The sequence below is a fragment of the Aedes albopictus genome, chromosome 1, assembly GCF_035046485.1.
Source record: "Aedes albopictus strain Foshan chromosome 1, AalbF5, whole genome shotgun sequence".
NCBI lineage: Eukaryota > Metazoa > Arthropoda > Insecta > Diptera > Culicidae > Aedes > Aedes albopictus.
In genome coordinates, this window is record NC_085136.1 from 12,528,765 (window position 1) to 12,672,943 (window position 144,179).

The 144,179-nt window shown below is 41.0% G+C and overlaps 7 protein-coding genes across 9 annotated transcripts in view; 4 read left to right on the top strand and 3 right to left on the bottom strand.

The window, feature by feature from the left end:
• The window catches only part of LOC109431120 (IWS1-like protein), an 11,122-nt gene extending 5,157 nt beyond the window's left edge, over nucleotides 1–5,965 (top strand). The window contains exons 6-7 of the mRNA XM_019707300.3: nucleotides 5,265–5,379; nucleotides 5,453–5,965. Of these exons, the coding sequence (XP_019562845.3) occupies nucleotides 5,265–5,379; nucleotides 5,453–5,575 (238 nt within the window). The 3' untranslated portion in view covers nucleotides 5,576–5,965. The remainder of the gene's footprint in view (nucleotides 1–5,264; nucleotides 5,380–5,452) is intronic.
• Nucleotides 5,966–18,191: 12,226 nt separating this feature from the next.
• On the top strand, nucleotides 18,192–30,878 carry LOC109424971 (carbonic anhydrase 2). Its single transcript, XM_019707298.3, has 5 exons — nucleotides 18,192–19,079; nucleotides 19,744–19,982; nucleotides 29,965–30,301; nucleotides 30,364–30,419; nucleotides 30,491–30,878. Exons 2-5 carry the CDS (start codon nucleotides 19,833–19,835, stop codon nucleotides 30,710–30,712), a joined length of 765 nt encoding a protein of 254 aa, XP_019562843.1. The 5' UTR covers nucleotides 18,192–19,079; nucleotides 19,744–19,832; the 3' UTR covers nucleotides 30,713–30,878.
• A 12,388-nt stretch (nucleotides 30,879–43,266) lies between these two features.
• Nucleotides 43,267–81,797, top strand: LOC109431113 (rho-associated protein kinase 1). Its single transcript, XM_029862434.2, has 11 exons — nucleotides 43,267–43,928; nucleotides 43,997–44,142; nucleotides 55,927–57,882; nucleotides 57,938–58,086; nucleotides 58,152–58,373; nucleotides 58,432–59,133; nucleotides 65,274–65,560; nucleotides 65,629–65,813; nucleotides 65,926–66,037; nucleotides 66,110–66,370; nucleotides 78,764–81,797. Exons 1-11 carry the CDS (start codon nucleotides 43,894–43,896, stop codon nucleotides 78,855–78,857), a joined length of 4,149 nt encoding a protein of 1,382 aa, XP_029718294.2. The 5' UTR covers nucleotides 43,267–43,893; the 3' UTR covers nucleotides 78,858–81,797.
• Nucleotides 81,798–90,736: 8,939 nt separating this feature from the next.
• LOC109424968 (ras GTPase-activating protein-binding protein 1) lies at nucleotides 90,737–132,072 on the bottom strand. Of its 2 annotated transcripts, XM_029862433.2 has the most exons (6): nucleotides 131,518–132,072; nucleotides 117,800–117,929; nucleotides 116,007–117,598; nucleotides 105,681–105,919; nucleotides 105,286–105,618; nucleotides 90,737–92,543 (listed from the first exon to the last, which is right to left on the bottom strand). In XM_029862433.2, exons 2-6 carry the CDS (start codon nucleotides 117,895–117,897, stop codon nucleotides 92,523–92,525), a joined length of 2,283 nt encoding a protein of 760 aa, XP_029718293.2. In that variant the 5' UTR covers nucleotides 117,898–117,929; nucleotides 131,518–132,072; the 3' UTR covers nucleotides 90,737–92,522. The 2 variants fall into 2 exon arrangements, with proteins under 2 accessions (XP_029718293.2, XP_062699572.1); XM_062843588.1 differs by lacking the exon at nucleotides 90,737–92,543 and having other exon boundaries at nucleotides 104,694–105,618.
• A 2,581-nt stretch (nucleotides 132,073–134,653) lies between these two features.
• Nucleotides 134,654–135,440, bottom strand: LOC115261051 (uncharacterized). The gene is made up of 3 exons (XM_029862414.2): nucleotides 135,058–135,440; nucleotides 134,859–134,984; nucleotides 134,654–134,788 (listed from the first exon to the last, which is right to left on the bottom strand). Exons 1-3 carry the CDS (start codon nucleotides 135,161–135,163, stop codon nucleotides 134,718–134,720), a joined length of 303 nt encoding a protein of 100 aa, XP_029718274.1. The 5' UTR covers nucleotides 135,164–135,440; the 3' UTR covers nucleotides 134,654–134,717.
• A 2,710-nt stretch (nucleotides 135,441–138,150) lies between these two features.
• Nucleotides 138,151–141,077, bottom strand: LOC115261819 (uncharacterized). 2 transcript variants are annotated; one of them, XR_009995842.1, is made up of 3 exons: nucleotides 140,346–141,077; nucleotides 138,733–140,149; nucleotides 138,151–138,675 (listed from the first exon to the last, which is right to left on the bottom strand). XR_009995842.1 is itself a non-coding variant. In XM_029863738.2 (2 exons), exons 1-2 carry the CDS (start codon nucleotides 140,621–140,623, stop codon nucleotides 139,597–139,599), a joined length of 831 nt encoding a protein of 276 aa, XP_029719598.2. In that variant the 5' UTR covers nucleotides 140,624–141,077; the 3' UTR covers nucleotides 138,151–139,596. The 2 variants fall into 2 exon arrangements, 1 of the variants encoding a protein (XP_029719598.2); XM_029863738.2 differs by having other exon boundaries at nucleotides 138,151–140,149.
• Nucleotides 141,078–143,265: 2,188 nt separating this feature from the next.
• Nucleotides 143,266–144,179, top strand: part of LOC134288019 (uncharacterized) — a 5,763-nt gene continuing 4,849 nt past the window's right edge. Inside the window, exon 1 of the mRNA XM_062851608.1 lies at nucleotides 143,266–144,179. This exon is cut by the window's right edge and continues 4,849 nt beyond it. Within this exon, the coding sequence (XP_062707592.1) occupies nucleotides 143,266–144,179 (914 nt within the window).

Genomic DNA, 144,179 nt, shown 5'->3' on the forward strand with positions numbered 1-144,179 from the left:
GGAATTCCTTACGATATCCCAGGAAAGCTTTCTTAACCAATTCCTGGAAGAATTTTTGTAGGAAAAAAAATCCAGGTCTGCAACATTTTTTGGACGAATTATTGTTGCAATCTTTGAATGGACTCCCATAACAATGTTTTGCATAATGTTTCAAGGAATTTTTTGATTAATTTTTAGCTCATCTCTGGTAAGGGTTTCTGGAAGATATTGCTGCTGAAATACTTCAAATTATACCAGATAGAATTATTGGAGCAAACTCTAGTGCAATTCTTGAAGAAATATGTGAAGAAATCTCTGAAAGAATACTTGCAGAAATACCTAAAAAAAATTCTGTTGACATTCTTTTGAGAATCCTTGGAGATATTCCTGATTTTTTGATAATATTTGATTTGGCTCGAATTAAAAAAAATCTGGTGGCCAAGGGGGGGGGGGCATGCCCCTGCCCCTCTCTGGTTACGCCCATGCGACAGATACCAGGAAGAAGATGATTCACGTTCACAATGTGCGCACAGATTGGTATAGCATAGGTATCAGTAGGTCCTTCTATCTACGGCAGATGTCTTTATGTTGAGACTTGAAGGATCCACCAACGTCCATTTTCACGGAAAAATTGTCCGTATCAACCTCACAATCAGCGGCCATAACGATACTCCACTAGAGCAAGGTATCTCATATACCGTGCCATGCCCTAATACCGTGACCTTAAGGATACTCTTCACTTCAAAGAGCCCTGTAAAAATTAATAATCTATGTTTCTTGATTTTTCAAACGCTATATTATTGCTTATTGTGTGTATTATGTATAATAAATATGATTAATGAAATTCCAAATGTTTAATCCATTGTTAAAATCAAAATTGTAAAACATAGCATTGTTCCTAATACCGTGTATGTGACCCGCATACATTGGTGGTCCTTTGAATCATCACCATATCAATCATACTAAGTTCATACTTAGAAGAACCTATGCGTCAAACGTTGCCTAGAGGTTTGTGCAATTGATTCATAAAGTAAAAAGTATCAATAATATTTTCAGTTTGCAAGTTTTAGCCGAAACACGGTATTTGGAACACTAAAGGAACCATGTCCTAATACCGTGTATTGTTACTTTGCACTCACATTGTGTAAATATTTTTAATTGCTTGTTTTTGTAAATATGTGCCAAATTTATCACGCCTAACTTGAGAAGGTTTGATATGCTAATGATTGAACTAGTTACTCAGTTAAAAAAATAATACACTTAGTAAAATATTTGAGTTTTTTGCCAAATACACGGTATTAGGGCATGGCACGGTAAACGAAAATTCGCTTTCGGGTCAATTCGTATACGACAATGTCTTGGTTGTACTGAGAATTTCATGTAATCATCCGGCGGTGGAGATCGATTCTAGGTTCTGGAAGATACCATGTATCCAGTCCGGAATTCGACGCACAACTGCAGCTCAACATCGTTGATCAACCCTGGACCGTTGAAGAACAAAAACAAAGTTGACGTAGATTACCTCGACGATGATCTTGTCCCTTTCCATCTAAGAGCGATTCCGCCCCAGCCGCTTTAGCTTCTGGTGCATACTCTGCTGGCCTGCTTCAGGCCGTAAAGGACAGACCTTTCTGGTAGGGCTTGAAGTACTCCAAGTAGCCTATCAAGATACACGGCTCTGATTGGGGCTTCCACTTCGCACGCTTCACCTTCGGCACGTAAGCCATCGCTGTTGACCCGAAGACTCGTAGATTCAACATATCCGGTTACCGAAACCTATATCACGAACGCCAGGAAGGCTTCTTCGTGGCCTACGACCTCAACGACGAGGAGGACGACTAGTGGAGAGCTGTCTTCCTGCTGGCCTCCGTTTCCCTGGAGATCTACCAGATCATCAAGAATCTGTGTTTCCCGGACAAGCCCGAATCCAAAAACTTTTCCCAACTTTGCAAAGTGATGCGTCAGCGCTCTACCACAACGGTGGTGCTATTTTAAGAGCGTTCAAGATTTTTCGAAGCACGTCTACGCGACAGCGAATCTGTGGTGAAGTGGGCTGCCTGGCTGAAAAACTTGGCGATCGACTGCGATTTCGACGTCAATTTAAATTGAAATGCAGTACTACACCGTCTGTTTACGTTCCAAGGAGGGGCTTATCAAACAAGCATTGTGAGGGGTGCTACGACGCGCATAAAACCGATCACAGAAGGGGAGTGCTACTGAAGTTCTCCCTGAAGACGGATCGTTCCAGACGACAGCATATACCAAGTCAATCCGGATAGCCCGCAAAACTCCGAGATCTCACAGAAGTCAACGTCACTAAGCTCCCTCGACATCCATGTACAGCGGTAAAGTGTCATGTTGAGTGCTCTTGCGAAACGATTGCAGCGTTATGGAAAATGTTCGAAGCGAAAGGAACAAAATCGAATGTTCAACATTAACGAAAGAGAATGCTACAACTGCATCCGACACGACAAGTTTGATTTTGGAGAAGGCCTTCCAAATGTTGGAAACGTCACACGGTTCCAGACCAATCTTTGGGAGAACCCTGTCCAGCACAGTGACGATGGCATGTGGTTGGCAGAAGAAGTAGCGACAGGGCAATGGAGTTGGAGACATAACCAGAGTCGTAGTAACCACTCAGGATAAACGTGAGGCTATCTGGTACACCAAAAATTGACCTGAAAACTCACTACGATTCATGGGCGGATGACGGAATGCTTCAACATGGTGCTAGAAGACCCCACGCAACTACAAGAGTGCATTGCCAGGGGTATCACTTATCTCCTGCCGAAGTACCAAAACACAGCTGATCCAGCAGATCAATAACATGTCTTTCGAGTCTGAACAAAGCGCTGTCGTCGGTAATAGCGGGGAGGATACAATCCCACTGCGATGCCAACAACGTGATGACTGAGGAACAAAAAGGGTGTCGTAAGAACACGCAAGGCTGCAACGATCATCATAGATGCAGTCAGTGTGGGTCAAGCCACCGAAAAACAGAGGAACCTGAGCATGGTGTACATACACTACAAGAAGGCGTACGATTTTGCCGTTTTTAATTATTATCCTGTTCCAACCTAGGTTGGAACTGGATCAGATCACAGTTTCAACCCCAACCCGACCGAAAGAAAAACGGCATTAGTACCGCACTCGTGCCTTCTTAAAGTACTGCAGTTGTACAAGGTAGATGGGAACGTCATCAGGCTGATGCAGGACGTGATGAGGATGCGGAGCACGTCCCTACAAATTACCGACAAAAAAGGTGTGTTGCGGTCCAAAGCTCTTAGCATCAGGAACGGGATATTTCAAGGCGATACCTTCAGTCCGCTATGGTTCTGCCTTGCGATGAACCCCCTCAAAAGAGCATTCATTCAATGCAACTATGGCTACCATGTGAAAATTGGAGGAAGGAATACAAGAACAATCCACACCTTATTTATGGACGACCCGAAGTTGTATGCGAATTCTGTCCAGATGCTGCATCAACTGTTGCAGCTTATGACGGTGTTCAGCAATGACATCCGCATGGAGTCTCAAATTGACAACTGCCGGTGCCGGTCAATCCATCTTCGCCGAGGTTAAGTAGTGAATGCCAGCTGTTTCCGCGTCCACGAACAGTAGGAGATTCCGAATATGGTTGAAGGTGAAGCGTACATAATTCGCCTCACAGCGATCAAGAACGAACTGCTGGACAAATTTTTGCATCGTGTGAACTGTGTTCTGAGAAGCTTCATGTCAGTCAACAACCAGATGAAAGCGATCAACACGTTTGCTGGGCCCCTGTTGACCTGGAGTGGTAAAGTGAATAAAGACCTGACCTCGAGGCGTTAGAACGAGCAGTGCAAGTAGCGTTCACCAAGCATGCATCATCCAATGTCGTCCCTCGAAAAAGTCACCTTGCCACGGACAGGAATACAGTTGGAGGAAGAGACGACTACGATATCCAGGCGCTATATGTTTCCCAGATCCAGCAACTGCGGGCATATTTCGTAGAAATTCAGAGCCGTCCCGAAATGTACCGCAATGTATGCAAATCTTAGCACGGTGTTACAGTGCCCTGCATTTGGCGCAAGAGGTTTATCAGCTGAACTGTGATACCTATCAAGACCGTCGACGAGATGATCGTAACGTGGAAGCTGAAGAAGTTGCATGACACGCACCCCCATCAACTGGAGCTCAAGTACATCGATAAGGTGGCTGATGCGGGGTGACCTCTTCTCGGAAACAGAAAGGTTCGTGATAGCTATGCAGGCCAACTCAGTAGTAGGCTGTTCAGTGTTAGCTGGATCAGCTTACCTCGATCGTCACAACAAAGTTGCCAGAATTATGCAACAAAGGCTTGCTTTAAAGCACAACGTGCTCGACAGATTTTTTCTCTACTATAAGTTCCAGCCGAACCCGGTTCTGAAACATAGTAGCATAAAGCAGTATTGGGTTCGTGAGAGCATTACGGACATCCTCATTTGTGTCAACCGGCCGGGCATTGCGGTCGACAAAAGTATGAAGTGGGTAACCCCGTAGTCCTCTCAGCAACTGGAGTTGTCCCTAAATCTCTCCTGAGGTTCCCAGAGGAGTTAGAATTGAAGAAGGACCTGAACAACATCCTGAAAGTGGTGATTCTTGGAATCTGCAGTACAGTTAGATAGTTTCTGAATCATCACAACTGAAATTACAAGTGAATTTATTTAGTTGGCATTGGCATTAAGGACAGACCTGTTAGAATCGTAAAATGGCCGCCACAATGGCCGACTTTGGCACCTACTCACGATTTCGAGGCCACAAATCTCTTTGTAAACAAAGCCAGCGAACCTGATCTTCTTATTTTAAGCTTCTTACAAGTGAGCAAGAACAGAATAATAAAATGCACTGTTGTGTGAAGCTTGCTTCTTGAGATTTGTGCGTTTGAAGTTCTGATGCGCTGTTGAAGCGAAATTTCAAGACATTTGTCCTTAAGCAAGTCGCATACATTCGTAAGTTGTGCAGTCCTGACCCCTGTAAATTTGGGTCCAATCTCTGACTCTTAGACAAGATTGACGCAATCTTCCAGCGGTCGAGAGCTTTCCTAGCCACGTCCTTGCAACTGCTGAGGAATGGGAAATGAAGATTAGTTGGACACCTAAGAAAGTTGTAGAAACCTTTACGATTTTTTAGGCTTAGGTATCATGGGAACTTGGACGTTGTCAGTGAAAGGCTAACCAAATATGATAATAGCGAAATCTATCGATCACTATTCTAGCAGCCCAAAGTGTGAACTGCAAGTAACTCATCTTTTTAAACATTTCCAGGGGTGCCCTCCGGCCCGGAGACAAAGGCTGGGTGCAACGGGCCCGTGTACCCATGCCATCCGACAAGGAATACTTTGTACGACCGACATCGACTAGCGATGTCGACATGAGTCGGGTAAGCTTTTTAATTAAATCGAAAGAAATCTCATAGTTCATGGTTGGGTTTTTTTATCTCTCTCCTCGTGCAGATCACCAAGAAAAAAATGAACCGCTACGAGCAGCATCTGAAGAAGTTCATCGACGCCAAGCGGCTCAAGCAAAGTCGACGAGCTGTGGAGATATCGATCGAGGGTCGGAAAATGGCGCTCTAGGTTTTCTGATTTTTCACGTGCAGTAGGTAATTTATGTAATGATCATTATGGAACAGACCGCCAAGTCAGGTACGTATAACTTAATTTATAAAACTTTTCTTCTGTCAGTACGCATAATTGTATGTATGTAACCCGGAATGATACCCGGAGAAATACCGAGAGCACATTAAAATGCGACAAGGATTCAGAACCACACCACGTGGAATTGGCAACATTTTAGTTATTACTGATAGCCTTAATTTCCTCTTCTCTTGGTTGTTCATTTCGCTGATTTGAGTTCCCACATACCTAGCATAGATACTTGATAAAGACTTGATTTTATGTTGTTTCCCAACCCATTAGACGAACTCGTGCAGCCAGGATAATGCAAATAAAGATAATTGGACTACATCTAATTGTATGTATCTTGACAGGAAAATACCGAGGCCGGGTAGTTATTGATCCGAAATCCATCCATCCACTACTACTGGGCAACTAGTGGGGGGAAATCGATAATTATGAATTTTAAATTACTATTCATTGGTTATAAACGCCAGTAGGTATCATGGTCAAAATAGGAAAGCTATTTTTGTGTTGTTCGCAAGTAATAGGCATGGAGTCTGCCGTGCAGCGTGAATTATAAATCAACGATAATGTCTATTGAGTACACAACCGACATGTTGTGTGTGACACTTGGAAATAGTAAATTCCTGCAATATGACTTACCTATGTATCAACCCTTGGAACGTTTTGAGCTTTTAACATTGTTGGTGATCTATCCATATTTGCAACATCGCTGTTTTGCACACATCGTTGCTTTGATTAGCCTGGTCAGCATCCAGGGAAACGCTACGATTTTCCATAGCTCTGTCCGCCGCTTTGAAGTCGATCAACAGGTGATGCTTTGGGATCTGGTACACACATGGGTTTACACGAAAATTCTGGTGGATTTGCCGTACGGTGAAGATATGGTTCGTCGCATCGACGAAGACGGCTTGATAACTTCCTGCGAACTTCTTAGGTAACAGACGACGAAAGATGGTATGGGATAGCACTTTGTAGGCGGTGTTCAAAACGGCGATCGCATTGAAGTTCTCACATCCCAATTTGTTGTCTTACTTGTGATAGGCACGTTAGTCCTTCCTTCCACATTTTCGGAGCTGTCCACTTTCCTGACTGATTTCTGGACCCATCTTGATAAGTTCAGCGACGATACCAGTTGTTTTGTTGAATTGGTGAATGGCATCGGTCAGCAAGAGAGTTGGATCTTGGATCACTTCCAAGCTCTGTTGATGTAGTCGTTTCCGTGGGCTTGGTAACCCGTGCTTACGTTCTTCACGCCATTTAGGTGCTAATCGTTTTGCTATTTCCACCTTTCAATCACCTCAAGTTTGCGCGTCAAGAGGTTTGCTGCACGAAGCCCCTGTGGGATGCGTGGAACTTCTGGTAGAAATTACGTGTTTCTTGAGAATGGAACAGCTGATCCCATTCCTTGAACTCCGCTCCTACCAGGTGAGCTTTTTTTGAATCTCTTTTTATTTGTGAATTTTAACTAATGACAATTCTTCACATCTACCAGGTGATGTTTATTTCTCTTGAAAGAGGTGAATCCATTGTTTTTGCTTCTGTTTGTATTGGGAATATCGAGCTTGCCCTTGTATGACAACACGTTCTTGTTCTGTGCATTTTCTGAGACAAAATCTTGCTTCATTCGTACAGGCATATCTACTCAGATTCCTTCCAAAATCCTTCCAAGGTTTCTCCCGGTATTCCTTCTAGAATTACTTCCGGCATTCCCAAGAACTCCTCCATTATTTTACCTTGAGATTCCTTTAGGGAATTCTCCCGGGATTTACATAGATTTTTTTCCTGAGTTACCTTCAGACATTGAGAATTTCTACCAGGATTTCTCCCGAGATTATAGGGTGACAATGGGTATTATCGGCAGGTTTGTTCTCTTCGTCATGGGGGGTTTTTGTCAGCCAAATTGCCTGAAACTTGGCCATATAGTTCAGCTTAGTTGGGAAGGATTTGAGACCAACTCTGAGCTCAATAGGTTTCAAAAAACCCCCTAAGACGAAGAGAACAAAACGGCCGAGAATAGATAATTTCCCCTATTACGGATTTTCTCTGAATACTTTCTGGGTTTCTTTCCGGGCCCCTACGCGTGATTCATTTTATTAATTCTTCCTGAGATCCCTTTATGGATTTCTCCTGGAATTCATTCAGGGATTCCCTCGGGATTTTTTTTTCCATTGATTCTTTCCGGGTTTCTCCCAGAATTCCATCGGGATTTCCTCGGGATTCTTTCTCTGGGTATTCCCTCAAGGATTGCTCATGGGATTCTTTCTCGACTTATTCTCGAGATTGCTTCAGGAACGCCTCCAGAATTATTGCAGAGATTGCTTCAGGGATTTTGCCGAGGTTCCATCGACGATTCCTTCCAAAATTAATCCAAGGACTCATCCCTGGATTCATTAATTTATTCCCGGGATTCCTTCAGGGATTATTCCAGAGATTCCTCCCGAAATTTCTTCATTGATTCTTCCCAGGATTATTTCTGAGATTCTATCAGGTTTTTTTCAGGGATTCGTTAAAAGAATGCTAGGCCAATTGCCCGAATGGTCAATAGGTCTAAGGCATAAGACCGGTAATGGTCATCAGGACGTTGCAGCAGTTATGGAACTGGAAACGGGACGGGTTTTCAATATTTTAGACATATCATTAATTAATTACTACTTCTACAAGGGTCTGTGTCATTTGGCATAAAGTCCTTTGGCATAAGGGTGTTTGGCATAAGGTCACTTGGCATAAAGACGTATGGGATAACGGTCATTTGGCATAATGGACGCTTGGTATAACAAAGAAGGGTGCATTTCGATTATGCCAAATGTCCGTTATGCCAAATGTCTTTATGCCAAATGACCTTATGCCAATCGGCGTTATGCTAAATTACTTAATGCCAAATGTCGCGCTCCCAGAAAGAATAGTTTAAAAAAAAAGAAAAATGAATCCTTTGAATATGTATTAGCCGTTTTGATTATGCTATTTTTCGCCGAATGTCGATTCTCCGAATGACCCGTTTCACCGAAAAAAATATATAGCTTACATTCTTGTTCAAAATTATCAATAGTCACAAAATGTTCGTGATCCTGGGGACTAGGTTGTTCAAAAAGCTAACCGACCATAATTTAATAAGCTGTTAGACGTTAGAGTCAATTTGGATCTAGAAAAAAAAGAGCAGCAATAGAAAGGAAGGAGCCATATTACCATTCTTCTTCAGCAGTGTTTCAGCAGGTCTGAGGAGCATTAGAACTTGTAAGAAATGCATATAAAATAAAGAAGGGTGTGATTCGGGGAAATAGGTCATTCGGGGAAACGGTTTTCTGAGAATCGGCATTCGGGGAAACGACATTAAAAATAGCACAACCTACCAATTTCAGCGCCACAAACAATTTCAACAATGGGACTCCCTTGAGTTCAGAGAAAACACGGAGTGGTTGAACGAGAACGAAATAAAGTTTTTATTGAATACGTCTTGATAGGTTGGTGGTTGATACAGGAGTGAAGAAAAAATGTGTGGTGCTATTGACAGGGTGGCCAGCGAACCGGGAACACCGGGAGAACCGGGAAAAAGCCGGGAATTCGGAATCACCGGGAAAAAACCGGGAAATATTCGGAAATTCAGATTGCCACCGGGAAAATTTAGCATTTCCAGGAATAATTCCATACTGCTCTATTATTTCTAATCATTAATCACTTTTTTATCATCCATGAAAATAATCTGTAATGCCAAGCTTGTTGCTGGTTTAACAGAAGTTAAATATATTTAAATATATTTTATTGAAAATACGACTTGCGTTATATTTAGATGTTGAGAATTTTAAAATCATAATATCGGTTGCTGAAGTCGATCTGTTAAGTCAATTTAAAAGTTATAACTGTTTTTATTCTTAGTTTTAGCAAATCAAGAAGAAACAATAATTTATAATTCCTGCGTAATAATGTAAAGAGTTTCAGTAAACTTTAGTAAAGGGAAATCTTCCTCTGAATTAGTCTTGTATCGATGTCACCAAAATACAATAATACTACAAAAACTAAAAAGGGCACTCACATGTTTCTTTTCACTTACCTACATCAAATTGAAATTGTGGGAAATGTATTTTAACAACAGCAACAAGGAATTGATGAAAGACAGACTAAATGGAGTAAATAGGACGTTGTCGTTGGCTAATTTTTAACAACAGTTATGTACAACTAAACTGAAACCTAGAATCAGTATTTTTACTTGGCCAAACGTAATTCTAAGCAGTTTTTTTTGGCAAGTGTTACTAAAACAAATGATGTTATTATATGGAACATGAGAGACGAACACAAAACAATAGGCTTTCTGAAAAAAAATGTAAAATCGTTAAAAGGAATTAACGATTGCTCAAATGAATTCAGCAATAAGGCCAGTTTCGTGTTCAAAAGCAAACGCTCAAGAAAGTTTTAGACCAATTCCTGGAATAAAAATTCCACAGTGACAGCCATTTGAATTGTCATTCCTTCGCAACTGCGAAGAAAAACGGTTTTTGGGCGATTCATGCAAGAATTTCTGTAATATAATTGCTTTCCATCAAAAGTTTGAATATTTTTCAAAGAAGCCTGTGTGCCAAAAATGGCTGAATCTGAACATGTTGTTTAAATTAAGTTGATATGAAACATCTTCAAAATTTTAACACAAGTATCAGGCATACTGTATCAATTCTAGTGGAAATGATGTTTCGACGTTCAAACTAAAAATGAGAAGAAATGTGAAAGTACTTTACAGTTGCAAACATGTACATGTACAGTTTTTACAGAAACCTATGTTTTATTGTCATTGCAAAAAAATGTCATCAGGAATTAAAATTCTTAAGAGATTATTTCTGAATTTTACCAAAAAGAATCTCTTGAAGTTCACCCAGGAGTTTAATTGAAAATTCAAACATATGTTAGTTCTGAAATTTATCCTGGAACAGCTCCTAAACCGATAGGGATTATTTTATTCAACACAAGTAAACAAACAAGTAAAACCGGGAAAAAATTGAAAATTTCGGGAAAAAAACGGGAGAAAACCGGGAAATCAAAATCTGAAATTCACTGGCCACCCTGTATTGAGCTTCCGTAACAACAGGTTGCTAGGTGTCTACCCAAGCAACCTGTCCAAGGCATCGATTACTACGTTTCTCAACAGACTCGGAAGAACAGCCAATGTTTAAGGACAAGGTATTTGGAGTACATAGCTAAAAATTTCTAGAGCACCGTTTTTTAGAACCGTTGGACAGATTTGGATGAAAATGCATCACGCTAATTGATCAGTGGCAGAGTTTCCCATTGCTCATGTGTACACCCAAACCTCATTTTACGTCCACTATTGGCTTAGCGAAATAAAATTCTACTGCCATAATAGTAATTAAAATAGACATTTTTATATTTTTGTACACTTCTCCTAATCACGGAGATGTTTTAAAAAATATAAAAATGTTGAGTTTGCTCATTGTCTTGGCGGTAGAATTTTTTGTCGCTTAGCCATGCATGGACGTAAAAAAAGGACGAGGTGTACATAAATGTGACAGCGAGCCTCCCACCAAATTGTCTCCCAGCTCTTCAAAATCGCAGTGTGCTGCGCTGCTAGGAGGCTCACGAAAATTTGGTGGGTGCGAGCTAGGCACATAGCTCCCGGGGAGCTCGTCTCATGCGCTGCGTGAGCTGTTGGTATCTAAGGTGAAAAACAACTTCTTGGTAACGAAGAACCTCAACAACTTTTTTCTGTACACAACTCAAGTGTCTGGTTGGTCTATAAGATACGACTAGGGATTCTCAATGCAAAGGTTCAGGTTTCAATTCTCGTTCGTTTAGGAAGTTTTTGTCGTGAAATTTTCTAATTTAACCAGCGCATGAGACGAAGCTCATGAGACACATCTTGAAAAAAATGAGGCGCACAACTTCCAGTCTCAAAATGTACAGAGCTCCTGGGAGCTCGCTTGCCATGTGGCTCCCGTACATGGGACTACAGCACGTGTACATCAACTCTGATCAGTGGTTGTCAACAGCGTGATGCATTTTAATCCAAATTCGTTCAACGGTTCTAAAAACCGGTGCACTAGAAATTTTGAGCAATGTACTCCAAATACCTTGTCCTTAAATGAAGGAAACATTCTTGGGTAAAATATCAATAGTTTTAACTTTAATTATTATGATAACAGTATCAATGTAGAGGAGGAAAAAAATACAGAATTATCTGTAGATGCAATGAAAATTGATGTTAAGAAGGGGGAAAACAACATTTTTCATTTTTAATCTAAAAACAGAAACAAGAATAGAAGTTCAGTGATTCAACGACAATTCGGCCTAATGACCTTCCCAACTAACATTTATTGTGAATGTTAACGTCAACAAAGCGTCCTCAATACGGCTTGATGCTTCTATGCAAGCCCTATACCAATGAATCTGGCGAACTTAATCCACATGTTTATGTTGTGCGACCAGCTTCTATACCACCAAATCATAGCTCTTTTCTCGGCTCCTATGTAACCACTAACTGAATGACATCTTGAGAAGGCGCTTTTTCAGCCTTTTCACGGTTGTTAAATAATAGTTATACGGCATCCCCAAGTTAATCGATTAAATATAATTAGGTTATGGATACCGTGACGCAATACATGTGAAACTGGAATCATCGCTTTTAAAATTGAATAATTAAAGTACTTGCCGCTACTTGAAATCGAACTCCCGATCTCCGTATCCACTGGTCCCGATGATGTCCTCGCTGTTATTGTCGCGCTTATCTTTTATTAGAGTCTGGCGGCGATCGTACGCTCGCAAGGAAAACCGCCGCAGTGACAGTCGCAAGGCAAAACAAAAGAAAATATCAAGACCAACAATTGAAAAGGCCACAACAACATTTTGTAAACAAACATGTTTCTATCGTCTTGAGGCCTTTTGAACCCCACCCACACACCTCACCACCACTAACAGAAAGCGCAAACTTCAAGCTTTCTGTTAGTGGTGGTGAGATGCGTGGGTGGATCTCAGAAGGCCTTAAGTCGACTGAAACGTGTTTGTTTACGCAATGTTGATGTGGCCTTTTCAATTGTTGGTCTTGATATGTTCCCGCCAAAAACAAAAGCCCATGGGTTTCGCGAAGTGACAGATGTTTATGAATGTATTTGTGATAAACGGTAAGAGTGACTATCTGGAATGAGTGTGCTTGCTGTCAAACCCTATATAAAGGAATTAAATACTTTTAAATCTGGTGACGCTGTTATGATTAGTGACTGTCGCGCTTATATCCGAAGCCAGAGGCAGATAATCGCCATATTCTGATTTTTCATGAGACGCATAATACACTACTGCTATATATAAATAGCATAGAAAATATCCCGTTTTGTTTTACTTCAGACAAGGCTTCATAATTGTGCCAAAAGAAACATTACCCAACTTCATCTTGCTCTAAAAGCTTGTGAAACGTCAAACTCAATCATGCTTACATTGAACAAGCTGTGTGGTCTCGCTAACAGGTTTGTCACAGCTTCTAGCTGAAAGAATGTTCTTTAAATAGCTACGAAGCGCTGCTGTTTTGTGTATTCGGCAACATTACAAAACGTACTGTATAAAAGCAGCTGTTTTATTGGTTGGGACTCTTATTATATTTGCACATCTTCCGGCAAATCTTCCGGAGTTGGATTAAAGTGCTATGAAAGCAACCTAAATAATTTCACAGTACAGAGATGGATAGCTGTGAAGTCTTTGTGTAGTAGCTATACATCCCGCTTAAAGTTTGTTTTGACAATAATGTTTACATCCGACAAGCCGTCGCATAACGGCCTTCAAAGCGCTGCTGGTTTGTTGATTTGTCAATATTACGAATTGTACTGTATAGTAGCAGCTGTTTTGTTAGTGGGGACTCCTATTCGATTTGTTCAAGTTTTCAAATCTTCCGGAAAATCTCCCGGAGTTGGAATAGAGTTCATTAAAGGCAGCCCCAGTGACAAGTGACTGATTTCTAACAGGCGAGTTGGTTAGCTGCATGGTGCTTGTTTTGCAGCCGTGTATTAGCTTATGGTTTATATTTGACTAGCTTCCCTTCTATTCAGCGTTGACTGCTTCAATTCGATGGTTACACAACAGAAAGCAAATGACTGAAGCTTATAGCGCTGAAAATGTTAGTTGGGACCCGAGATTCTATTAGGGATTTCTCTTTGGTTTGGATTCCTTCACTGATTCTTCCCAGAATCCCTTTGGGTATTTCTTCTGAAATGTTTTCAGAGATTTCAGGATTCATCTCGGGATTCTTTCTTTGATTCTTCCCGTGTTTCCTTAAGGCGAAACTGGAAGCTTTTTCTCATTTTTTCGGTTTTTGATTTTTTATTAAATAACGAATCAATATTTTCAAAATCGGTTTTCGTACACATGTAGAGTATGGATCAAGGTATCTTCTGATTTTTTTTGAGGCGGAAAATGTTTTTCATTTTTGCAGAAACCATTTATTTGTAATATTTCGTTCAAAAATGGTTTTTGCAAAAACGAAAAACATTTTCCACTACAAAAAAAAAAATCAGGAGAAACCTTGATCCATACTCTACATGTGCACGAAAACCGATTTTGAAAATATTGCTTCGTTATTTAATAAAAAATCAAAAACCAAAAAGTGAGGAAATGCTTCCAGCACAGACAAACAGACGTGTCACTTGGAACAAAATGCGATAAAAATCATCGTCTCGCAAACTTAATCGCCTGATGCTAATTATGCTGTGGTACGCAAATCCACTGAGTAGATGGCGGTAGTGAGCAAACGTCAAATAGAAGCAAAAACGATGCGAGCGCCATGAGCGAGCGATTTGCGAACTACGGAATATTTGAATAATCCGTTCAAAAGTGAAACAATGGGAAGTGAGTAGAGTGAGACGTCTGTTTGTCTGTGCTTCCAGTTTCGCCTTAAGGGATTCCTCTCGATGTTGCATCTGAGATTTCTTCCAGTATTCTTTCTCGGATTATTCCCTGAATCCTTTCAGGGATTCCTCCCGGGATTATTCCTCAGATTATTTTTGAGTTTGTCTCAGGAATTTCTTCAGCACTATTTCGAAAAATCATTCAGAGATTCCTCCCGGGATTCCATCAGGAACTCCTTCCAAGATTCTTCTTGATGTTCCTCCTAGGAATCATCAATTGATTCTCGGGATCCCTTTAATTTTTTTTCGAGATTCTACTGAGATTCTGTCAGGGATTCTTCCCATTATTTGAGATTCATTCAGGGATTCTAGGAGAATCATTAACATTTTTCCTGGTATTCCTTCCGATATTTATTCAGGGATTCCGAAATTGCTTCAGTATTATTTCAAGAATTCCTCTCCTGAGACTTCCCAAGATTCTTACAGGCATTCTACCATAGATTAGTTTAGGGATTCCTTCAGCAATCCTTCCCGGGATTTCTTCAAGAATTCATCCAGGAATTCCTCGGGTTTCCTTCAGGATTTTTCCCTGGATTCCTTCAGAGATTTCGACAGGATACATTCAATTCGTTTCGGGATTTCTTCTGGGATTCTTCATGGAATCTTTCCGGGATTCCCTCAATGATTCCTCGGTGATTTTCCTTGGGATTTCTTCAGTGTTTATTCCAGGGTTCCTTCAGTGAATTCTACAGGAATTTTTCTCGAAATTCCTCCTAGAAAATTTCCACGGGATGCTCCAAGATTCTTTCGGATATTCCTGCAGGAATAAATTCAGGATTTTTACAAGGATTCGTCCCGTGATTGTTCCCTGGATTCCTCCTGAAATTTCTCCTAGCAATCCTCACGCAATTCCTTCCTGGAGTCGTCCAGCGGCTTTGAACCATCTAGACATTTCTGTAGTGAGCCGTAATGTCAAGCTGCCAGGCCTTTTTCTATTATTTTTAGCAATGATCGCATGCTTCATTCGTTTCGTTTACATTTGTCTTATATCTATAAGGATCAAAATGTAGCAAACGGGGTTAACGAGAACATCTAGAATCTTGTTTGATTATATGTTTAGATCTTGTAATATCTTAACGAGTTATTATTGATAACTTCTTCATACTATATTTAGATATTATTTCTGATTTTTCACCTGTTGCTCAATTAAACAAATACCAGTTTTTGTTCTTCAGTATTTCAATTAGTGATAACTGAATATGTTATTCGTTAGAATTTTCCTCCTACTCGAGGATAGTATATACGGGGCCGTTCATAAACCACGTAGACTTTTTGGGGGGAGGAGGGGGTGACTATCCAAAGTCTACGCTCCATACAAATTTTAAAATTTTTGTATGGACAAAAGTCTACGAGGGAGAACAGGGGGTCTGAGATGGCCAAATTTTGGTGGTTCATGAACAGCCCCTAACTTGTGCAGTCTATCTTTTGAAAAATGATGTTGGGGATCTACATTAAAGATTTTTTTGCGGAAATGCACCATAGACTTGCATTTTTTTTCAGTAAATATGTTTATTTTATTGGAACTAATTTATTAGAATATTCTAATTGTAGGATACCTATGCCCATGGGATCAACGGTTACACCATTCTTATTAATATTCTGCAAAAAATCGCACATTTACGCTGTCTTGTACATTTTTAAAGTGTTCATTAAGCAATACAGTGAAAAATGCCATCACAAACTGTGCAATTAGATTTTACATTTACAGGTGTTTGGAAAGTCCTTCTAATATACAGTATCAACCAATAATGGGCATCGAGAAATTGAAAAATATGCTGTTGTAGGGTTCTGATTATGACTAAGGGGCTGTCCATAAACCACGTGGTCATTTTTTTGGGACTTTTGAAACCGCCCCCCCCGCGTGGTCATTTGTCAATACAAATTTTTTTATTTGTCCATACAAAATGGTCATTGGCCGAACCCCCCCCTAATGACCACGTGGTTTATGGACAGCCCCTAATATGCATGCTGTGTTAACAAACAAACGTACCATCTGGGCCTGGAAATTGGGTTGTGTTACCGATGGGGATGGCCCGCGAAATAGCATTGTGTTATTTGGGAAGGCCCGCTCGATGCACGTTAGGTAGACGTAGTTTGTTCGAGTTTGACGTGCCTGCACCCTCCCTGTGAAAGTATGATGAAAGCACAGTAGGTGGCGGTAGTGAGCAAACGTCAAACAGGAGCACCGTGAGCGAATGATTTGTTACATAGTGTTTGATCTAAACGTAAGGTGCAACTTTAAAAAATCCCATTACAATTTTGCATACAAACTTTTGAGCAGGGATGGCATGCTCCTTAGTGCGAGTGCAAATGTGCGCGGTTTAAATATGAAAATGAGCTGCCCTGTGCACATTTTCGGTACGAAATGCCATCCCTGCTTTAGAGGCACAAATCTGACGAACGAGCATTGAACCGAGCCGTATTTGTTTATCCTGGCTTTGCTCACTTGCAAAAAGAGGCAGGTTTTTTAAGCTTGGTGCTGTTGAATACGCGAGTAGGGGTCTAAGTCAGCCATTGTGGCAGCCATATTTGTATTTTCTGATGTGTCTCCTTAAGAAAAACCACGATAGGAAGTGAGTTGAGTATGAGACGTCTGCTTGTCTGCGCTAAACTGTTTTAGACAAAGTTTAACAGTTAAGCGCAGTTTCGTGTTCGAAAGGAATCGCTCAAGAAACTTCTTGAGTGATTCCTGGCAGAAACTTTCTTCGGTGACTGCCATTTGAACTGTCATTTCTTCGCTACTGCGTACTGCGATCGAAGAAAAACAGATTTCTTGAGCGATTCAGGCAAGAAATTTCTCATGCATTAAGATAGGCTGAGAAATTCCTTCTGAACTGCAAACAGTGCTTTACCCATATTTTAATAGTTCGTTTTTTTTATTACCAACAGTTTACTTTGTTGTTAGGGCAGCGTTTTCGAAACCGTCTGTTCTGCGTTGTTTTGAATATGGCCACAATATGGAAAAATTTTACGATTGCGCAAGCTTTTCTCTTCCTTATCGAAGTGCTGGTGTTAATCTGCATTTTCGCGTTTTCCGGTTGTTTTTGAAAATTCTTACTATCGTACAATTTGATGAGTTTGTTCCTGCATATTGTATTGAAACTTCGGTGCCTGAACACACGTATCCTGTGGCCTGTGCCCTAGCAGTTATAACTTGCAGCTTGCTGTGATGTACCCGAGATAAAGAGATCTACTTTGATCTCCTATCAGGAGTAACATTTGTTGAAGTCACTCTGTCTTTTCCGCAAAATGGGCCACAAATCGATCAAAACTTAAGTTGTGGCATGATTACTGATTGAAATTTATATCCTTTTTCAAGGGTCATTTTTTGACCCAAACCGTACACCTAGCGAACTGTTCCTAACGTAAAAAGAATGCGAATATTTCCCAACGTAATGCAATAACAAGGTTAAAACCAACATGTATCATAATGAATAAATTGTGGATAATGTTTTAAGTAATGGTGAGAGGTATGTGCTTATTTTTCCCCAAATTTGCAAACATTCTAATTCTCATTCTTTTTACACAGGTACCACCCTATCGAAGCATGATGTTGCCGACACAACACCATCCAGGCTATACTGTTTAAACGCATGACTGTCTCAACAGGTCTACATATAGCCACCAAATACTTATAACTATCATGTGCATCATAGCCGGGCATTGGAGTCAAACGCACTGCTACTACCTCGTTTGGCCTGGACTAAAGAAGTAAAAACCGAGCTGCAGTCGCGGCGCTACCACGACGATCGATACATCATCAACAACCGTCGTCCACGAACAAGTGGGGAACTGTTTTTATTAGTCAATTGTCTGCGTTGTTTTGCGTTCGTTCAGGTGTATTTCGCAAAACTATCGCTGCACCCATACAAGAGCGCCCCATCCTCGCTGTCGTCGTTCGGACAGTCAGTCGGTCGTTCGGTCATCCTCTACTGACATCAGACATCATCATACCACCTATCTACTATCGGAATCGGAAGGAATCAGACAGTCTGCTCGCTGCGAGACTGATTACGACTTCGACGAGGAAGTTTACATCGTTTGGTGTCGGTACTACGGAGACATCGACCACTCGGAAAGTCGAAACAAGTGCGAACCCGATTGATAGTGCTGCAGGAAGTCGGGATTGAATCATCGTAGTAGGCTCCTACCCTATCCTTGAACTTTATCGGGCTACTAAGAGTCATCATTATACGCATATAGCAAACGCACCACCGGAACAGTGCACTGCGATGCAAGAAAGTGTGGTTCCTAAAACATCATAATTTCTTCTATACGTACGTATGTACGGACGGACATTGTACGATTCGTCTCGATGCCAGGTGAATGAATGTCGATCGGTCGCGGAACATCGTCCGATGTGTTGTAGTGTCAATAAATAAATAAATCTCTCTCGTGATTTGCGAGGGATATACGTGGTGCTGCGTCGCGACAATCATATTCTGTGATCGTACGTCAAAACGTGAGCAAGTTTTTCTAACTCTGCGGTTCGCCAATTATACTTCTTTGCAATATCATAATGGTGTTCTGTTGATGGTTTTGTGATAGAGGTGAGTGGTTATTTACTTTTTTTTCTCCATCCCATACTGACTAGCAGTATTTTTTTTCTCTTGTTCTGTTGATGTTGACGTTGGGATTTATTGAGGGTTTTATGCTGATATGTGTGTGAATGGGAACGTTTTTGTCGTGGCAAGCTCATGACGTCATTTGAGTAAACAGGTACGCGAGCACGTGACTACACCATAAAACGAGTAAAAACCGGCACAATACAACGTATCACACACAGTAGGCCAAGAAACATAGCCGGAGTGTGCGGCACGGTTGCTTTGATTGCTGCACACCACATGTACCTATCTTTCTATATTTTCGGGGGCAGTTTCGGGGTGAGACTTTTCGAACTCTAATTTGATAAAATTAACGCCTTGGGGAAAATTAATCCATCGACAAAAGATTACTGTTTGTTTCCATCCGTCTCCGCTTCGATCCTAAATCCTGAGATAACAAAATTCCATCAGTTTCAAGATAACAAACTCCTTCCGAATAGATACGAATGCCGCGCTTTGATAACATCGACAGTTAAACAACCTGTGTCTTAAAGGCACAAATTTAGTTACCGCGTAGTCACCGTGTTCCAGTTGTAGCCTTTCAGTCGCCGAGTAACGTTTGTGATAACTGAATAACCAGCCCCCATCCGCCAAAAAATTCTCCTTACAGCTACCTACCCCAATTGTCCAGTGTTGATTGCCTCGCTAATTGACTGATTGACTATAGTGTATCGGAGGAATCAATAACCGAACCGAACCATGCCCACCACAAAGGCTCCGGTGCAGTCGCCGATTGTGCTTAGCCAGCGAGAGACCAGCTTCAAGGATTGCGTCCAACCGCTCGAGTACCACGGCCACTGGGACGGACAGGGAAATGCGAAAATCCTCAACAATGGGGCGTCTGCGATGGTAAGTTCACTACGCTAGGTACATCCCTCTTTTGCGCGAATGTTCTTACGCGTGGATTGCTGCGATCGCGCGATGATGCGTTTGTGCGTATGTATGGGTGTGTGCTGAAATTTGGGATGAGTGAGACGTTGATGTGAATAAACAAATTATCAGCGGTGCCCCGAAGTGTAGATTTTGATATATAAATCAAAGTAGAAGTGAACTAGGGTCTTGTACCATTCGAAACCTGCGTACTGAAATTAAAACTCAGAATAAAATCAAGAATAAGGTAGCGCTCATGTATTACGTCCGGCTGTACTATTCCCTCCCTCTAGAACGTTGCGTAATTTGTGGATGGCACCTAATACCGTTTAGTGCTTAATCGAAGATAATACGTAATTGGCGTCCAATATGCTGTGGAGACAAAATTGACTTCATCGCTCCAACGGTCGAAAGCTGTCTTGAACAGCCAAGAAAGGTATGTAGTGACCACTACGTCCTCTCAGACTCAGAGATGTCACTGGAAGTTGGGTGTTGTTAGTTGAACGGCTTCGTCCAAAGGATACGTTTGGTCAACGTACACCAAAACGATGTACAGGAACAAACTCCCCAAAGTATACGAAATTATAGTATAGGTACTCTTGAGACGAAAATGTTGACTGCCATTTGCGTGTCCCAAACAGCAATATCGCCAAGAATTACCTATGATTTCTAATCACGCGAAAATGGAGACGAATTTCGGCACCTCGATGGGAATAAGACCAATGATGCAAATGATCACCTCACTAGTGCTCATCACAGCTCATTAACTGTATTCAACTGTATCAACTGTTTATCGCGTGCGATTGAACTGTGCACTGATCAGCGATGGCCAGCAGCAAAGAGGTGGCAAAACGAACATGATGTAAATCACAAACGATTTTGCACACATCTGACTGGGCCGTCACACGCTCGTCCGAACAGCCGAACCATACCGAATAGGTTGGTTTGCGAAGGTACACTGAAATAAGGGACATGGTAATTGTGACTGTATCGAGGGTTAAATTAAAACAACTTTACTACTTGATTTTGGTAGACCATATTATTTTCTTGAAACTACCATGTGAGGGGTTCAATTTACTATGTAGCTTTTTGTTTACATTCCATGGTGATTTTGAATCTCGTTTCGTAGTTAATTTTACTATACGCATGGTAAACAGCATAGTACGTTTGACCATCGCAATTTGGTTTCGATTACTATGCGCGTGGTTTAATGGTAGTGTGTGGTAGTGTCATTTGTATTGTTTACTTTGAAAAAAAAAATACCGAAATGTAAATTCTGTTTGAATTATTGCTTTTATTAGGAATTATAAGGGAATAAATAAACTTTTGGCGAAACAAACACTTTGTGATTCATATTCTCCGTGGGTGACTGAAGCAAATTCTTTTTTTATGAGGATCCATCCGATGTCAGAGTGGTTTCCGGATTCGTATGAAAGTTCGGCGGAAAATGTACCTGGAATTGGGTGGCAATGTTTGGGAACTTATTGCGGTGGTGGATGCAGAACCGGCGGAAGAAGCTTCTCCGAAGATTGCCTTTCTGTCCAGCTTCATGTACTTCGGGTTGGTGGTTCCGTGGATGTGAACGTCTCGGTGACCACAATGATTAGCGGAGATGAGATCGAAGGTGAGGGGATCTTTTAAGCAGGTAGAAATGCGGCACCAACGCACAGCTTCGGAATGGGAGCGAGTACAGCGTAGATTCTTGAAGTCTCTCAATTTCTATTTGTGGTGGCAGAACTTCCGGTTGCTCCTTACACTGAAAAAAGGGTCAGTCCTGCCAGGGTTGCTTAAATGCCCAGAATATTCTATGGGAATTCAAGACAGGGAACAACATGGATTTCGACGGCGTGACATGTTCGATCAGTGGCAAAAGTCCATCATTGGGATTTTTTATCGGCGGAAACGGAGATTCCTTCTTTTCCCAAGCTGTTTTCTCGTTTCTCGGTTACAGCATGAGCGTTGTTTCACGGTTCTGGATTGGAGACATTGTTCGAAGCACGGAACCTGCGGATCGATTTAAATTTAATAAATTTCGTTATCGAAATGGAATGAAGTGATTGACGACAAACAAAACACCATAGTTACCTTAATTTGCTTAATTTTAATTTTGTCATGCTTCTTAAATTAAGGCTTTTTGATATAAACAATTTTGTCAAACACTCAACTTTTCTAATATTCCACAAAGATGGCCGAAAAACTATTATGAAAATAAAATGTGTTCCAACTAAACATGAGAATTGTGTGACCAAACATAAACATAGTTCTGGCAAACGCGAATGGTGTGATTAGGTTAACTATGTTGGATTGTAATGATTACTATTTGTTTGCTTGTCAGCACATGGTAATTCTAAGTAAAACATAGTAGTCATAATCGAAAACAAAGTCGCCATTACTATGTTCAGGCATGGTAAAATTAAGCATGTACTGATGGTTATTTTCACTATAGAATTTTTCTCAGTGTACGGCACGAACGCTCGACACGCACACAGAAGCAACATTCGCATGTACCGATACCATACTAATAAAACTTCCAGCCAACGATGCTTCGCGATAAGCTGTCGAAAAGCATCGAAAGCGATGAAAAGAGATGCTTGGCTAGAACGCAACGGCTCAACGGCGAAAAGGAAGAGTCAACTATGCTGATCAGTGTTGAGTCCGTTCGTGTGCTACTCGTATGGGAGGTTGATTGAATAAAGCGAGGATGGGTGAAAACGAATTCGTTGTCGAAAGCAAATCGCATCATTTCGCGAATGTTTTCATCAAATAGCAAGCTTGAATAAGACAAACTCTTACAACAGGGAGGATGAGACAATGTATGCCCAAAAATTAGAGTGGTTGTTGAATAACGATAATAATTGAGATTTTTAAGTGATTGGTGTCATGTAAAAATGTTTCTTGACTCTTAACAGCAGAGCTATTACAGCTTCTACTTCAATATATAGAAACACAGCCTTCTTGCAGCTCATAGGTAATAATTGTGAGTCATCCATGTATAAAAATCATACAATTTCGGGAGGAATGTTTTAAGGAAATCTTAGAGGAATCACTATAGAAATGCTTTGTTGGAAGAATCTTTACAATAAACTCTGGAGAATCCCCTACAAGAATCCCTGTTCTCTCCTAAAAGGATTTCTAGAGGAATTTCTAGACTAATACCTTGAGAAATTTCTGGAGGAATCTCCAGAGAATTCCATTGAGGGATCTCTGAGAAAATGCCTAAAGCAATCCCTTTTTGTCCTTATTAACGAGATTTTTAAACCGAGGCTAATTCACCTCGGGACCCACGGCTTTACTTCCCCGAAGAAAGAATCCACAAATTATGAGATTGTCAACTCATGTGTATTCAGATGTTCATGGCCATCGGTAGAACCAGAAACGGAAAACCGTTTCCTTTTCTTCCAACTTCCACAGCACAGTGTCATTCGATCATATAACGCATACATTTTATGCGACCAAGCGAACTGTGCCGCATCACCTTCAGTGTACTCCTGACATTCACGCTCCTCTACCTCTACCAAAAATAACCGCATGAAACACCGTAAATATTCCTTTTCCATGGATCACGTCACAGACTAAACGTAACTCCTAGATCTCACATCCTACCCCACTAACAAATACACTTCCCGTGGTGTTTCAGCATGTCTACTATCTGGAAAACCGGGAATCCTCAGGGAATTTTATTTAACGGGGAAAAACCTGGAATACTCAGGGAAATGTTGCACCGATGAAAAAAACATTGGATCGTATGAGATTGGGAGATTCTTTCGGATTCCTACCAGCATTTTTCCAAGATTCGAGTATTTCTTTCCGGGATTGTTCCTTGAAAATCCGGAATTCCGATTGATTTCTTCTGGATTTTTTACATACAGAATTTCATATCATACAGAATTTCTCTAGAGATTTTCCCAGTACATATTGCGCCCAGAGTTCCCGTGGGTTTCTACCAGGATTTTTCCTGAGATCTCCACAAGAGTTTCTCTCAGGATATACCGCAGATGTTGTCGCGGTATTTCTGTATTCTGTATTTCTCTTGGGATTCTTCTTGAAAGTGTTATTATTTCTACTAAAGCTCCTCTAACGGTTTTAAGGAGTTTTCACTAATTTTCTGCAGGAATTCCTTCCGGGATTGCTTCCGAGGCCTCTCCTGTGATTTGTTTAAGAAATTTAGCTTTCTTCTAGAGTTTCTCCTTCGATTTCTACAGAAGTTTCAGCTGGTATATCCCACAGGTTCTCATCGGATTTCTTTTGAGATTTCTCTCGGAGCTTTTGATAGAAAGATTCCTTCCGGTGTTGATTCTGGGATGTCTCTCAGAGTTTTTCAGTATTTAACCTGGACTTTCTTCTAAGTTGTTTTAGAGAGTCTTCTGGAATTTCTGCAGGAGCTACTGCTGGTATTTCTCGAGTTCGTGTCATATTCTTTCGGATATTCACCAAGGCTTTCCCTTGCACTTGATTATTTAATTTCTTGCAGTAATCCTGAGTGCAGTGACCTAAAATTAGTTTCATACAGATTTTCTCGAGATTACAGTCAACTTTCGTTCGTTGCATTAAACGCTTATAGCCCAGTTAGTGAAAGACTAACGGGCGCCCAGTTAAACCGTAGCCCACCTAAACAAAGCCCAAAGAACGAAATTCGGCTGTATTCCTAGAGCTCTTCCCGGAATCTCTACCAGAAATTATACCGATATTCTGGATGCTCCTCTTTGGGATTTCTTTAAAAATTGCTCCCGGAGTTCTTGCAGGATTTTTACAAAGAGTTTTTCTCGGAACATTTCTTGGGATAACTTACGAGTTTTCTTGTAAGAAATTACCGGCGAAATATCTGAAGGAATCCCGTTCAAATATTGCGAAAATCTCCGCAAAGACTTATTGGACAAATCTCGAGAGAAAATACGAAAGAAATCCTGAGAGAAACTGGGACATCTCGAAAAAAGAAGTTCTGGGACTAATCCCATGAGGAAATGTTAGGGAAATTTAAGGCGAAACTGGAAGTATTTCCTCATTTTTTGGTTTTTGATTTTCTATTAAATAAAGAACCAGTTCGATATAGAATTATAATAGAATACATTTAGGCGATGTACAAAGTGTAAGTACAGCTTCCAATTGGAATCGCTCACGCAATGCCTTAGTGGACAAACGAGCTGTAAATTAGGTTGTGGGTGGAAATGTCAAGGCATTTTTTTGCAAATAACTTAAAAAAAAACTTTGGGAAAAGTTTAGAAATATACCGATTTTTGCAATATATTCGAAAGAATTTTGTTAAACAGTTCTTGAAAAAAATCTTGCGCAATTCGCCTTAAAATGTTAAACTTAAGTTTGGAGGATATTTTTGTATAGTTTTTGGGAAGTATAGAAATTTTATAACATTTGGGCTAATCTTTTATTTACCAGCATTTAAAATTTCCCTCTAAAAAACCCAGGGAATTTTATTTTGTCTTATGAGTAGACACCCTGTGTTTGTGAAGAAGCAGAGTACTCTCGATATCTAGTAGTAGCCTCGGTAGCAGCAACCTTCACACTCATTCCTTCCCTTCCCAACTGACGCAAAGCCTTAGAATATAAGGACTTGTCCGGGGCAGTTATTTATCAAAAATCTTAGCAAGGTTTGCAGAAAATTCTGGAGGAATCCCAAGAGGAATACCTAGAGCAATATAGAGTCCTGGAATGATCCTTAAAGGAATGCGAGAGAAATGCAGTCTAGGAACTCCTAGAATGCCTATAGAAATCCCTGTAGAAAACCATTAAGGTATTCCTGGAGGATTCCCTGGAGAACCCTCAGAAGGAATCTCTAGAAGAATCACCATAAAAGCAACTAAGGTACCCGGTAGAGGAATCCCTGGCGAACTTTCAAAAGGATTTCCAGTAGTAGTTTCTTGAGAAATCTCAGGGAAAATTTCAGGAGCAACCCAGCAGGAATTTCCCTAGAGATCCCAGCTCAAATTTCTGGAGGAATCCCATTAGAAATTGCTGGAGGAATCCCTAGAGCATTGCTTGAAACTGAGTGAATATGAAAAATACGACCAGTTGTCAGCGCCAGCAACCACTACGAAGGAACATGCAAAGGGAGCAAAGAAAAACAGAATGAACTGTGGCCGCTGTTTCTCATCGTACGATTGGCTTGTGAAGCAAATTGACTGGTGATCATTCGTACTCATTTGGACACACCGACGAAGAGAAAGAATCAGAGAGCCACCATCGTTTCTCATTCTCAGTAATAAATTTGATTGCTCATGCTCTCACTTGCTTTTGAAGTATGTTAGCCAATGAAGGCATATAGCTACATCTCTGAGTTGAAAAGCGCCGGTCGAGCAAATGTTCGTTCATTTGGGAAAAAACGCCTTATTTTTCAAGCACTGCCCAAGAGGGAGTCTTGGAAGCAGTGCTGAAAATGTCATTTCGACACATCCAAATTCAACCACCTACAGCTTATTTTGGAAGTTGAACCCGAGAATATGGTATATAAAAAACTAACCGCACAGACCAGTTCTACAAGAAAGTCACGGAAAACCGCTCTTTTCCGAATATTTGAGGTAAATGTCACGGACGTATCAAAGGTAAATGTCATGGATGGATTCCGGAACAAATCCGTGGATGAACTCCTAAAAGATTGCTTGGAGATACTTGAGAAAGTATTCCTGGATGACTTTTTGAAGAATTTCTTGGCGTCTGTATGGCGTCACTCTGAAATTATCTTAATGAATTAAAATACAATCGCTGGAGGAATTCCTTTAGAAATCCTTTTAGTAGTAAAAAAAACCTCATGTTATCCTGGAGAAATTCTTGGGTGCGCCCCTGGAAAAGATGATGCAAAAATTTATGAAATTTCCCGAAAGGTATTTCTGAAGGAATCACTAGAGGGATTCCTGGAGAACTCCCGGAGCAATCCTTAGAGAAATTTCTGGATAAATACATGGAGGAAACTCTGCCGAAAAAAAATATCTGGAAAAATCCCCGGAGAAATCTTTGAAAGAATTCCTGGAGGAATCCTTGGAGAAATTTCTAAAAACTCATTTGAGGAATTCTTGGAGAAATTTCTAGAGGAATCCCTGGAGGAAATCTTCGAGAATTCCCTAGAGGAATCCCTTAAACAATTCATGGAGAAATCTCTGAAGGAATCTTTTGAGGAACTTTTAAAATCCCTGAAGGAATTCCTGAAAGAAACACTGGAGAAATCCCTGGAGGAATTCTTGGCGAAATCCCTAAAGGCATTCTTGGAGAAATCCCTGAAGAATTTCTGGAAAAATTTCTGGAGAAATCCCCGGAAAAAATCTAGATCAATTCTAGGAGGTATCTCCGGAGGAGCTCCTGGTAAAATTCCTGGAGGAATTCTTGGAGGAATCCATGGCGAAATTTCTGAAGAAATCCCTTGAGAAATTTCAGAAGGAATTTCTAGAGGAGTTTCCTGAGGAATTCCTGGAGTAATCTTTGGCAGAATTTCTGGAGCAATCCTAGGAGGAATTGCTGGAGAAATCCATGAATATATTTCTGAAGAAATCTCTTGAGGAGTTCCTGGAGGAATTGCTAGATGAATTTCGGAAAGAATTACTAGCTGAATTTCGGAAAGAATCCCTGGAGGAATTTACGGGAGAATTCCTGGAGGAAATCCTGTAAGAATTCTTGGAGAAATTGCCTAGACAAATTCCTTGCACAATCTTAGGAGGAATTCCAGGAGGACACCCTGTAGGAATTCTTAAAGAAACCCCTAAAGGAATTCCTGTAGGAATCCCTTGAGGAGTTTCTGAAGGAATATCCGGAGAAATTCCAAGATAACGCCCCAGTGGATCCTGATAAAATTTGCGAGGAATGTCTTGAGAAATTGCTGAATGAATGCATAAAGCGATTCCTGTTGGTATCTCTGGAGGAATCTCTAGAGGAGTCCCTGTAGGAATCCTAGGTGAAATTCCTGGGGGAATCCCTAGAAGAATTCCTGGATAAATTCCCGGAGGAATCCCTGGAAAAAATCCTGGAGAAATCCTTAGAGGAATTCCTAGAGTAAGCCCTGGAGGGATCCCTGAATCCCTGAAGTAATTCATGGAAGAATCCATGCGGGAATTCTTGGAGGAACTCCTGGAGGAATTTCCATGGAATTCATGGACGAATCCTTGGAGGTATTCCTGGAAGAATGCATGGAGAAATTCCTGGGGAAATGCCGGGAGGAATTTCACTTCTAGGGTAGAAATTCCTTGATAAACTCCTGGAGGAATCCCTGGAAAAACTCATGAAGGAAATCCTAAAGAAATTCGTGGAAGAATTTCTGAAGGAATTCCTGAAGAATTTCTGAAAAAAAATGCTGAAGGAATTGTTGTAGAAATTTCTGAAGTAATTACTGAAAGAATTCCTGGAGAAATTCCTGGAGGATTTTTTGGAGAAATTCCTGGATGAAATCCAGGAGGAACGCCTGATGAAATGCCAGGAGGAATGACTGGAGGAATTCCTGGAAGAATGTCTAAAGGAAGATATCTCTTGAGGCATTTCTGGAGGAATCGCAGGAGGAATTCTTTAAGAAACCCCATGAGGAATCCCGAAAGGAATTCTTTAGGAAATCCTATAAGAGCTTTATTAACGATTTGCTGGGAGAATTTCCGTAGGAATCCCTGGAAAAAAAACTGAAAAAAATATGTCTGTAGTAATAACTGGACGAATTATTTGAGAAATCCTTTGATGGCTTTTTAAAGGAATGTTTACGCATAATGTTTAAGGAGTTCCTGGATTCATTCAGAATAATATCTGATTAGATTTCGATTAAGTTGTGGAAAGTCCTCCTCTTTCCCTACAGGGACCGGCTCCGAAATATCAGGAAAATTTGGCATGTTGTTTTATGTATTCCATGAATACAAATCACAAAATTCAGCTATTCAACAAAGCTTGTTATTTGCTAAAATTTTTCCCTTTACCATGGTCCCATCAGATCTGCTCCTAGTACAGGGGTTATCGTGATCATGACGCAAGCCCTAGAAAAATCCACGGACGAATCTCTGGGGAAATTTCGGTACAATCCTTAGCTGTAGGCTTGCCGAGTCTAAGGAGGAATCTCAACAGGAATTCCACGAAAATTTCCTGGAGAAATCCCACGAGCAATTTCTGGAGGAATCCTTGGATGAAATTTCTAGTAGAATTGGAGTTATCCTTGAACGAAAATTTCCTGTAAATATCCTAGCAGAAAATTACGAAGAATTCCTAAGTTTCTGGGGGAATTCCCAGAAGGAAATCCTACAGCAATACAGCGTCCTGGAACGATTATTGAAGGAATCCTTAGCGAAATGGCTGAAAGAGTCCCTTAAATGCCTAAAGAAATCTCTGGAGAAACTCATAGAGGTGTACCTAGAGGAATCCATGGAGAAGCCTCTGAAGCAATCTCTGGAGGTATCTGTAGAAGAATCCCTATAAGAGTTGCTAAGGAATTCGTAGAGGAATCCCTGGCAAAATTTCCAGCAATAATTCCTTGAGAAATCTCAGAAGAAACTTCACTGGAAATCCCAGTACCAGTTTCTGAAAAAAAAAATTCTTGTAGGGATTCTTGGAAGTCAACCCTAGAATAAACTGTTTGGAAGCTTCCAATACAGAAATTCCTGACGGAATCCCAGAAGTAATCCGTGATAGCATCTCTCCAAAGAAAATGGTATCTTATACGATGGATATTACTTGAAAAGATAGGGTCCGCGTCAGAGGATCAGATGTTAGTTTTCATATAGTTTGTTTTTTTTATGCAACGTGAGATTTGTCCTTGATTTTTTTTGAGCATAGTATATCATCACAAGAAGCGACGTGAGACAAGACATAACACATATCGTTCTTACAATCGATTGTAAGAACGATAAGTGTTATGTCTTGTCTCGCGTCGTGTCTTATGAATGTCAGTTTGTTCTTACGTTAACATAAAACCTAAAAATGAGTGTATACGCCTTAAGCTTACAGATCGATGAATTCAGCAGTGATTCTCCATAACTCTACCTCTTTTCAGATCACGTTCTCGGACCGTTCGTTCCAACCGTTCATCATCGGAGGTCCCCTGGACAACAAGTACATCTTCGAGCAGTTGCACTTCCACTGGGGCGTAGAGGATGACTCCGGTTGCGAGCACATTCTCGAGGGCAATACCTACTCCATGGAGGCGCACGCCGTCCACTACAATGCCAAGTACGGTAGCTTTGCGGAAGCTGTTGACAAACCCGACGGTTTGGCGGTGACGGGATTCTTCGTGCATGCCTTTGGCGATGTGGATTGTCCGGAGTTCGACAAGATAGTGAACGGCATCAAGTACATCGCGAAGCCCAACACGGAGTCGAAGATCGATGCTGGTTCGTGTGACGGTGTAAGGGGTGGTCGTAATTGCGTGTACTAATTCTGGTGTTATTTGCAGATTGCCTTTCCTGGATGGGTCTCCAGGACCTGAGTCGCCATTATTACACCTATAAGGTATGCATCGTTATATCTTGAGGTTACTTGAGATTCCAGTAGTTCTGATCATATCTCCCAAATCTTCGCAGGGTTCCCTCACAACTCCTCCGTACTACGAGAGCGTCACCTGGATCGTCTACAAGACTCCGGTGTACGTTTCGAGCCGGCAGATAGACACCTTCCGACAGTTGCAGTCCTGTCCGAAGGACTCCAACAAGAAGATCGTCAACAACTACCGGGAAGTGCAGGTACACAAGGTCAGCCCCGAGGTCGTGTTCGTGCGGAACAGCCGGCTACGATCGAAGCTGTGAGGCGTGCGGTGTGCGGTGCGCCACGACAGGCGCACGGAACTGAAAATGATGTCAAGACGAGCTTGCCTTTCCTTGTAAAATAGTGGCTAAGTAGGATTAGACGCGGGTTTTTGTTGAATAAGATTTGTAAATTGTTGGAAAATACACAGTTTTTTGTAAGTAACAACCTGTGTCGTGTTCTGCTGTTAGTATTACAATTCCTTATCTATCGACCGTTTTTACCCTTCTTACAACCATAAGAAGGGTATAAATATCGCTCGAAAAACCGACTTTCGTTCCGAGGCCCGGAGGGCCGAGTCTCATATACCAATGAACTCAGCTCGACGAACTGAGCAAATGTCTGTATGTGTGTGTGTGTGTGTGTGTGTGTATGTGCGTTACAAAAAAAGTCACGCACGTTTCTCAGCCGTCTGTCAACCGATTTGAGTTCTCTTGGAAGCAAATGAAAGCTACTACATCCTAGTAGAACGCTATTAATTTTTTTTTCGATTGGACGTTTGGTTACCGAGATATCTCTCGAAGAGTACTTATGAGTCATACATCTAAACTTTTTAAGATTTTTGACCAAGTGTATCATAATAAATATTCTGGCCGTCTGTCAACCGATTTCGGTTATCCTGGCACCAAATGAAAGCTACAACATTCTAGTAGAACCCTATACAATTTTATTAAGATTGGACATTTGGTTACCGAGATATCTTTCAAAGAGTACTTGGGAGTAAGGTTAACTTTTTGAGAGATTTTTGACCAAGGGTACCATAATAAATATCTCAGCTGTCTGTCAACCGATTTGGGTTCTCTAAGCACCAAATGAAAGCTACAATATCCTTGTATAAGGCCCTGAAATTTTTTTTTCTATTCGACATTTGATTACTGAGATATCTTACGAAGAGTATTTCAATAAATTCCTTTTTATTAATCTACACTGCGAACCCGCCATTACCCTTTAAGGAGTTAAAAGTACACTCTTTTTTCTTATATATGAAGCTGTCAAAATAAAGGGTACTTGTCAATTTCTAAATATGGGTAAATTTTGCCCTTTCTCAGGTTTTGACAGTATACTCTTTAATGAGTGAAAATGTTCTTGAACATTTTCGTGGCGCACCCAGTCGTACAAGGCTGATGTTGTTTGGTTTAAATATATATCTCTCATACATTGCGATGCTGCGTAACGCTTTTGCAGGTGAGTGCTACAAAATATTCAATAAAGTGATAAACTTATTGGCCAAATGTATGTTTTTAGGTAGGCCCGTGGTTCAAGAGCTCCACCGAGATCGAGAGCACCGATGAAGCTGGGAGCGCAAATTCCATCGACCGAAGGCTAAATGCAAAAAGTTCTGGCACAACATACACAAATATTAATTAAACTGATTATGAGATGAGAACGATGAAATAAAGTTTTGAAACGAACGGTCATTTATCAAGTGCATAGTATTTTTATGATTTTGAAAGTTTAAATTTCTTCAAATCCGCGTAAATGGATAAACAGGGTGAATTTTACTCTTTTTCCAATCTCAAATCGCTCCAGAAAAAGGGTAAAAATCACTCGTTGATTTGACGTACAAGCGGTTTACTCCTTAAAGAGTACAAGCTGTTTACTCTTTTTATGAGTTCACCTAGTTACTCTCGAAATGGGTGCAAAATTACTCTTTAAAGAGTACTCCAGTTTCTCAGTGTATTCACTTACTTGTTATCTTGCATTATCCAAGTAACCACGCTGTTGGAGCTGTACGTATTGCAAATATAATGTACATATATTGACATGCATTACTCTATATAAACTATTAAAGTTAAATTAAAGTGGGAAGTGGCGCCACTATTGTTGAATTACGATTATACCAGTATGGTATGTGGGGGCAAGATGGGTCAGGGGGCAAGATGGGTCAGTACCGTTTTCAATCGCACAATATGTTTTGAATCTTTCAATAATTTTCCCAGATGAACGACGGGGATACACAAAAAAGTGGTATATTGTTTCGAAAATTCTATACGTTCCTCGTACAGAAAAAAATAAAATATTTTTTCGTTATACTCCTTATGCTATACATTCCATATAACTACGTGTATTGTGTAGACGGGGCAAGATGGGTCACCCTAATTTTTCGGTATGTTTGCATAGTTTTTGAAAATGTTTTATTTTTGATGGAAAGGCTATTCTGTGACCTACATTATCGAAGCGATGAGAGCACTGAAAATTTGAGAACATATTTTATAAATTTTCCTTCAAAAAATATAGGTTTTCAAAGTCCGTTTATGGCTACCCGAACAAAAATCTTCTAGTTCTGAGAATAATCTACCGATATGTTTCAACACTTTCTTCATGTAATCTGTACGTCTATGAAGCTTAAGTGTATAGAGAAAAACTAGAAGATATAGTATTTTTTGTTGGAGGAAAATCGAGTTTTCTTATAGCTGACCCATCTTGCCCCCGTTAAAATGAGGTGGGGCAAGATGGGTCATGTTTTGAAAATTGTTTGTCAAGAAGCAGGTTTCAAGCTTTATTACCTTTTTATACTCTTATATCATAGCTGACTAGTGTATCTGAGAGTCGTGGTAGAATACAGAGAAATGCGATTTATATTCAGAAAGTTATAGGGATCCATTTCTTAGGTGACCCATCCTGCCCCCACTTACCATATAATCGTAAGTCAGCAATAGTGGCGCCACTTGCCACTTTAATTCAACTTCAATTGTTAATGTAGGGCAATGCATGCCAAGCCAATATATGCGCTTTATATATGCAATAAGTACAGCTTCAACAGCATATGGTTACTTGGGTACAGGGCCGGATTTACAAATGTGGGGGCCCGGGGCCACAGTGATGTGGGGGCCCTCTTTAGAGAATTTTTTTTCATTGTCGAAAAATCCAGAAAATATGGAAAATTCTTCCAAAAATTAGGGTTGTTGTTATTGAAGAAAATAGGCCGATACAAATATTTATTTCACGTTTTGTCCCACCACTGTTTGGCTGGTCGAAGGGGGGGGGGGGGGGAAGAAAAATAATAAAGTATTTAATTTGAACAATATTTATAACTCATTGGATTTGTTAAAGAATTTTTGGCAGGACCCGATATTTTGATAAATATTTTTCTAACTGCCCCCTTAAAAATGCAATATACATACTGCCAAAAATTGTCGAAGGGAGGGGGGGGGGGACAAAAGTCGAAATGAAATTTGTATACGCCTTAATCTAGCTTAATAGGCGTAACAAGAAAAAAAGCATCCACTATAAACTAAGCATAACAGTGATCCAGATATGAAAATCTAGTCTAAAGACGATTGTAAAAGAAATTTTATCAAGTAAATAACGCCTTATCGGAGAATGTTCCATTGATCAAGTCGAAATTCATGAGAATGTCCAGATTTTAAAGGAGACATTTTCGATAAATTTCAGATAATTTTTTTAGCGCTATCTTTGGGGCCGTTATTGCAAAACCTCCAAACAGAATTTCTTGCGGAATGGTTGATGAAATCTATAGAGTTGCTGACCGATTACCAGGTTTTTGTGGAACTTAAGCATAAACATTCCTAACGCGACTTCGAGAAAAGTTTCTGGTGAAAGCGCAAAATATTTGTTAAGAACTCCTTGTGAAACTTCAAGAGGCAAAAAATCCATAGTGGTATTTTAGCGGAAATTCTACTAAAAGCTGCTGAAGAAATTTCATCTGGAATCCATAATGAGTTCCTGATGGAATTTGTGTTTTACTTTGAATAAAATTGTAAGTAAAATTTCATAATAATCTTTGGCGGACGAATTTTTAGCCAATTTAAACAAAAAATTAAATATTTCAGGATCTTTTAATAATTTCTCCACAAATATCAACTGCAGTTTTCATAAGGAACCTACTGATTTGTTAAGAGTTCGCCTCAAACTACACATTCAAACCAGGAAGAAAAAAATGTCATGGATTTAATCATATTGAAGAAAATCGGATCAGATCTCCGCCTAAATCCGAAATAAAATTCTTGCTTGTTCCTTCATAGAAATATTTCAACAATTCTGGGGTTCGACTTGAATAATTTATAAGTTTGGTAAGCGAAATCAAACTCTACAGTTCTAGAAACTTTGCTTTATTCTGATAGAAACACTTGAAAATCTGAGTGTAGAATTAGCATCTAAGTTAAAATACTATCACGCCGAGGACCTGGGATCGAATCCCACTCCCGACATACTCACAAAATGTGGGATCTTCCTTCGGAAGGGAAGTAAAACGTGGGTCCCGAGATGAACTAGCCTAGGGTTAAAAATCTCGTTAATACAGACAAAAAAAAAAAAAAAAAAAAAAAAAAAAAAAAAAAAAAAAAAAAAAACTTGAAAATCTTCAAAGATCTGTGTAGTAAATTTTTAAAAAATAACACCAATAATTTTCGACAGAAATAAACACGAATTTTCAGCAGAAACTTTTCGACTCTCTATTCCATAGCGTTTAAGATTTCATCCAAAATTCAGGTGAAGATTTTCTCATGTATTTTCGTTAAAATAACTTGTGCAATTCACAAGAGTGATCAATTCAAACCTTAAAAATCTTAACAACCTTCTGGAAAATTTTAAAATTTTATTAAAAGGCAGATATCTGCCCGAATAAAAAATACAGTAGAAAAACCGAATGTTGTATTGTAACAGTACTATTTAGAACCATATTGTTACAATAAACACCACTGTAAAAATAAAACATACAAAAACAATAAGATGTAATGTTAGACACCATACAGTGAATTGTAAATGAGATTTTTACAATATACTATACGGGTTGTTAAGTATCGTAACAATATAAAAAAATATTTTTCTCCATATATATTTTTTTACAAAACCATACATTTTATTGTAAATGAATTGTTCGAAATACTGATACGTGGGCTTTAATATACCGTATATTGTATGGTACACGTATGGTTTCAAACAATAAAATGTACCGTAAATATATTGTTTTTAATTGTAATTTCACTACTGGTTATAAATTTAATCATGGTTTTGGAATGGTTCTCTTTTGTTATGTTGTATTGTTTTACATTAGATAAACCATATAATGTTATATTATCTCGTCATGTTCCTTCGATAATGGCAGTTCTAGCCAAACTAACCTAAACTCGTCTAAGTCTGAGTAGCCTCTGATTGCATTAACAGTTGAAGCTTAAGCTCCCATGTCCCACCAGCCAGATAACCGGGTTTTGCAAACTAAGCATTATTTGTGGCAACACTTTGAGCGGCATGATGGAACTATGCCTAGCGCGCTAAGTGTTATTAGACCACTAATGTAGTTGCATGAAGTGGGTGACGAGGTACATAAGTATCATTACAGCGTGCTTAACCATTATTGCAATATTGAGGCTCCAATTTGACTGAACTATGAAATGTGTACATAACAACTCATGAGAAAACTGTCAAGTTCGATTCAACTATACGTTAGGTTAAAAAGCGAAGACGAACTTATTTCAGAAGTCGTTTCAGTGTCCAGTCCAGTCCTTATGTTAAAAATGTCAAAGATAAATCGCATTTAATTCGGTTGTTGTACAAGGCAATTTCACATGAGAGAAGAAGAGAAAGAATAGTGTTGAACTCATCCACTGATTTACGGTAATCTGGCCTGCGTCTTTCCGGGTTGACCTACATTCGTATTCCTCTCATCGCACTCTACATCTAGCCCACCATATCTCTTGGATATGCAGTCCTTAGGACACCTGGTTTACCACTTTATTTAAACATTTTATTGACTTTAAATAGATGTTTCAACTTATTCACTTTTTTCTCTTTCATTTCCTTTGCAACATAAATGTCACGGACATCAACAAAACAAAGCACGGAAAAAATCATAAACTGAATAAAAAAATAAAAATGCACGGAAAAAAATTGTTTGGGAATAGTGAATGGTTCAAACGTAAGAAAAACAGTATAATTTATTGTGCAAAGCTTTTAGCGAACCATTCCATTACAATACACTATATTGTAGCTGGTACACTGTATGGTACAGGAATGGTTTTCACCAAATACCCTATGGTTAGTTTTTATCCGGGTGCTTCTTTCTAATTTGAAGCACAATATTTCTCACATAACTTGAGAGTAGAAGTACTTGTGATATAAATTAAATAAAAATGTTTCTAGTACTATTTTTTTCGGTTCCCATTTGAAGTAACATTTTGTGGGGGCCCCTGAAATGTGGGGGTCCGGGGCCATGGCCCCCCTTAAATCCGGCCCTGCTTGGGTAGTTTTTGACCAGTCTATGGGAAATTATTTTTCAATAAATAATGCTGACAAAGTGTATTGTTGTTTTCAATAAAATTATAAATAACAAATTACAAATACACAGGAATTTTATGAAAACTAACAATATGTTAAATGAAAGCTTTGAATTTATATATTGTGGGAAAAATGCAAGTACCGGACAGCGAAAATAACTAGCTAATGCCAAAACTGATTAACTTAGTAGATATATCTTTTTTGTCCTTTTTGCACCATAACCATGAATACCAAGTACTTCGGAGCTAATTTAATCGACTGATTAAGAGATATTAGACAAAGTATATCTCGCTGATTTTCTTATCCATTTGTTAATCGATTCAAGATCTTTTGGCAGTTAACAAAAGATACAATATTCCAGAATATGTAAGCTTTTTTTTTTAAATTTCACACAAGATTCTAGAAGGTGTCTGGCATTTCTGGTAGTTTAGTCCATGGTCCATGATGCTATTTTGGAAACCAATTCACTAGATGCCAAATCCACAATATTTTCTAGAACTTTTGGTCCATCACACAAAATAAATATGTTAAACACAAATAATACAACAATAGTTTTAATAAGTGTAAGAAGGGTTCTGTTCACCATAGGTGGATTAAATCGGGTTTTTATCGATGGGATTAACTGGAATTAATAGTTTAAAAAAAGTCCACGTTTGGAGATAAGATTTTAATTGCACTGTCGTATTGTGTTCTACAAAAAATATTTATCATTGCGAATCCAATTCCCGTATGCGTATATCCGGGTGTATATCGTAGCAGTTATCTTGTTCTACCGTAACATGCAAAGACTATCAACATATTTAAGGCATGAAAATTTATGACTTATCAGTTTAAATCAGGACAGTCCAAAGTACGGCCAACAGGCTACATTCGGCACGCCACTCTTTTTGATCCGCGACATGTTTTGAAACATTTAGAAAGAAATAGAATACGAGAGTGTTCATTGTTTTGGACGCATCAATAGAAACTTCATGGCACATTGTTTGGGTGATCTAGGCCATCCAAACTGCTCTGGAATTGATATCTATCTTCCAGCATCATATACATAAAAGCCCAGATTTTCTGACCTTCCATCACGCTCTGAAATGTTTCACGAAATAAAAGCTTCAATAATCATTGCACTGTAGCATTGTACATACCTGTTTTGAATTGGTGCATTATTGCATTGATGCATTGTTGCGTCATTGAATTGCTGTATTGGTGCATCGTTGCATTGGTGCATCGTTGAATTGGTGCATCGTTGCTTTAGTGCATCGTTGCATTGGTGCGTCGTTGAATTGGTGCATCGTTGCATTAGTGCATCGTTGCATTGATGCGTCGTTGAATTGGTGCATCGTCGCGTTGGTGCATCATTGCATTGGTGCACGTTGCATTAATGCATCGCTGAATTGGTCCATCGTTGCATTGGTGCATCATTGCATTGGTGCACGTTGCATAGGTGCATCGTTGGATTGGTGCATCGCTGAATTGGTGCAACATGGCATTGTTGCATCGTTGTATATGTGCATCGCTGCATTCTTGCATTGGTGTATTGTATTGTTGCATCGCTGCATTGTAGTATCGCTACATTGTTGTATTACATTGTTGTATCGTTTCATTGATGCATCGCTGCATTTTTGCATTGGTGCATCGTTGCATTGCTGCATCAATCCTGTAGAAAGATCTAGAAGTTTCATTATTCCATGAGCTAGAATCCTACAACTGTCATATATTAAACAAGGTTGGATACATAATAGCATACCTTCCGGCGCTGTTCCAAAGAGATGCACCATGCTAAGTGAAATATTTCACATATGCATTGATACATAAGCCTTCAGGATTTTCTTTATTGGATGAAGAAAATTTATTTTTTTAGGAATGTGTTCAGCCATGTCGGGTCTGCTAATTTCTTCTTCCATTCAATGGACAAGACCCCTACAATAGTCGTTTACAACCAAAAGGTTGATACATGATAGTATATCTTCTGGCGCTTCGAATGAGCTCAATGCTGAGCAAAATGTTTCGCATATTTATTGATACAATGGCTTCAGAGGAAACTTCTGGAAATTGTTGTTCCAGAAGTTTCAAAAATCACCTTAAGGACAGACTTGTTAGAATCCCAAAATGGCCGCCACAATGGCCGACTTTGGTACCTACTCACACTTTCGAGGGCACAAATCTCTTCGTAAAGAAAACCAGTGCACCTGATCTTCCTATTTTATGCTTATAACAAGTGAGCAAGAACAGAATAATAAAATGTACTGTTGTGTGATTTGTGCGTTTGAAGTTCTGATGCACTGTTGAAGCGGGATTTCAAGACGTTTGTCCTTAACCTTTCAGGACGCGCCCCACCAAGCAGCTGAAACTGCACCGCGCTCGCGCTGTATACGATGAGCGAGTTTTTTTTGGTTGTGTTCTGTTGTGATTTTTAAAGGGTTAATGGATGAAAATTTTCTAGATTTATATTAAGGAGATCAAAAACAGCATAAGGATGTATGAAATAAATCCCGGAGTTGTCTGTGTGGTGCCCTGCAAGTGCGGACCTGGCCCTGAGGGTATATACATCTTGGCAATGGGAAAATAGTTGAACATGTTGCCTGTTTGAGTATAAGAGTGTTGTTGTGACACTCAGTCCGAGAGTGAGCGGCATTAGAGTGGAGAAGTAGTGAAGTGAACGGTAAGGCACATGAACCGGCAGAAGCCATAAAATATCCGTATTCCGTATCGGTAAACTTCCGGAACCATAATAAAGGATCCCACAGTCTGTATGTCCTCCCGTCACGCTTAGCTATGATTTAGAGAAAGTAGAATAAGGAGAAGAAAAAGTAAAGAAAGAATAGGATGGGAGATCGATAATTGTCGCACTTGTGATGAACGGCAAGAGTGGCTCAGTGGAATGAGTGTTCTTGCTGTCAAATCCCATTTAATGGAATAAAATACTTTCACATCTGGTGACGCTGTTATGATTAGTGACTGTCGTGCTTATATCAGAAGCCAGAGGCAGTTAATCGCCATATTCTGATTTTTCTTGAGAGGCATAATACAAAAACTGTTCCAGAGCATTCCACGAGTGTTTGAGATTTTTCTGTTTCGGCGTAATCGAAGAAACTCCTTTCCTTCAAGAAGGTGAATGTAATATTCGAGAGGTATCTATTTCAATGGATCACTAAAATAACTAAAACGGCCGCTATGAAATGAACAGATAGCGCCACCGTAGTCTTGTGTGTTTGACGTAACTCGACTGCTGTCACTGTGTTACAGTCCGTATACGGTGGCTCTTTTGATTTAATGCGGTGAGTAGCGGAAATGTTGGCTTCAATGATCCATTATGAAAAAAATCTTGAACCTTCCTGGGCAATCGGGTACGTGGAACGGAATCGACGGAACGAATGGTTCGCCGAAGAGTGCAGAACGGTTTTGGAGAAGATCGCAGCGCGGGTGGTAATGCTGCAGCAAGGAACCCGACAGAACGTGGAACGTTACAAACAGAAGCGAAAACAGCAGACCTTTCGGGAGAAAAAGTGCCGTGTGGAGATGAACTAGCTTAGGATTAAAAATCTTGTTAATACAGTTAAAAATAATTCGATCAGCATCTGGATGGCGTGGGGAACGTTGGCACGGGAGACCACGGCAACGAAGGAAACGACGACGTCAGTGCAGCGGAGGACGGAAATGAACCAACTCACGCTGAGGAAAGTTAAGGATGCCATTCATCAGCTCAAAACCAACTAAGCAGCTGGTAAGGATGGTATCGCAGCTGAACTCATCAAGATGGGCCCAGAAAAGTTGGCCACCTGTCTGCATCGGCTGATAGTCAGGATCTGGGAAACCGAACAGCTACCGGAGGAGTGGGAGCACAGATAATAGACGTTTATGCTTATATTGGCAATGTGTGTAAAAATGCTCAACAGCCATTTTGTATGTAACGAACAGCTGAGACTCATGTGGCAATCATTTAGAGATGACGCAGTGATCGATAGTCAGTGATCGCTTTCAAGATTGCATGCACTACGCAATTTTACACTCAAGATTGTATTCGGTCTTGAATGAAACTGGAACTTTGAACTATTCTTGCATTCAAGTTCGATGTAATGTCGCAATAAGTTGAGTAGATGGCGGTAGTGAGCCAACGTATATCGTTTTGAACATTTACACAGGATTCTGCGAAAAATTTGTACCGTAATCCGGGGTCAAATTGATCACTTTAAAACAACTTTTGCGGATAACATCAGTGCCAATTCAAATATTACCAAAAGAATTTCTGTAAAACCAGTACCCAGTGGATCCCATGGAACCATGTGACAGAATTTTGTTCAACAAATTTAAACTTTAAGTTAAATAACTTCAAATATTAAAATATTGGAAATGCCACTTTGGGCCGAAATTGATCAGTATACAATTAAACATCGTTTGGAAAGGAAAATTTCCTTCACCACTTAATTTTGCTCTTCTAAAACCGAATAACGCGTTTAAAATCTTACAACTAGTGAATTTATTACTTTACTTTTTTTTTTTTTGCAAAATTAAATTTCGAAATTTCCCCCTCAAACGCCTAAAGTTAGGCAATTTCATTTAAAATAAGTGATTTCTATCACAAAAAAATGACTATTTCTTCATAAAATGAACTTTTTATAGCTATTTAGTTTTCTGATAAGCTGCATTACAACCCTACCAAGGCACCACAGAAATGTTAAAACAGAGAATTCACGGGAAGTCCTATCAGCAATTGATTGTTTAGTAGCAATAATTTCAGCTAAATGAGAAATACATTGCAAATTCCTTGAAAAATAAGGCAAAACTAACATTTTCTGAAAAATTAAAAGTCTACACTCATCTCTAGACATCTACGAATCAGATGACGTAAAAAGTTTAAGATCATTACGACGCTTAAGAGTTCCTAGTATGGAATTACAATGTAGTACCCGAGTGATCAATTTCACCCCCCTGATCAATTTGACCCCGGTTTACGGTACTAGCATAAACATCTGTTATCTGTGGTGGAAGGAAGAGGTTATCTGCCCCATTCACAAGAATGGCGACCATTTGGAATGTGAGAACTTCAGGGCGATCACAATTTTGAATGCTGCCTACAAAGTGCTATCCCAGATAATCTTCCGTCGTCTGTCACCTAAAACGAATGAGTTCGTGGGAAGTTATCAAGCCGGCTTCATCGACGGCCGGTCGACAACGGACCAGATCTTCACCGTACGGAAAATCCTCCCGAAATGCCGTGAGTACCAGGTCCCAACGCATCACCTGTTCATCGACTTCAAGGTGGCATACTGCGTAAGGGTTTCCGGTTCATTCGAATCTCTCCGGGGACTGCGACAAGGTGACGGACTCTTATGTCTCATGCCTACTCTTCAACATCGCTCTGGAAGGTGTTATGCTAGGGGCAAGACATTGTGAAATCTGGAGCACTTCTGAGTAACTCTTTTTGCTCGATTCCATTCAGAAACGTCGCTACGAAGAGGTAAATCTGGCAAGACTGCTCGATTTTCCAATGGTATCAGGCAACACTTCGGGAAAACCAGAGTGATCCAGAGCAATCTAGAGGAATTCTGAGCAACACTTCGATAACAGAGTTACTCTCACTGTATCTGTCTCGCCCCTAGGTGTTATGCGACGAGTCGGGCTCAACAGCCGGGGAACGATTTTCACAAAATGAATCATCATCATCATCAAACATTTGAAAGCAATTTTTTGTTCAAATCTAACATTTGCAACGAAAATGATTTCCATTGCACACCACATGAGCAATAGAATACCGTGAATACATTTTCGTGGTCATTGTTTTGATTTATAGTGAAAAAACTGCTTTTCTATTTCCGAAAAATGATTACGAAGGCTTGAGCGTAGTTAAGAATATTAACCGCGCAGATGATCTTAATTTTTGACCAATTTTACCCCACGCACCCATCGTGCCTTTGCGTAATCAGCCGCCGAAATGGAGCGCAACCGCCTCGGGATTGCAAGCCGCGCGCCAAACGTCGCGTATCAAACGTCACTTACGGCTGTCAAAATCGCCCAGCCGCCGCTGCAACTGCAACAGATGGTATTGCGAGCGCCAAAGCAATTCCAGACTATGCGCAATCGGAATTCAAATTTTCTACACAAGTTAAATTTAAAATTGCATCGCAACTGAGGGACAATCTTTCTACAACTTTGTAATTCGGTGCTTTTGATTCCCGCCTGTCACAGCGATTGGTTGAAGAAGCGAAAATTCGATTTGCGGAGAAAATCATTCATCGGTTTTTTTCGCTGCATATGCAACACCGCGTCCCGCTTGCGTGCGAGCCGTCGTTCAATGATGGATGATGATGATGTTTTTCGCTCGTTAGTGGCAAGGCACTTTTTGTGTGTAGTGTGTGTCAAGAGGAACGAATTTGGTCTTCTTGTCTGTCCCGCAGAAATTCGTAAAATTTGCCTTCTTTTCGGACATTTCGTCGCCGTCGCGGTGGTTCGCTATGTAGCACAGGTGCCGTCGGAACCGCGAGTGCCAAAATTCCGTCTGTGACCGCGCGATCCGGGTCGGAAAAGTGGAGTTCTTTTTTGTTCGATGGTGAATTCTTTTGTTGTTGGAGTGCCACCACCATCAGCAATAACAGCAACAACAGCAGCAGAGCTAGTGGTGGAAGAAGATTCGTGTTTCGAAGGAAGAGAAGCCAGCAGAAGAAGACGTGTCGTAGGTTGTCGTCGTCGTCGTCGTTGTGGAATAGAGTGCATTTTTGGGGGGCCTGACGACGGGGTTCCGGGGAATCGGGTTCTGCCCGTCAGATCATATGTCTGTGGGTCCCCGGCTGGCTGCTGGCAGTCGCTGCTTGCAGATCCGGGCACGTCAAGTTCGGGGTTGGGCTGGGCTTTTGCCAAGTCAAAACATTGCTAGATAAAAACACAGAAGGAAGAAGAAGCAGGCGGGGGAGAAGGCTATCTTCGAACGAGCAAGCGCGGCGGACACGGCTCCAGAATGACAACCCTGATGGACGAGGATCGCCGCCGCAGGTAAACAATTCATGGAACCCAAACTTGATCGTATGGCAATCGCTGATCGCTTGTTCTTTGCATTCCAGGCTGATGGCGCTCGAGGAGAAGATCCGCGATCCGAGTTACATTGCCAATCTGGATTGCCTGCTGGATACGGTGACGGCGCTGGTGGCGGATTGCGATCACGACAATGTAAAGATCATCAAAAACATCGAGACCTATATCAAACGATGTAAGTGTTGTTTCTCCACTTCCCCAATATACATAACTATGTATGCATATGTAGGCACTTGACTTTGACCGCTCGGGCATTTGTTTGCAAAAATGACTAATCGCAATCTCTTCTTGAGGAGGTTCGAGCTGGATGACGTTTGATTTCAAGCGCGGCTCATGATTTCATCTCTACCTTGCCAGAATGATATGCTTTTATTAAATTTTGATAAATCCTAATTTTTACTTAAAAGATTGCTATCTCGAGGAAATGACAACATCATTTGCTTTTCTGTTCTCTATTAATATCAACGATAGTCTGCGTATCTCAAGATCTGATCAGTTGTCAAGCGATGATTAGATGCGTGACTTACACTTTATTATGTTTTAAAGCCGTTATGCACATTTAAGACAACCTTTGGTGAATTTCTTGGTTCAATTTGATTGATTCTGTTGCTGGTAGGAGAGTGTTAAAATGGACCTCTTTCCCCATCGTTTGGAAATACCTACTTGGAACCTGTAGTATTCCCTCTAGGCACGTCCGTAGGCGATGACAGCTCAGAATAGAATGCCCATTTCTTTACTGCAACTTGGCATGGCCTGCTGTAATACGTATATTAGCCTACTACATCTCTCCTCCTTTTCATTTGTTGTTGTTTTTTTTATTGCTCTTGCACTGATAACAGTAGGATCAAAGTAAAAATCTTTCATTTTCAACAGGCATCATAAACTCATAATTGTTTCAATATACCTACTCTCGTTTATTTTTTTTTAAGAAATTGCAATATTCTTAAGAAACTCGAAGTCCAACGTTTTATTCGAATGTTTTCCCCATTTTACCCATTGTTAAAAATTATAATAAATCTAATTAACTTCGATAAACATGTGTCATAGTAAACCGATATTCACCAAAGGTCACCATCGTTATTGTTTCTAAAGTGTCAAGCAAATATCTGACTTGCCTGACCAAATTTTTCTTAAATACAATGGGATATCAAAGAAACCCTCAAATCTGTTTCATAAATTCGAGGCGGCAGAGCCACTCAGGATTCAGTGTTTTTAGTGTACCCCCTTTTTTTTCCTTCTAAACCATAGGGGGATAAATCTGCTCATCAGACACCCTAACAGGAAGGTTAGGGTAGTGTGGGGATGAGGCCGTCTTCTACAATGCCGGTAGAAGCCAGGACTACTCTCTCCTCGACCCACTAAAACACATTCCTATGGTCGCCAAACCCTACGTCTCTCCGGAACCACCAAGAAGGTATTGCTTCAGAGAGGGGCTAGTGCATATCGCACCCTCAAGGTTAGCTGCCGTAGCCTAGCAGCAACGAACATCGATGACTCGCTCTGGAGAGTCCATCACGATAGCATGCTGGCGCTTAGCCAGTTTCCCGAGTGGTCCTCGCCACTCCCTTTGTCCTCGGAAGGCGGGTGTACCCCCTGGAATATGCAAGTTGTCACTTCAACCGGTACATTGACCATGCGTACCCGTGTCCAAATCAATCTCCAAACCAATCAGTCATCCTATGGACCGGCCCGTCCACATTCGGACTGATCGCAACAGACCGATGAACCAAGTACCACCTTCCTACTGGCGAATCATACGGCATTCCATCCACTGGCGTCGTGAATCTTTCGACAGCCACAGCCTTAAATATAAAATCTTCAATATTTATTGAGAAAACTATTATATAAGCATTGCACAGGGTACATTTATATGCTTTCCAAAGCTCAGTTTACTGGTTTTCTTACTTTCCGTAAGGCCGTTTTGATTACATATGTTTAGGGTAGTAAAAATAATTATAACACAATCGTTTACTTTTTTGTTAATAACACATATTTTCCATTTTTGTTATAAGCAAACTCATTTTTTAAACAATTAACATGTTATTAGATTCCCAATTCGACTGATTTATCTCTTACTATCAAATTTTGTCACATTCTGCGGACTGGAACCCTAAGTTTCCTTCGCTTTACTTCGCCCATTACTGGACCAGTCAAATGGTCTGGAATCATAGTTCCCTTCACTTGACTCTCTAAGTGGCCTAGAACTTATGTTCCCTTCACTTAGAGGCTCTATAATCGATCGGGCATTCAGATAAATGGCCTGGAATCATCGTTCCCTACATTTATCTACCTAAATGGCCTGGATCTTAAAATCCCTTCATTAAGGTTCTCTTTATGACCTGGGAAATACAACTCCTTGGATTCTGAGAAATCACAGGAAATATACGACACATGTTCATGCTTATGAACATTATTTTTGCGAATTTCTTGGAAATTTTGCACTATTCAATGTCTGAAAACATTTTTTCCAAGCACCTAACAATACCACAAAAACAACCCTTATTACCGTAGTCGTATTTGCTTCAGTATGCATTCACCCGAGAGAGAAGGAAAGAAATAAAGGATGGGATAGTGAAAGGAAGGTAAGGGAATAGTATCGTCTTAAACGTATAAGCGTACCACAATGGCGTCCTGTAAAGGGCATTGTAACGCATGAAGCGTAAAGAGAGCCTATAGCTCTTTCACAGCGGGTCAAGAGCAACAGAACGTCCTGAAGATTCAGGTTTTTGAAGTCAGTTTCAAAGTGTTTACCGAGTACTCGAAAACACAATTTTGCTAAAAATGGACAGTTAAATAGTTTAGAACTGCCATGCCATAGCTGAGTCGGCATTGGCTAGTCAATGCTTTGACCAGAATGCAGCAATTCTGCTTTGACAGATTTGTAAGATACTTCACCACCTTTGGAGATGGCTCAGTACAATACAATTTGGTTTGACGACATGACTCCAAACTATTCCAGTATTGTCTGTGTTGAGTGGCAGCCCAGGTGCGAATCTGAAGCTTTACCCAACACTAAAATATCGGAATAGCTGAATCAGGTCCAATGAAGTCATGTGATGCTCCAGTTCGAGCTAATTCGTTAGCTAATTAATTTCCAGAGATGGAAGAATAGCCAGGTGAACAGCATTTGCTGAATTCAACTCAACTGGCAGGCTGTTCGGACTCGTTTGGAAGTTGACCATCAACGTTAACTTCTTTTCCCGATCAGCATCTAGATAGCTGTATAGTGTCGGTAGTGGTTGTCTCAATTGACTAAGACAAACACTATGGATCGCCTGATCCAGTGGTAAGAATCCATTAAACAGGTGACCCCTATTACATGGTGTTATGCGGCTTTATGCTTACCGTGCCAAGGAATGAATGGTTAGGGGAGGTCTAAAAAAACCTAACCACAAACGGAGCCTGTGGAGAATTAGGGCATCCTCCACAGTATTACGCCCTTACTGCGCTAACCGGAGCAGTGGACCTTGTGTTTCTCCGAGATAATCAATTATTGCCCTTCTTAGGTGCCGGCCAGAGTGGACGCGTCACGCGGCGCGACGCGGAAATTTGCACGCAAAGGAATAACAATCAATAATATTTAAGAAGCTACTCACTTGAAGTGCAAATTTTCGGTAATACCAATCCGTGTGGTCAAATTATGAAATTCAAATAACTCAACGTACATATGTACAGATGGGTAAATTATTGGTTAAATTGGGAAAAAATCCACAGCTCAGGTGAGATTTGAACTCAAGGGTCGTGAGTTCAAATCTCACCTGAGCTGTGGATTTTTTCCCCATTTAACCAATAATTTACCCATCTGTACATATGTACGTTGAGTTATTTGAATTTCATAATTTAAGAAGCTGTCAAATCGTATGGGGAATCCGTATCGCGTCGCGTGATGCGTCCACTCTGGCCGTACCCTTAAGTCTCAAATTTGAGGCTAAATAAGGGCGGGATTATTCAAATGTTGTAAATAACCCTAGCCAAGATCACAGGGTTTGACGGTATTAAAGCGAAGGAAGTTAATTGTAATTCTTGTAATGAAAATATCACTTTTAACACTTTAATGCGCCTCCAACGGTTCATTGCGAACCGGCTGCTACACGCTAACGCCGCTCAGCACAAAAGTGCATAATTTCCAGACTACACCAAAAATGTGTAACCCTTGCACATTCACAAAATCAGCTCCTGTGTCCGCAAAATCGTTAAATTCGCAAATATTTTTGTACAGCAATCTAGCTAGGTTTACTAGTGACCTTGGAAAACAAAAAAAAATCGACATTTCGCATCTAGACGAGTGTACGAGCTGTTTTTTGAGAATGTGTAACTGCTACACATTTTTGTGTGGTCTGGAAATTATGCACTTATGAGTAGGGCTTACACATTTTAGTGCTGAGCGGTTTTACTGTGTACAGATGGAGTATAGCTGATTTATCAGAAATGCTTGATAAACATGAGGAACCTGCTAGGGCTTAGTAGTTTCTATACCCAGAAAACAGTTCCAGTCGGTTGAGTCTGGGAGGGGTTGGGAGTTGTTGTGAATCATAATGGAAACATTTGGGTTTTGTGACGAATCTAAGAATCTTTTTGGAGTCAGCAGACTTTGAATTGTTATCTGGGCTTTCCACTATTCGGTTAATTTCAACAATCAATTTAAATATGCAACAATTAGTAGTATATCGTGTATTCAATTTGCTCATTTATTATTCACGACATTTGATTCACTTGTGATTTAATTTTCACTTCCATTATTTTTATATATGATAGTTTTGTGAGTAAACCCTAATATGTTTCGAATATCTAATGCTTAATAATGTTTTCTTGCAATATCAATTTAAAATAACTAGGAAACGAATAGTGTGAAAGTGCAGCATTTGATAATGCTTGCTTATAGATTCGAAGCTAACGGGTGATCAAGACTTAAGACGCATATGTATTTGACGAAATCGACAAAAACTGACTACTTCGACTTTGACTAACGTAACCTATTTATAACAAATTAGAGATTTCTACGTTTATGGATTGATTGTATGAAATTTTTTCTATAATTTGCAGCTGTTTGCACCGATGGTGATAGTGCTAGCGATGTAGACGTAAGACAATTTTCAAAAATAAAAACAGTACTAAAATGAGGATCAACAAAAATGGACGTAACGAACACATCGACCATCTAACAGATCATAGACACATCAAAGATTACTGAATTGCAGGGTGCAACAATTATCTGATCAATATCATGTTTTAAACCTTGACATGACAAAAGAACAAATACAGAATGGACCATACAACAAAACCAAAACTTTCACACCTTCTACCGTAACCTGGGACGGGACCCGTCAGGTGCTAGTGCAAATACGAAACCATTTGCCTGTCAAAAAAGACCACTTCTGATTGGTCGATTTGACAAAAGCAGCGTTGCGCCGCGTTACGTTCGTTTACAAGAGGGCACTCTGTTGTTGATTTAGCCGTGTTGCTAGTAGTCACGGGTTTTTTAAACCTCGTATGACTGATAATTAATAACTAACAACATTAATCGTTTTTCTCACTTTCTGTTCTGTTTTTATCCGGAACTTGACATGGTGAAATGAAGTGCAAAACGATACATTATGGGCGCAGTGATGTGTATCATTCTGGGCTTCATTTTAACTAATTTTCGAAGAATCCGAAGGTTTATCGGCAAGGGATGGAAGTCTGTGTGTGAGATCCAAACGAGGAAGATCAGGGGCCTGTAGCATAATGAAAATTTTACTAATAATATTTGTCTTGTAGCTTGTAGTTTGTGATTTCCTGTTGCATAAAAATCCTACAAGTACAAGTTACAAGTCTAGTATTACAAGTCGGTTGGACTAATATTATTAGTAGAATTTACCAGTGTCTGTTGCATAAACAAACTACAAGTATAAAATATTAGCTATGACTTGTACTTTTGATTACAAGTCTCAAAGGCCTTGTAAAAAATTTTACAAGTTAATTTAAATTATTGCAGAAGTCATATTTGGTTTGAAATATATTGTTTTACCATTTTGAAACGCATTGAGAGATAATTGCGTTGATGTGCACGTCATTTTGTATACAAAATATCTTTTCTGCTTAGTCTCAAGTTCTCCAAAGTATCTACAATACCCATCTTTGATTTATGTATTATCACGGACAATGTTATGGTCACTGCATCAAAACGAAGGCGCGACTTGAAGCACACGTGAAGTTGCATATGCGAAATACATTTGAATCAATTGTTTTTATTGTGCATAATTGAGCTAATTAAGAGCTACAATATGCACTAATCCGAATCGAGTGGATACATATAAAAGTAGGTAAAAGCTCAATTATCGCATTGTAGGTCGCTTCGGATTTAAACAAGAAGTACCTGTTGCTAAATCTTTATCCATTGTTTTTTAATTGAATCTTTGGGACATTTTACTACTCGGTACTTTGTTCAGCATATTCACTAATGCTCCATGTTACATGTTTTGTGTATGTATATTTGTCATTTATATGTTTATTGTTTTTGACGCTTTAGTTTGTTTATGAAAATGCCATAATAAAAAATAACTTATAATAATCAATAATAGTAAAATTTAAATTGAAATACCATACTCAATAAAAAAATCGTTAGAGCGGCCGAAAATGATCCAAATAGCACATGCTTTTCTTCATATATCGTATAGAGATTGCAAAACTTCCGAATATATGAAATTATTTTTAACGAACTTTCTGTTAACTTTTTTTCATTTTTCTTCCGGATGTTTTTCGAAAAATGCAAGAAATAAACAAACAACAACTGCCATTTCAAATTAATAGTGAACTGTCGGATGAATTTTGACAGGTAAATGAACCAAAACAACTTGTATTTTCATGGTCACTAATATTACAAGTGCTAATAATATTAGTGGAAAATCGAGCCTTTATGCAACACAAATTATTAGCACTTGTAATATTAGTACTTGTAACTTGTAGCTTGTAGCTTGTAGCTAATATTATTAGCCCGATTATGCTACAGGGCCCAGATTGTTTTCAAACTCATTCTTTGAAGTAGAATGCTAAATAAAACTAGTCAACAAGTTTTGATTGATTTGCATATGAAAAGTGTTGGCAACACTAGAGCAACCCCCGTATGCACAGTAACAAAAAGAATAAGAGGGCTTGTACCAATGAGCTGTCACGTCCAAGAGGTTTCCAACAAGTTTTTTAGTGACAAGTAATCAATGATTACTTTCGATTTCTCTGAGTAATCATGGTAATCACAAATAATCATGGTAATCAGAAGTAATCATGGTAATCAGAAGTAATTATTAGTAATCCGAGGTAATCAATGGTAATCAGATGTAATCAATGATAATCCATGGTAATCAAAAGTAATCAAGGTAATCAAAAGTAATCATGGTAATCAGAAGCAATCATTAGTAATCTGAGGTAATTAATGGTAATCAGATGTAATCAATGATAATCCATGGTAATCAAAAGTAATCAAGGTAATCACAAGTAATCATGGTAATCAGAAGTAATCATGGTAATCAGAAGTAATCATTAGTAATCCGAGGTAATCAATGGTAATCAGATGTAATCAATGATAATCCATGGTATTCAAAAGTAATCAAGGTAATCACAAGTAATCATGGTAATCAGAGTAATCACAAGTAATCACGAGTAATCACGGGTAATCATATGGCAATCACATGTAATCATGAGTAATCAAATAATCATAGTAATCATGGTAATCAGTGAGTAATCAGAGTATTTTTTTCGGTAGTGACAAGTAATCAATTTGGTTGGAAACCCCTTGGTCACGTCCCGTCCCAGACCGTAACCTTCTGAGTCAGTACGCAACAGTGTCTTACTGGACGACATGCTCCGTGCACGGCTGGTGAACTGCTTCTGAAAGATTACGTTCTCTATCCTATCCAAAGGCCTAGTGAACTGTTCCGCGCAAACGCTTCGTGCTCCTGCATATAGAAGAGAGACGATTGCGCGCACAGTGATGGGAGAGGTTTCTACGTCCCTCAGCGTGCCGCTAGAAACCCTAGAAAAAAAGAAAAAAAGAGGATTTTTCAAATGTTGTAAATAAGCTTACATTACTACCTATATGGTTTTGTTAATGCTTTTTCGCCATTGGCGTTTTTTTTTTTCAATTGACATCGATTTGGTTTGTCGTTGATGTTTCCTTTTTGTGCTGTGATTGTGAAGAGTATAATCCTGTCTAGTTTGGGTAGTGGCTACGGCTAGGAAACCTCAGATCAATTTTCAGCGTAAAAAGCGTGTATAGCCCAAGTGGCTCTACTTCAAAAAGTTCATCTTCGTAGAGTAATTTCTGTATATGTTACACTCAGAGCAACTGAACTGATATTTTTTGCGATTTTAGCCAAAACTCAAAATGTTTTGTGACCATCATACGAAACTTTTTTTGTACCACATATTTAAATTTTATCACTTAAGTGTCTATTTTGATTTTTAAACGAATTTTAAAGATAGTCTATCAGTGATATATACCCGTCATCGCAATCAGTCCAGTTGTGATGGGAAAAGAAAAGTGACGCGGTGACTCAACAGAGCACACGCTGACTTGGATCGCAGTCAGCCTATCAAAATCGGCAGTTTGCCTACCATTGATAGTGACAGAGAGCAACTCTGGTTACACCTTGTGAAATTGCTTCTTTAATTATAAATGAAGTGTCGTGCCTCGAGCATGCTATATTTTAGAATAACGTTAACAGTATGTTCCAACCTTCCCTTATGGATGCCTTCAAGCAAGCTCTTGTTTTCAGCATCTTTTCACTGTTATTTGGTAGTATTGTTACGATGATTATATCATCTGAAGTATCTCAAATAATAATTATAGTTGCTTCAGTTTGATGAAATACTTGGGTAGTACAATTCATAGATAACTTAACATAGAATTGCGCCTAACACAACTCTGCATAAGCAGAATTTTTCGTGAGTTGACTGATCGGCATGTGTCAGATGAGGAGTCTCCATTTGACCTTCTGTGCACTTTTGAGTATTCCTTTCGTAAACGGAGTGACTGAAAGCTCATGTATACATGAATGAGACAGTGTGCCATGCGCTGGTTTGAAATGCGTCTCACGACAATTTGTGAGCTTTGAGATCATAGCATGCTCATCAAAAATCTTGTGTACGTACCTCAATGAGACGCCTCGTGAGACTCGTCTCATTGAGATGTTCGTCAGTTAAAACGAATTGAACCAGAATTATTTTAGTGATCTTGATTAGATCTTATGAACCTGACCCTACCCCAGAATTAAGGCAGATATAACGAGACCGATAATTATCCGGGGATTCAATTCATAGCCGCGAGCGGTAATAGCGGCGGTGAGTATAAGCGAGCGATTCAGATTTTGACGTTTCTTGGGGGAAATTGAAGCGGTTCTGTACCTCGCTTTGTACCCACTCTTTCGCAGATCGTTCGGTGGCGCCAATCAGTTGCTATCCTCACGAAATTTCAAAACCGCAATCACTCACTCGTACCCATCACCGCTGCAGATAATTGGATAAACTTGGGGCGTATTGGTGATCAAATAAATATTGGTTTTGGTTGCATCGATTGAGATGACATTATCACTAATCAAAAATATAGCCCACATCTTATCTCACCTTCTTCAGAAGTTATGAAAGGTACACAACTCTGGCGCACTACACGTTCAACTTGCCTGGACCCCAACTTTTGAAAACTCCTTAAACCCTATTTTTCGACACCGCTGGGAGTGGTGATTACTTCATTAGAGGACGCTTAAAAACTATTCTCGTTTCTAATCGCTCCAGCATCCCAAACCGATTATGCTTTTTGTAAGGTGAGAATAGCAGGAACCTAAGTAGAAACTTCCGTTTCCGCCGATTAAAAATCTTCGGATTGATGAACGTCGGGGAACAATTTCCCTCCAACTCAAATGACCCTGCATAGCTCTCCGTTGGTCAAACAAAACACGCCCAAAAAAATCACCAATTGGAAGCACATGAACTGACCTAACGAATATCAACAGCACTCTTACGCAGTCTCCCAAACGATTATGGACGTTAGACATATTCACATCGCTTGGTAAGAAGTCCGTTCCAGGATTGTTGCTCTCACCATTTTCCGTCGTAAACGGGTGCATCCCATCTGCCCCAGCATGCTTATGACCCAAACCCCCTCCGCCCTCGGTAAACGTCTACTCAATCCCAGTTAAACATTATCTGTAAATGTAATCTTAGTGAAGGATTCGAGCGATTCTAGAGTGTATCAAGTCGGTCCTGTACCTGGAGTTTGGGTCATTGAAACTCGCACTGCCTATGATCGCATAACTGTCCCATATGAATAGGAAACCCAGCAAAGATGGGACTGATATGCGATCATAGGCAGCTCAATGCTAATGTGATGTGCACCAACATTACTAGTCTCAAGCTCAAGGAATTTTCATGTGCTCACAGCCAACTATTCTTAATCTCGTATTGAGATTTGTGCACACAGATACTCTGTTCGCAAATTTTGCGTATTCAGGCGTCCCTGTTCAACAAACTAGGGAACCTGTACTAATGGTTGCGACCACATTGTATGGATAACTCGCTTCTATTGCTACTCCAAGAAAGTTTAGTTGTGGTTTTGTTACTGCAACGCCCTCCATTGTGGTATACCATAACTATTGCTTTGAAAGAAGCTTATCCTCTGCGGTCTGTGCGGACCGCAAGAGGTATTCCTGAATGGAACTCTGATCTGTTCAAGTTCAAAATATCTTCGGATAAACCAGTCTTTTTTATAGCTACGAATATCTAGCTTCTGTCGCGAGGACTGTAGCTATAGAATCGATTTTGTGGGCATTAAAAAGCTCTGCTTGCTTCAAATCTCCAGGAGCAAATGGGGTTTGTCCTATTTTTCTCCAGAGCGATTTGAGTATTTCAAACATGTTTTGAACTCTTGTAGTTTTCTATTGGGTATTTTCATGGCGTGAAATTACTCTATAGTTTTATCCTAAAAGGGTACGTGCCTTGTATGAAGAATCACATCTGCGATGTTCGTCTGGCTAACATGCCTATTCATGTGAACTCACATGCCTCCCAATTCGGAATGTCCACTGTGACTCTTTTACACAAAGTTGTATACGTTTTCAAAATAGCAGTCGCCCAAACGTAGTTTTTGCTTGGGTGTTTTCTTGAATATTGAGGATGCTTTGATGACGTTCCTTTCAATGTCATATTGAAAGTCGCATGATGTCATAAGCTACCTCCAATGAACTATAGGCTCTCTTTACGCTTATGCGTTTTTCAGTGTCCTTTTCAGGGTACCGATTAAACCCGTTGTGGTATGGGCTATGAACTCTCGTTGCGCTTATGCGTTCATTCCCTCTTCTAGGGCAACCATTCCTATTTCATCACCTTTCCCTTTCCAAATTCCCATCCCTTGTCCCATTCTTCCTCAGGTAAATGATGAAATAGGCTTATATGTATGGCGATGGCACAAATGTCCCAAATGGAGGATAACGTGCCTCTGGAGTCTGGAGGCGGCCTTCTGATACCCAGGTCCAATGAAGTCATGTGGTGCTCCAGTTCGAGCAAACTCGTTAGCTATAGCTTATTATAATTCATTTCCAGTAAACAGCATTTGCTGAATGCAACTCCTCAATTACAATTCGACAAACGATAACTATTTTCGACCTGGAGTTGGCCGAAGCAAGTGCTTTAATAGCAGCCTGGCTATCTCAATAGAAGTATATTACTTTGCCCATTACGTGCTGCTGAAGTGCTGATTGCAATTCGCACATAAGAGCAAAGATTTCGGCCTGAAAAACCGTGCAGTGTGTCTAGTACACCTTGTAGGGCTTTGATTTTTATCATTTTTTCGGATTTTTACTTGTATTAGTTTGTGCAAACAAATGTCCAAGCGTGGAGTCTAAAGGTTGTTGTGAATAGTTATCATTTTATCATTTTCAGCATCCTCTTAAAAATACAGTCTGCTTTACTAATATAACTTATCTATCCTCAGACAAAGACCTGGCCCGGGAAATCAACGATTTGCGCATGAAACCGGACGACTTCATCCCAATCAAGCTGATCGGCCGCGGTTCGTTCGGCGAGGTTCAGCTAGTGCGGCACAAATCTTCGAAGCAGGTCTATGCCATGAAGCGCCTGTCCAAGTACGAGATGATAACCCGCTCGGATACGGCCTTCTTCTGGGAGGAACGCTTCATCATGGCCCACGCCAACTCGGAGTGGATCGTCCAGCTGCACTTTGCCTTCCAGGACAGCAAGTACCTGTACATGGTGATGGACTACATGCCGGGCGGGGACATTGTCAGTTTGATGAACATCTACGAAATTCCGGAGAAGTGGGCCATCTTCTACACGATGGAAGTGGTGTTGGCGCTGGACACGATCCACAATATGGGTTTTATTCATCGGGATGTCAAGCCGGACAATATGTTGCTGGATAAGAATGGACATCTGAAGTTGGCGGACTTTGGCACGTGCATGCGGATGGGACCGGACGGGTTGGTTCGGTCGTCGAACGCCGTCGGAACACCGGATTACATCAGTCCGGAAGTGCTGCAATTCCAAGGTGCTCAGGGCTACGGGCGTGAGTGCGATTGGTGGTCGGTGGGGATATTCTTGTACGAAATTTTAATTGGGGATACGCCGTTTTATTCGGACAGTTTGGTGGGAACCTACGGAAAGATTATGGACCATAAAAACTCGTTACACTTTCCGGAAGATGCTCCTATAAGTGAAAATGCCAAATCGCTTATCAAAGGTTTTCTGACCGATCGCACCCAGCGGTTAGGACGTCACAGCGTGGACGAAATCAAGTGTCATCCGTTCTTCCAGAACGATGTTTGGACGTTCGAAAACCTCCGGGAATCGGTTCCTCCGGTAGTACCGGAACTGAGCGGTGATGACGATACTCGAAATTTTGACGAAATAGAAAAGAAAAACAGCGTGGAAGCGAACTTTCCCACTCCGACGACGTTTTCCGGTGACCATCTTCCGTTCGTAGGATTTACCTACACCGGCGATTATCAGTTACTTAGTGGGACTTCCCAGGACAATGTGGACAACAAAACCACGGCTCTGAATTCATCACATCGTAATCACCATCGGCATCGATCGTCGAACAATGCCGAACTGATGCGAATGGAAAATATGCTTCAAAGGGAACGGAACACGATAGAAATGCTGGAGAAGCAAGAGCGGACACTCCGTCAGCAGATAGAGCTCATCACCCAGAGGGAAACCGATATTCAAAATCTGGCCAATACTTACGAGAAGGAACTCACAATGCTTAAGCACAACTACCGGGAAATGCAACGGAAGGCTGATAGCGAACAGGAAACTCGAAGAAAGATGGAAAACCTTCTGCTGGAGACAAAGCAGCGCCTGGAAGAGGAGAAGAGCAAACGAACTCGAGAGATGAACAACAACCAACAGTACAACGACAAGATCAACATGTTGGAGAAACAGTTGTTGGATATCCAGGAAAAGTATAAAAACGAAACGGAGAACAGCCAGAAGATGAAGAAGCAACTGGCAGAGTTGCGGTTGTCCAAGTCGGACGTTGAACAGAAGGCGAACGATCTGCAGTCGCTACTGACGGGCCTCCAAGCTGCCCGGGATGCCCTCCAGCAAGAAGTGGCCGATCTGCAGACGCGCCTAGCCCAGGAGCGCAACGCCCGCATTCAAATGACCGAATTGCAGAAGGAACTCGAAGGAAAGATCCACTCGCTGGTGGGCGATCTGGATCGATCGGTAACGCGGGAACAGCAGGCCATGGAAGACAACCGGAGCCTGTCGGACAAGATTTCCGAGCTGGAGAAGGAGATCGCTTCGATCGAGTGCGAACTGAAAGCGGTGCAAAGCCGGTACCATCAGGAAGTGAAGGCACACCAGGAGACGGAAAAGTCTCGACAATTGAACAACGAAGAGGCTAACATGCAGGAGGTTAAGGGTAAGTTACAAGCGTTATTGGCTGGGGAACGGTACTTATTGAAGGATTCTTGCAGCACTTCAAACAAAACTGAACGAGGAGAAGGTGGCTCGTCAGAAAGCGGAGCAAAACTCCCAGGAGAAGGAACGGCAGATTTCGATGCTCTCTGTAGACTACCGGCAGATTCAGCAGCGATTGCAAAAACTCGAAGGAGAATACCGGCAGGTAAGTGTAGTAGTAAGTGTTGTTTAATTCAATTGGTAATAATTTGTTACGTGTTTGTAATGCAGGAATCAGAGAAGGTTCTAGCGCTCCACAGTCAACTGGAGCAGGAGCAAAGTAAAAAGAGCAGTTTGCTGTCGGAACTCAGTCTACAGAGCTCGGAGGTGGCGCACCTCAAGGCGAAGGAGACACAGCTGGTGAAGGAGGTTCAGCAGTTTCGGGAGACTAAGCGCAAGTACGAAGAAGACATCGTCAAAATCAAAAATGCTCATAATGTGGACATTCTACAGGTAGGTTATTGGTAACTTAAGAAAGATTTTTTATTGATTCACATGTTTCAAATTTCAGATGAAAGAACTTCAAGATCAACTGGAAGCGGAGCAGTACTTCTCTCGTCTTTACAAAACTCAAAGCAACGAAGTACGTGAAGAAATGGAAGAGAAGACCAGGCAGATCCAGGACTTGGAGGAGGAACGAACATCGGTATTGCATCAGCTCCAATTGGCCATAGCTCGGGCAGATTCGGAGGCACTTGCTCGTTCCATAGCCGAAGAAACCGTTGCCGATCTGGAGAAGGACAAGACGATGAAGGAGCTGGAACTGAAGGATCTTATAACGAAGCATCGTAACGAGCTTGCAACCAAAGAAGCGGCACTGACGTCACTTAAGGATCTAGAAACCGAAATGAACAAAAAGCTAAACAACAAAGCATTCGAGCTGGACGATCTTACGCAGCAGCACAGGAAAATGCAGGACGAGCTCAGCGTGCTGAAGAGCGAACAGAGCGAGATGGAGAAACTGCGCGTCAAACTCAAGACTGAGACTATCCTTAAGCAGCAGGCCGTGAACAAGCTGGCGGAGATCATGAACCGGAAGGACAACAACCTCACCGGCAAGCAGAAGAGCAAGGTCAACTCGACGGCCGATCTGCGCAAGAAGGAGAAGGAAAACAAACGGCTGCAGCAGGAGCTGTCGGTGGAACGGGCCAAGTACGACGAGCTGTGTCTGAAGCACAACGAGACGATCAGTCAATTATCAAGGGAAATTGATGTAAGTAATCGCCTAAAATTCCACTTTCTAAAAGAAATCAAAACATTTATACCGGAAGTCGGGAACCCTAATTTTGCGTGCATCCTAATGTTGATCGATTCTCGGTAATTGTTTCATGGGAGTTTCAGGAGAATTTTCCGGGAGTTCCAGGGAAAGAACGTCCCTGAAATTCCCTGAGACCCCTAGAACTAAGCCTAGCACCCTAAAACCCCCCGGAACCCCCTCGAATTCGTCTGAAAGCACCTCGGAAAGCACTGTAAAATCCGTAGGTACGTTTATGACTCTTCTGAAACTCTTGGAACCTCTCTGAAACCCTTGAAAACCCTGGAATATCCTGGAACACTTCTGAAACTCCTTGAAACCCCCTGGAACATTCCAGAAATTCCCTGGTACACTAATGAACCCCCTGAAACTCCTGAAATGCTTCTAAATCCCCTGGAGTGCCCCCAAAACTCCTTGAAAACCCACTGGAACGCCCTTAAAACCCCTTTGAACATCTGCGGAACGCCCATTAAATTTCCTTAATCCTTTCATGCCGGATTTTTTCCAAGCGTTATCATAGAGTTTTTTCCATGTATTTCTAAGCTTTTGGTGCTCAACAGCATAGAAACATCATAGGTCATCCAAACTGTTTTTTCGTTTTGATCCTAAATCCGTGTAACGGTAACTTCTTTCATTATACAAAGCTACGATTTGTAATCTATCATATCCAGTAAGTCTTCTGAAAGTTCAATATACAGTTTCAGATCAGTTGGGATAACCTAGGTCATCCAAACTGTTCTTGAGTTTACATCCTAAGGTCTACAGGTGTAACGGTAACTTCTTTCATTATACAAAGCACCGATTTGCATTCTATCATATTCAGTAAGATTTCTGAAAGTTCAAAAGACAGTATCAGATTAGTCTGGATATCCTAGGTCATCCAAACTGTTCTTGAGTTCAGATCCTGAAGTCTACGGGTGTAACGATAACTTCTTTCATTATATAAAGCTATGATTTGCATTCCATCACATCCAGTAAGTCGCCTGAAAGTTCAAAAGAAATTATCAGATCAGTCGGAATATCCTAGGTCATCCAAACTGTTCTTGAGTTTAGATCCTAAGGTCGGCGGGTGTAACGGTAACGTCTTTCATTATACCAAGTTACAATTAGTGATCTATCATGACCATTAAGTCTTATGAAAGTTCAATACACCGTATCAGAGCAGTCGGGATATCCTAGGTCATCCAAACTGTTCTTGAGTTCACATCCTGAAGTCTACAGGCGTAACAGTAACTTCTTTCATTGTACAAAGCACCGATTTGCGTTCTATCATGTCCAGTAAGTCTTCTGAATGTTCAATACACAGTATCAGATCAGTCGGGATATCCTAAGTCATCCGAACTATTCTTGAGTTCAGATCCTAAAGTCTACAGGTGTAATGGTAGCTTCTTTCATTATACAAAGCTACGATTTGCAATCTATCATATCCAGTAAATTTTCTAAAAGTTGAAAAAAACAGTATCAGATCAGTCGAGATATCCTAGGTCATCCAAACTGTTCTTGAGTTCATATTCTGAAGTCTACAGGTGTAACGGTAACTTCTTTCATTATACAAAGCTACGATTTGTATTCTGTCATGTCCAGTAAGTCTTTTAAAAATTCTAAAGACAGTGTCAGATCAGCCGGGATATCCTAGGTCATCCAAACCCTACTTGATGTCAGATCCTGAAATCTACAAGCGGAACGGTAACTTCTTTCATTATACAAAGCTACGATATGTAATCTATCATGTCCAGTAAATCTTCTGAATGTTCAATGGACATCGTCAGATCGGCTGGAGTCATCCAAACTATTTATGATGTTTAAAATCCAGCATCTACAGTAATTGGAATTTCTGTGTTGGCTACATAGAGTAATCTTTATAATCTTTTATATTTACTGGAGTCAACAGAATACAAACAGAGACTATGACATAGCTTTGGGATATTCAGAATCGTACACACTGTCCTGCAATATGGACAACATGCAACATGGAGTCTACAGCCGTAACAATATCTTTTTTGCAGTATTAACCGTAATGATTGTATCTATTTATTAAAAACGATAAATATAAAACTGAATCAACAATTCTTCACGACAACACTTGGCTCGTGGCTCGGCCGTATGCCACATTTGCCTTCAGATTTGTGCTCGAGATGTGCCTTCGTCATATCTCCACCTTAGCTGGAAGTTCTAAGTTGTAGGGAAGTTTAGTAATCCGAAATATCACAAATTTATCATGAAGTGATCCTTGAGAGTAAAGAAAGTCATCGATCCTATTTCGTTGTGTAACGTTACTATCTAAAACGAAATCACCTCATGTTACAGTGGTTGTTTTTATCAACTAAGCTGTATAACAGTAAGGATGGCCCATATTATCTCAAAAGTATACATAACTACGCTTATTGTTCCTCGAACTGCCTTGGAAAATACAGTGGATGTAACACTACTTAACGTACTGGCAAAAGCTATTACCACAAGTATAGACCTGAAGCTGTGGGTCTCCGAAGTAGTTTGGTTAATCTGGAATATCTCAAAACTATCTTGGAACGACTCATGAAATGTAAGGGGGATTACCAATTACAGTTGAATGTGTAATGTTACAGTTCATTGTGAAAATAACTAGTGTTACTGTCAAGAGCTAAACTTCAGGGTCGTCCACTTAAGGTCCCAAAGGTTCATAATAATATATAGTAGTCTTGCAGACTCCAGGTTGGTCCAGTAACCGCGTTTGATTATGCCACGTTATTTGGTATATCAGATATGGCTGCTGTCACGAGTGTAGATCTGAAGTTCCAAGATAGTTTGGATGACCTGGAATATAGTGACTTTAAATGACATTTGGAGCTTTCAAGAGCTTCAAGAGCTCCCAGCAGATTATGTAATGCAATTATTCATGGTGAAAACACATTCAATTATTCTTGTAGATTTGAAGGACTTCATTATTGGACAGTTTGGACGATCCTGAATGTTCCAAAGGTTCATAATAATACCAAGTAGACTTCAGTTGGTCCAATAACCACTGTTAAATATGCAACGTTACTCAGTATAGCAGATATGGCTGCTGTAACGAGTGTAGATCTGAAGTTCTGAACTCCAAGATAGTTTGGCTGACCTGGAATATACCCATAGTGACTCTAAATGATACTTGAGGGGGTTAGAAGCAAAGGGGTGTAAGTGACAAAAACCTACTTTCGAGTAAATGAGGTTTAAAGTTTTTGACCAATTTTTCATCCCATACAAAATGTACGGCGCTTCAAAATCAACTTTCTCTGATTTATTGTAATTTTTCCAATCATCGTAGAAACAATCTTAAAAAAGTTCCTGAAAGCTTGAAATCTGAAGAATTTTATGATATGCTCAACTCAAAATCGACAAAATGGTCACTTACACCCCTTTGATTCTGGGCCCCTCATTTGATCTTTCATGAGCTTTACGGACCCCAGCAGCTTATGCAATGCTATTTTTATAGCAAAAATACATACAATTATTCTTGTAGATTTAAAGGACTTCATTATAGGACAGTTTGGACGACCCTGAATGTTCCAAAGATTCATAATAACACCAAGTAGACTTCAGATTGGTCCAATAACCACGATTAAATATGCAACGTTACTCAGTATAGCAAATATGGCTGCTGTTACGAATGTAGACCTGAAGTTCTGAACTACAAGGTTGTTTGGTTGACCTGGGATATACCTACAGTAACTCTAAAGGACATTTGAGATTTCAAGAGCTTCACGGATCCCGGTAGATTATGTAATGCTATTATTTATGACGAAAATCCCTAAAATTATTCTTGTAGATTTGAAGGACTAGTTTGGAACTAGTCTACTAGAACTACTACAGGACAGTTTGGAACATCTAGAACATCCCAGAATCTGAAACACCATTTGATATTCTTGACGAAGGTTAAATGAATTCATATGAACGTAACCCATATCCAAATTCATCTTTTCGAGCAACTGGTATGCTAATTATTTCGTTTCTCCAAACTTTATGGTGTTGAGGATGTTCTAGATTGTCTATAAATTCTCAAATACAAATATTCCCATTTTTCTTCAATAAAGGACTCAATTTTCAAGAAATTTGCCGAAGACAGTATTCTGTTTTATTGAATGTATGAATTTATACAGCCATTTCTATGTTAGGGTCATATATGACTCCTCCGGCTCCAAAGAGTTAAACCTTCTGGAACGCCTCAACAACATCCTGAAACTCCTTGAAAACCCCTGAAACGGCTCTGAATCCCCTTGAGAACTCCTTAATCCTCGAGCGATCGCGCTGTTGTATTTTGTACAAGACGTTGACAAAATCTCGCTTTTTGTACTCAGCATTACCGTGGTGCTGACGCAGGTAGTCAATCGCGCGAGTTACGGAAGGTTAAATACTCCTGAAACTGCCCGAAGCACGGAACACTCATTAAACTCCTTGAAACCTCCTGGAATGCCCCTGAATTCCCCTGGAATACACATGAAACCCCTTAAAACATCCCTGAAGCGCTCATTGAATTCCCTCAAACCCCTTGCAAACCCCCTGAGTCCATCCAGGAACTGGAACGCCCCTTCAATACCCTAAGACCCCTCAAACCAAGTCATCCCTGGAATCCTCAAAAATCGCCTGAAACGCTACTGGAACTCTTCTGAAAGCGCCTTAAACCGCTTGATACGTCCTTGACTCTTCTGAAACTCCCTGGGATCCCCTGAAGCACTTTTGGAACGCCGTGGAACCTCCGAAATATCAGAGAACACTTTTGAACTCCTTGAAAATTCTTAAAATACCCCTATAACGCCCTTTAAACTCCTTGAAAATACTGAAATCCCCTGGTATATCATTGAAACCCTCTGGAACATCCCTGCAACCCCTGGAAAGCAACTGAAATTATATGAAACGCCCGTGAAACCTCTTCAAGATCTTTGAAACGCCTTTATAAACCTCTGCGCCTAAAATCCTTTGGTACGTCGTTGATTCTACTGAAGCACCATGAGGTCCCCTGGATCACCTTTGGAATGTCCTGTAATCTCCGAAACATCATGGAAACCCCTTAAAATACCAATAGAAACTCCTTCAAAACTCTTGGATCGCTTTTGAAATCCCCTGGTACATTCTTGAAACCCTCGGGAACATCCATGAAACCATTGGAAATCCACCGAAATCACCCCTGGAACGCCTTTGAAACCTCTTAAAAACCCCTGGAGGAGAGTTCCGAAGGGATCCAGGGAAAACATCCCTGGAATGTCCTCAATAAACCCAAAGGATTCCCCTGAAACGCCGCCAGAACTCTCTTGCAAGCGCTTAAAACCCTGTGGTACGTCCTTGACTCTTCTGAAACTCCATGGAATTCCCTGGAGCATTCTGGAGCGCCCTGGAACCTCCAAAACACCCTGGAAACCCCCTAGAACGCCCTTGAAACTCTTTGAACTCTTGAAACCCTCCGAAATCCTCTGGTACATCCTTGAAACCTTCTGGAACATCTCTCAAACCTCTGGAAAGCCATTGGGTCTACCCCGTTTGGCATAATGCCATTTGGCTCAATGCCGTTTGGCATAAAGTCATTTGGCATAATAGTCATTTGGCATAACAGTCGTTTGGCATAACAGCTGTTTGGCATAATGTGCATTTGGCATAATTCTGAATTTAAGACAAATGAAGTTTAATATGGCTAACCGAAGTAATTCACTCTCATTCTACTGTTGTAGATATTTTCACACATGAAAATGATGAATGCCACTTCACTTATTGTTATGGTAAACGACTTTATGCCAAATGGCATTATGCCAAACGGGGTAGACCCATCAGTAGATTTTCTCCAGAGGCACGTTCCCCTCCATTTGGGAATTTTGTGCCATCATTATCTTTGACAAATTTTATTCAGAGATACTTCTGGGGGTTTTTCAGGGCATTTCAGGGGGCTTCAGGAAGGTACCAGGGCTTTTCAAGGAATAGTGTGTTCCAGGACGTTACAGGGGGTTTCAGGAGTGTCCCAGGGGTCAAAGATAATGGCACAATTTTCCCAAATGGAGGAGAACGTGCCTCTGGAGCCAATCTACTGATAGTTGAAGAACCGTCATCATAGGCACATGTCTCTTAATATGTTTTTACTGATTCCTCTTCCGCAGATCAAAACCAAACTTCAGATGGAGATCGAGTGCAAGGCGACGGAAATCGAACACCTGCAGATGAAGCTGAACGAAACGGCATCGCTGTCGTCGGCCGACAACGATACCATGGAGGACAACCAGGACGCCATGTTCGAAGGCTGGCTGAGTGTACCGAACAAGCAGAACATCAAGCGGTACGGCTGGAAGAAGCAGTTCGTGGTGGTTTCGCCCAAGCGGATCATCTTCTACAGCTCCGAGGTGGACAAGCAGAACACCAGTGATCCGTTGCTTATCATCGACTTAAGGTTCGTTTTGGATGAATTCTTCAGCGCTAGAGAAAATCGGTGAATTTATGAATATCTAATATTTACAGCAAAGTGTTCCACGTGAGACCGGTCACGCAAGGGGATGTCATCCGGGCGGATCCCAAAGAAATTCCACGAATATTCCAGCTATTGTATGCCGGAGAAGGAGAAGCTAGGAGACCCGACGAACAGCAGCTGTTAGATGTCAGTTCATCGAAGGCGGACGAACGGCCACTGACGTTGCAGTACAAAGGTGTGTGCCAACCATTGACGAATGCATAAATCCTCTGCATATCATTCCGATTCATGTCTCTCTTATGCTTGTCCATGTTGATAATAACAATCGCCTTGTTCCCTCTTTCCAGGTCACGAATTTCTGCAGATTAGTTACCATATACCAACCACGTGTGACCTACCGTCTTGCCAGAAAGCCCTTTGGCATGTGTTTAAGTCTTTACCTGCCTACGAATGCAAAAGGTAACACTAATCCCTTAGTCGGATATCGTTTGCACCGATCTAATCACCCATTGTTCCAATTTTCGTTCCCAGATGCCGCTTCAAGCTGCACAAAGAGCACGTGGACAACAATAATCCGCTGGCGCCGTGTAAGCTGCATCATGACCCCAACCATGCCCGGGAGATGCTTCTGCTGGCGACCTCCAATGAGGACCAGGCCCGGTGGGTGAGCCGACTGTCCAAGCGTATCCAGAAGAGTGGATACAAGGCCAACTCGACGAACAACCTGCAGCAGGGCGGCAGCACCGGTAGCAGTAGCAGTGGCAACGGGGATGGTAGCAAAATTAGTCCAAGGTGAGTGATTTAACTGCGCGAGGGGGTTGGGAATTTATGGGACCACCCACCATATTCGTACATGTTTAACCAACCATTGTAACATGCAACGGTTCTTGTGATGGGTTTCAAGGTTAAGGTTTCAGAATTGAGGGTGGCCACTCAAAACTTCAATAAATACGCGTATTGCGACTGCTACCTGCAGTCTTCCTCAGTGCTATGAAACACCAGAAGACATTGTAGAACATTGTAGAACATTGTTTTGACATTCTAGGGCAAACTATCCTGGATTTCAGACCTTGACATCTACAGCCGTTACAGAAGTTGTGTTCACTATATTTCGATCCATACACACCTAGGGTCAGCCCGATCAGCCAAACTGTCCTGGAGTTAAGAACTCCAGGCCTACATCTGTTAGAGTTGTCCTTTTTGATACAATAAGTTGCGTTGCATGTTTGCTGAGTTTTTTAGCAGACCATTAGACATTGTTTTACATTTGTGGGACATTCCGTGTCGTCCAAACTGCCCTGGAGTTTGGTTCTTGATATCTACAGCCGTTACGGTTCACAATAAAAATATTACATAACCTTCTATAAGCTATGTCCCCTTGCAATTCATATTAGCTGACATACCGTGGAGTTCAGAACTTCAGGTCTATGCTTTGGTGACAGTTGCCATTTCTTCTTACATTACACTGGGTTTGAACTTACGATCCGGAGATTGATCAATTCTATCTGCTTCTGATTCTGTTGCTCCTGATTCAAGATGCTTCAGCTGTTCCGGTGGCGTGCGTTGATTTATCGCCAATATAAATAATGATTGGATAACAGCTTCAGTTTCAAAAAAATATCAAGAGATATTTCATTGTAGTATAGCATTACCATTCCTTCTTTTATTTGTGGAATGTGATTCTCTCTTCCCTCTTTCAAACAATCTTATGATCCACCAAAGCATCACCTACTCTTATTATCAGATGCACAAATTTGTAAACAGAAGCATAGGCTCTGTAAAAGAAAGACAATATGTGTTGCCAAATGCATAACATATCTTCCAACCTCTTTGCTCTTAGAATTTCAAAAGCAGTTAAAAAGCATTTCAATTGCTTCCCAGTGAAAACACCTCAAGCAGTTGAAATGCTAATTAACAGCCAAAAGCTTTTAAGCAGCACAGATTATGCTAACTCAAGGCAGTTACGCATTCGAACTGCTTATGCAGGGCAGCTAGCAGTTCAAATGCATAACACTGGCTGCTGTACGGCTTATTCAAATGCATAATGGTTACCTGGAAAGCTAGACCATCTCACACACTCTCACATTGTGTTCCAAGGTTGTGGGCATGATAGAATACATGGCAAACTATGTTAGCTGGAAAAGTATTACTACTGTGCACTGTTAGCTGAGAACTAAAAAAACTTGTTGAGCTAAGGTGGTACCTTTGTATAAAAGTGTAAGAGTGTATTGGTGCGAGTATGAAGATTTACACACACTACCATAAATGCTTCCACCTTAATCCGTGGTGGCGCTGCTAACAGTGACTCCCGATTTTGAGCAGTGCTGCAAGTCTTCTTGATAAAGTAGTCTTCATTAAAAGATTCTACGGGAGTTATTCTCGGGATTTCTTCAAGAGTTTTTCAAGAATTTTTGCAGTAATTCTTCCAGGGATTTATTCCACCGGGTTTCTCCTCTGCATTGCTCCCAGAGTCCTTCGCAGAATTTCTTCCGAAATTTCTCCTGTATTTTTTTTTCAAGGTATTTCCGTGAGCTCTCTATATAGTTTCTTCCTGAGAAGTTTTTCTCTGGATATTTTTTAAATGTTCTTGCGAGATTTCTCCTGAAGTTTCTCGCAAATGGAATTCTTGTAGGAATCTCAGAAGGAACTCCTGGAGAAAAATATGAAAATATTTCTGGTCCTGAAGTAATTCCTGAAAAAAATACTGGGGAAAACCAAGATGAACTTCCTGGATGAATGCCTTAAGGAATTCCTGAAAGAATTCATGAAAAAAAAATCCTGGAGGAATCTCTAAAGGATCTTCTACAGTTGTTCTCGAATTAACTACTGAAGGAACTCCTGATTTTCATTCCTAGAGAACGTCTGAATCAGTTCTCTCTAGAATTTCCTCGAGTAATCATTGAAAAACATCGTGAAATAGTCCCTGATGGAATTCCTGAAGCAATCCCGAATTGTCGGGAATTCTGGGTGTACATCTCTAAGATGGCTCCCAAAGTACTTACAGGGATTTTTCCATACGTATTTCTTGGAATACTTCCTGAGATAAGTGATATAAATAAAAATGAGTATTTACACAAGGCTAACCTAACTTGAGCAAAGTAAACTGTTTGACCATTTACTCAAATCCGTATGAAGTACAACTTTATACTTTACTCAGAGTAAGTTAGAATTTCGAACATAGTATTTGCTTTGTCAAAACTTCTGCTTACATTTCTAGTTCCGGGTCACATGAATGAAAAATCAATAAATTTAGTATGAGTAGGTGAGGATGATAGGACGAATATCCGGATTCAGCTAAAAGTAGGGAGAATTCGGAACAATCTGTAGCTGTGAAACTATGTTAGTGATTCCTCCTGAGATTTATTTTACGACTTCCTATGAATTACTCCACGAGTCCCTCCAGGGAAGCAGTTCAAGAGCTGTACCTGGGATTCCTATAGAATTTGTTCCTCGGTTTCCTCCAGGAGTTGTTCCTGCGATTTTTCTATAGTTTTTTTTTTATCTGTATTAACGAGATTTTTAGCCCTACACACCAAATTTTTCGAAACGCTTCCAGCACAAAAAAAAATCAACAAAATAAATTGCTGAATTTCAGCAAAATTTTTGCTAATTTTCAGCACAATGTTGCTGATCAACTGTCAAAATTGCTGGATAGTTAAGCAACTTGAAAAATAATTGCTGATATTCAGTAAATTCGCATTGCTGAAAGAAATCAGCACAAAAAAAATCAGCAAAGTTTGCTGAATACCAGTAAACAAAATTTGCAGTGTAGGCTAGTTCATCTTGGGACCCACGCTTTACTTCATGAGATCAGGGTTGTTAATAGTCATCGAAACTGAAGAAAAAACAACGAAGGCGACGGGTAATAAAAAGTTTGCGTCACTGACGCACCAGCTCTTGAATATTTTTGTTCAAACACCGTCAGTCAGTTTGCTAGTCGCGACGAAAAAGTTTTGCTGTTTCTCTTTATAGGCATTTTCGTTAAGTTGCATAGCATTGATGCATGCAATGGGCAGTCGAACGAACAATCAGTCTCACGCGAGTGACTGATCATAAAAAAAATGGAAAAAAGAAACACGCGTTCATTCGGAATCGAACCATAAACCTTCGAATTGGCACATACCAATAGAGTCAATTCAACAGCCCGATTGGGTCGAGGTGAAATCATCAACAAGAAGCTTTACTGGTTCGTCTTTCGTCTGCAGTCGGATACCATGTGACGATTACATGTTTGGATTTCGCTCTTTGCAAAAAGAGACAAAAGAACGAAAACTATAGCTCCTTCTCTTATTTTTGGTTCAATCTCTTATTTGATGATGACTTTTTTTTGTTTTTCGTCACTGGTCGGGGACGAAACAGATGGTTACCAACCCTGCATGTGATTTTCCAGATCCATCCAAAAGTTGTTCCTGGGATCTCTTCCAGACACGACTACGTCTATTGGGTCCTTCCAGCAGCAGTTTATTCTGGGATTGCTTCAAGAGTTCGTCCTGGGATTGTAGCAGTTGCTTCTGGAATTCTCCAGGAGTTCTTCCTCCAGAAATTCTTTCTGAGATTCATCTACGAGTTCATTCTGACATTTCTATAAGGGTTCCTCCTGGGATTCCTCCTGGGATTCGTCCGAGAGTTCCTCCTGGGACTCCTCCTGGAGTTCCTCTTAAGATTCCTTCAGGAGTTCTTCCTAGAATTCCTCCAGGAGTTCCTCCTGAAATTCTTCCTGAGGTTCCTCAGGAGTTCCTCCTGTGTTTCCTCCAGAAGTTACACCAGGGATTCCTCCAGAAGTTCCTCTTGGAATTCCTCCAGGACTTACTTACCTTACCGGTCAGGCTAAGGCCGGGGTGGCCTCTGCTGTACATAGTAGCCGCCTCCATTCCACTCGGTCCATGGCTGTTTGTCTCCAGTTCCGCACTCTGCGTAGGGTCCGCAGATCGTCCTCCACTTGGTCGACCCACCTAGCTCGCTGCGCTCCACGTCTTCTTGTACCGGTCGGATGACTCTCGAGAACCATTTTAGTCGGGTTGCTATCCGACATCCTGATGACGTGACCCGCCCACCGTAGCCTCCCGATTTTCGCGGTATGGACGATGGTTGGTTCTCTCAGCAGCTGATGCAGCTCGTGGTTCATTCGCCTTCTCCAAGTCCCGTCTTCCATCTGCACTCCGCCGTAGATGGTACGCAACACCTTCCGTTCGAAAACTCCAAGGGCGCGTTGGTCCTCTGCACGTAGGGTCCATGTTTCGTGCCCATAGAGGACGACCGGTCTAATCAACGTTTTGTAGATGGTTAACTTCGTGTTACGGCGAACTTTATTCGATCGTAGAGTTCTGCGGAGTCCAAAGTAGGCACGATTTCCTGCCACAATGCGCCTCTGAATTTCTCTGCCGGTGTCGTTGTCGTCGGTCACCAGTGAGCCCAAGTACACGAATTCTTCAACCGCCTCGATTTCATCACCGTCGATATGAATTCGGGGTGGCGGGCGCGGTGATTCCTCCCTGGAGCCCTTTGCCATCATGTACTTTGTCTTCGACACATTAATGACTAATCCGATCCGCCTGGCTTCACTCTTTAGTCGGATGTACGTTTCCGCCATCGTCTCAAATTTACGAGCAATAATATCAATATCATCGGCGAAACCAAGCAGCTGAACGGACTTCGTGAAAATCGTCCCACTCGTGTTTATCCCCGCTCTTCTTATTACACCCTCCAAAGCAATGTTGAACAGCAAGCACGAAAGACCATCACCTTGCCGTAACCCTCTGCGAGATTCGAAGGGACTCGAGAGTGTCCCTGATACTCGAACTACGCACATCACTCGATCCATCGTCGCCTTGATCAACCGTATCAGTTTATCCGGGAATCCGTATTCGTGCATAATCTGCCATAGCTGTTCTCGATCGATTGTATCATACGCCGATTTGAAATCGATGAACAAGTGATGTGTGGGCACGTTGTATTCGCGGCATTTCTGCAACACCTGGCGGATGGCGAACATCTGGTCCGTTGTAGCGCGTTCACCCATGAATCCAGCCTGATATTGCCCCACGAACTCTCTTGCAATCGGTGATAGACGGCGGCATAAAATTTGAGAGAGTATCTTGTAGGCAGCGCTCAGTAGTGTGATCGCGCGGTAATTCCCGCAATCCAACTTGTCGCCCTTTTTGTAGATGGGACACACGATACCTTCCATCCATTCCTCCGGTAATACTTCCTCCTCCCAAATCTTGGTAATGACCCAGTGTAGTGCTCTCACCAGTGCTTCTCCACCGTATTTTAGAAGCTCGCTTGGTAGTTGATCTGCTCCAGCGGCTTTGTTGTTTTTCAACCGGCCAACCTCCTCCTCAATCTCTTGAAGGTCAGGGGCCGGGAGTCTTTCGTCCTGTGCACATACTCCTAGATCTGTTACCACGCCACCTCCGGTACTTGCAATGTCGCCATTGAGGTGCTCATCGTAATGCTGCCGCCACCTCTCGACCACCTCACGCTCGCTCGTGAGAATATTCCCGTGATTATCTCGGCACATGTCGGCTTGTGGCACAAAACCTCTGCGCGAGCGGTTCAGCTTCTCGTAGAACTTTCGTGTGTCCTTAGCGCGGTACAGCTCTTCCATCGCTTCGCGATCTCGTTCTTCCTGCTGGCGCTTCTTCATCCGGAAGACTGAGTTCTGCCTGTTCCGCGCCTGTTTGTAACGTGCCTCATTCGCTCTCGTACGGTGTTGCAGCATTCTCGCCCATGCTGCATTCTTCTCGTTTTTCAACTGTTCACATTCGCCGTCGTACCAGTCGTTTCTGTGATTGGGAGTCGCGAAGCCTAGTGCTGTAGCCGAGGTACTACCTATGGCGGATCGGATGTCCCTCCAGCCATCTTCAAGTGTAGCTGCGCCAAGCTGCTCTTCCGTTGGTAGGGCCACTGCTAACTGCTGCGCGTAGTCTTGAGCCACTTCTACGTTACGCAGCTGCTCGATGTTGAGTCGCGGCGTTCGACTTCGACGCGTGGTGATAACTGTCGAAAGTTTTGAGCGCATGCATACAGCGACTAAGTAGTGATCCGAATCTATATTCGCACTGCGGTATGTGCGAACATTGGTTATATCCGAGAAGAATTTACCGTCGATTAGAACGTGGTCGATTTGGTTTTCTGTTTGTTGGTCGGGTGATCTCCAGGTGGCTTTGTGGATATCTTTGCGGGGGAAGAAGGTGCTTCGGACTACCATACCACGGGAGGCTGCAAAGTTTACGCATCGCTGGCCGTTATCATTCGATACGGCGTGCAGGCTGTTTCGCCCGATTACCGGTCTGTACATTTCCTCCCTTCCTACCTGCGCGTTCATGTCGCCGACAACGATTTTCACGTCACGCGGCGAGCAACCATCGTATGTTTGCTCTAACTGCGCGTAGAACGCTTCTTTCTCGTCATCGGGTCTCCCTTCGTGTGGGCAGTGGACGTTGATGATGCTGTAGTTGAAGAAACGGCCCTTAACTCTCAACATGCACATCCTTGCGTTGATCGGCTGCCACCCGATCACACGTTGTCGCATCTTTCCCAACACTATAAATCCTGTTCCCAGTTCATTGGTGGTGCCACAGCTTTGGTAGAAGGTAGCCGCTCGATTCCCGCTTTTCCACACTTTCTGTCCAGTCCAACAAAGTTCCTGCAACGCCACGATGTCGAAGTTGCGGGGATGTAGTTCGTCGTAGATTATCCTGTCACATCCTGCGAAACCTAGTGACTTGCAATTCCATGTTCCAAGTTTCCAATCGTAGTCCTTATTTCGTCGCGTGGGTCTTTGCCGATTGTATCGAGTCGTATTTTCTCCTATGTTATTCGCAATGGGGATTTTTACGGGTGGCTTATTGGGCCTACGCCAACACTCCTGTCTCGCCGGAGGGCCATCGTGCCAGTTCTGTTTAACGTCCCAACCAACACTGGGACGACCACGCTGATGGGGCTACCACCTTGGATCTAGCTGGGCGTGGTGCAGCGTTTCTTACTCAGCCGCTGGATGCCAGAACAGACGCTGTTTGAGCCGCACCTCCTTGGTGAACAGACACTCGGATCGTACCTCCTCAATCTAGCTGAAGTCAGAAGGACAACAGTGCCCAGGCTGCACTACCAGCTAAGCACACAACTCTTAGCTGGCGGTCTTTGTCATCGCTTGACCCGTGGAAGCATGAGGTAGGACGCAATTCCTCCAGGAGGTCCTTCTGAAATTCCCTCAGGAGTTATTCCTGGGGTTCCTCTTGGGATTCCTTCAAGGGTTCTTTTTGGGATTCCTCCAGGAGTTCCGACTGGGATTCTTCTAGAATTTTCTACTGGGATTCTTACAGGATTTCCTACTGCAAGCCCTCGTGGGGTTCCTCCAGGAGAGCAGTTTGATACCCATATTTTGGGGTGTATTATACGCAAAAAAAACTTTCAATGGCCATACATATTTATCGGCTTGACTTTGAAAATGATAAAGTTCAATACCAATATACACTACCCGTCATAAGTACGGACTCACAAAAAGTATTGCAACAATATTGCATCACCCTGACTCACCTCGATATCTCTAAAACCATAACTCCTACAAAAATGCCGCCTTCAGAATGCTTTTGGTCTTCTGAATAACTTTCCTGAAGACAGCATCTTTGTAAGTCCTCAGGTTTTGGAGATATCGAGGTGAGTCAGGGTGATGCAATATTGTTGCAATACTTTTTGTGAGTCCGTACTTATGACAGGTAGTGTAGGCAAGTCTAAGGTCATGTACATTTCATAGAAATGGACACTAGGGTTATCAGAGCTGCCCTAAAAGTTGTAATAGCACTAGAAGCAATATACAGTGATCATAATTCGACGTTTATGTAACTTGTAAATGTGTTCACTTTCAACTGAGCATGGTCCGTAGGTGACTTAAGCTTTTGTGAGCATTTACTCAGGTTTCTCAATTTCATTCATATGGATAACGATGGTCGGAAAGTAAATGCTCATATTTTTAGTTTTGTCATACCAACCTGAGTAAAAACACAAAATATTGGCAACAAAATGTTAGGAAAATTCCAGGAATCAATATGAAAACGTTTAAAGAAAAAGCCGGAAAACTCTGAAAGAAATCTTTGGAAAAACTTCTGCAAACATCTCACAAACATCCTGGAAAAACTGTAGAAGATCCATTTTGAAAAACTGCTAAAAGAAATTCCAGAATAAAGTTTGGTTTCAATACATTTCGAAAGGGTTTCCAACAGCAGGGGTTTTCACACCTTTTGGCTGACTTTTTGGAAATAATTTCCTCGTGGTGCACCAGTTCATTATTGTCAAAGAACGCAACAGAAGAAGACGATTCTGCCCTTGTGGAAGCTTAAGCACAAATGGCACTTAAAATATTTTCGCCCTGAACATATTTCCTGGATTTTTTTTAACAAGAAGCGTTTTCCCAATACTAAAATTGGATTTATGGAGAGATCTGTGACAAAGTCCATAATCTTTGAAAGCTGTTTTTTTCAGAATCAGAAGTGCTCTTCGTACAGCTCAGTATATTCCAGCTGATCTCAAAACATCTTTTCTGCTTAGTGACATTAATCAGCTTTATTGTGAATTTTGAACTCCTCCATGTTTATGGGGGTGTTAGGAAACATGATAAAGAAAAGTGCTACTGAGAGATATTGTGGAAAATTCGAACTTCAGTAGAAATCCCCCAAAGAATACCAAAGAACCAGAATAAATTTCTGGAGGAATTCCAGAACAAATCCCACAAGGAACTCCAAGAGAAATTCCTAAAAAAGTCCATGAAGAAACTCTGAAGGAAATCCTTTCGGAATTCCTAGATGAATTGGGGTTTTAAATTAAGAAAAATGTAGTGGTTTTTTGATTTTATACGAAAGAGCACATTTTTCTGAACTACTATGATTTTTTCAGATTTTTAGAACTTCGTTTTGGTACCTAAAATCGATTTCGAAGAGATTTTTAGAAATCACCTTCTGACAGCTGGCCAACTGCTTGACAGCTCCACCCAGTACAAAATGCGACGAGGGGTGATTCGACAAATCGCTCCCATACAAACTTCAAACTGATTTTTAAATAGGTTCCCGGACACCAACATTCATGAAAATTTGGATTTCGACTCAGTTTTTCATGCAGATTCAGACTATGGAATTATCTCAACACCGCTAAAGAAGCCAATTGCTGATGAAATTCTTAGAGGAATCGCAAATGGAGAAAAATTTGAAGATATTCCTGGAGGAATTCCATAAAAAAAATCTCGGATTAATCCCATAGAAGTTCCCGGAGGAGTCCTTGAAAAAAACCCTGGAGAAAAGCAAGACGAACTTCCTGGATGAATACCTGAAGGAATTCAAGAAGGAAATTCTAAAGGATCTTTTACAAGAATCCTTGAATCAACTCCAGGTGAAACCCCTGATGGAAATCTTAGAGGAATGTCTGGATGAATTCTTGGAAAAATCCAGGAGTAATTGATCTACAAATTCCTGAAGGATTCCCTAAAGCTCCAGAAGAAACCCCGTGACGGAACGTTTAAAGGAATCCCAGAAGGAACTCGTGAATGAACCTCTGAAGAACTTGCTGGAGGAATCCTTGAAGAAATTTCTTAATTATTTCCTGAAAAAACCAGGAGAAATCCCTAAAGGAGTTCGTAGACATATCCCAGAAGGTGATCCTGGAGAAAATCTTGAAGGAGTTCTTAGCGAAATCCCTGTAGAAGTTCCTGGGAAATCCGTAAAGGAGTTGTTGGAGCAACTTTTGAAGGAATTCCTACCGAAATCTCCCCACCAATTTCAGGAGAAATCTCTAAAGAAATTCCTGGAGGAATCCCCGAAGACTCTCTGAAAGACTTCCGAGAAAAAATTCTGAAGGAGTTCCTGGAGAAATTTCTGAAGGAATTCCTGGAGAAACCTCTGAAGGAGTTTCTAAAAAAATCCACCAATAACAGGAGGAATTTCTGGAAGAGTTCCTGGAAAAATTCTCTAAGAAGTTTCAAGAGAAATTCCTGGAGGAATCCCTGAAAAAGTATTAGGAGAAGTTCTTGAAGGAGTTTCTGTAGCATCAAAAACTTCTAAGAAAAATGCCTAAAGGAATTCATAAAGACTTTCCTAGAGGAATCCCTTGAATTATTTCTGGACAAATCCTGGAGGAATCCCTGAAAGAGTTTGTGAAGAAATCCCTCAAGGAATTCCAGCAAAAATTTCACAAAAAATAAGGAGAAATCCCTGAAGGAATTCCTGGAGGAGTTCATGTAAAAATCCAGGAGTTTCTGAAGATTTCCCTGAATTTAGAAGACATTCCTGGAGGAATCCCCGAAAAATTTCTGAAGGACTTCCTAGAGAAATTTATGAAGGAATTCCTGGAGAAATCTCTGAAGAAGTTCCAGAAAAACATTTCCAGCAATTACAGGAGGATTTTCTCTGAATGATAAATCCTTGAAATCTAGGAGAAACTCCTGGAGAAAGTATTGAAAGAGTTCCTGAAAAATCCCCTAAGAAATTTCAGAAAAATCCCTCAAGGAACTACAGGCGAAATACCTCTATGAATTCCGACTTGTTAGAATCCCAAAATGGCCGCCACAATGGCCGACTTTGGCACCTACTCACGATTTTGAGCGCACAAATCTCTTCGTAGACAAAACTTTAGCGCCGCTGATCTTCTTATTTTAAGCTTATTACAAGTGAGCATACAACATAAAAAGTGCACTGTTGTTTGAAGCTCTCTTCTTGAAATTTGTGCGCCTGAAGTTCTCATGCACTGTTGAAGCGGGATTGCAAGACGTTTTAAAGAATTTCTGAACAAATCGTGGAGAAGCCCCTGAAAGAGTTTGTAAAGAAATCCCACAAGGATTTCCAGGAAAAATCTCAAAAAAAGTTCCTGGAGAAATCTCTGGAGGAGTTCATTTAAAATCCACAAAGGAGTTCCTGGACCTGGAAGATTTCTTGAATTGAGAAGACATTCCTGGAGGAGTTTTTGGAGAAATCATTGATGGAGTTCCTGGAGAAATATCTCCAGCAATTCTACGAGAAACCCTCAAAGAATTCAAGGAAATCCCTGAAAAAACTTCTGGATGAATTCAAGAAGGAATTCCTTGAGGAATCTTTTAATAATCACTGGAGGTGTTCCTGGCGGAATCCCCGAAGCAGTTTATTAAGAAATACCTCAAGAAATTTCAGGAGTTCCTGGAGAAATCCATGGAGGAGTTCCTGGAGAATTTTGTGAAGGAGTTTCTGGAGATATCCCTGAAGCAATATAAGAATAAATTCAAAAAAAAAAATCTGGAGAAATTCAAGCTGAACTTTTGGGAGGAATCCCCGGAAGATGGAGTAATTCATGAAGGAGTTTATGAAGAAATCATGTAAATTGTTCTCTCGACCACTTGGAGCTACATCTAATCATTTTACCACTCTTGGTCTCATTTATTCTACTGAGTGTAGATAGAGTTTTTGAAGTGCCGCGGTGCACTTGTCAAAGCTTTGTGGTGCATAAAGTGCACGGCGGTGTGCGATCTGAAAACCCCTGTCCTACCGGAATCCAACGAGAAACTCTGGACGCAAATCAGGAAAACCCTGAAAGAAATCCCAGGAGGTACTCCTACAGAAACTCCGTGAAAAACTTCTGCATAAATCCTGAGAGGATCTCTGGTGCATATTCCTGGAACAACTCGCATGAATCCCGAAAGGAACACCTCAACCTTAACGAAAGTACACAGACGTGTGTACGATTAAATTATGTTTGTGTCCGAGTGGAACAGTTTCCAGCTCTGATTCCATAAAATACATATGATAGAATACATAATCGCAATTTTGTTCGATTAGAAAGTTACTTTTGCATATGTAGACCTTATGTTCTAAACTCAAGGACAGTTTGGATGACCTAGCATGTCCCAAAAAATGTCTTCATCTTTCTGTTGTATTTTCTATGTTAAAACTCTCGGAATACGTCAACTTCACTTGGAAAAGTTTAGGCTCCAAAGGTTCAATTATTGTTTATGTGCTCAAGTGTCTTAGCGCATGACGGAGCCATGGACAGTTTTCTATTTTTAAATCACTGAATCCCATCAGGTCTATTGGAGTCCCCTTTTTTAATTGTTAATCGAAGCAAGAACAGAGTGGCCACCCTAATTAATTCTCATCCGTATTTCACAACAATCTCACGCATTCAAACCCACCGTGTCCATTTCTCTTCCGTTTTTTCCGTTCGCTGACACAGTCAATCGACACGTTCCAATTACAAGCCGTACGCTGTGAATGTGCAACGGTCAGCTACTCTACCGGCGAACGCTTCGCTAAAACAGCAACAATAGACGGAGGAGATCTTCCATCAGTGTAACTACTACTACTACTACTATTACTACAGCTACTACTACTACTATCAACCAACATCTTCCTATTCTTCAGACAAATTTTAAAACAACACAACAAGAATATGGGCTAGAATGTGTTTAACAGCTGCTGTTAGTGGTATAACAACAACAACAACAACAACCATCCATTTCGTTAAGACAACCAAATGCTCACGACAGATATAACTACCATACACACACACACATACCCATCCGCAACTACTAGCTCAAAACCCCTTCATCAAATGTGAACTAAAATCAAAAATTAGACCCAAAAGTCTGTCATCGTGTGTAAGGATATCCAAAACAGAACAGAAAAGTCGAGCAATATTTGTAGCAAAGAAAAACAGAGAAACGGAAAACACCAATCAACTACTACAGTAGGAATGAAGAACCAGTAGATTAGTAGGAAAAAAGAGGAAAAAGGAACAGTCATGTTTTGTTTTAAGAGTTGAGTCAGTAGTAGAGCACGCGAGCGCATTTATTAAGCAAAAGAATGAAGCATATTAACGCTGATAGGATTTTTTTTAGTACTCGTATACAAAATAACTTTATAACCTGTCGTTTAGTTTACTTAGGCTGGAAGCGGGACTGTCTGGAAAAAAGGTTACTGTTTTACACCGTTGTTGAAGACGTATTTCTGTCTATGCGAGGTAAGTTTTAGAAGATCGGGTCTTTATTTCATACTTCGTCGATGTAAAAATTGTACAAAATTTTATTGAAACTGTTAAACAAAAAGTCAACGCACGTGAATGGGATGTTTTTTTTAATTCTGATTTTGGATTTACTTTATGCCCTACTAGCGTTTTCTGACCGTTTGGATAATCTTCGTGGCCGCGCATTTGTAAGGTTCAAACTTACTCGTTATTCTAAAACAATTATATGTGTTTTCTAATGTGGAATTTCTGCTGATGACATGTGATGTTGGATCTCCTATTCTTCATTACACGAAGAAACCTAATCTCAACATGTTGAGTTTGACAAATATCTGATCATTTTTATCAAGAAGGTTCTTCATTCTGTTGTAATGAATAATCGAAGACCACTTTATCAAGAAGGCTTGGAGCGCTGTACTTTTCCCATGCAAACGTCAAGCGTCGATGACGACAATGCGTCCTGCTAGGCTAAAGTGGTTCCTCTATTTGAAACTATAAGTGTATAGTATGAAATCTCACACACACTGTCATGAATAGTTCCATCTTCATCCGTTGGGAGTGCTGTTAACAGGTTCTCTATTTATTCAGCAGTTATGTGAGTCTTCTTGATAAAGTGCTCTTCGAAAGAATGCGTTTTTACTTGTTGTTTTTGTTCGAGGACTAGCAGAATCTGAACCAGGTTCGGGAACAAAATGAAAATACGTCTTTTCTACTACAAAACTGAACGCAAAAAGAATGATTTTCATTCAAATTCAACATACAAAATAGTACATAAAAGCAACCAGGTTGCAGCGATCGATTTTCACGTCAACGACTAAAATTCAAACCTATGTTGCCATTAGCAACCGCATCGTCATGTTTATCATCGTCATCACGTTGATGTTGCGCTAGGGTGTGCCACCTCCAACTGTTTTGAACTTCATAGAGCATTGTGAATGTTGTTCAACTTTAAATCAATTAGATTTTTTATATTTTTTTTTTCAATTTTTCGATATTCTATCAATTTAAAATACGTCGTTCCAGTACCCGTTTCTAGCTAACAAATTTACTTCATGCCTCTTAACACGGAAACATTCCTGAACGCTATACTTCCCACGTATATTTTTGTGTATAGATTCGCCAACATTTCAAAACACACACACACTGACTGATGTTACGTTTTACAATACCTAGGCTTTTCCATAATGCAACTAATTCTCCGCCTTCATTCGAATATTGTTTTTTCTCCTTCATCGCTGTTGCTTTTCCCACAAAAATAACACAATTCATTACTTTCGAGCGCTCGAAAAAAAAGCGCAAAAGGCGCGACCACTAATTTAGGTGTGGAACAGTTTTTGATTGGTTCGTAAATTATTCTTCGTTATTTTTACCTTAAGAAACAAAAGAAAAAAGCAAAACAGCAAGGCTAAGGTGTAACTGATACAGGCAAATGATGGAAAGAGAAAAAAAGTAGGGCGAAAAACAAATTAGCATTTGTTCTAGTTTCTTCTAGCGATATAAGGTGGTTTTTATACTTAGGAATTAAAACTAGAACAACGGAGTGCAAGAGAAAGCGAGTGACTGAATGAATCAGAATGAAAGAGAGAATGTTTTAACGGCGGAGTTCTAAATTCCCAAAACATGAAACAATAACTTGCTAGTGCGTAATACAATTTATAACAAGTAGTGAACGAAAAAAAGATGAGGAGCATTCGAATGTGCAGCTAATCCTTGTTATTGAACGTAGTAAGATGGGAAACTCAAACTGTATTTTCTTAGCTAGCTAGCATTTACATTTACATCTTTTCTTGTCACACTTATTTAGAAGACGACAAAACACAGTCCGTTGAGAAGTTGTACAATGTGAGAAATTCGTTGAGTCGTATGTATATGCATATAATACTAAGTGGATATTTTTACTAAAGTAACCATTTTATATTGTATAATAGTTGAAACCAATTCCAATACAAAACAAGTGCCTTTAAAATGTAAAACAAAAGAAAACGTAATATAAATACACTAATTTCATGTAACGAAACACAACTAGACAAGCAGAATGAAGCATGGACCATATTTTCATACCAATAATTAACACAATTCGATAATAAAACCCGTAAACTACTACTGTTAGTACGATTATATGGCGCAAGAATCAAACCAACTTTGTGAGCTTTAGATAAATGCATCAACAACATTTGTTTCTTTCAATCAATTGATCGGCTCATCTAATATATATGAAAATGGAAAATGATTTTCTTGTATGAAACTGTTCGTAGTAGTTTGTTGATCTAAAGTATACCGAAATCCGCATTTGTAGCAGAATAGAATTCTGCAATCTTTTGTTACCAAGCATCTGTAACAACGTAGTGATATATGCTTTCACTCGATCTATTGACATCGATTTTATCAATTCAAAGTTCAAATAGAGTTAGAATAAAATTTAAACTATTATGCTGTTGCCTTTATCCAAGTTTCTTATTGGAATTCGAAAACAAATCCACTGGCAATGTTAACATTTGATCACGGTACCTTTGTTTGATAGGAAGCGCATCGGGATGATCGCGATTGTTTGTCTTGAAGCGGATCGGGATGACCAGATATTATCGGAAGCGGGTTGGGATGACCGAGATAGTTTGAAAGTAGTTGTTCGGAATAACCAGATCAAAAAAGACGTCCTTCTCCACTTGACTCAGTGCTGGCCTCAATAAAAATGTATTATACATTGACGATTGGGCGAATGATTGTATGATTCCGTGTATGATAAAGATGCTAGCTCGAAACGGTTATTGAGCACGGTGTATGTTGTTACAAGTTCCAGGACTACTACAATGCGGTTGTCGAAATACAGGTTTGATTTCGTTATTGAGGCTGCGCCGCCATGAGCCTCTGGGTCTGCCTCTGCTGCGATGTCCTGCTGGGTTCCAGTCTAACGCAGGAGATCAACGGCGAGGAACATCCCATCTGCTACTTCTCACAGAAGTTGTCAGCGTCGGAGAGGAAGTACTCGGTCACGGAGCGGGAGTGCCTCGCAGTGATCCGAGCGATCGAGAAGTTTAGAGGCTACGTGGAAGGAATCCGGTTCATTGTCCACTGTGATCATGCAGCACTCAGCTACCTGAAGTCGATGAAGAACCCGACAGCTTTGATGAGCCGGTGGCTGTTGCGTCTAAACGCGTTCGACTTCGAGATCCGCTACAGGAAGGGTTCGATCAACGTTGTTCCAGATGCGCTCTCGAGAACTGTAGCTGAAACAGTCTTCACTGTAGACCAAGTTCTGGATCCGTGGTACAAGAAGCTGGTGGACAGAGTAAAGAGCGAAGGAGATAAGTTCCCGGACTTCCGTATACGTTTTGCTATAGCAAACGACACGCTATTCAAGAACTGCCGTTTCAAGGACGAAGTGGGAGCAGTTTACCACAAGTGGAAGCAAGTCGTTTCGAAAGAAGAGAGGTTCCAGCTAATCCGAAGATTCCACGACGAATCGGCATCAGGGTATCTTGGTTTCTACAAGACCTGGCACAAGCTACAAGCCCACTACTGCCTATGATCGCATAACTGTCCCATATGAATAGGAAACCCAGCAAAGATGGGACTGATATGCGATCATAGGCAGACTACTACGCTACTACTGGCCACAAATGCAACACTGGCGCCCAACTAAAAATCCACTACCGTTTAGCGATTTTTTTGGTTTGTGATCAAAAATTTTTGGTTTTCGTGCTTTTTGGTTATCCGGCCTACGATAACCGATATAATTTTAATTCCTAAGGACTGTTCATTAAAGAAAGTGGACATCTGTTTACCAATAGTTCACAGTTAAAACTAAACAAAAAATTGTGAATTTTTGCTCAGTGTGTAAAAACATTGTTCACTTCGGCAACACATTCAAAGAAAACGAAAAAAGTGAGAAATTTTGAGCGATGGATTGGATTAGCTTAGCGACTAGCAGATAAATTCTGCACAAATAGTGATCCAAAAAGTTGCCGTTTTGAGAATTGTGTACTAGTATCACTTCCGGTACCGCAATTTTTCAACGCTGAGCAGGGGACAGATGTGCTGGATGATGTAGGGGACATCAGAACCGACAAATTTGGAAAAAGTTTTAGGTCTGGCAAGCCAATTGTTCATGCGGCTTAAACAGTACATACTTCGTATTTCACAACAGGAACAATCAACGGTGAAAATAACATAAAGGAATGCATTAAAAACGACTTCTACCCATATATCGAAAACATACGGATCCTCCATTGTTTTGGCCGGATCTGGCATCCGCTCATTACGTTTCTTCTACACTAGAGATGCTCAAGACGAAAAAAGTCGATTTTGTCGAAAAATGGCAAAATCCTCAAAACTTCCCTGAACTGCGTCCTGTGAAAAGATACTGGACAATAATAAGGCGGCATCTCAAGAAAGATGGAAGAGAAGCAAGCTCTGTAGATTGCTTCAAGCAAATCTGGTCTGCGGCACAACGAAATGTTACGGAGAAAGTTGTGCAGAATCTAATGGGAGGTATCAAGAGGAAAGTCCAAGCGTTCTTCAGAAATGCGAAGTAAATGTTCAAACTCACGTGAATTCGGCCACATGTATGTTGATTGTATTAAATAAAAAATAAACTTATGAATTTGTTCGAAAATAAATATTTTCTATTAAAAAACAGGTGTCCACTTTCTTTAATGAACAGTCCTTAGACCAAAACAAGCTATGAATGCCGCAACAGATGCTGCGAACTAAAAGGTGAACTGCCAAACAAAATACAATTCTAGGATGACTGATGGAGAAAGAACAATTATGAAACCTCCCCAACTAACAATCACTCATTTAACAGGCACTATTATGACGAATTAGTTCAGCATAATGTTGAATAACATTTGAATTATTTTCACGTACAACGTATGTTCGGGTTTTGTTCACACAAATTTGGAGAAATTATAAAGCATCATGTTGTGCACCAACTTAATTTTTTGTTGTTCAAAGCGTTTTACAAATGCACAGGAAAGTCGTTATTCAGCTTTGGCAAAAATGTCTGAAAATAAATAAAATGCAAAAATGTTGAACTCTCACGAGAGTGATTATTTGCTCTCATGTAGGGAACACTTATCATGAAATAAGAATTACATATAAAATTACCTAAATCCGGATTAGAACTCGAGACCTGTCGATTGCCAGCCGCATGCCTTCCTATCTGCGCCATCCTAGTGATGGTGAGATGCAGCACCTAAAGCAAAACATAATCTTCCCGTGACCCAATAATGATCAGTATTTTCATCGCACGGTGAGAAAACTTGAATCGAATGCGGCCAAAAAGTGTTGGTCCTTATTGAAGATATTGTTTTCAGACGAACTAATTGCGGTATGAATATGTTTTTATTTTTATTATTAACTATCGATCTTTAAAAATGTATGACAATATGTGGTGCGGTATGGTCTTGGACATGGTGCAATCACAGCATCTGTTCAGGTAATCTACTCATGCTCAGTCGAAGATCCGTTAAGCATTTTTTTTATTTATGCTTTTGTCATGGAATCTTGATATTATGTTCAATAAATAGTGCATAAGGATGTTTAGGGATACTTGAAATGTGTCGATTTCTGAATGCTGTTTGGTTATCTAGGTGACTGTGGGAACAATATTCAGTAAACACGACAGCACTGAAATGTCAAATGCATCGATCCAAGCGTCTCGTATAATCAAACTGCTGCGGAAGATAAAAAATATAATAATCAAAGTACAAGATATCTTGTTACAGATTGCCTCTTCTTTTCGTTGATTACGTCTCTTGACACTCAATGTTAAACTACATAATACTATTCTGTTTTATTTTATGTGATTCGTTTAAAATTTTATTTCTTCAATAACTTGGTTGTCTAAACAGTTTAAGCCATGATTTATCCCATAATCCGAACAAAGTTCCGAGTCAAACTATGACGGGCTGAAGGCGTTTATTTGACAAGTGAAAAGCACATTGTTCAGGAGCATATGCTTTTCGATACATCAGCTTAATAAGATGCAGACAAATGTTTTGTTAAACTCTTTTGTTAAGGAATCAATGCTTGTCGAATAAATTTCTTGTTAAACTTTTGAAAAGTGTTTTAATTTATCATTGTTGATACCGATGAGGAAAGTCGAACATCGACTATTTACTCAATTGGAAAATCATTTAAACAGTAATATGTAGAGCATAATTTTAGTTCATCTATCATTACCATTACCAAGCAACAATTCAGCAAGCTTGCTTGTTTGTGACATGCAATTGTTAGTTGGGTCGTCATCCTGGGTTCGGACTTAGTTATCTATTTAGATAACTGGGCACAATTAATGTTATCTGTTGCATGTTTGTGCATTTGTAATGTTCCATTTTATTTTTCATATCTAAGTTCCCAAACGAGGGGCCTGATACGGAAAACAAAATGTGCATTCATAAGGTTCCAATTTTTCCGTTACGTTGTTTGCGGATTTCGTTTCTGCCCCTGCGTAGAGTGTGGCCGACCCACCTCCACTTTTGCTCCCGAATTTCTGTCGCTATCGGCTTTTGATTACATCGATGATGGAGGTCCACGTTGAATATCCAATTGTGAGGCCGCCATGCATGAATTATATACCGCAGGCATCTATTGATGAAGACCTGCAGCCGTTGCGTGTTCTCCGCTGATACACACCAGGTTTCACTGGCGTATAGCAGCACAGATTTCACGTTAGAGTTGAAAATTCGGATTTTGGTGCATCGACTGATCTGGTTGTTTTTCCATACATTTCTTAAACTCGCAAAAGCAGCCCTTGCCTTTCTTGATCCGTGCACCTATGTCGATCTTGGTGCCGCCTCCAGCCGCCACTTGGCTACCAAGATATTGGAAGCTTTCAACATTCTCCACTGATTGCCCAGCTACCGTAAAGCTGGAAGGGTTGACCGTGTTTACATCCAACAATTTGGTCTTGTTGACGGTGATGGTAAGACCTGCCGCCGAGGAGCGATTGGCATTGCTCTGCATAGTGGTTTCTGCTTTTAGTGGTGTTGCGTGTACGTACACGCTGCATTACACGAACACCACTTGAGTTACTGGTTGAAAATAGTAAACAAAGATCGGCTGTTCCCAGCAAAATCAAATGGGCATATTTTCAACCAGTAGATTTGCATTAGTGTTCGTGACACCGCGCTGCGAAACCACTATATAAGAGCGCCATTGAGCTAGGAGAGCAACGTCATCAGCCAGTTCGAAGTCATTTAGGTGCTCCATGGTAACGGGCTTCCAAAGCAATCCACAATTTGGTTCACGGTCAATCGCACCTACCAGGATCTTGTCGATTACGATGAGGAACAGTAGCGGTGATAGGATACATCCTTGCCTCACTCCAGCAATGACCCGGATGGGATCGGACAAAAAACCGTTGTGCAGTACTCTGCACGAAAATGCCTTGTACTGTGCTTCAATGAGGCCGATGATTTCCTCAGGCAGACCCTTACGCCTGAGGGCTTCTCACATGTTTCCGTGATTGAGACGGTCGGAAGCTTTTTATGAACACCAGGTAGAGAGACTCGTGGAATTCATTGATTTGCTCCAGGATGATACGGAGCGTGTCAATATGATCCACGCAAGATCGTCCGGCACGGAATGCTGCTTGCTGCCGCCGGAGAGTTGCGTCAATCTTCTCCTGTTTCCGGTTGAGGATCACTTTGCTGAGGACTTTGAGAAAACGATACACAGTAACATGATGCCACGCCAATTATTGCATACAGTCAGGTCACCCTTTTTGGGTATCTTTACTAAGACGCCTTGCATCCAATCGACCGGAAATGTTGTGGTTTCCCATATGTTGCAGAATATTTGATGCAGCAGTTGTACGGATACCACGGGGTCTGCTTTGAGCATCTCAGCTGATATCGACCGCTGGACCCTGTTCGATTTCATGCTACGGATGGCTGTTTCTATCTCCTGCACTGATGGAGCTTCGGTGTTGACACGGGTAATGCGTCGAACCCTTGGCGGATCATGCTGAGGTGTTGATGTCAGCCGGGACGGTCAGTAATTGTCCAGACGTGTCTTTCACGGGCATCGTAGCATTCATCTTAGTCCCACTAAGACGACGTGACACATCGTAGAGAAGACCGGATGTCGCCGGTGTTTGCGGCTTTCTCGCCTTCGTCGGCTAGGGAGTACGCCCACGTTCTTTTGTCCCGTCTCGTCTACATGAGCGTTTCACTTCCTTCTCGAGAGCCGAATAGCACTGACGGGCTACGGCTTTGGCTCCTCGTGTTTTCGCTCGCTCTATCGCGGCTTTGGCGTTCCTTCGCTCCTCTATCTTCCTCCAGGTATCATCTGTGATCCACTGCTTTCTCCGGGTGCGTAGCTCACCCAAATCATTCTCGCCGGTGGCGATGAAGGCGTTCTTGATGGCGCTCCATTGATATTCTACGTTTCCACCTTCTGGAATATTCTAGCTCCTCGACGAAGGACCTTTTCACCGCAGCGTCTTCCAGTCGGCGTGTGTTGAACCAGCGCCCACGTTTCTCCTCCTGTCGATGGATTCTCGCAATGCGCAGCCGGATCTCGTCGATTAGGAGATGATGGTCGGACGCAATGTTGGCGCTACGTTTGTTCCGCATATCTAGAAGGTTCCGTCTCCATTGTCGGCTGATGCAGATGTAGATGATTTGATTTTCCGTGTCGCCTGCACGGGAAGCCCATGTCACTTTGTGCACTTGTCTATCGGGAAGAGCGATCCCCTAGTCACCTAAATTGTTGCCGCAAAACTTTTCAAACAACTGTCCTTGTCGACTCACTATTTTGCAGCCCAAGATTACGAAGGTGGTCTTCTAAGTAGAGTTTCCGCATACAATTTTGTTCCATACTAGTGCTCATTCTGCAAATAGAGTGACGTGACAAAAATCGGAGTCGTATATCGAGGTGAGATAACTCAACTCGAATGAAATGACTCGCCGTGTAAATCAAATGGAGAGTCACCTCATTCGAGTCAAGATTCCTCATCTCGTTATACGACTTGGATTTTTTGTCACGTCACTCCATTCGCAAAATGAGCACAACTGTTTTGAGTTTACACTCTGCAGTGAATTCTTTTCTCGGCGGTTCGAACGAATGGAGAAGTAGGAAGGTGGAATTACCTAAAATAATTCCTTGTGGAAATCTCTGGTAAGTGCCAAACGATTTTATGGTAGCATCCTTGATGAGTTTCTTGGATGAGTCTTTTAGGAACTTACTTGTGAAATCGCTGATTCATTTTTAGACGATCCACTTGAACAGTATGTTGTAAGCCCATTAAAATCTTTTAGGACTTTTGAAAACCCATCTATAGAAATTTGTTCAGAAAATATTTATAGAATTTGGAGGAATCTGCTGAGATTCTTGGTAAAATCCGTGGGTTTTTTAGACATTCTCTTAAATAATTCATCATTAGATGTGATAGAACCTGTGGACAAATTGTAGTGAAATATTTTGAAAGACACTTACAGGATTCCATGCAGATATACTTGAAGGCAACCAAGTAGAACATCGGGAAGCAAACCTGGGAATATTTTTTTTATAGATTTTTTTGAGTGATTCATTTCTGAATCACTGAAGATCTTCAAGGGATTGCAATCCTTTTATTTTGCTGACAAAAAGTTTAGTTGAATCTCTGTGATTGTTTAAGGCATCCTTTGATAAACTCTAACTTCGAGGATCAATGGAATATTATTTGGAGGACTTCCCAAAATCATAAGTAGGACAATACATTGTTTGATAGGTATCGAATAATACTTTCGAGCAATGCGAACTCCGAGAGCACAATCTGCGGACTCACCAGCATATATGTAATTTACTGATCCAGTGAAAGGAAACGAGCTTTGGAAGATAAGAGAAGAATACGGTTTTCCGGCGAAACTAATAAGGCTGATACGACCCGGGTAGAAGAAAATAACTAATGAAGATCAAATTTTGCCATTAAAAATGTATAGCTGAACGGCAAAATTTGTTATTGGTTTGTTGGGAATAAGAGCTAAAATTCGTTAGACAAAAAAAAGAGCTAAAAGAACAAAAACTGACTTTGTACCGGAAAATAACTCATTAATTAATAACTTTATCCTTATGAGATCAAACCAAGAACTAAATATTTCAAAATGTAGAAGAACTAAAAAAGTTATTATCAAGTTATTGAGAACAAAGTAAGTACAAGAAAGTTATTCCAAAAAAGATCATCATTCACCGGTCCCATCACAAATGAGAAGAAGAAGAAAAGATTACCATAATTGTAAATGTTGTTCTTATGATTGGAAAAAAACTGTATTGTAAGTTCAGAAATGTTTTGTCCTTGTTTTGAACCTATAATAACAAAATTAGTTATTATTTACTTTATGCCTTTCTCGTACACCGAAGTGTATTGAAAGGCAATATGTTCACTCAAAAAACGAATTTTCGATAGAAGGCTCCGTCAAGTCACATATACCAATCAACTCAGTTCGACGAATTGAGATGATGTCTGTAAGTGTGTATGTATGTATGTCTGTGCGCAAAAAAAAATTCACTCAGTTTTAAGGTACTTCCCATTGGCCGATTTTTTGGATTATATCTCGAATCGAACCAAAATTTTACCGCATTGTTTGCTATTAAAATGGTTCTGATCGGTTGAGGCGTTCCGGAGTTATGGCCATTTCAGTGATCCGGACCAGCACCGGTGAAACTGGCCGTATATAAAACTAAACCAAGTCCCATCATGTGACACATCAAACTGCGGCGATTTTTTTAATCTTTGGTATGGTTGACGAATTTTATGTGAAAATGAACACTAGAGAACAGAAATTCCACGATGTCGGCCAAAAATTCAAGCTGGCGGCTCCAAATTCAAGATGGCGGCTGTTCAATATAGTTTTAGGCTCCAAAATCATGCAATATGGCTATATTTGGTATGAGGAAGATATCCGGAGTCCAAAAATGGAAACCAGAATATACAATTGTAAGATGGCGGCTCCAAATTCAAGATGGCGAGAGTTTAAAGTAGCTGAATAGATGTGGGTCACTTGTGGAAAAATACCTTCCCGAATTAAAACACAACGAGTTGGATTGTTGCCGCAAGGATTTCGAAGAACATAAAACCAGTACGCATTAAAAAGATTTTTTTTAATTTAATTATTATTTTTCAATAATTTAGTTTCTTCCGTTTCTCACATTGTTCAGCAATTAGTTGTTGAATTTATTTTGTTTCTCCTAATCAATGTCTTGTTCAGCAGTTATTAATTTAGAGTTTCACAAAACACGAAAACGATACTCAAATGGCGTATCTAATTCCTTCTGTTTTCAAAACTGTAGTGCAGTTCGTTCTTTTGTTGTTTTCTTGTTTGTTTAGTGATATTGAATTATCAAAGTGTTACCTATGGTTGTTGAATTATAAATAAAAAAACGCTCGCTCTAGGTAAAATCATAGTCAAACAAACTCCTGCACATTTAAAAATTATGTGAACAGTTTTCTATCTAAAATTGGTTTTACTACAGTTTCTTTCACTTCTTTTTTTGTTGCTGTGAGAACTTGCTTAGCAATGTGTGTATGTGTTTGTATTCAGTAGGTGATTTTCTGTTTTACTCGCCCTCAATTACTTACTCTGATCTAATTGCATTTTTTGTTTGTTTTTTTTTTTAATCTTTTTGTTTTACCTTAAGAAGTCTTAAGTAAGTTTAGCATACATTGTAACTACGTTCACTCTTTCGTTCATCGACAAAACAATACTAATTTGTTATGATAGTTTCCGTAAAATATATTTTAGGACTAAACAACGTGTCCAGCAAATGGGAAAAAAATAAACTAGACATTTTCTGCTTTTCTACTTCAATCTCATTTGTTCTTATTACGCTTTTCTTCTATTATTTTCCGTTAAAAGCTTCTAGAGATCCTCTTTTACAAACAGGAGCGCACACAGTGAGCACCTTGGTGGAAGGTAGGTATCCTTGAAAATAAGAAGAAAAAATGACACACAATGTGGAAGAAGACAGGAAATGTTGGTCTCTATATAGCCTTTTGGCAGAGTTGCCATATATCAGGAACTGAAATCTGTTATGAAATGCTATCGACACCAGTGTGATGATGTATATCAAGCCCTGATATCTATCAACCCTGCCAAAATGAAAGCGTTTGTTTATTAGCATATAGTATGTTTGGCATTATGTTCCTTCGAATAGGTATCTAAACTTGTTGTTGGGTACTGTATCTAACCTTTCACCTTAAAATGTGCCCCTGATCGGTGTTCCTTATCCGCTTTCACTGATAAATAAAAAATGTGTGAAAACGTTTTTTTAAAGTATTTTATTGTTTTCTTTTCCTCTATTGTTCTACCCACGTCTAGTTGTTTTGTGGCGTGAGTAAGCCTAATTATAGGATTTGTTTAAAGCAATTTCCTTGTTAATTCATTAAAAAGACCTATCTGCCAGTCAGCAGTTTACTGTTCCTTTCGCAAAAAGAAATATTCTTTTGCTTTCTAAAGTGTGAAAAACATCCAACTCAAAAACTCGCATTTCATTGTTTGCATGATGCTAGAAGAAAACTATTGCATTTGAGTCACTGTCTGTTGGATTTGAGTCTAGCTTCGCAGTGTTTTCTTTTTGATATTCTTCTCATGTTTCTCTATCAAACCAATTTCAAAGTCAATTTTAGTGTTAGTTGACTTACTTTACGTTTTATGCTCTTACGGCGTGGTGAAATATTCAATTATTACAGTTACGTTTCACATAAGATATATGTATATTCACACAATGGATGCTTGTTTGATTCCTTCTTACTGCTGCGTTGTACTAAATAGCAGCAGTAGAAAGGGTAGCTGTTGCTATAATTGTAGTTTTAATTGTGTTGAATTATTGATCCTGTTATTCTATAGTTACTATTATTATGTTTATTTACTGACACGGGACACGCTGCTTCCTAGAGTGCGTTCAACACATGATGTGCACGCTTGTGGGTGTGTATGTGTGTCTATTAGGTATGCTGCTTATGTACGTTGCTGAACTTTAACCGGATTTAGCGATTTGATGGATGGTACTGTAAGGAGAATAAACACAGACAGGTAAATATATTTGAATTCCAAAAAGGGATATTATGAAAAAAAAAAATACAGCTCAGGCTAGATTTGAACTCGCGACCCTAGTACGCTAGATTAGTGCTTTACTAACTAAGCAACCGAGCCACGCCCTACAAAAAGATTAGAATTCCATCAATCATGCTTCATCTTCCCCTAACCACAAAACTGTTCATCTTATTAGTTTAGGTAAGGACTGTTCATTAAAGAAAGCGGACATCTGTTTACCAATAGTTTAGAGTTAAAACTAAACAAAAAAATGTGAATTTTTGCTCAGTGTGTAAAAACATTGTTCACTTCGGCAACATATTCAAAGAAAACGGAAAAAAGTGAGAAATTTTGAGCGATGGGTTGGATTAACTTAGCGACTAGCAGATACATTCTGCACAAATGGTGTTCCAAAAAGTTATCGTTTCGAGAATTGGTATACTAGTACACTTCCAGTACCACAATTTTCCAACGCTGAGCAGGGGACAGATGTGCTGGATGATATAGAGTACATCAGAACTGAAAAATTTGAGAAAAAGTTTTAGGTGTGGCTAGTCAATTGTTCATGCGGCTTAAACAGTTCTTCGTATTTCACAACAGGAACAATCAACAGTGAAAATAACATAAAGGAATGCGTCAAAAAACGACTTCTACCCATCACACAGAAAAATAAATTGTAAACATAATTAAATTCTAGTTCAAATCAACCGATTTTTCAGTTTACTATAGCGACAAACTGATTTCTAGTTTAAACTGAACTGTTGCAACTGTTTGATAATACAAATGTTTTCATTTGACGAAATTTTTGACAGTTTGTCAGAACAAACAGAGATTTGGTAGTTTCAACATAAAATAACATATTGTTTTAAACGACTGCACTTTTGTGACTAACAAAGCCGGAATGTGATTGTGTTGGTGACGGCAGCTCCTGCGGCAGCTCGGAAATCTATTTTTAGACCGTCGGTGAGCGGATGGGGAGGACAACGACTAAAAAAAGACAAAAAGGCGAAGCCGATCAACTTTTTGTGGATGCTGTCGAGAGTACCTGCGCGTTATCCATCACGACCAAAGCTGCACTTGGAAGTTGGCGTGATGGATTTGCTGCACCTTCTTCGTTGTGGCGATGTTGGGGTAAGCATTTTATAGGTGTGTGAGTGCTTTCGGACCAAGTTTCGGACCATGTTTATGGTTTTTATTTTGTTGAAACAAATGAAATTTTTGACATTATATGAAATGATGGTAATCGGTTGTTTTTATCGATAAACCCTAAATGAAAACAATTAAATATAACTTTGGAATAAGTAAATTCTCAGTTTGAAAATCAACCATGCGTTTTATTGTTTTAAACAAGCGCCATTTTTCTGCGTGATCTATCGAAAACATACGGATCCTCCATTGTTTTGGCCGGATCTGGCATCCGCTCATTACGTTTCATCTACACTAGAGATGCTCAAGACGGAAAAAGTCTATTTTGTCGAAAAATGGCAAAATCCATCAAACTTCCCTGAACTGCGTCCTGCGAAAAGATACTGGACTATAATTAAGCGGCATCTCAAGAAATATGGAAGAGAAGCAAGTTCTGTTGATTGCTTCAACAAAATTTGGTCTGCGGCACAACGAAAGCTTACGGAGAAAGTTGTGCGGAATCTAATGGGAGGTATCAAGAAGAAAGTCCAAGCGTTCTTCAGAAATGCGAAGTTAATGTTCAAACTCACGTGAATTCGGCCACATGTATGTTGATTGTCTTGTATAAAAAATAAACTGATGAATTTGTTCGAAAATAAATCTTTTCTATTGAAAAACAGGTGTCCACTTTCTTTAATGAACAGTCCTTATATACGACGACCGAGTGCGATTTATTTCGACAACGATTTTTCATTAGGGCCTAATTGATTTAATCGATTTCTCTTCGTCGAATCTCTCTTTCTCTGATATGCACTCCATCATGAGACCTGCGAGCAATCTCAGGGAAGATCGAGTGATCATCCCTGGTGGGAAGTTTGGTCGTAGGCTGACAGGGGAGGTCCTCCGTGATTTCGTTCTCTACGCTATTCACGTGCTTATCAAAGTGCTGCTTCCACCTTTTAATCATGGCTAAGTTAAATGCTGATGTCACACAGTTGAAAATATACTGAAACCCTTGTAAAACACTTCCTAACCCGTAATTGCTACGATGAAGTGGAAGCCTCAGCATCGAACTGTTCTGCAGCAGCCGTGGTCGAACATTGATGTTGGAAGTGTAAATTCACAATTTATTCGACCCTGTAAAGTATCGGCCACGGTCAAGGCTTTGCAAACACCCCTTCGTATTATGCCTGGTTGAGCCGGTGCAAGTGACTTGATTCAAGCCAATAATGGAAAGTGCCCAATTGAATGCGAATTGATTGTGTAAACATCACCATTCATCTCACTTGAGCAACTCACTTGACTTGAACGAAAGTTGAACTTTTTCATTCAAGTCAAACAAAATCATCCCGTCAACACCCGCGATTCATGTGAGTTGAATTAAAGTCATCAGTCAAGCGAGATAAATTGAATTCAGTTTGTTTACGCACCGCACGAGTTGAACAATGTAAACACTCGCTTCAACTGAGATGCATGATGCATTCAAGAGCATGCGTCATTCCGTTGGATCGAACATGTTTGAGAAGTTTGCAAGTCAGATGCTTGTTTCAATTGAACAGTCTAAACCAGGCATTACTATTAGACTGTTCCTTTGAAACGAGCATTTCACTTGCAAACTTCTCGAATATGTTACATCCAATGAATGATATCTTTAGCATAGCATAGCATAGCATAGAATGAATACTTGCACAAATCTTGGATGGAGTTGCAAAGTTGAATATATCCATTTACATTGCTGATGTCGCTACTATCTACAATGTCATAGATTCACTCAGCTCCACACACCTGGCCAAGTCCTTGCAAGCATTTATAAATCCCTTCATCAACTTAGAAAGAGCCCAGAACTGAAGCAGCTTCCAATAGATGAAAGGATGTTGAAAATAGCGAATTTTCAACTTATATGCAGTTGTATAGCAAATATATACTGAAATAGAATTATTAATAAATAAATAATATTGGAAAGATCTCACCAATTGTCGTGTGGTTTTTATGCTTCAATGCCGATCATCTAATTGCCTTAATTAATGTTCTTCTCTGCAAAGAACAACACAATACTCAGCAAAAAACAACACAATACTGAACAATCATCCAATGAATGATATCTTTAGACTGAGAAAATGGCTTGAGTGTTCACTTGAATGCATCTCAGTTGATGCAAGTGTTTACATTGTTCAACTCGTACGGTGCGTAAAGCAAACTGAACTGAATTCATCTCAGTTGATAGATGACTTGAATTCAACACACATGAATCGCAGGCTTATGCCTGGTTTTGATTGTTCGTTTGAAATGATGCAATTCTTGGAAAATTCTACGTGTGTTACGTTTGTAAATTGTTGTGAACATTTTGTCAGTTTATTTTGTATGTTATACTTAGATTTGTACATCTGTCCCTGAATTTTAATGTGCATTTGTAGTGCTCCAAACATTTTAGAAGTGATCCAGTACAAAACACACAAGCCGTCTCCTAACACGGACATCAAATCGTAGACGGTCTTGTGTTGTTGCTCAGATCGGGATGCCCCCTTAGGATTAGAAATTCCTAGACCAAAACAAGCTATGAATGCAGCAACAGATGCTGCGAACTAAACGGCGAACTGCCAAACAAAATACATTTCTAGGATGACTGATGGACCAAGAACAATAATGACACCTCGTCATCCTGGGTTCGGACTTCGTTATCCATATTGATGACTGGGCACAAATTAATGTTATGTGTTGCATGTTTGTGATTTGTGCATTTGTAATGTTCCATTTTACTTTTAGTATCCCACTAGTTTCAAAATATGGGGCTCGATGCGGAAAATAAAAAGCGCATTTGTAGGGTTCTGTTAGCAGTTGTCTACATTGTGGTACCCATCGGGAGGACAATGCATTTGTAGTGTTCCGCAAAACTTTTTTTCCGTTACAATCTGACTTGCAAACTTTTCAAACATGTTCAATCCAATGGAATGACGTGTTCAGACTGAGCAAATGACTTGAGTGTCTAAGGACTGTTCAATTTATAAAACGGACAACTTTACAAGGCTATAAAAAGAAGACGCGTAGTTCAAATTTAACCACCCTTGCTTCGTTGTTCAGTACATCATCTGTCATTATAGTGATCATTTTTGAATCGAATAAAAATAGTTTTATTTTATAGAAAATCGGCCAGGTGTTAAATAAGGTAAATTTTTCGATTGGTGAAAATTTAAAATATATATAAAATTACTGTTCACATATGGTATATCGTTTTTAATACCAGAAAAGTGTGTGCCATGCTGTAGCAGCATGAGTAATAAACATTCTGGCAAAATTTAAACTCAATCGGAAAATTAGGTGTTGAGATATTAAAGTCTCAAGTAAGATTCGATTTTTTCAATAAAATTCAATTGTAAAGCAAAAAGGGCATGAAAATATTAAATAATCAATTTTTTTATGCATCCAGTCGAAAGTGGGAATAATGAGGTTTTAAATTCAGAAAACTGCTTCTTAATAGCATTGCTGGTTTGGTTATTGTGCGCTATTGCGGACATAGTAATCAAAACTGTTTCGTTCTTTGATGGTTCTTACAAATAACAATGCAACCTAATGCAAATTTTGCATAACAATAATGTTGGAAATGAAAACTTTGCATCCGATTATTATTAAATAAGGTGTACAATAACATAGGACCAACTTCGCTGAAAAAATAATAACAAGATTCGCTAGAGTCGAAAATCTGCATCAATGGAGCAAAAACAATGAAATTTTCAAATATGACCATCTTTATGGATTGAATTTTTGATGAAAAATGCAATTATAAGTAATTTTTTTTTCTATTTCATTCAGACACCAATATTCTACTACTCTGGACAAATTTTTAGCCGAATCAGTTATGTTATTGCAGCACAGGGCTTAAATGAACATTTTTTCCATAATTTCTATGAAAATAAGGCAACTCACTATATCAAGCCGGAGACTGCTTGGTGCATTATTACTGACCAACTATTAAGCATTACCTTTAGTAGAATAGTATAAGATTCCAATACATTGAAAACTTCATGAAAATGTGCATATTAAGTATGTTGAAAGTTATGTCAAATTTTGAGTAATGGGTTTTTATTGATGTTTTACGAAAACCGCTTCAGTTACACAATAAAGAACATTTTACTTAATGTTATATTTTTCCTACATTTGAGAATAGCAATAGAAAGTTATGCAAAAAACTGATGATGATTTTATTGAAAAATAAAAAAGATATCGCACAAGCAAGTTGTCCGTTTTATAAATTGAACAGTCCTTACTTTCATGCTCTTGAATTCATCTCAGTTGAAGCATGTGTTTACATTGTTCAACTCGTACGGTGCCGTAAGCAAACTGAATTTAACTCATCTCGCTTGACAGATGACTTGAATTCAACTCACATGAATCGCGGGTTTAGACGGGGCAAGTGGGATGATTTCGTTTGACTTGAGTGAAAAAGTTCAACTTTCGTTCAAGTCAAGTGAGTTACTCAAGTGAGATGAATGGTGGTGTTTACACGTTCAATTCACATTCAATTGCCGATTCCAAACATTTTGGCCACCCCTCAGTTTAGTGTAATCCATAAGGGTCAGACAGACAGAAATTCATTTTATATAGGGAAACGTAACCAATATTGGACCCCCATTTATTTTGGATCCCCTGTGTCGTATTACCACGGATTTTACAGATTTAATGAAGAGATGACGGCAATTTTTAGAATAAATCGCAAAATTAGATTGCTCTGCACGGGCAGCAATCATTTCCTTACTGAAAATATCATTATTTTCCTTGAAATTAATGTTTGTCAATCTCACCAACATGTTTACGAAAAGAGGATGTGGTGCTGAGGGCCCACATAGCCGAGGCGGTAAACGCACGGGTATTCAGCATGACCATGCTGAGGGTGACGGGTTCGATTCCCGGTCGGTCCAGGATCTTTTCGTAAAGGAAATTTCCTTGACTTCCTTGGGCATAGAGTATCTTCGTGCCTGCCACACGATATACACATGCAAAATGGTCATTGGCAGAGGAAGCTCTCAGTTAATAACTGTGGAAGTGCTCATAGAACACTAAGCTGAGAAGCAGGCTTTGTCCCAGTGAGGACGTTACGCCAAGAAGAGGAGAGAGGATGTGGTGCTGAGGAAACTTGCAGATGTAAATAAACAAAAATGTTTATCATTCTAGCGCATTGAATTCGCAAAGTTCTTTTGGTCAGCCTTTGTCAATCAAGTAATTAGGATATGAACCAGCATATTCAAGTGACAGAGTCTTCGAAAAAATAGTTTCAAATGGGTCATCTCCAAAATGCACGGTTTACGGCTTGTCAATATTGAGATATCTCCTACCTACATCGATTACGCCCAACGTTCACTAGATCTCTTCCCACCTGATCTGCCAACCTTGCACGCAGCCCACCAGATCTTCTTGTACCACCCGGATCTCTTACGAACATTAGTTTTGCCGGGTTGTTGTCCGGTATTCTCTTAACTTGCCCTTCCCATCGTATCCTTCCAGCTTTTGCCACCTTCCATATGTTAGGTTCGCCGTTGAGTGCAGCAAGTTCGTGGTTCATTCTTCGCCGTTACACACCGTTTTCCAACACCGGTCAGGGTCTCGTGCCCATAGAGCACCACCGGTCTTATCAGCGTCTTATGTACACGGTGCATTTGGTGCGAAGGTGAATCTTTTTTCGACCGCAGGTTCTTGTGAAGCCTATGATAGGCCCGACATCCACATTCGATACGCCCCCATATTTCACGGTTAACGTTGTTGTCTGCCGAGGTAGACGAAGTTCTCCAAATGGTATCCTCGTCTATCGTAACACTGATGCCTAGGCTTCCCAACTAACATTTATTGTGAATGTAAACGTCAACAAAGCGTCCTCAATACGGCTTGATGCTGAGTTACTGTGTTGTACATATGGACGGAAGCTTCTATGCAAGCCCTATACCAATGAATCTGGCGAACTTAATCCACAAGTATATGCTGTGCGAGAAGCTTCTATGCCACGAATAAGTCATCGCTCTTTTCTCGGCTCCTATGTAACCACTAACTGAATAACATTTTGAGAAGGCGCTTTTTCAGCCTTTTCGCAGTTGTTAAATAATAGTTATACGACATCCCCCAAATTAATCGATTAAATATAATTAGGTTATGGATACCGGGACGCAATACATGTGGAACTGGAATTATCACTTTTAAAATTAAATAATTAAAGTAGTTGCCGCTACTTGAAATCGAACTTCCGATCTCCGTATCCACTGGTCCCGATGATGTCCTCGCTGCCACACTGCTATATACAAATAGCATAGAAAATAGACCGTTTTGTTTTACTCCAGACAAGGCTTCATAATTGTGCCACAAGAAACCTTACCCAACTTCATCTTACTGCAAAAGCTTGTGAAACGTCAAACTCAATAATGTTTATATTGAACAAGCTGTGTGGTTGCGCCAACAGATTCTTCTTCACAGCTTCTAGCTGAAAAAGTGTTCTTTAAACGACTACGAAGCGCTGCTGTTTTGTGTTTTGGCAATATTACAAAACGTACTGTATAAAAGCAGCTGTTGTAGTGGCTGAGACTCTTACTCGATTTGCACATCTTCCGGCAAATCTTCTGGCATTGAATTAAAGTGCAATAAGAGCAACCCAAATAATTTCACAGCACAGAGATGGATAGCTGTAAAGAATTTGTGTAGTAGCTATATATCCCGCTCAAAGTTTGTTTTGACAATAATGTTTACATCCGACAAGCCGTGTTGGTAAAGAAACAGTAGTTCTGTTCAACGACATATAGGTTGAACTTGCTCGAACTTGCTCCATCCCGCTCTTTCCTGTTTGTTGACAAATGGGTAAGAGTAGGATGCAGCAACTTCGAGCAAGTTAAACCTACGTCGTTGAACAGGACTAGTATCTTTATTGCAGCTTCTAGCTGTAATAAAATCGCATAACGGCCTTTAAAGCGCTGCTGGTTTGGGGATTTGTCAGTATAACGAATTGTACTGTATAGTAGCAGCTATTTTGTTAGTGGAGACTCCTATTCGATTTGTTCAAGTTTTCACATCTTCCGGGAAATCTCCCGGAGTTGGAATGAGCCATTTTACGAGACATTTCGGATCAGCTGATCGCTCATTTCATGAATGAAAATTTGACAGGATGTTGCGCCCAAGCCCGTGAGTGTTAATATCAATATCAACACTGTTGTCGTTTCGTAAAATAGACTATACACGGAGAAATCAAACTACCTAATTTTTGGGTCGATTTAACTCAAAACTGAGTATATCGAATAAACTAGTTACCCAAAATTAGGTTGTTTTGCCTCTTTCCCTCACCGATGTTGTCAAAAACAAACAGAGATGCATCTACCCAACGGGGGTCCTTGAGGCCAATAAGCCAATTTTGGGTAAATGCAGGATTACTCAAATTTGGGTTGAATGAGGGGGGGGGGGGTCTTGGGTTGAATTTACCTACTCTTAAGTAAATGTTTTTGCTGGAAGTGAAGGCAATTTACCTAGTGTGAGTTTAATCGATTTACTCAAATTTGGCTTATTGGGCCGAACTATGGGATTGCGTCTAAAGAACTCAATTTTGGGTAGTTTGGCGGCTCCGTGTAGAGTGGAGTAAAGCGAAGACGGCTAATAACAAGACAGACAGCTCCCACCCTGTTGTAGGCGACATGGTTGAAACCTCAACGATTCACAGGAACATTAAAACATGATTGTGTGCGTGTACATGCAAATACGTACACGGAAATGGTAGCATCACATGCACACTAGTATGGGACAAACATCAAATTCTCGCTCCAGTCGACTTTTCCGATTCCACTTAGATCCCATATGGACTGTGCAAAATTTCAGCGCAATCGGTGAAACTATAATTTAGCGCAAGCGGTTCAAAGTTTGCATAGGATTTACTATGGGAAAAGTTACACTTTCAGATAAAAAATCCCAGAGGTCGCCCCTTGTCTTCTTAATTCAAATCGATCAACGTTTCTTGTATAAAAATCATTTTTGAAACTTTCCTTCTAATACTGCAAAACGATTGGATGCTTGTGGAAAAAGTTATTGATTTATTACCGATTAGTGATCCAACGAACGGCTTTTTGTTTTGTTTTATTAGCAGCACTGTAGATGCTGCCTTGGCTGCTGCTGTTTCTGGGGGTGGTGATGCCTCCCGCCACACCATGCAACAACGGCAGCAGCAGTGCTGCTGATAAAACAAAGCAAAAAGCCGTTCGTTGGATCACTAATCGGTAATAAATCAATAACTTTTTCCACAAGCATCCAATCGTTTTGCAGTCTTCGAAGGAAAGTTTCATAAATGTTATTTCTACAGGAAACGTTGATCGATTTGAATTAAGGAGACAAAGGGCGACCTCTGGGATTTTTTGTTTGAAAGTGTAACTTTTCCCATAGTAAATCCTATGAAAAGTTTGAACCGCTTGCGCTAAATTATAGTTTCACCGATTGCGCTGAAATTTTGTACAGTTCATATGGGACCCAAATGGGATCTAAAAAGTCGACTGGAGCGAGGATTTATTTTTTCCATACAAGCGTGTCCCATACTAATGCACACTCATTCATGATGTTGTTCCCTGAAGTCGTTCGTGGCGCTAGTGTGCTCCCAACAAACATTTTTGCTGTACAAGCGTGGAAGAAACCACTCTTGAGCAAACTTTGGTTTAAGAAACTGTTATTCAACTAGCTCTGTTTCTTGGGCTTGTAGCTCCCAAGGTATATGGAGCAAGAGGGTAGATGTCTGTCTTGTTATTAGTCGTCTTCGAGTAAAGGCAACCCCAGTAACAAGCAATGGATTTCTGAAAACCGAGTTTGGTAGCTGTATGGTGCTTGTTTTGCAGTCGTGTATTAGCTTATGATTTATATTTGACTAGCTTCCCTTTTATTCAGCGTTGACTGCCTTTATTCGATGGTTACACAACAAAAAGCAAATGGCTGAAGCTTATAGCGCTGAAAATGTTAGTTGGGTTGCCCTGTCGTTCGGGGTTCCTCCATGCTGGCTGTACTTCGTTTTTGACGCATTTACCACCAGTCCGACCTGCCGTGCTTTACGGCAAACGAGTGTACAGTTCTAAGCTAGCCTAGCAATAATATTCACGTCATCCGCGAAACAGACAAATTGGCCAGATTTCGTGAAAATCATGCCCGGCTGTTGAGTCCGGCTTGTCGCATAACACCTTCCAGGGCGATATCAAACAGCAAGCATGAGAATCCACGACCTTGCCTTAGTCTCCGGCAAGTCAAGCAGATCGCCCGAAAAGAAGTTTTTTTACACCGATTTAATCAATCTAGTAAGCTTCCCGGAGAAGCAGTTCACGTCCAAGATTTTTCATAGTTCTGTGCGACTGATACTGTTGTACGCCGCCAGTCGATGAACTGGTTGGGATGTGATATTCGTGGCATTTTTGGAGGATTTACCACACGGTGAAGGTCTGGTCTATTGTAGTACCGGGCTGCCGTCGGTACCATACGTTGTTAATGACGGAGAGTTTTGGGTGCTGTGTGATCATCACCATGTAGTTTGAGAGTCGATAGGCCCTGAAGTCGGGAATGTCGAAGATGTGCCGTCCATCAATCAACGTGGACGATTTGGGATCCGTTCTGCTGGTGATCTCCAGGTGTAACGATAAAAGTGTCTGTGCTAGAAGAAGGTGCAACGAATGGCTATGTTCTTGAAGACGATGAAATCACTGAGTCGTAGGCCGCTTTGTGAGAGCTGAACTTTCCAATCGTTGGTGTAAATACCTCATGATGGCCTATATGAGCGTTTCTGTCGTGGCTTAAGATGCGACTGTATTCGCATTCCATTTGCACGTAGAATCTATGTTTCCGGTGTGAGTACTGTACACCCGTGTTCACTAAAGTACTGCCCGCGGGCCGCACATGATATCCAGTTTTTTATGTTGCCGTAGACTTCCTTGCAATGCTTTTTATGAAAGTTGTTCTACTCCAGAAATAATCAAGAATAACATGATGAATTTTTTACAAATCGATCCAAGTGTTGCAATACGAGCAGTTGAAAAAATGGGCCTGTGAATCACTGATATGCACGTTGATTATGCTGAAGTTGATGAATCAGTCCTTGATCCGCAGTTAGCACATTCTTTCATCGATAAGCCACCAACCGATCATGGCCCTTTGCATTGCATAACGTCCATCACGATGAAAGCTATTCCCCGCTCACGTGCATTGTCATAGCTCAAATTAGAGAACGTTCGCAGGATCGTTCAGTGACATCGACGAGTATGCGGGTGCTCCCGATATGAACTTAACCTGGGAGCGGTCGCGTCGTGTACTGAGTACACGCACTATCAGAAATGCATTCTTGCAGTACACAGCGTGTACGTGGTGTCGCTGACGGTGGTCGAAGACGCGACTGCTCGAGGGTTAAAGGTTCAGCATTGACATTTCCTCCAAACACAGTTTTAAACAGCAAGGCTGAAGCGCTAGCCTGCTTCTGGCGCCAAACCATTCCCAATGACTTTTTAGTTTTGACCTTTTGTTTACTAAACTAACTTTTGAATAACCTTATAGACAAAATCACGGACATTTTCTGGTAAAACATAAAAAACAGCTCTCGAGGTGGCGGTCCTGTTCCCACGGCACATAATCCCTAGCCAAAGCTCACCCACCCACATCCCAACTAGCACGAAACTCTCGCGTTTAGTATCATACAGACGTACCTTCAATAATCGATTTCTCTTCATCGATTTTCTCTGGATTTTTTCGGGCAATACGATCAGTGTTAGGATGATCTCTTGATGTGATCTAGCATCTAGAACAATAAAAATAACTGGAAATGATTTGCCGGCTAAGTTATTGACCAAAAGGAAAGTCGATGAAGAGAAATCGATCATTGCAGATACGCCCGTATAAGCGCGAGAACTCTATCCCTCTATCAGATAAAATGAACTACCCCCTAGCTGAGACGCCAACACACAACAAATCGGACAATCGGAATTCTCAGTCAGGGAATCAAAAACAACACCAACAACAACGCAAGATGGTTTTCATTTTTTTCGATTTTGGAAAATCGTACTTTTATTCCATTTGTGTTACATCGTTTTGCTGTACTGTGGGGCAGGGGGAACATTACCTGTTCGTCTGTTCGCGATTACTATTCTTTTTAGGACTAGAAAAAAGTGAATAGCGGGAACACAAATTCATTGTTGTTGTATGATTTCGTTTCATAGTTGTTTTCCTTTTCTTTGCAGTTTCCTTTTACTTATTAATGTTTTTTTTTCTCTTTTGTTTGTTAATCAATAGAACTATATCACATCCTACGCGCGAAAAGAAAACGAAAAATTCAAAAACATAAAGAGAAAACGGCGTTTATAGCAACCCTCTTGCTACGGCCGATTGTTTACGTTATTAATGTGTATGTATGTGTGTGTAATGCATTTTGTTTTCTTCTTGTTTCAATAATAGATAGAGAGATTGGCAAATATGATTTCGAGTCGATAGTAAAATGATATTTTATGTTTGCTTGCTAAATGTTGGATTTCTAGCCGCATGGCTGTCTCTGTCTCTGTCCTACTAACGTCGTCCTCCGTAGGTGCTGCCAGGACCGCCCCCGTAAGAGTTGTTGCTACTTACGTTTCCGTTTCCAGATCGCTGACCGCCTCCGGTCACGCTGCTCCGATCCGATCGCTGGTATCCGCCGCGACCGCTACCGCCACCGCCGGCACCGACTCCGCCCAGGCCGCGCTGTCCCGAACCGCCCCGGTTCATGTTCCCCTGGGGGCCACCAGGGCCTCCACGCTGTTGACCTCCCGGGCCACCAGGGCCGCCTCGTGATCCGCTTCCATTTCCGCCGAGATTGCTGCCGCCCATGCGGCCACCCGTCTCACCGGGACCGCGCATCCGGGTCTTCTTTTCCTCCACATTCAACTTCTGACCGTCCGGGGAGTTATCCGGGAAGAACAGAGGCTGCAAACAAAATTAGACGAGTTATTAACCTGCGTATCATTGTTGAACCTTGTCATTCTTACCGTATCCGCTAGGCAGCTCTGAACCGAAGAGGGATCCTCGTAGGTAATGAAGCCGTAGTTCGGAGGGGCACGCACTCCCGGAACCTTTGCTCCTGGCTTCGAGTGGATGCGCAGATCCACCACGGTGCCGTACTTGGAGAACAGCACCGACAGCTCCTCTTCGGTGGCATGGTGCGGAATGTTGCCCAGGAAAAGCTGGTGGTTGTCTCCGAACTGGGAGCCGCTCTGCTGGCGACGATCTGTAAGGAATCGACCAAATTTCGGTTAGCTTACGAGTGCTGCTGATTTATTCAATTGAATATAGTTCATTTGCAATGAAATCAATGTTTTGGTAGTTTCAGTTAACACGACCATAGATATGATTGATTGAGTGTAGTTGAAACAAACTGTATCTTTCTTAAATATTAAGATCTTTCATGTATTTCCGAACTAGCTTCACCAAGCAGTTTTAATAAGATTCTTCAAAATATGTCGACACTGATTCTTCATTAGGACCTAACTGACATTTTCGATTTCTCTTCATCGATCCTCTCTTTGTGTTATTACAGAATGTGTATTGAGTTTTCCCAAAATTTTTTGATTGAAATGCGAACGAGATGACTACATCTTTCTATAGAAACAAACAGAATAATGATTTTGTTCGTTTTGATTAAGTTATTAGTGAAACAGAGAGTCGACGAAGAGAAATCGATCAAGTCAGTTAGGCCCTTATGAAAAATCATTGTCGATGTATCTACGTGATTCCTCCAAGGGTTATTCCAGAGATTCCCGTTTGACATAACTGTCGTTTAGCCTAATGGTCATTTTGGCACGGTAGGCTGGGTATGCTGCGCTGGGTATGCTGCGCAATTCAGATCCCATTGTGATCCACTAGCCTCTGCCCAGCAACTCCTATCCCTACCTCCACGCGGTACCGGCCGGAAACTATGAGCAACCTCAGGGAAGATCGGGTAACAAACCCCGGTGGGAACTTTGGTCGTAGGCTGACAGGGAAGGGGGGGTTTGCTTCGGTAAACCTGAGCGTCTGTTCTCCAGGAGGAGCGGCTCACAACAGCGTCTGATCCCCATGTTAGGGGCGGCTGATCTACGTTCGAGTGCAAGGGAAGGACTCTAAGCTCAACTGTGCACTATGGTCCTCCGGAAAGTACAGGGTGGCCACTCAGAGCGACAAATAAAATTCCCGAGTTTTTCCCGGTTTTCCCGGTAGCATTTTTAAGATTTTCCCGATTCTGAAATATGATACACAGTGAAAATTAAACGTAACCTTCTTAAAACATTTAAGATATTTAATATTGAATATTTTCAAATCCTTGGATTTTACATAGTATTCATATGACCCTTAAAATAAGTTTATAACTAATTTACTAAACATTTAGATAAGTCGTGTATTGTTTGATCTGCTTGTCTCGTATGTAATGATGGGCATTGAAGTTACTACAACTTCATTAGAGATTCGTTAAATTCGTAGATAACCTACTAGTACAAATTATGCAGTTATAAAAGAAAACAAAAATAAAGAGGATAATCCTGGGGGTCGAAATTCCTAGAGAAAACACTATGCATGTAGGATTTGTTGTACGAATCTAAAAATAGGTGGATTTCTTAGTATTATTCCAAAAGTCTCTTCCAAAAAATACTTGGTAAGTACGTTTGAGTACTAATAGGCAATAACAGAATGCCCAGAAAAAAAACATCCTAGATGAACTTCTGGTGAGCTACCTGGAAAGGTTACTCGTGAAAGAAGTCTTGAAACAATTTAAAATAGGGAAATCTTCTAGAGAAATACGTGTAGTATTTTTGATGATCGTTCTTAAGTTATTTCAATGGAAAACCAGTGGCGAACTAATGGTAGCGTAAATGGCTACTGCAGAGAGTCAGATAGGTTTCTTAGGCTGAAATCATAGGTTTTAGGAAAAATTTAAGGGTTCATTCAAATATTACGTAACGCAAATTTTGTCAATTTTAGATCCCCTCCCTCCCCCACGTAACAAATTTTGTATGAGAGATTTCGAAATTTGTATGAAGCGTACCACAGCGCTAGACCCCCTCCCTCCCCCCTTAGCGTTACGTAATATTTGAATGAACCCTTAAGACATGGTTTCCCAAACTGTGGGTCGCAACCTCCCAGGGGGGTCGCCGGCCTTCACCCAGGGGGTCGCGAGGGACAGTTGAAAATTTCACTGTAAACATACAACAAATGAGGGAATTTCTAAGGTGAGTCGCCGAAAACACGTTTACTGGCAAAAGGGGATCGCGCACCTAAAAAGTTTGGGAACCTATACCTTAAGAGATCAAAGAAATCTTGAATATTGTCTGAAATTATCTAGCATTCAGTTATTTCATCAGCAATTGCAATATGAAATTCTAAGAGATTATGTTAGGAATATCTCCAGAAATTCCTGAAAGTATTTTCCTCAAAATTTAGAGATAGATCAATTATTTGGGAATTCCCCAAATTTCCCAGAATTTCGTGGACCAAGAGTTTCACCATGAATTTATGATATAGCTTCACAAAAAGGGATTTTTCAAACAACTTACTACAGTTTTCTCCGAACACTTTTTTTCATCAGTTCAACAAAAGAATACATCAAAGAACTTAATGAAAAACTACAGAAATGTTTCAAACAAATTATTAGAAATACTTTAATGAACTGCACATGGCGTGCTTTTGATTCTTATATTCTTCCGAATGTTTTTCACTAATTCATTTATAAATTGTACATCAAGAATTTCTTGGAGCAATTATTTCAAGAAATCAATCAAAATTTTGATCAGCATCCTATCCGAATCTCTCAAAGACTTTTCACTCATACGCTATAACAAATATTCTCATAGAGATTGTACCAGGACTTTTTTCAGAAAGAAGTTATATTTTTTGTTTTATAGAACTTTTATAGAACTGAACATGTATCCTGAAATGCAGAAGGGTCATATGAATTTATAAATATTTTTATTTGTCTCAACCAGTCTTTCCACCAGAGTGTTTTTAGAATATCTTTTAAATTATTCAAATTGTGGTGTTAGGTAACATCACTATGATTAACTTTAATTAACTCGGAGACAAGATATTAATTTTCAAGAAAACAGCCAGTTCGCTCAACAGTTTTTGACTGCATATCCCACAGATTCTCGTACTTATGCTTCTGGAGACAGTATACATTTTAGAAGTCGCCCGAACGTCCATGTTGGAAATTCCCGGTGGCTAGCAACAATTCCCGAGGTTTTCCCGACTTTTTCCCGGTGGTTTCAAATTTCCGAGCTTTTCCCGGTTTTCCCGAAATTCCCGACTGGGTGGCCACCCTGAAAGTAGGGGGTTGGTGTCAGGCCCCACGAGCCAGCCGTAAAAAACCATTGTAGGTAACGGAAAATCAGCAACAGAATAATACGAACCGAGACCAACGGCAACGACCCCAGCGAACAAAAAGGACTTGCGATTGGAAACTCGGTACGTGGAACTGCCGATCTCTCAACTTCATTGGGAGCACCCGCATACTCGCCGATCTACTGAAGGACCGCGGGTTCGGCATCGTAGCGCTGCAGGAGGTGTGTTGGACAGGATCCATGGTGCGAACGTTTAGAGGTAATCATACCATCTACCAGAGCTGCGGCAACACACGCGAGCTGGGAACAGCTTTCATCGTGATGGGTGATATGCAGAGGCGCGTGATCGGTTCGTGGCCGATCGACGAAAGAATGTGCAGGTTGAGGATCAAGGGCCGATTCTTCAACTTCAGCATAATAAACGTGCACAGCCCACACTCCGGAAGTACTGATGATGACAAGGACGCATTTTACGCGCAGCTCGAACGCGAATACGATCGCTGCCCAAGCCACGACGTCAAGATCATCATAGGAGATTTGAACGCTCAGGTAGGCCAGGAGGAGGAATTCAGACCGACGATTGGTAAGTTCAGCGCCCACCAGCAAACGAACGAAAACGGCCTACGACTCATTGATTTCGCCGCCTCCAAAAATATGGCCATTCGTAGCACATTTTTCCAACACAGCCTCCCTTATCGTTACACCTGGAGATCACTACAGCAGACGGAATCTCAAATCGACCACGTTCTGATTGACGGGCGGCACTTCTCCGACATTATCGACGTCAGGACCTATCGTGGCGCCAACATCGACTCCGACCACTATCTGGTGATGGTCAAACTGCGCCCAAAACTCTCCGTCATCAACAATGTACGGTACCGGCGACCGCCACGGTACAACCTAGAGCGACTGAAGCAACCGGATGTCGCCTCAGCATACGCGCAGAATCTCGAAGCCGCGTTGCCAGACGAGGGCGAGCTCGATGAGGCCCCTCTAGAGGACTGCTGGAGTACAGTGAAAGCAGCCATCAACGACGCAGCCGAGAGCACCATCGGGTACGTGGAACGGAATCGACGGAACGAATGGTTCGACGAAGAGTGCAGAACGGTTTTGGAGGAGAAGAACGCAGCGAGGGCGGTAATGCTGCAGCAAGGGACTCGACAGAACGTGGAACGTTACAAACAGAAGCGGAAACAGCAGACCCGCCTCTTTCGGGAGAAAAAGCGCCGCCTGGAAGAAGCGGAGTGTGAAGAAATGGAACTGCTGTGCCGTTCCCAAGAAACACGGAAGTTCTATCAGAAGCTCAACGCATCCCGCAACGGCTTCGTGCCGCGAGCCGAAATATGCAGGGATAAAGACGGAGGCCTCTTGACGGACGGACGTGAAGTGATCGAAAGGTGGAAGCAGCACTTCGATCAGCACCTGAACGGCGTGGAGAACGTAGGCACGGGAGCCCACGGCAACGGAAGGAACGACGACGCCAGTGCAGCGGAGGACGGAAATGAACCAACTCCCACGCTGAGGGAAGTTAAAGATGCCATTCACCAGCTCAAAACCAACAAAGCAGCTGGTAAGGATGGTATCGCAGCTGAACTCATCAAGATGGGCCCAAAAAAGTTGGCCTTCTGTCTGCATCGGCTGATAGTCAGGATCTGGGAAACCGAACAGCTACCGGAGGAGTGAAAAGAAGGGGTAATCTGCCCCATTCACAAGAAAGGCGACCATTTGGAATGCGAGAACTTCAGGGCGATCACTATTTTGAATGCTGCCTACAAAGTGCTATCCCAGATCATCTTCCGTCGTCTGTCACCTAAAACAAATGAGTTCGTGGGAAGTTATCAAGCCGGCTTCATCGACGGCCGGTCGACAACGGACCAGATCTTTACCGTACGGCAAATCCTCCAGAAATGCCGTGAATACCAGGTCCCAACGCACCACCTGTTCATCGACTTCAAAGCGGCATACGATAGTATCGACCGCGCAGAGCTATGGAGAATCATGGACGAAAACGGCTTTCCTGGGAAGCTGACTAGACTGATTAAAGCAACGATGGACGGTGTGCAAAACTGCGTAAGGGTTTCGGGTGAACTATCCAGTTCATTCGTATCTCGCCGGGGACTGCGACAAGGTGACGGACTCTCATGTCTACTCTTCAACATCGCGCTGGAAGGTGTGATGCGACGAGCCGGGCTCAACAGCCGGGGAACGATTTTCACAAAATCCGGTCAATTTGTGTGCTTTGCGGACGACATGGACATTATCGCTAGAACATTTGGAACGGTGGCAGAACTGTACACCCGCCTAAAACGCGAAGCAGCAAAGGTCGGACTGGTGGTGAATGCCTCAAAAACAAAGTACATGCTGGTAGGCGGAACCGAAAACGACCGGATCCATCTGGGTAGTAATGTTACGATAGACGGGGATACTTTCGAGGTGGTGGAGGAATTCGTCTACCTCGGATCCTTACTGACGGCAGACAACAACGTGAGCCGTGAAATTCGGAGGCGCATAATCAGCGGAAGTCGGGCCTACTACGGGCTCCAGAAGAAACTGCGGTCGAAAAAGATTCACCCACGCACCAAATGCACCATGTACAAAACGCTAATAAGACCGGTGATCCTTTACGGGCACGAGACATGGACCATGCTCGAGGAGGACCTACAAGCACTCGGAGTTTTCGAGCGACGCGTGCTAAGAACGATCTTCGGCGGTGTGCAGGAGAACGGTGTGTGGCGGAGAAGGATGAATCACGAGCTCGCTGCACTTTACGGCGAACCCAGCATCCAGAAGGTGGCCAAAGCCGGAAGGATACGGTGGGCAGGGCATGTTGCAAGAATGCCGGACAACAACCCTGCAAAGCTGGTGTTTGCAACTGATCCGGTTGGCACAAGAAGGCGTGGAGCGCAGAGAGCACGATGGGCGGACCAGGTGGAGCGTGACTTGGCGAGCATTGGGCGCGACCGAGGATGGAGAGCGGCAGCCACAAACCGAGTATTGTGGCGTACTATTGTTGATTATGTCTTGTCTTAATGATGTTGAACAAATAAATGCATGTATCAACGTGATTGCTTCAAGGGTTCTTTCAGAGGTTCCCGTTTGGCATAACTGTCGTTTGACCTAATGGTCACATGACATAATTATAATTGAAGTTAGGTGAATTATTTTCATTCTAATAAAAAAATCGGTTCAATATCCACGCTTGTCAGCCGAAGAGATTGCTGCTACACATCAGAAACTAGACAAGAGGAAAGATCACGGATGTCAACAGTTTGTGGGAGTTTATCCATGAAGCAACGACAATTAGAATGATAGGAACCGCTCAGTGACGCTAACTAGCATAATAGCTGGCTGAAGCGGAGCACCAACGAATGACGAACAAGAAAAATGCCACAAAAAGTCTGACCGGTATTCGGCGCAACTAAAAGAGCAGAAGAGAAAATAATCAACTGCAGCAAGAAACAGCACCACGAAGAGATAATGATTGTTGAAGCGTAGGAAAGCATGGATCGGAACGATATGCGGTGGTTTTATCAAGGTGCCACTGGCATGGGACACGCTTGTATGAAATGTAATGGAAAACTGGAAATTACGATATCAACAAGTTTAAAGAAAAACTGGTGGTACCGATTATTTAGGCTATTCCGTTGAATACTCCCAAAGAACTTTTTGAAAAATAAAGAATTGCTTCAGAGGTTTGTGTAGAAATTCGGAAAGGCATGGTACACAAATTACGTAACGCTAAAATAGGCCATTTCAGACCCCCTCCCCCCCCCCCCCCCCCTTCGTAACGCTTTTTGTATGGAAGCCCGAAAATTTTTGTATGGGTCGTAACGCTACGCTGGACTCCCCCCCTCCCCCTATAGCGTTACGTAATTTGTGTACGATGCCAAATTTCATTGGAAAGCTATCCAGGATTTGTTCCGAAATTGTTTTGTAAATCTTCCTAAAATTTCTGCGGAAATCTTTCTCGGAAGGTACTGTTTCTGAGATTTCTGCCAGAAATTCTGCAGAAGTTTTTTACGGGGTCTTTGCTTGAGTAATTACCGTGATTTTTCCCGGGCTTTTCTCGATATGTTTCCATTGGCTTTCAAGGGCAAAACAAAACATACTGTTACCCATCTTTGTTTCGGTAGCGCAACTACCGAACTGATGATGTTTACCTTTTTTTACATACCTATCAACATAATCTGTTGGGGGAATTATTTTATTTTTCCTACTTACAACCCACATCCGACAACTTTTTTAAGTGGGAATGGTAGAACTTTCAATTCCCTCGGTCGCACGTACATTAGTTTTGCATTTTGTTCCACCATTTCCGTGAAAAATGAGATCCGGCTTGTGCAAGTGAGGGGTTGAGGTTAGAATTGTAGGATATTCTAGGTTAGATTTGCTATCCACTTCGCCTGAACGATTTTCAGACCCAGAAATATCGTACTTCCAATCAGTTTTCACTGCCGTAAAAAATACTGTTATGCTCAGAATGAACAGTTATACCTTCGGATCACACTCATTTACTCGTAAATCTCAATCTGACTGTAAAAATAATAAATTTCTTTCCAATGTTTTGAAACCCCGAACGAATTTGACATTGCTTTCGGGAAGCATAATCACGACGACGACAACACTCCCAAGCGGTCGAATCATCGTTTTGGGGGCGAATAGTTACTCGCTGGATTCCTCTCGAGGGTTTTCTTATATTTCATTTAAATTTCCTTGCAAGATTTCACTCGTAGTTCCCCCCAAGATTTCTCTTAGAAGTTTTCATAGACCCTGCTTGAATAATCCTAATATTTCCTCCCGAGATTGCTATTTCAGCTTTAATCCAAAATGACGTGCCTCTGGAGCCGACCTTCTGAAACCCAGAAGACATTCTTGAGCTTGAATTTGATTGACCGCCCGCAGTTGCTACTCCAGTATCGCCAGATCAGCTACACTAACCAAGGAACCAATGAGATAGCTTTGAATCCTCTGCGCCTGCACAAGGTCATGCGGATGTTGGTGTGTTGGTGGGAAATGTTTATTTTTTGGCCATGGATCATGCATTGGTGCAAGGATGCCAGGCGTAAAGCGATAGATTGTGTGAAGATTACTGTGAAGCGGCACAGTCCGCTTGGGTTGCATAACTTTTAGGCGTTATATGATAAATTGACACTGTGCTGTGATGACAGTTGGAAGGGAGAAAAACGGCTTTTTTCAATCCGTTTCTGGTTCTAGCGATCGAATATACATGAGATGTATATGTAGGCGAGAGAGAGTGAGAGAGAAAGTAGATAGAAACATACAAAGTAGGAGGAAAGGGACGAGCCAGGGATTGAACCCGGGACCTTCTGCATATGAATCAGAAGCTGTAGCCACTAGACCACCAAGCTCGTCTTTCTCAATCCCAGAAGACATTCCAAGAAAAACTCCTGGAAAAATCCCTGCAATAACTGCGAGACGTAATCCAGAAAAGAGCATCCAGAATTTTGGGGCGATTTCCAGTAGAGATTTCAAGAGGTCTACCCCGTTTGACATAATGCCATTTGGCAGCAGAAGTGATAAGTGAATCACTCAGCAGTTTTTCTTCCCTTTTGTTGGTTGTTTCAATAACCAAGCATGTCTATGTTCGCTCGTCGAGTCATATGGTTCACGAACGAATACAAAGAAGATACCCCAACATAGGCAAGCTGCAGCGATGAGCGGGCTAAGTGTAACACTTTCTGATGCTCTCTCATCGTTGGCTTCAAACAACTGTGAATACACGTTATTTTCATCATTATTTAATGCATTTTCACTTTTAAAACGTAACATACTATTTAATTTAATTGTATTTATGATGTTGCAGGCGATGTTGCCATAATAATCAAGAGTTATGACAATATTTTTTTCTCAATAGCTCCTGCAAAATCTCAAAAGGAAATCTTAGGAGAAAGTCTAAAATTCAGAAAAACTTTAAGAGCTCTGAGTATAATCCTCAGGTAGATCACTTCGAGAAATGCAGAAGACAACTGCGAGGAAAAACCTGGAAAAACTCTTGAAATCACGGGATGAGCTCAATAGCTTCTGCAAAAATCTCAAAAGGCAATCTGGAAAAAATCTTAGGAGAAAGTTAGGGAGAATTCAGAAAAACTTTGAGAATCATTCCAGGGACATTCCGGAAGGTTAAGTCCCGGAAGAAACTTCGAGAGAAAGCTCAGGTGAAGCTTAAACCGTGAACTTAAAACCGTGCGAACCTTCCAGAAATATCCCGGCTGAAACACCTGTTAAAAGCCAGGAAGAAACTTTAGAAGGAAGCTTACGGAAATTTCTTGAATTTAATACACGAAAAATTTCGGAAGAAATCCCGGGGTCAACTCTGGTAGAAATTCGGAGAAGATCTCCAGGGAAAGTCCCTCGAGGAACTCCGGAAGAAATCACGCCAAATCTTCCTGAGAGAAACTCTAGGAAAAAATCTGTGACAGCACCTGTGATGTATCATAAGAGAAAAGAGGAACTCTGGGAGTAATATCAGCAAAACCTTTCAGAAAGAAATTTTGAAGAATCCCCTTGAAAAACTCCAGAAGAAATCGGACGGAATACAGGAATCCTAGGAGATTATCAAGAAAGAATCCAAGAATTGTTTGAATATTGGAAAAAATGCCGGTAAGAATCCGGAAGGATTTCCGGGAGGAATTCAAATAGGAATGCCAATAATAATTGCGTGAAAAATACGAAAGAAATCCTATGAGAAATCCCGGGAGATATTTCTAAAGAAGTTCTAGCTAGAAAGAAACCCTGACGGAATTTCTGGAAAAATCATCGTATCAGGTATCAGTAGGTCGACTCAAGAGGCACGTTTTCCTCCATTTCGGAAATTTGTGCCATTTGGCGTACTGTCAAATTTACTGTTCTAGATTACACTCGGAGGAGTGATTAGGAGGTCTGAGTATGCAGCATAATATAATCGTACGCAATCCATCCATTGCCTTGCCAGATGTTCGCCTTTCCATCCGTTAAATTAAAAATGTTTCAAAAATTGCTACATACCTTCACCATCGCTGTTGTAGCTCCTCTGATAGCTGGGTCGGCTATCCTGCGGTCTGAGCGAGCTCTGTCCACCACCACTGGTTGGGCCACCATTGCCTCGGATCGGTCGCTGCTGGTTCTGCATCCGCTGTGGCATCGGTCCCTGACCCATGCCGCCGCCGACGCCGCTCTGGTCCTGCTGTTGCTGCTGCTGTGATGACTGTTGCTGTTGGCCGCGATCGTACTTGCCACCCAGCCCACCACCGGTAGAAGATACGGTATTGGTGGGGCCACCATTGTTGGAACTGGAGCTCTGCAGCGAGGACGACGGCGGCGGGGACATCACGGATGGCCGCCCGGCTGTCACGTTGCTGTAGCCCTGCGACTGGTGATGAGACTGCTGCTGCTGCTGGTGGTGATGGGATGAAACGGAAGCGAAGCTCAACGGTCCGGGACCACCGCCAACACCGCCGGATTTCACCAAATTGGCGTACGTCTTCGGTTCGTTGGACAACGGTTGCTGCTGCGACAGGGACTGTGGTTGTTCGTTCAGATGGTCCGACTGGCCATGGTGGTGATGATGGTGGTGGTGGTCATGGGAATCGCTAGCTTCCGCCGGGGTTGGGTCGTTCATCGAGGGCAAAGCAGAGTCCAGTTCGTTCATCGACAGAGAGCTTGGAATCGGTTCCGGTTCGGCGATTGGGGTTGGCTGAGGTTGCTGGGAAACAGTCTGCTGCGGAATGGTGGAGGGTTGTTGCATTTGTTGGGGCTGCTGCAGTGTTTGTTGAGGGGCTGATTGCTGAGGTTGGACCACTTGTTGTTGCTGGGTCAGATGCTGGATCGGATCAACGGTTGGCATACCGGTAGCGACACTTGGAACCTGTTGCATGACAGCGGTCGGATTTTGCGGAGCAACCGAAGATTGCATCAGCTGGGAAGTAGTCTGAGTCGGCACGGTTTTCAACAGATCGTCATGAACTCCATTCAGTTGTTGTTGCTGCGGTTGCTGCGTTTGCTGGGGTTGTTGCGATTGTTGAGCCGGCTGCGGTTGACCGTAGCTCGGGATGATTCCGGTCGGAGCAGCACTCATAACTCCCGGGGGATAGTACAGCTGCTGTTGCTGCTGCTGAGGTTGTTGCGGCTGCTGCTGAGTCTGTCCCAGACCAGGAGCTACGCCACCAGCAGAAGCAACAGTGTTCCCCTGAACCGACTGCTGCTGATCAACAACTACGGCATTGTTGGCATCAACCTCGCCACCGTCCTCCTCTCCAGACCGTTCGTTCTCATCAAGCTCGTCGTCGGAGTAAATGTCCTGATAGCGGAAGATATCATTATGGACGTAATACTTCTTCGGCGATTGGGCGGCCAGCACGAAGGTTTGCGTGAAACGGCGCATCGGTTGACCATCGTTGGACAGCTCGCCGGTCACCTGAACAACCACACCGTTGCCAAGGGTAGCCTGCGAATCCACCTGGCTGATCTTGGCATGACAATCGCGAAAGTTCAACTGCTGGATCTTGTTATGGATCTGCTTCTGGCCGATCACCAGCGTGGCTTCTTGGTTTTTCGTGTCCAAACCGCCATGGACGAAGCTCGACGAGTTGTTGTAGAAACTGCGGGAAACAAATAAGGGATAGATAAGATTTTTATTCAGATGACAATCAAATGATACTCAATGGTCCAGGAATCCAAAATAAGCGAAAAAAAATGGAAATAACAACGTGGCTTGTCAGAGATGATATTAATGAACATATTTCCACCTTTTATTCACTTCACTTTTCTTCCTGGACCACTGCGCACTGACAGAAACTTACCGGTGCAGGTGATCCGGCGCCTTGTTCAGCAGGGTGTAATATTGGCGCACGAACTCGCGGCCAACGCTTTGCGGTGAAGGTTGTGCTTCCATTACCATTTCCCAAGAACTACCAACAGTTGATTTTCAGCCTACGGAACGAAAGAGAGAGAAGAAAGCATGTGTTACAATTAGAATGCGATCGATTATTTATCTCATCTGCAAGCAATTACTGCGACTGACCCACCACCGAACGGTAATGCGTAGTAGGCTGAAATCCGAAAATTGTAAACATTTGCCGGTTTGAACCAGTAGTGCGACTTCTTTTGGACTGCCATGCCTCTCTTAAGATTCGCTACATTCTTGTTTTATTAACCAGCAAGGTATTGTGTGCTCTCTTTATTTACAACTGAATGTTACGACAACGGTTCGATAAGTGGATCGATTCCGTGGGTGAACGAATCAAGGTAGGCGGTTGTCGTAGGTTTGGCTCAGAATAAGGCCACCAGATGATTGCAGATGGCATGACATACTTTGGTACCGTGGGGCGGAACGGTACTGCTTATTGGATATATTAAACATTTGGGAAAATTTTATTACAACAAAGACCCTCACTTCCGGTACCTTGAGAAGGCAACAGCACCGCACCGGGAGAAGAACATCATCCCCGCACAGACAAGAGAAAACGCATGGTTTATGATGGTACGCAACGAGTGTGTACCTAATACTTTTATAGAGCTGTCCATGCTCATTTCTCTTCCCACTTCATTCTCCGCTCCTGCCTGAAGGCTGGGGTGCTTTGCTTGCTGCTGGATTCTTTATCCGTCGTCGATCGGTCGCGGTTTCGGTGCTCGACCGGTGGTGGTGTGCGTGTTCGAACAGTCGCGATTATGGCAAACACAGTGAAAACGTCTTGATTCTTCATCGGCATAAAATGAAGTGTTTACATTTCTGCTACTTGACCGGCTGGTTACGGAAGAACAGCTTTTTGGTCAAATTATACATATTAATAAAAATTAATTAATTACAGTTATAAAATAGGGTCACAATGACATTATTCATTCTATTCACTATTTAAGTAGCAGAGTAAAAAATTGTCAGATAAAAAAGGCACAAAAAGAGCTTTGTCCCAACTTGTATGTACTGATAATTACATAATCTCGAAGATTTTGTAGCGAAGCTGCACGTAAATAATCAAATACCGTGTGCGCACCTAACTTTGCGCAGGTCCAAACTTTGCGCATTCTTGTAAAATAACGAAACAAATAACCAAATGTCAACATATTCACTAGTTTAATCATTGTACTGGCATTGTGTAAACATAAACATTATTTGACAAATATTTAATGTCCATAAAATCTTTGTTTATGTTGAATAATAAACAAAAAATACACAAAAATGTCAAAAATTGCCTCGCCTTAACACGGTTGCCAAGAAGTTACTCTACTAAAAATCAACATTTTCCTCGATAAAACTGTGCAACGATGATTAATGTTGCAGTTAATTGACAAAAAAGGTAATATTCTAGTAATATCAATCACAGTTCGTAAGAAATTTTTCAATTTAATTAGTAAATAGTGGTGCGCAATGTTTGGAACCATTATTTGCACTGTGTTCCTAATTTTTGCGCACTTGCAGTAAATGCTTGTTGAACGAGAATACATGACTTATGAACCATTTAAATATTATGTAACACCAGTGCCTGCCTCTCCGCCATGTAGCAAATTTTGTATAGAAATTAGTAGAAAATTGTATAAACCGTAGCACTATGGCAGGCACTCTCCATCTGTCTACAATGAGACGTGATTTGTGAACAGTCCTTCATTTGGATTTTCCGGCGGTCAATGTTAGGGACGATTTAAATATGACGTCCACCATTTTTAAGACTTTTAGAACCCCCTCTTTCCCTGGGCCACCCCGTCACGCTTCATAGTATACCTAATACATGGCATATCACACTTTCTCAGACAACCCCGGCCCCCTCCCCCCCAAAGATGGACGTCATATTTAAATGACCCCTTATTGTTCCTATCCGTAACGGTCACTTCATTTATCGGGAAGCTTTTACCTTTGATCTTTAGCCACAGAAAACAACCCCTCATGAAGTTTGGATTGTTCACACGGTAGGTGCCTAGTACGAACCGCAGACGAAATCAAGAACTCCGGAGGCCTCCGTTCCCCCTCCCTCGTAGGACAAAATATTTCAACAAAGATCAATTAAGGGTACACTACCTGATCTGAATAACTTTAGTTTAATGGGCAAACATTAAATAATAGCATTTTTGATTACTTTTTTGAGCAATTCATAGCATGCGCAAAGTTAGGCACACTATGCGCAAAGTTAGGAACAATCGAAGATTTTGTGCGCAAAGTTAGGAACAAGGCAATGAAATAGTTTTTCTATTTTAAGTATTTTTTGGTTAATATTATGATTTTTTTTATATTGCAGACTCAAAGAAGGATCATTAGTCTATCGTATGAGCATGTTGTTCATGATATATTTTGTTTGTTTGTATTTTTTATAACGACTAGAAATTTGATTTTTCTTAACTGCGCAAAGTTTGGTGCATACACGGTATTATCAACACAAGTCAAAAATTTTTGATGGTGGCTCTTCTTACCAACTACAACTTGAAGTTATCCTTCGAAAATCACAATGTAGAGCTTATAAATCTTTGAACGGGCGGTGTACAATCTTTATCGTGCGCGCTGTCCATAAAAGCTACGTAGACTCATTTTTGGCCATCTCAGACTTCTTCAATGATTCTGCTGGAATTCACTTGAGCAATATTCTGAAAACTCCTTCTATATTCCTTCAGATTTTATAAGATTCTGTTGAGATTTCTCTTCAAAACATTTATTTCAGGTTTCTGTCAAAATTTGTTTCAAGATTTTGACGGAATTCTATTCAGAAAACTGCGAGAACCCTTTTCAGAATTAACTGTAAGATTCTGTAAGAATACAAGCGGATTCATTAGGTTTTTTTTTCAGGAATCCGTCAGAATCCTCTTTATAAATAGGGGTTTTGACCCCATTTCCGACACCACAGGTAAACAAAATAGTGATTACCTTAATTTACGAACGAATGAACGTTTACGTCTACTTCTTCCATCTGAATCAGATACCTTATTGCATGAACTTGTTGTTAACAGTGATTGTTGAGAAGATTTTCTGCCGGAAAGTTGATTTTGAACGAGTTAACTGCACATAGTCCAGCACCAATTCTCGGCACCAGTGCCGAACTTCCATCGAAATCAAATGGAAAATCATTTCGGCACCCATCTTTGTGATGACGAAGTGCACTTCGACAAATGTTCGATATACTATGCAGCAGCATGATCAGTATAACTATATCAGACGACTTGAAGATCTGATTTTTACAGAACTGCTTGCCATTGCTTATACAGTCAACTACTCTAATCATTACTGCAAAGCACATCAGCCACATATCCGAAATCAAAGCTTCCTGGAACATACAATCCAAGCCCAGGGTCTAGAGTTTTTTTTATGTATCTGCTCCTATAAATAGTTCCCTCCAAGTCTTTTTCGGTGTTTATTTTGGATGTCTGATTTTTTCCTGGGATTTCTACCTCAGTTCCTCCCAGAATTTCTGCAGGAGTTTTTTGCGGGGCTTTTCCAGAGGTTTTCTCGATATGGTACCAGAGTTTCTTGCTAGATGTCGCTGGCGATCGATCTCAAATTTAGTCAAAGTTACTTCAGGAATTTCTTTTAGTGGCATTCCGGAATAGCTTTCCAGTAGTTTCTCACGGGGTTTTTGGGAGTTTTTGTAGAAGTTTTTCCAAGAATTTCTTCCAGTGTTTTCCGACATTCCTGTTGGTTTTCCGCGCAGGAATTTGCTCGTCGTTTCATCCGGATTTCTCATCTAGGTTTCCCAGTTCTTCCTTGATTTTCCCTTATAATTTCCTCCGGCACCTCTAAAAGAACTTTTTTTTCCGAGACGCCCCAGTTCTTCTCAGATATTTCTTTTGTGGAGCTGCTCGCTAGATTTCAACTTGATTCCTTCATTGCGTAAGTTATCTTAGGAGACATTCCGAAGAAAAACTCTTCTAGTAGATTCCGAGAAGAGCTCTGTTAAAAATCTGTAACCAATAACATCGGTTGGATCACTGCAAGAAATCCGGTAAACACTAAAAGCCTGGAAAAAACTCTGGAAGAAATCCATGAGAAATATTAGCAATAGATTCTGAAAAATGTCCAGAGTAAATTGAGAAAAAAAAACTGAGACATATAATGGTATCAATATTGAAAGGAATCTTCTGCGAGAAATCAATGTTGAAATTCGTAAGAGAATTCTTTAATAAAACTTCAAAAGAAATCCCGCAAGATCCCAGCCGAAGATTCTGTAGAAATCCGAGGAAAATCTTTAGGTAATTGCTTAAACAAACTTTGGTAGAAACCCTGGGAGGAGCTTCTGAAGAAAATTCGTGAAAAAATTTCTTAAGAAATCCTTGTGCTTTAGTAGAAATGCCAGGAATAACTTCTGTAGCTACTCTGGGAGAAATCCCTGAAAATCTCCTATGAATATCTAATGCAAATGTCTTTGGGCAAAACGCAGGAGCACCTCTGGGAAAAATTTCACGAGGGACTGTGGGAGAAATACCGGGAAATCTCTGGAAGAAATTCTGCGAAGAATTTTTGTAGAATCCCCGTGAAAAAGCCTAGGAGAAATCGGTCAAAATTCAGAAATTCTGGAAGATTCCTCAAGGAAGAATACTGGAAAGAATTGGTAGGAATCCGGAAGAATCAGCGTCCACATTGAATTTGCAGCATTTTATTGGAATTGTCGGCTTGCCGGAAATACCTGCTAGATCTTGGAGCCCTCCTCTTGTTCCTCTAGCACAGTCATCTAAATTCCTTTTTGATTTAACTTGCATTTCCAAAAATCGTCTGGCGGAATTTTCAACGTGTTCGTGGAGCTACAAACATGTAGAAAAACCCGGATTAATCCACCTAGTGGTGATAGTGCCTTTCTCGTCGAATATGTACGCATGATCTTACCATCGACGTAAGCATCCTGAATCCTGTGAATAATTTATTTGTAAAAGCAAGAATCCAAGCCATCATCGAGTTACTGATGGCACATATTTCGGGTGTTATGTTCAATGTATAGGCAGAGCTGAAAAATATCAGACCTCTTATTTGACTGCGTGACCACCTTTACTTTAACTGGAATATCATCAATACCAAGACGATAATAACAAGCTTAAATAAAAATTATTTCACAACCAAAAATCACTTTACAGTCTTCGATAAACTTTTTCCTACACACTTCAGGCTATATTTTATTATCATTGGTTACTAGATTCAAAAAAATTTACCAAAAAATGAAAGCAAGTGAAATTTTTCGTACTGAATCCAATTCAAATTAGAACCATATCACAGAGCGCGAGGAGCAATCAGTCGGATCAAAATTTTGCGCAGCAATTTTAGACGCCAAAGGGAATAGAAAAACTTTGCTCGAGGTTGATGCGATTAAATTTCAATTTTCTCATGGAAACCCATTCTACTGTATATTTACACCTCAGGAATATGAGAAGATGTGAATTGATGAGCCTGCATCAGTTTTATCGCTTCCATTGATTATTTTCACTGTTTTTACTTTTACCACTTCCTGTGAGATACCCGGAACCGGTTCCAAGACTGTACCTATTGTCTCAAATATGGTCTGAGACTAGTGTCTTGCTAACTGTTCAACAGGTTTTCTGAAAAGCCGAAAATTGATGTGCATGTATGGATTTGATTCATTTTACATTTTGGTCATTCTGGCGGGTTCTACAGGTAGTCTCTAATGTGATCTGAGACTATTTTTTTGTAAACCGTTCATCAGGTTATCGAAAAAGCCGTGGTTTGATGTCGCATGCATGGGTTTGGCTGTTATATGCATTTGACCACTTCCAGCAAGACATCCGGAACCGGTTCCGGAATACTACTGGTTGTTTCAAATATGCTTTGAAACCATTTTCTTGCTAACCGTTCATCAGGTTATCGAAAAAGCCGCTATTTGATGTGTCGCATGCATGGGTTTGGTTCACTTTTATATTGGACCACTTCCGGCGGGACATCCGGAGCCGGTTCCGGAACACAACCGGTAGTCTCTGCTAATCACAGCAGGCTATTTTCCTGCTAACCGTTCTTCAGGTTATCGGAAAAGCTGCAGTTTAATGTGTCGCATGCATGGGTTTGTTTCCTATCTACATTTGACCACTTCCGGCGGGACATCCGGAGCCGATTCCGGAACACCACCGGTAGTCTATGCTGTGATCTAAAGCTATTTTCCTGCTTACCGTTCTTCAGGTTATCGAAAAAGCTGCTATTTGATGTGTCGCATGCATGGGTTTGGTTCACTTTTATATTGGACCACTTCCGGCGGGACATCCGGAGCCGGTTCCGGAACACAACCGGTAGTCTCTGCTAATCACAGCAGGCTATTTCCCTGCTAACCGTTCTTCAGGTTATCGGAAAAGCTGCAGTTTAATGTGTCGCATGCATGGGTTTGGTTCCTATCTACATTTGACCACTTCCGACGGGACACACGGAACCGATTCCGGAATACTACTGGTTTTCCTAAATATAGTCTGATTCCATTTTATTGCTAACGCATTCATCAGGTTATCTATAGAGACGCGATTTGATGTGTCGCATGCATGGGTTTGGTTCAATTTTATATTTAGCCAGTTCCGGCGAGGCACCCGGAACCGGTTCTGGAACACTACCAGTAGTCTCTGCTGGGTCAAAGGCTATTTTCCTGCTCACTGTTTATCAGGTTATCGAAAAAGCCGCTATTTGATGTGTCGCATGCATGGATTTGGCTCACTTTTATATTTGGCCACCTCCGGCGGGACATCCGGAACCGATTCCGGAATACTACTGGTTCAGATATGGACTGAGAGTATTTTCCTGCTTACCGTTCGTCAGGTTATCGAAAAAGCCGCGGTCTGATATGTCGCCTGCATGGTTTTGTAGCATTTTCATATCTGGCCCCTCCCTGGGATACCGATCCGGAACACCTAAATGGCCATATCTCCGGAACGGCTGAACCGATCCGAACCATTTTCAATAGGAAACAATGGGACCAGATTCCGCGTCGAATGAACCGTCGGTCATAAAAATCGGTTGAGGTTTACTGCCAAAAAGTGATGTGAGTTTATTTTGTACACACACATACTCACACACACACATACACACACACACATACACACACACACACACATACATACACACACACAGACATCACCTCAATTCGTCAAGCTGAGTTGATTGGTATATGTGACTCGACCCTCCGGGCCTTCTATCAAAAAGTCATTTTTGGAGTGAACATATAGCCTTTCCAGTACACTTAGTGTACGAGAAAGGCAAAAAGCTGATGTTCGAAACAACTAAACACCAAATATTCGAAAACTTTTTTATTCATACCAACAATATAGTAAACTCTGCACTCTACTTCTGATTCTTTTTCTTTTTTTCTTTTTGAAAGGTTCCTAGCGGCACGCCGACGGACGTAGAAACCTCTCCCATCACTGTGCGCACAAGCGTCTCGCGTTCACTAGGCCTTTGGATAGGATAGAGAACGTAATCCTTCAGAAGCAGTTCACCAGCCGTGCACGGAACATGTCGTCCAGTAAGACACTGTTGCGTACTGACTCAGAAGGATACGGTAGAAGGTGTGAAAGTTTCGGTTTTGTCATATGGTCGATTTTGTATTTGTTTTTTGTCATGTGAAGGTTTAAAGAATGTTATTGTTCAAATTTATGCTGTGCCCTATAATTGAGTAATCTTTAGTGTGCCTATGATTTGTTAGATAGTCGATGTGTTTGTTATGTCCATTTCCGTTGATCCTCATTTTAGTGTTGTTTTTATTATCTTTGAAAGTTGTATTTCGTCCACATCCCTAGCACTATCAGCATCGGTCCAAATAAGTCCATATTAAAGAAAACCTTTCATACACTCAGTCGCAAAATGTAAAAATATCTAATTTGTCATAATAGTCTACGTTAAATAAAAAAGAAAATCGCGTTAAGTACTGTTCTTTTGAATTCCACTAAGAATTTGCATACTTTGACAGATACCTATTTCGACCTCAACTGTAAGGTCGTCTTCATTGTCTTGTATTGACTCGACTACAAGACACTGAAGACGACCTTACAGTTGAGGTCGAAATACGTATCTGTCAAAGGATGCACATTCTTAGTGGAATTCAAAGGAACAGTACTTAACGCGATTTTCTTTTTATTTACAGATATTCCCCTAACAAGCCCAGGTTAATCATCATAGTCTACGTTAGTCAAAGTCGAAGTAGTCAGTTTTTGTCGATTTCGTCTTGATCACACGTTAGCTTCGAATCTATAAGCAAGCACTGTTAAATGCTGCACTTCCCACCATTAGTTTCTTTGTTATTTTAAATTGATATTGAAAATTATAGAGAAAATTGAATCACGAAAGCACATCAAATGTTGAGAACTATGTATTAGCAAATTGAATACGCGAGATACTACTAATTATTTCATATTTGAATTAACCGTAGTGTGGCCAGCAAAAAAAACATCCGTAGAAGGCCGGCAGGGTACCCGGGTACCCACGCAATGGAAATGATCATATCTCAGCGATTTTTCCACCGATTTTAAAAGTTTTTGCCTCATTCAACTCAGAAACTCATTATCTATCGAGATCGTATTTGGTTAGACCGGTCCGATCACCATAGGTACCGGAAAATCCGGATTTCCGGATCCGTGTTTTTATACAATAGAATATACGGGATTTTCGGTAGGTTAGTAGCAATTTCGGTACCAAGCATCGTAAAATTGCTTTGGCATATTGTATCTGACCGGCAGGGAATCATAAAACGTGTTGACTTTGAAACTGTGATTTCGGAACACGCTTCCCGTGAGGCCATGGTTGACCATAAACACTTTAAGGTATCCTAGCCTTAACAATGTGGGTTTCAATATGGTATAAGGACATGCTCCCAAAAATATGGATTTTCCGAAAACCACGGTAATTAGATCGGTCTAACCAAATATTTTCCCGATAGATGATAAGTTTCTGAATTGAATGAGCTAAAAATTTCCAAAATCGATGAAAAATTGACGGAGATATGATCATTTCAATTTCGTGGGTACCCGGGTACCCTGCCGGCCTTCCACGTAATAAAAAAATGCAGGAGCCCCTCCCCCTGCCCCTCCTCACTTTAAAATTTGGTCAACCCCAGTAATAGATGTATATTCACGAGTTCTAAGATCTAACAGAGTTCCAACATCCTAGTCTCAATAACCATTAAAATATCGAGATTTGAAATTGAAAAAGGTACCCGGGTACCCTGCCGGCCACATAAGTGTTAAATTTGTATTTGTATAGTGTATTTGTTAAAATTAACCGAATAGTGGGAAGCCCAGGAAACAGTTCAAAGTCTGCTGACTCAAAAAATATTCCGAGACTCGTCACAAAACACAAAAATTTGCATTATGATTCACGACTCTCGAAACCTTCCCAGACTCAATCGACCGGAACTGTTTTCTGGGTATAGAAACTACTAGGCCCCAGCAGGTTCCTCCTGTTTATCGAGCATTTCTGATAAATCAGCCATACTCCATCTGTAGCAGCCGGTTCGCAATGAACCGTTGGAGGCGCATTAAAGTGTTAAAGGTGATATTTTCATTACAAGAATTACAATTAACATCCTTCACTTTAATACCGTCGAACCCTGTGATCTTGGCCAGGGAGTAAACTCTGCACTCTACTTCTGATTCTGAGTATATTTAAGTTATAAGGTTCGCTAATGTATATACATAATACGTTCTTATTTTTTATCGGTACAAAATTTCCCTGAGTATACAGGGGATAGACAAAATTTTCACTTTCTAAAAAATGGTCAAATAGCTGTAACTTTTTTTAAAAGGGCATCACAAAATTAATTTGTTTTTACTGTAAGTTGATCAACTAGTTGTGCATTTATGGTCCAAATTTGGAAAAGATCGAACTATTCTACGAGAAGTTCAAAAGATTCAAGAAAAAGTAATATTTATCCGATAGCCAACTTTGAACTGTTATATCTCCGGATTCAATGATCCGAATGCAATAAAATTTTAGGCGTTTATGCTTCATACAATAAGCTTTGAAAAAAGTTTGACTAAACTTAAAATTATTAAAAAAAAAAAAAACGATCAAAACGATCAAATCTGACTATACATGTCAATGGTTGCTACTCCGTGATTGATCTGAGCTGGTACCAATTGCACTGAGATCCAAATGAATAAGGGTTGGGACACTCCACTTATTCTCAAAGTGCAATTCTAGCAGCTCATACATTTTGGATCAATAACGGCGCCGGCCACGTCCTTATAGTCAGTTGGGAAGGGAAAGGAATGTTAGAGTGTGCTGGTTGTTGCTACTAAAGACCGAGATCACCTCTGCATCCCCACAACGCAGCACGGACTGGGGTATTTGTTAGACGGAAAGGATGGGAGATCTGGGAGTCACCGTTGGGTCGGTGATGCGATCCATGGATAAGGGGTTATTTATAGTGTTCGTAAAGATTGTGTGGTGAATGAGGTGAATAAGGTTAAGGCGGCACAGCACGCTTTGGTTGCATAACTTGTAGGCGTTATATATACACTGTGCTGTGAGTGGAAATTGGAAGGGAGGGAAACGACTTTTTTCCAATTCGTTTCTGGTTCTAGCGATGGCTATGAACATATGAATATATATGAGTTGTATATATAGAGAAGAGAAAGAGAGAGAGAGAGAGGAAGTGGATAGAAAGATACAAAGTAGGATGAAAGGGACGGGCCAGGGATTGAACCCATGACCTTCTGCATATGAATCAGAAGCGGTAGCCACTAGACCACCAAGCCCGTCTACTTTGACTAAACTTAAAATTATTAAGAAGAAAAAAAAGTTACCGCTATTTAATTTATTTTATGATTTTTTAGTAAATTGGTCTAATTAATATGCATTCCATTAATATATTAATTTATTGTCGGTTATTTAGTTACTTTCTTTCAATACATATTAATATTCAAGTCAGATGGAATTCAAATAAACTATAATTACCATCTCGAATTTTGAAGCGATGTTGACATTTTCGATAAGTTGGTGCTATATCAGAGAAATAGTCTAATTTTCTTCCATGTTAACATATGTCAAAAAAATTCAAAGCTTACCATATAAGTCATGAACGCTCAAAATTTCACTGCCATACAATTAGAATTCTTTGATGAAATCATAACTTAAAATGTAAACTAACTTTAAGTCAATTTGTTAAGTTTCATTCTGGATCCTTAGTAAATATATTTTTCCAACACCAATATCCTTGACCTGATGTATAGTTTGTAAAACTAATAGGCTAACGTACCCAATAAACAACAAATTACAAATTACTTACAGCAACAATCAATCAGATCAATTTCACCCCGAAAGTATTTTTTTTTTAATTTTTGACTTCATATGTATTTTTTTGTAATAAAATTAATTGCCATAGAATTTTCAACCTCGTTGACTGATGAAAACCATGGTCGTACTTGTTTTAAAGCATTGAATTTAACCATATCGATAAATATTCAAAAATTATTCACAAAAAACTGCGAAAAGTGATCAATTTCACCCGAAATCACGGTCCTAAGGGAACTTACGTATTTTCGGCAGTTTTGTTCTCTTCGTCATGGGGGGTTTTTTGAAGCCTGTAGGTCTCAGAGTTGGCCTCAAATCCTTCCCAATCAAGCTGAGTTATATACCCAAATTTCAGGCATTTCGGCCCACAAAATCCCCCATGACGAAGGGAACAAACCTGCCGATAATACCCTTCGTCACCCTATATGAATATGAAAATATTAGTTATTAGATCAAAGTAAATTTGAATTTTCTGAATTCTAGGGTTTTTTTTACTCTTTTCCCTAAAAAAGCTTTACATAACTAGTACTTTTATGTTGTATATATTGATGTCTCCTATGATGAATTTGAATTGTTCTCAGTTGAAAGTTAAACCAAATCTCTGAAGTGTACCTTGACCTTGACCTCTCCTAAACATTTAATGTTACAGGTTCGCGTAATTGATTAAATAAACTATTAAACTATTAAATGTAAATATTAGATGTAGTACCGTTGAATTCTGGAAAAATAAATTAAATTGAAATTGTAAATTCAAATTGCCTACCGCACTAGATTTAAATCTAGAATGTAGAATTCAAGCCAAACATTTCAATAGGTCCTATCTGCATTTCAGAGGCTCTATTTATGTATTTTCTCTTTCAATTATTGCATTGTAATGGTAAACTTTTCAACTACTTTTGCAGTACAAACCAAAAGACGATTTTTTGACCATCGTTCTATGCAAGGATACAATCACAATTCAAATAATTAGCTGAGATATTAACAAAAGAGAGCCTCTCTTCTGCAGATAAGTCCTTTAGATATGTTTGGCCTGATTTTTTTTTTATTTCAGCAATTTCTTTTACAACTATTGGGTATACATTAGGTAAGAACAGAGATTTGATGTCTTACAACTGTCTTTTAGCATAGGCCACATTGGGAATTCAATTATAGCAAATTACAAATGGTGGTAGAAACTAGGAAAAAGCCAGAAAAAAAACCTAGTGTAATTGTTGGAGTTCACAGAGGTGTTGTTCTTTCCGACAGATTTACTGCAAAGCGGTAATTGGGTTTTTAAATTTAAAAAAATGTATTGATTTTTTGTTTTTATACAAAAGAGCGCCTTTTTCTGAGACACTACGATTTTTTTCAGATTTTTAGAATTTTCTTTTGGTACCTAAAATCAATTTCAAAGAGATTTTTCAAAATCACCCAGTACAAAATGCGACGAGGGGTGATTCGACAAATCGCTCCCATACAAACTTCAAATTGATTTTTAAATAGGTTCCCAGGCACCAAAATTCATGAAAATTTGGATTTCGGCTCAGTTTGGCATGCAGATTCAGAATATGGGTTTATCTCAACATCGCTAAAGAAGCCAATTAGCGGGTTGGTAGACATACGGCAGCGGTTGCAAAATTTTGACAGATAATAATAAGTATTAGATAGGCCTATGCATTTCCAAGCAGTTTAAACAAAGGTGGGTAACTTGAAATACATTATATTAGGAAATAAGATTGTTTTATAATAAAACAACATTTAAAGTTTACTCTAACCAACTAAATTACACCAAAATAGGCACATTACAAAATTAAACACAAATTTTCTACCCCCAAAAATTGCCACCTATTACACATCACTGACCCACTGTGCCCCATCCATATCCCACGCATTGGTGTGCGTTTCATCTTCATCACCGCATACACACATCGCAGCAGGCCCTCGTTCGTTCGTAGGTGCTCTCTTCTGGCACTGCTGCTCCTTTATGGCGTCCGCGAACAACTGCGAAGGCCCATTTTCCTGCCGCGATAGTGGAGAAAAAATCGGGCGTCTCATCGGTGATTACACCGAACCTGGCCGACGCCAGAGCACTTCCACCGGGGAAACACGTGCCGAAACGTAATTCACTAAACTTTGAACCAGCCGCACAGAACACAGAACCTCCCGTAAACCGTCTTTGTTGCCAATATTAATATTTTCGCACACCCCTCCGCAGTAGGCACAGAAAGGTTGAAAATTCTAGGTTAAAAATGGCATCATCCGTCATGTGTGTACAAATAATAATCTCCCCATCGGATGAGCCATCACTCCCTTCCCTGTCAGCACCACTTGCAATTGAAAACACTCACTAGAACTCACCTTTTCGGTTGATTGGAAAAGCGAATCGAGACGAATCCGGACGATTGTTCTGCCGTGTGTAGAAAAATTTCAGGTTTTTCTTCCGCCGACTGTGACTTGCTCCCCTTTCTGTGTTGTTTCACGAAACCGGGACTGCGCCGCCTGTTCTCCGTCGTTTTTCACACTACTTTCTGCGACGACACGAATAAGCGATCTTCCTTCTTGCCTGAACGAGCGAGCGAGATGTGCCTGTGTGATGGGGATCTGTTGGATTGCCAAACACTCACACACACGCACACACTAACCAACCACACTTTCCTCCTCCTGGCTGTGGCGATGCCGTTCCTAATTTTTTTCGCAGCCGCGGTCCTCGACAGCAAAATCGGTTCTTTCCGGAGTCTGCACGGATGTTTGCACCCCAAATCGGAACCGTCGTTATGTTCAGACACTGAACGCGTGTGAAAACGGCAACTGTAGCGGTTTTCGGTAGAATTTTCCGTCAGAAAAACTATGAAAAATGCCGAAGAAAACTCAATCCCGACTTTCTTGCGGATCACCACTCTTCGAAGCACTGCGCTGTCACGCACACACGGGCTAAATTTTACTGGGCTGGGGTAGATTTCAGCGTGTCGGCACGAACACATGCATAATCGCGTGAAAAATGATGGCGGTTTCATCGATCAGAATCGATGAACAAGTGTCATCGCACACTGTCAGATCGACTGAGGTGCTTCGAAAAGTTACGTAACGTATCGATATCGAGCAACATTGCACAGTGGTCTACTACAATAAAAAAAATCCACAAAAATCCTGGAGGTTGGATACGAGGTTGGATATTGTGGATTTGCGGAAGAAAACCGAAGAATGAGCATCGCTCAAAATTCACTGCATTACTAGCGAACTTAAGGTGAGATGAGACGAACTCTCCATGGTACTCAGAAACATTTTTCAATTGTGAAAACAAAAACCAATTTCACACAAAATTCCGGACTTGCTAACTTCTTGTACCTGTGCGCGAGGGGGACGACTCTTCCAGATAAGCTAGATATTAAGCCAAAACTTACCAAAGGATTCACATTTTCTTCATAATTTCAACGAAACTGAAGAAATTCCCAAAAACGATCAAAATCATCCATATCCGAAATATCCGATAAAATCGATTAAAATTTTTACATACAGTAGACGTTCGGTCGGTGCAAACGGTTTAACTGCAATGCTTTCTAACTGCAAGTCCGGTAAGTGCAACAAATTTGCAGTTATCGCACCGCCAAACGTCAAAATGGTGCGCCATGTTAGCCCTAATGAACAGTCGAATGAATTTTTCGTTCATTTTACGTCAATTGACGGCTTGTTGACACTGTCAGGCGTTGCAGTTATCGAATTTTCGTTCGCTAAGTGAAACGTAAACATGTTGCAGTTATCGAACGTCTACTGTATTCATATCGAATCGAATAAAACCGGTGCACATCTCTAGCCGAAAATGTCATTTTTTTTCTATATTTTTTTTTTCGTATACGATGTTTTGTTTACAACCGTATTTGAGGCCGAGATTTTTTCAGTCGAAAGACGGCTGCAGCCATGGTTCTGTTCTGATGAGTGTCCCCGGATTCTGGTATCCCGACTGGCGGATTTTGTTTTTCCACTGAGTTAGTCGGAATCCTGGTCGGAATTTTGTTATGGAAGAATAATTTGGCGGTTGGGTCTACCTTGGCAATAATGGAATCGTTGCCGTACGCTTTGGAATCGTAATAGGTATTTAGTTAGAAGTGGATGCTGCGATGCATTTGGTGTTCGGGAGTGCTGTCGTACTCATTCCTGGCGGCTTTGACCCATTTAACTCACACATAACTTCCGGTGATTTTGAGCAAGACTTTGTTCATCAGCTTTTTGGGTTGGTCGGTTTGACTTATATTTGGCCGTGAAGGTTTCATGAACCAAACGGATCACTTAAGGAATGGATCCCTTGACTTTTAGAATTCTTGTTCTTTGTAGCTCTACATTCCCACTGGAACATGGTCAGCCTCTTTTCAGTTTAGTGTTCTTTGAGCCACAACTGGGCCTTTTGCATGGATTCGTACATATTACATCTGACAGTAAGGGACTGAACATAAATTACGTAAAGTGAGTACCGAGGATTGTTCACAATCTGCGAACTTGACTGCGGAAAAAATTGCGACCATGACACCGCTGCAAGCACTATGTCTAGAGAAGCTAGAAATGTTCCCGACCGGAACGGGAACCGAAGCCGCCATGTACAAGGCTAACTGGAGGCCAAATGATTTTTTCAATACAAATCTAATTATATACTCAATTTTTTTTATCTACGACTCTTAACTAGGCTGATCAGATTTGTTCCGTTTAACCCTTATGTGGCCGACAGGGTACCCGGGTACCCAGCGCCCATTCAAAAAGCACGGTGTAGAAAAGAGCAAAAAGTTTGTCGGACACATAACGGTTAAAGGGACACTTTTTAGAAACACATAAAAGAAATCAATGTTCAAAAACAGAACTCCATATTGATAATAATGCTAATTCATCTGGAAAGACCGAATGATTGTGTCAAAAACATTAACTATGCTCCAGTGGTGAGTATGAGTGAGAATGGTCAGCCTACTCTTAACATTTGATCCTGTGTATATACTTACATCTTTAGTTATGATTCAAGACGATTGAAGAGGCATAAGGTTTAAGGCCTACTTTTGGACAAGCTTGGGCACGTCTCATCTTTCCACACCTCGATTTTAACGCGAGCTAACAGTAAAAAAATCAATGTATCTAACAAAACATGCGATTTTTATTTATCTTATCGGTAGATAGATAGACTCGACGAGGCAATACATAATATCGTCGCGGTTGAAACCCGAAGTTTCCTCACACGCGACAATCGAGTTTCTCCAAATCCATACGTGAAACCTAACGTCGGACGTAGTGCGCTGGGCAGCGGATCTGGCCGTCTATCCAGCGCACTTTGCCCGACGTACGTCCGACACACGGTTCAGGAGAAAAATCGATTTTCGCGTGCCAAAAATTCCGGTTTTCAACTGCACGAACAATATATTTGTATAGAAAAAAAGATGTAAAAGATGTAGACACAAACTGCCAGGTAGTGGCTGGTGGCAGTTTCCGAGAGCGATCCTCCGGTTAGCACCAAGGTTAGCACACTCTGATCAAATCCATTCCTAATGCCGGCTAGCTGGCTGTGTAGCCGATGCCCGAAATAATTATGCAGCATCCAGCTGAGGCCTCTTCTGGTTTGCCTGGTTATCCTTTATTGGCAGTTTTACACCAAGTTCTGAAATTTCAACATGAAAGTATAAAGTAATGCTACTTGATATGAACCGTGGTCGTTTGACCGTTCTTACCAACATATCTGTCGATGAATATTGCTAACTTGACCATCGCTGTTCCATCTCCAGCGCCGATCCGAACCGCTGCCACAAATTCCGGGTTTTGCGCCTCAAAACGTCCTCCACTCGGTTTCGTTTGGCCTGTCCGAAAATAAGATAATGGACATAAAACATTAATGCTTTCTTTCTGCATCTTATTTCAATGAGAACTCACCTTCATTCCCGAGATAGTCCATAGCAGTTGATATTAAAACTGTGGATTCGACACACAACTTGTTTTGATTTAACATCTGAAGGACTGACGCAGCTGTCAAACTCATTGAGCGGCGTCGCGACGTCGAAACGGTTTTTGAGCGATTTTAACCTGCATTGGGCGATTTTCGGTCGGTTTTTTAATTTTATTCGATTTTTTCGGATTATTTCGGATTTTTGCCATTTTGATAGATTTTGATGAAAATGGAAAGCATAAAATCGGCAAAACCTGACCAAAACTTGGAAAAATGATAAAATCCGATAAAATCGTTTCGATATCAAATGTAATGAAAATAATCGTGACAATCTGTGGATAATCAAATAAAATTACGTCTGATCGCATGAAAATTGAACCAAATCGATTAGTGTCGACCCCCTCGAAAATAATTAGTAATCACAAACGGAATTCGGTTTAGTTTAACCGGATTTTTGGTTTGAATTCGGTACAACCGGCATATTAGTTTAATTTGACTACCCGTGGCAGTTGTTATTAACTAAAGTATTAGTTTGTTTCTCTGGCGCCTTAGCGGTTAATTTCTACAACCGTCCGTTTGAAAATACCATTATGTTGGTTGTTTCGTTTTGACAGTAGAGGATATAAACGATTTTGTTTGTTGTTTCAACTGCCATATGCCGTTTGTTTTTAACAAGCTTTGGTTTGTTTTCTGTGTGCATTTACCATTTAAAACAAACCAAACCATTAGTTGAAACTACAAACCCCTCCGGTTGAATCCCATCCCACCCCCAAGCCCCCCCCCCCCCCCCCCCTCCCGTACTATACAAAACCACCCTTTTTTGATGACAAAAGAAAAGTTTTCTAAAAAAGCTGTAAAATGCACATATTTATTTTCCCAACTCGTAAAACAATAGTTAATATAATTCGCTGAAAACATCTTTTTTGCTGGTCAAGTTTTAGATGCCGTGCCGTTACCTTTTCCCATAAATTTTCTGACATTACATTATTATAATAAACGAAACATCACATTTCTACATTTATGCTGACGATGGCGGATCTTTGCTAGCGGCTCGACTTTCACGGGGTTCCTTGATTACAACTTCCCCCCGGCGTTCATTCGTTTCATCTTAAAACACAACGAGAATCATGGCGCATCCAGCAGATTGGCAAACCAAATATCCATCCCACCGGGGATCCGGGCCAAGACTCGAGGCCATTGTTTCACGTAGCTACTGTTTTCTGAAAATCAATGATATTCAAGACTATCGTTTCACCAAGCGTTTCACACATCTAATATTCAAATATTTGAACTTACCTGGCGCTGTTAAGCGTTATGAAATAATAAAAACTCGCAGATTTTTCAATACTAAACTGCTCGAGCACTGATCAGACTTCTCACAATGAGGAAAATGTGGAATGTGGCTTGTAGAATGAGGAAAAAGAAGAAAGAACAAAAACAATCCAGCAATTTGGTTTGGTTTGAACTATTATGTTTGTTGTTTTTTCGTTAACCGGAATATTGGTTTGCTTTAACCGCAGGGATGGTAGAATCAAACTAATATTTTGGTTTGTGTATTCCGGTTGAATAAACCTAAGATTTAGTAAAATTTAACGGTTGCATTCCGGTAAAAAATGACTAATATTAGTTCAAAGTAACTGACGCCGTTTGTTATTATGAAAGAAACAGCTGGTAGTAGAAACAACAAATTTTCCGGTTTGTATCGAACCAAAATAGTGATGTAAAAACAACAAATGTTCGATTTAAAATTACTATTTTGATGGCTTATGAATCAACAAACGTGTTTGTTGTTTCAAACTGTAGTGCTTTTTCTCCGTGGAGTAGTCGTAACGTTCTGGTCTTGGGTCGTCGGGGCGCCGGTGAACCGGAAGCCACCCTCCAACCGGAATCATCGAACCGACCTCGGCACCTGACTGGTCGGGATCAAACCACCGTGTTCGGGAGAACTTCCATCACCGGGGAACTCTCCGTCGGAGTAGGCTAGCTCCACCACCGGGGACTAGGCCGAGTATGTCGCGAGAAGCACCAGTGAATGGTCGTCGGGGCGCCTGTGAACCGGAAGTCACCCTCCAACCGGAATCGCAGGACCGACCTCGGCACCGATCTGGGAAGTATCGGTTCGGAAGATCTTCCATCGCCGGGGAACTCTTCGTCGGAGTAGGATAGATTCACCGCCGGGGACTATCTGAGTAATCAGCGCCCGTGGAAAACCACTGGTTCGGGTCGTCGGAGCGCCAGCGTACCGGAAGCCATCCTCCAACCGGAATCGCCGGACCGACTTCGACACCCTGCCAATCAACATCGAAGGAATACGCAACGCGAACAACGGTTTCGAGAGATATTCTACCGCCGGAGAACTCTCCGTCGGAGTAAGCTAGCTCCACCGCCGGGGACTACGCTGAGTTGCAAGAAACTACGTCGAATCAACCGGGTTCGAGTCGTCGGGGCGCCAGCGAACCGGAAGCCACCCTCCAACCGGAATCGCCGGACCGACCTCGGCACTCAACCGGTTCGCCCAGGAAAAGGTCAACGAACGCAGCGAGAAAGCCACCCGAAGTAGAATAGCCACCCTCCAACTGGCATTGCCGAACTGACCTCGGCATTCCACTGGTCAACTTGGAGAGCAGCAGCAGTATGTCAAAGCTCACGAGAGCGCAGCAGTTAAAGCTACGTGATTAAGATAAAGCTCATGAGAGCGCAGCAGTTATGTTGGAGATAAAGTCAGCGATCTAGCGTGACTAGCTATGCCTGATAACAAGTGAAGTGCATGAGCACAGCCCCCCCCGAAGTAGTCGCTTCTAGTGGAATCCGGGGGAAGCAGGCACTGTAGACCTTGGTGGAGGTTAGAGGCGTAGGGTTCAGAGTTCTCTTCTCTGTTCTGAGTCCCTCACGAACTGGCACGCGATGGACGAAATCGGTAGCACTGGTCATGCTTATCGAACGCGTGTCGGGAAGGCGTAAAGGCTTTACCACCAAGTAAAAAAAAAAACACACACACACACTACGATTTGTACCAAGTATCAAGCCAAGTATATAAAGAGGTGGATACAGTGAAGCGGTGGGCTGGGCACGTAGGTCGTATGCCGGAGGAACGAGGAACAACAAGCTAAAATCATGTTCAGCAGAGAGCCAGGACGGGGTTGTCGGCTTCGTGGAGCCATTGCATCATTTCGAGCCTGAGGGTCAGAACAAATCCTGAATGGCCACAATAGGATGGACTGAATAAAGAAAATTCAAACAGAATTTGAGCATGTGCTGCCATGAAAATACCGATATTTAGCTTGTCAAATAGGTGATCGCCGTGTCGAAAAGTGAAATAAGTTCAATATACACTTACCAAACATTGAACAACCTTTCCTCGGGAGTAGCGGTCGACTCCATGAATGATTCTTTTATTTTGTTCATCAGTTCTAAGTATATGGCCGTCCCTTCAGCGTCAGGAACATGTTGTCGTAGAGCATTGGCTACTCTCGGCTGCATCATCTTTTCGACAGGCTTAAACTTCATTTTATCTGTAGCACTCAGATCGGACGGAAACAGTCCGTGCTGATCTCTGGACAGAGTAAGTAGCTCGTGTAGATGAACGCCAGATATAGTAGATTTGCCTGTTGTAAATACAAATTGTTAGTGCGATGTTATCAATACTGGAGTTATTGCTTTACCTAATATCAAACGTTTGCCTGTCTTCATTAGCCTTGTTCTCATTTTGTTAATCAAATGTATCGGGTCCTGGATGCAAATGTTTTCCACGGAAAATTTTGCCACATACCACGGTCCGAATGGGTTTTGATCACCACAAGGAAGCGACATCTTTCTCAGCATAGCGGAAATCAACCTTGGATCCCCATCCGAAGCTCGGCAAATTAGATTCAGGCCAGCATTTGAGCACTGTTGCTCTGTATGACTCCATCGTCGAAGCACATCGTCAGATAGGAACTTATTGTCGCTGCAGGAAAACATAATACAAAAGGACGCTGCGCCATGTTTTAAGGGTTGGGCCATAGTGACGTAGAGATTCCGTCCGATGGGATACTTTTGTATGTATTCTATAACCTTCATTGGTGACGAGGCCGGAAAAAAAGACTTCATTGGCATGCCATCTGGGCCGATCGGTGATACTAAACCATACACTTGATCTCTCCGCGTATCGTAGCCAATGCCTCCGGTTATTCGAGTTGCATCCTCGCTTAATACAAACACCTTTGGTAAATTGTTTGTCTCCAGGAATTTCAAAAAATCTTGTAGTCTCAGACAATCCGGTTCAATTCCTCGATTTAAGCGATTCAAATGCCGTTGGCATGTCCTGATAGATGGCGAAAAAGAGTTCTCGTGGTCAAACTCATATGCTGCCTTTCCGCCCTGTACATATTTAAACGTGAAGAAATCTTTTTCCTTTTCGGTGTACCGCCTGCTTCTGGTTGCTTGGCTGTTGATGGTAGAGTTAAGCTCATACTTCTCCTGCAACACTCGAGAGGTGCCGGCCGTTTCACGTCGGACACTGCAATCGGCCTTATTGCAGCGCCCACTCAGTTTGATGGATTATCACTGCCGTTAGAGCTACACTGATTGCCTTCATCATCGGCAAGTGGATCGCTGCCCTCATACTTCATCCGCTTTACAACTAGATGCTGTAATACGTAGGTCGGAGGTCCATCCTCACAAGTACGCCTCACTTCCCGATCGTTCTCGTTTGTCAGTACTGCAGCGACCGTCGAGGTTTGAGAACATGATTGCTGACTAATTTCCAGGTATTCGGTTTCATAAGCTTCATGTGTTTCCATTGCCGTCCATGGAGTATCTTCCGGAGTGGTTTCCAGATGATTGTCACATGGACGCTTCTTGGGCTGCTGTGAGATAATATCACCGGGAATATCGTATTCGGCATGCTTAACTCGAACATGTGAAGAAAAGTTAGATATTTTCCAGCTGCCAGATTTTTCCATGCGAATCGTCACAATTGTTTCGCAGAAAGGACACTTTAGGACCGCCCTCGTGCCAGCTTCATCACATGATATGTCGACCTTCATGGATGCTATTTGATCGAAAAAGTATGTTTCGGTGTTGCTTCCACTGCTGCATCTGAAAATAAAATAACAATACATACATCAATGGTTAGTAGAGTAGGTCAACGTTGTATGAAAAAAAAAAAAAATAAAATTTAATCGCATCAACCCAGAACAAAGCTTTTTACCCTTATGGGTGGGTATAAAAACCGAGTTTCGATCCGAAGCCTGCAGGCCCGAGTCTCATATACCAATCAACTAAAAATACTTACTTCTTTGTGTAAAATTCGATGACTTTCTGCCTCACCGACAGCTCAGTCTGTGTTTCGGGGGCCGATTCAGATTTTCCAAGGGAGTCTTGTTTGATTAGTTTCTTCGTGAATTTGGAAATGCCTTGCTTCTCAACTATATTGGATATCACCTTCAATAAGCTCCGCTCTCCCAACACGAAGCGGAAGTTTTTCAAAGGCCCGTTGAAGCCAATCATCTTCTGCCATTCACGATCTGATTTCCCGGTTGTTTCTGGAAGGTGTTTGACTTCCTCCTCCATCGCGTTTATAACGTCATCATTTAAGTAGGCAAGGCCACCATGGATATATCGCAGCTGCTCCAGTATCACCTTGATACTTACTGGAATCGACCACTTTGCTTAATTCCTTCCAAAAATAGTCCATATTTTCGCCACTTTTAGCACCAAACAACAGAAATAATTGCGAGATTTTGGACGAGAATTTGGTGCGCGCAGAGTAAACGTAAACAGAGTGAATTTGTTTTGACGTTTGATTTATAAGTATTTGTTTGACGATTATGTGTGTGCGTGTGTAACGCGTGTAACGCATGGAACAAAATGCACTGAAAATAAATTAGCGAATAAAAATTGAAGAAATCCGACATTATCCGAGATAATCGGATTAAATTGATTGAAAATACTGAAATCACGAAAATGAATATAAAATGCATTGTTCCAATAAAAATGCGACATAGTCAAGGCACAGCGGATAAATGTCGCCCCCCTCGGTGGACCCCCTTATATTTTTCCTAATTTTCCTGCTTAAATCTGTTTTTTCCGGTGAACTTCCACCGGGAGACGATGGATCATGTTCCTAGCCAGTAGTTACAAGTGGTGGAGCTACGCTGGAAAGCAATAATTTGATTTTTTGAACAAATTTGTAAATGTAAACAAATCTGGGGGACCACTATTGGTTAAATCCAAGGGGGTCCACTATTGTCTCCGTTTTAACATGGTAAGAGAATACGATTTATCCTATAGTGGACCCCAACAATCCTATAGTGGACCCCGGGGGGACCACTATAGGATAATTTTAGCCAGATTTGAAATGATTATTTTATGGAAAATATAGGGTGGTTCGGTAAGGTTTTTGTGTGCAATGTGCAGGAAAGTCATAGAACTTGCTGTGCAAACGTTGACAGAGGCAATTTAATTGGAATATCATACTGTTTTAACGATCAGAGCAATTTTCAGCTACTAAGGGGTCCACTACCGTCTTACCCCGTTTATTCGACACGTTTTCATACGACACTTTTTAATTCGTACCCCGCTTATACGACATATGTCGAATTAAAAAGTGTTCAACCGTCGCAGCCATGTACACTGTAAATGCAAAACAGTTTAATATTGCGCTTATACCCGTACCCACTGTAGCTCCTCTTGCAGCCGCTACTTTCGGAAGTTCTGAGTTGGTGCTATTCGACACCCAAACCACCTGAGGACCAACCGGAATGAACTGCGGAAGGCAACAATTCGACACCAACATTTCAAAAGGGCGTAACTGCTTTTGGAATCATCACCTTCTTTTAAAGCTGTGGATCATGTGTTATGATTTCCATGTTTTTTACAACAGGTACCAGATGGGAAAAACTCTCCTCTTTCCGACAACCACGGTGGTTTGAGTGTAAGGGAGGCAGTACGACCTACAGCTTTGAAAGAAGGTATTGCTTCCAAATGCAGTTACGCCCTTTTGAAATGTAGGTGCCGAATTGTAGAAAGAGCGAGCTTTTCATTCGCACCACCACAATATTTGATGAAATTGTAATCCATAACAAAGTCGGAAATCAAAACAAAAACAAAAATAGAGCTGCCAAATTTCAATAATCAAGGTGATGTAGGGTGACCAGTTTGTCGAATAGGAGGCAATCAGTGAAGTACTAGATTGAAAGTAGTGAGCTGAATTTTAGTATGGTGAGATGATCAATTCTCCATTTCTGCAATGAAATGGAGCAAACAGCGTGGGTTATATGATTTCTTAGCTAATTTGATGCTGTTTGAGCAAAAGTTTGGGTAACTTTGTTGTTGTGTTATTTATAGGACAGATCGATGAAGTACTAGATTTGTAGTAATGAGCTGAATTTTAGTATGGTGAGAAGGGCAATTCTCTGTTTCTGCAATGAAATAGTAAAAAAAGCGTGGGTATTATGATTCCTTGCCTAATTTCATGCTGTTTGAGCAAAACTTTGGGCAACAGTGTTGTTGTTTTCTCCATTTATTGCAACATAAACAACATAGTTATCCAAAGTTTTGCTCAAACAGCATGAAATTAGGCAAGGAATCATAATACCCACGCTTTTTTCACTATTTCATTGCTGTAACGACAAGACCCACCGTTCTGGTAGCACTGCAATGGACTAGGAATCTCACTTTCCATCCGTACTCGTCTCGCAGTTGTCAAGCTGAATGACTGGCATGATAGGTAGGAAATAACAAAGCGTGCATATAGCGAAGCAAACGGAGTGATTATGTAAGGAGGAATTTTTTTGATAAAACTGTGAATTCGATTGAATATTTATTTACACTATTGATTTATTCTTACATCTACTATTTACAGTGCCTTAAATCTAAAGTTTATTCTTAAATCTACCATGCATTTATACTAAAATCTGTTATATAAAATCTAGTAAGTACGGTGATCGAAACTCTAAACGTAACCTAAAGGGTAAAATTGTTATTGCAGAACTAAAACTACATTCAGTGGAATTGACGATACGATCCATCCTATAATTCAAATCAGTACACCAAAATTGTAAGTGTTTCACTCATATAATCAAATCAATTGAATTTGCTGAAATAAAATCTATTTTTTAGCTTAAAGCGCACAAACCAAATAAAGTGTTGCTGTTGAGACTTGGTGACTTCTGACCCCACAAAACTTTAAGAATTTTGTACGAGGGAGAAATATGGATGGACATCACAATGCCACTGGGTTCAACTGCAAGAAGTGCCAACGACCCGATTCGGCGGATGAGCAGATGGTCGCTTGTGATTCGTGTCAGGATTGGGAGCACTTTACCTGCGCTGGGGTAGATGTGAGCATTAAGGACCAGCCGTATGTGTGCAGTGAATGCAAGCTCAAGAAAACCGGAGCCAAGCCGAAGGAATCGTTGAGACCGCCGGACAAGCAGGATAAGAAGTCATCGAGAGCTTCGTCGAAGAAGGCAAACTCGAAAAACAACCCTGCCCCTTCGAGTGTCAGTTCCGCAACACGAATGGCTATGCTGCAGGCGCAGCTGAAAATGATTGAGGATCAGGAGTTGCAGCAGGCTCGTGATTTAGAGGCGGAAGAAGAGCTAAAAAAGCGCGAAATGGAGGAAGCTCAACGTCAGCTGGAGGAAAAAAGGAAGCTACAGGAAGAGGAAAACCGCCTACGTGAGTTGAAACTACGTGAGGAAAAGGAGATTCTCGAAAAGCGAAAAATCATGAGGCAGCAATCCGCTGAGAAGAAAAATGAGCTTTTAAAGCAGATGTCCGAATTCGGCAGCAAGTCCGGTTCAAACGTAGATTCGAACGAGAAGGTGTCATCGTGGCTGGCAAAACAAGAGGATCTACCGCCACCTCCGGCGGAGCCACTTGTACACACCAACAAGCCATTCCCCGCGTTGGCACAAACTGCAGCCATGACATCAACGCACGTTCTACCGCAATTTCCATCCAGTTCGGCGGCGCCTGGTCAGGGACCAGGACCTAGTTTCCTTGCGCCTCCGCTCATGTCAACTACTGTTCCGCCTACCTTCCAATCAAACATGCCGACGTTCTGCACACCGTATGGCGCGAACAATGTGGCGCCGCCGGCGCAGATGCCCGTTACAGTAGC

Excerpts from the sequence above, each read along its gene's own strand:
- LOC109424971 (XM_019707298.3), top strand. The coding sequence starts at position 19,833 with ATGCCCACCACAAAGGCTCCGGTGCAGTCGCCGATTGTGCTTAGCCAG. Across the intron at positions 30,302-30,363 it reads GGAGTCGAAGATCGATGCTG|ATTGCCTTTCCTGGATGGGT; the intron begins GTTCGTGTGACG and ends TGTTATTTGCAG. Across the intron at positions 30,420-30,490 it reads GCCATTATTACACCTATAAG|GGTTCCCTCACAACTCCTCC; the intron begins GTATGCATCGTT and ends AAATCTTCGCAG.
- LOC109424968 (XM_062843588.1), bottom strand. The coding sequence starts at position 117,897 with ATGGTAATGGAAGCACAACCTTCACCGCAAAGCGTTGGCCGCGAGTTC. Across the intron at positions 105,920-116,006 it reads CTACAACAGCGATGGTGAAG|ATCGTCGCCAGCAGAGCGGC; the intron begins GTATGTAGCAAT and ends GATTCCTTACAG. Across the intron at positions 105,619-105,680 it reads AGAGCTGCCTAGCGGATACG|CCTCTGTTCTTCCCGGATAA; the intron begins GTAAGAATGACA and ends TTTTGTTTGCAG.
- LOC115261819 (XM_029863738.2), bottom strand. The coding sequence starts at position 140,623 with ATGGAGGAGGAAGTCAAACACCTTCCAGAAACAACCGGGAAATCAGAT. Across the intron at positions 140,150-140,345 it reads ATCGAATTTTACACAAAGAA|ATGCAGCAGTGGAAGCAACA; the intron begins GTAAGTATTTTT and ends TTTTATTTTCAG.
- LOC109431113 (XM_029862434.2), top strand. The coding sequence starts at position 43,894 with ATGACAACCCTGATGGACGAGGATCGCCGCCGCAG. Across the intron at positions 43,929-43,996 it reads GACGAGGATCGCCGCCGCAG|GCTGATGGCGCTCGAGGAGA; the intron begins GTAAACAATTCA and ends TTTGCATTCCAG. Across the intron at positions 58,087-58,151 it reads TCGAAGGAGAATACCGGCAG|GAATCAGAGAAGGTTCTAGC; the intron begins GTAAGTGTAGTA and ends TTTGTAATGCAG.
- LOC115261051 (XM_029862414.2), bottom strand. The coding sequence starts at position 135,163 with ATGAGTTTGACAGCTGCGTCAGTCCTTCAGATGTTAAATCAAAACAAG. Across the intron at positions 134,985-135,057 it reads GGACTATCTCGGGAATGAAG|GCCAAACGAAACCGAGTGGA; the intron begins GTGAGTTCTCAT and ends ATTTTCGGACAG. Across the intron at positions 134,789-134,858 it reads ATTCATCGACAGATATGTTG|AACTTGGTGTAAAACTGCCA; the intron begins GTAAGAACGGTC and ends TTGAAATTTCAG.